The sequence below is a fragment of the Juglans regia genome, chromosome 1 (genome assembly GCF_001411555.2).
Source record: "Juglans regia cultivar Chandler chromosome 1, Walnut 2.0, whole genome shotgun sequence".
Classification (NCBI taxonomy): Eukaryota; Viridiplantae; Streptophyta; class Magnoliopsida; order Fagales; family Juglandaceae; genus Juglans; species Juglans regia.
In genome coordinates this window covers 7666022-7778692 of record NC_049901.1, presented here as the reverse complement: position 1 = coordinate 7778692, position 112671 = coordinate 7666022, and the positions used below count along the sequence as shown (strand labels likewise).

The window sequence follows — 112671 nt, the reverse complement described above, 5'->3', positions numbered from 1 at the left end:
TAAATAATCTGAAATCTCTTAAAATCTATACGTATTCTAAACACGTTAATTTAAAAAAAAAAAAAAAATTGTTACCAAATTTAAACAAAAATAGAAAAAAAAAAGGCTCCAAAAGTTACTTGAAAAAGAAAGTGCATTTTAGTGCACAATCCCACGCGTGACAAAAGGCGCGTGGCATCTGCATATCCCATTCCCACTTTTCCTTCCTCCAACAACCTCCGAGCATCGATGCCACGACCTGTCAACCACCAAACCAAAAGCGTGCGTTCTTCTCAGATCCCCACCGTGAATGCTCTAAATATCTTGATCCAATGGCTGGGAGTCCATAATGTACGTACACCGGGAAAACACAGCAACATCTCCTATCCTAAGTTCGGCTTCGGACATTCGAACCTGGCTCCAAACCTGAGGTGCGGTACCGCACCTATCGGCGTTTTTATCGATGAAAATGTTTTTAAGTAAAAATTCTCTCTTTCTCGTCGCAGTTTCGACTTTCGATCCCTTTTTATCTTCGGCCCGGTCCGAAAATCCGAACTTTCTCACTCTTCTGCAAATCTTTAGAGAGAGAGAGAGAGAGAGTGTGTGTATGAGAGAGCTTTAGGAGGCAGCCATTTGTGTCTTCGTCTTCGTTTCGGAGCTTAAGCACTGTGAATTTAAGCTTAACAAAGCCCCGGGTTTTTGATCAGCCACTGAAAAGGACCTTCTAGACAACGCCGTGAGTCCGCGCAGCTGAAGAACCCTAATTCGCTTAGCTTAGATCACACTCCGAGCTCCGAGTGAATCTCCTCCACTTCCTCTGCCTTCCGGGCTTTCAGTATTTTACTTACCAGCTTGCTTGTTGCTCAACTAGTGTGAAAAAGAGTAATTGACTTCATAATTTTATGCTTTTGGTTTCTGCTTTGAATTTTTGTTGAATTTTCTTCGAAATGCTTGTGCATGGTTAATTTGTTCGCGATATGCCAAGAATTTGGGCCACAGTGTCTCTTTCTGAGAAATAGAGTGGGTTCCTTTAGGGTTCTGAGGTAAAGGGTTTGGCTTTCAATTTTGCTTAGATTTTTCCATCTATGCCGGGGTTATATAGTCTTTCAAGCCTAAAAGAAAGTTTTTGACAGCAATTTATTTTGCTATGATGGGTTATCTTGGCCTCAGAGAACTAGCATTTGCTAAAATTTTACTAACTTTGCGTCTTGGCAATATTAGTGTTTTCGTTTGTCGTTTTAATTTATCTCCCTTTTATTTCCTTTTACGGCGAGTACCGTTTTTCATAATTTATCGTGAAATTATTATGGTAAGATTTGTGAGAAATTGACATTTTTACTTTGTTAGTGGTAACCGAGTCCGGAATGTAACAACTCAAGAACATAAATTTAATTGTAGACATCCACTTAGTGACCAAGAAGTTGTTGCTAAAGTGAACGAAATCCGGAGTCTTTCTATGGTTTTGGTTTTTTTTTTTTTTTTTAAGATTAATTTGTTGATTGTATGACATGGGATCGTGTCTGGACTTGCATGAAAGTTTTGATTTTGTTGATGACACAATCGGCTGGCATTTGTAGATTGGCTTCCAAAATATGCTTCATTATAATGTCCTGAATGCAATGAAATAACGTTGATTGAAGATTTGATTATACATCTCGTATAGTGGTAGTGCCATGACACTACTTTACACAAGCATTTTCTTTTTAGCGTATGGTTTGTTTCCTCTTTTCATACTTTCAAATGATTTATCACAAACTTTTAAAATAATGATTTATTGATATTTTGTGTTAGAAGCAGTTCATAATATGCTATTCTTTCTTTCAGCTATCGTCTAGTATCATTTATAGTCTCTCTCATTTACTAACTGCATCGTTCTTGTGCAGGTTGGTGTTCTGCGAGAATATATTCAATTAGAATTGTCACTACAGAGTTAACACGTGGTACTGTTTTCAAATTAAGTCTATTGTATTGGCTCTTGTAATTGTGGGTATGAGATTGTTTGATCTGCGATGATGGGCAAAGCTGCTTTCCAAATAAAAAAGTAGCTGAGTAAATCTTGGTGGCTGGCCTTTTAATGCCTGGTAACGAAGTTGAAGATAGGATCCACAAGTTATATGAGCTAGATAACTCTTCCCAAGACCAGCAACAATCTCAAGCGGTGGAGGGTAGTTGGCCAGCACATAACTACAATCAGTGGGTTGGGAAACGGAGGCAGATTGGGTCAGCTCTGAATTTCAATCTGAAAAACTGCAATGTGCAACAATTAGGTATCAGTAATGTCCATTATTTATGATATACTTCATCTGTTTCATGGCTCTTCTTTATCACCATGTTTTGTATATTGGTGGAAATGTTAGTGGTTCTTTTCCTCTCCACATTTCGAGTCAAAATTCATCTATGGTAATTTGAAACAGCCATTTCATGCTCACTAAAATAAGAGTTGTATTTATTTTTATTTTTGCAGATTCTGTGAAAGAACATGGCAGTGAATCTTTGAGCTTGTTGTTCAACCAAAACTATACACAATTGATTCAAAGACCCGAGTTTTCCAGCATTTACTCTAGAAACCAACTGCTGAATTCAAATGGAGATATGCTTGGTTGCCCGAAATTCCAGGCAATGCAAAGGCAATCAAAGTCTTTGGGTGAAAATACAGTTTATGATCCACATACCATAACTTCAAGAGGCTCTTCTTTCTTTATACCACATAGAGAAAATGTGTCTGGGGATAGTCCCACCTTGACAACAAATTCAGAAAAATCGGAACTTACTGAAACTTCCTTTGACTTTGACTTCGACTTCATTGAAGGGAAGCAGCAGCTTGCCAGGGGCCAGCAACTCAATACTCCACAAACTTACCTAATGCAGCAGTCTGGGTACAATGATATGCAGTTGCTGCAGCAGCAGCACATGGTGTTCAAGCAGCTACAAGAACTTCAGAGGCAGCAACAACTTCAGCATCTGGGTGATGCTAGGCCACAGAATTCTTCAAACCAGATTTCTGCAATGACTAAACAAGCTACTGGTGCTCAGAGTTCACCTGTCATCAATGGAACGCCTGTTAATGATGCATCACATATGTATATGAACTGGATGCAGCGAGGTACATTTCCTGCTGTGCAAGGCGGATCCAATAGAGCCATATTTTCACAAGATCAAGGTCAGGCTTTGCGTTCCATGGGTCTGGCTTCTCAGCAGCTTGATGTTTCCTTGTATGGTACTCCTGTTGCTAGTGCAAGAGGTAGTATGAGTCAATATTCCCATCTCCACGGGATGTCTCGTGATTCTTCAACTGTGTCGACTAAGGTTAGTGTTCAAGCGCAGAAGCCTATTATGCAGTCGTCAGCCTTCAGCAACCCCTTTGTAGGTGATCAGGTTACTGTTTCTTCAGAGCAGGTTTGCTTTCCCCAAGAAGGTTTCGTATCCAAACAAAGATCTCAGGGAAACAATATGTTCAGTCAGGTTCCTGTTCAGGGGTTGAATAGTGCTGTTATTTCAGGGAAGCCCCAGCTGGGGAATACTTTGCAAAAAAATGCAGCACCAACAGAATTTAATGCGAGGCAAGAACAAGGTGGTTGGTCTGGAAACTTGCAGCAGAAAAATATGCGGCTTGGCCCTTCTCAGGGTTTGGTTCCCCTGGATCCAATGGAAGAGAAGATTCTGTACAATCTAGATGATAACATCTGGGATGCTTCTTTTGGTAGGTGCACTGACATGGGCGTAGGAGGCGTTGGGGCAGCATTGGAACATACAGACTATCCAAGTGCATTTCCTTCTATTCAAAGTGGAAGCTGGAGTGCTCTCATGCAGTCTGCCGTAGCAGAAGCTTCTAGTAGTGATACTGGGCCACAGGAGGAGTGGAGTGGCTTGACTTTTCAGAACACAGAACTCTCAACTGATAACCAGCCTTCAAATGTTATGGATAGTGAAAAGCAACAATCAAGTTGGCTTGATAACAATCTGCTTAATACCTCCTCCTTAAGTTCAAAACCTTTTCCTGTGTTTAACGATTCTAGTGTGAGCTCTAGCTTTCCTGGCTTTCATCAACCAGGCATCCAATTCTCAATCGAGCAGAAAGACACGTTGCACCAGGATGACTCTCATGAATTGATTCGGAAGTCGCCCAAGAACACTGGTGAGTGGATTGATTGTGGCCCTAAACAAAGGCCATCCAGGGAAGGAAGTCAACCAGCTCAACCACTCATGCATTTGGACAATGCATGGGCTAGTCAGATTTTTGAGCATCAAGAAGGTGATTTCCATCAGCAGAGAATAGCCTCATGTAACAATGTTAGCCAACCATGTAGTGAAATAAAAGGTAGAAACATCATTTGCTGATCATCTCATTTTGGTATTACTATTTTTAGCTTTCATAATAACATGAACTGACTGGATAATTGTTGGATAGGTGATGTCAACGAAGCTACATACAAGGGGAGGAGTTCTGATGATTATCTGTGGGAGGTCGATAGTAACTGTGGGGTAAGCTCTTTTTCTAGATCAGCTGGAGGATTGGAGCAAGTACACTCTGGCATGAATAGTACTCTGCCCAACAAAGAAGATTCACAAATATTTAACTTTGCTGCTGTACCAAATTCAAGCCCTTCTAAGGCCTTTCGAGAAGCCAGTCAACAAGTGCAACATGATAATCAGCTTGATTATGTTAAGCATGTTGATACATCTAGGAACAAGGAAAATCAGAGTATTGGAAAAAACCAGCATCAGATGAGTAATGGTTCTCATGTTTTGCATAACTATCTTTTGGAAGCAGGTGGAACATATGAGATGCAGCAGAAATGCTACCTAAAAGACAACTCTTATTGCAACTATGGCTCCAAAGGATTGAGCCGGCAAGAGCAAGAATGTGTAGGGCAGCTCAAATTCATCAGTGATGTTTCTAGCAGTCCTGTGACCTTGGATAAGGTGAACATTAGATTTCTACATCCATTGATGATATTTTCTGTTGTGTATTTCTCCTTTCTTTATGATGTAATTTGTCTCCTGTTACAGGTGCACTTACCTGATTTTGAGGGAAACTCAAAAGCCTCAGAGACAGCTAGAGGTGGTCTCAATACATCTACTACCTTTCAGAGGTCAGTTCATCCTCATCATGAAAACGTTACTGCTCAAAGAAGGTAGTTGGTCATGAAATAACTATGATTTGGATATGTATGTTTGAATGTGATAATTGTTACGCCTGATGATTGTTATCTCACTATTTTGTCACGCAAACCTCTACTGATCTATTTCATTCTCTGCTTATGAATTGTACTGGTTGTTCTCCACTCACTCTGTATTCCTGTTGGTTAGAAGAATTCCATCTTGAATTATTGTTCATCTGAATTCAGTCACATTATGCCATGTTTTCCACTTATTTGTATGTCTCATGGAGTCTTTTTCTGATTTAACCATGGCAGTGAAAATATGCTTGAGCTTCTGCATAAGGTTGACCAATCAAAAGAGAACAGCAGTATACCTCATTTTGGCTCTAGAGGTTGTGATTCATTGGTGTCTGAGACAGGAACTCCTGATGGATCCGATGCTCAATTGTACCATCAGTCTGCTGCTTCTCAAGGTTTCACTTTGAAATTAGCTCCTCCATCTCAGCGGCTGTTCAATATGAACCCTTTCATCTCGTCTCAAGATTTTCCAGAAGTAGCACGGAATCTAAGTTTCAGGCAAGCCAATTCTGAAATTGGAGATAAAAACCAGACCTGGTCAGCATCCCCATCTTTTCAGTCATCGCCTTCATCACGTGAATCATCTCAAAGACTGCATTGGGATAACAAATTTAGTACTTCTGTACAGACAAGCATCCCCTCGTCTTTATATATGTCTGGAAGCTCTATTGCATCTTTTGAATCCAGTCCTCCATATGTAAGAAATCAGCTTCAAACACAGGGCATGTTGAATGCAACTCTAGCATGTCCATCTCCACAGGCAACATTGCCTGGTACAGTTAGTAGATACCCACCATTTAACCTTGATTCCTCTCAAGATACTTCTCCACGTATTTTTGCCAACTCTCCAGGTCAACAATTTCATGTTTTGGAGGCTAAGCCCGTCTCTAATCCTCCTGTAATGTCTGGTATGCATCAGCAGGGTGCATTTTCAGTGAGACCACCCAATCTATGGACAAATGTCCCAGTTCAGCAACATATTTCCGGTGTAGAACCTCATAAGGTTCTATCTATGGATCTATCAACAAATAGCCTGGAAACTTCATTGGCACCATTGGGGCTCAATGATCTAAATTCCCAGAAAGTTGGATATGGAACATCAGAATTAAGGGCATCTCCTAGGAATTCACAAGGCTTTGAACATGGGGTAGATCAGCAAGAGAAAGAGAGGTCCCAGCTGCAAATATCATCTGAGATACTTGATGCTTCACAGACTGGTAGTTTGCCAAGGAATATCTCTCATGCAAATGCTTTTGCCTCTGGCTCACTGTTGTCTCATTCACACCTGCTGAACCTCAATAGAGTACAGCACGAGGACAATGCTCCTACTCCCTCTGAAAGAAATCTTGGAACCATTGGCCGTTCTTTGAAACCATCACATGTTTTCCATCCGAATTACTCCTTACTGCCCCAAGTGCAGACAATGAAGAATGCGGATACCGAGCCAAGTAGTAGAGTTTCGGATTTTGAACACGTTACTGCTATGGATGGACCACAGTTAATATATGAAGATAATTCCAGGTCCAGAAACCAAATGGATCCCGGACTGATGTCAGTGTCTCCGCTCAACTCAATGCTATCTGGGGATACCAAAATGCAAAGTTTATTGACAGAAGCAAGAGAAGATTTTGGCATAAAAGCTTCACCACAGCCTGCTCTCCTAGATAGACCTTCTCAAGGGATGGTCATGTTTAGTCAAAATGATCTTCTGAGTCAATCTACTGCCAGAAATTTGGCATCTAATCATGCAGGGCATCCCCAGGTTAATCTGTGCACGGCACCCTCCTGGTTTAAACAGTACAAAGCTTTCAGAAATGGGCGAATGCCACCAACTAATGAGGCAGGACATGCACAGAATGCTGCAGGACAGTTCTCACTCAGGAAGCCTCCCCATAATTTGAATGTATTTTCTTCTGAGGAACGAGTAGATGCTGCCGATGCCAGCCAGAGTGGCAGACTTTGGCCAAGCTCAGCAGCCACCTCAGTCGTTAGTGAACCCTTTTCTGCTCCATGTTCACTGCCTTCAGATGATATCGAACAATGTATGGCAGTTGCGAGACCAAAGAAACGCAAAACTGCAACATCCAATCTTCTACCATGGTGGAAAGAAGTAACACAAGGCTCTCAGAGGGTTCAAAATATCAGGTTTTTGCATTATAGCCCATTTTTTTAATTATTCTAGCTTTGTTTCCTTTTTTGCTCAATTTTATTCGTTAGAAGACAGAATGAAAGAAAGAATTGTGATAGAAAATTCTTAATATTCTTTTCAATAAATCTATCATCTTGGACAGAGCATTACAGTTAACACTTCTTCATATTGATGGTCAATACAAGATAGAATTTGTTACTAACAGAAAAACGAGATAGTATTTATAATTTTCTATATCTCTTCCCATTCATTTTATTTTATTTTTTTATTCTTCATATCACACTGCTTACTTCTCTGTTCATTTTGTAAATGTTTACCTGTGCATGTCTTTGCAGTGTTTCAGAACATGAATGGGCGCAAGCCACAAATCGACTGATTGAGAAGGTTTGGTCCTCTAGGACGGTTCATATATCAAAAATTTATCATCTTTAAGTATTGTCGTAATCTAGGTATCAACAGGGGTTGTAATATTGTCATTTCTAATGGCAGGCGGAGGATCAGGCTGAATTGATCGAAGATTGGCAATCGATGCTTCGACCAAAGAAAAGGCTTATCTTGACAACACAGATTATGCAGCAATTGCTATGCCCCGCACCTACATCCATTCTCTCTGCAAAGGGTGACTCTCAATATGATGTTCTGGGTTACTTTGTTGCTAAATTATCACTAGGAGATGCATGCAGCCTGACCTCTTTCACGAGTAATGGTTTGTTGCACATACCGCTAATTAACAATACCTTGTAAGTATAGCCCTTCTGGATCTTTTATGCTTCTTTTCCAAAATGTAAAGTTTGTTATGAAAAAGAGTGAAAAGATAAGATTGGGGGCAGTGTATCGTGTATTGTGCAAACTAAAGGAAAAAAGAAAGGTATCATGTACACTCTAAAATTGGACTACAAAGTAAAGCTTTACTTTCTTTAGCTTGTAAGTGGGATTGTGATGATTGTCGATGCATTGATTTGTTATGCACAGAGTATTATTTGGGTACGGAAAGAGTTTCATCACAAGCCTCTGGAAAGATAAATTTCATCTGTAAACGTGTGCAGGATTTCAGAGAAGCAGCCCAAAGTGATTGAAGGTGTTGATGACCAGTTCCTTTCAAAAGTTGTAGAAGACTTCAGCAATAGAGCAAAGAAGCTGGAAAATGACTTAGTTAGGTATGAAACACGTTTTGCGATTAATGAACTCATTTGAGATTTTCAGCATCAACGGAATTGCAAATCTTTGTCTAGAGGATGTGCTAAACCCGGTCACAATCTTATAAACTATCACAAACATATACACATGCCAGAACAGCAACTTTCTCAATCCCATGGCGATTATTTACTGCTTATTAAATCAAAGTAATAATGCCTCATTTCAGGAAAAATTGAAAACAGAAGCAAAAATGAGATTAAAAAAAAAAACTATGGCTCCTACTCTGGTATTTTTTTCCTTCTCATTAACACAGGTAGAAATAAAAAGAAATATATATTTAGCTGAACAATTGCATCGCGTTTTAATAAATCTTATGTGATAATGCAGATTGGACAAGGTAGCATCAATTTTAGACATAAGAGTGGACTGCCAGGAGTTGGAAAAGTTTTCTGTCATTAACCGCTTTGCCAAATTCCACATCCGACAAGCAGATGCCTCTGGAACCTCATCTTCGTCCAGTGCTGTTGCCCCTGCACCAAAACCCTTTCCCCAGAGATACGTGGTTGCACATCCAATACCTAGGAATCTACCAGAGGGGGTACAATGTCTTTCACTGTAATTATCAATTGAATGATCCCCTTCCCAGTTGAACCTTCTTTTCATCTATGCTAGACATTCTATGTCCTGTTCATATCCCGCCTATGATCGCTTTCTTCAAAATCTATGATGGCACCATGAAAGAAGAGGGTTTATTGATGGAATGCAAAGCAAGTCAACCTCGTAACAAAGGCTGTTTGTTCAATCTTGAACTGAGGTTGATTGTTGTCATTTTTGAGAAAGTACATATTATTTCTTGTATATTTTGATGAATTTCCAAGAACAATAGGTAGTGCCCTAACTAATCTTGCCTAACTAATCTTTTCATATAGCAAGAGAATAGTTGTTCTGGATGTTCCTCTAGTTGTTACATATATGCATAATTTATAGGTATATATGTTAGCTATGGTTTTGTAGTTTTTCTTTTCCTCCACTGTCTTCCACTTTTCAGGTTGGCTCTGTGCATTGAGCTGGGAGAGAGGAGAGTCGTTATCTTGAAGGGCAAGCAATTAGATGGTCAAATAAAAATATTTAGAAAGGTGCACTTGGCTGTGATTTTATAATCAATTTGTCTTATCAGGTGCCAAGGAGATCCCAAAGCTTCTTTGACCTTCGCATATCATTAATGATTTATTCTGCTTGGTCACATGTCCATGTTGTTTTTCCTTGTGTTTTATTGGGGGAACAAAAGAAATCTGAAAAGCTTGCAGAAGCTTCTATGACAAAACTTTTACAAGCATATTTGTTTTCTTTGAAAAGTACACGGTTTCAGAAATTGATTCTGTGTCCCACCTCAAATGTTACAAAAGGCATTTATATGTGGAGTAAAGGACAAGAATGGCTTTTATTCTATGACCAAAATCTTGTATTTTATGTTGGCTGGAAGGATTCTTAGATCTTTGTACTTGATTGTCTTATCATTCCCTCATAAAATTGACTGAAAGCAGCAGAGACACGTCAGATGGTTTGTGATCCTTCTTAATAACCTACACTTTTTTTTGTCCACCCTCTATGTCTGTATCGGTATCTGATCCACTCATGATAGGAAAGTGATGTGAGAGATACGAAAAGCTGGAAAAAAAAAAAAAAAACCTTCCTAAGCAGCAATAGCCAGGGGAAAAAAATCAATTTTCTTGTGGGGTTAGTTTATCCATACGAGGAAAATTCTATTGGTAGACAATGGGGTGGCTGTCCAAAGAAGATTTTGCTGACAAACATTGGTGGGTTTTGTTTTCAAAACAACACTGTGACTTTGTCATCAACTTCATCATCATTCCATCCCTCCCCCCACGTGGCTTGCACTTTTTGCCTAGTTTGATGTGGGACCCGAACCACCTTAGTCAGACCAAGGACAGACAGTCCTTGCTACGTTGGATTTTGGTTTAATCCCACTTTGGACTTTTTACGTTTGTGATAATTCTTCTGTGGTCCTCTACACCGGCAATATTAGTTGCTACTACTTGCCACAAAATAAATACATATAGTTTATGATAGAACAATATATCCAGTTTTCTCCTTGTGTCTCTAAACTATATTGCAATTTGCAAACCTACTAGTGCCAACAAGTTTGGATATCACGAGGGCTATCCCATAGCACCCAAACCATATTTAATGTACCCTTGAAGTCCTCTTGATCACCGAGTCTCCATGGCCGTGACTTTAGTCTTTAGGCATACGTCTTTCATATATTCAGAAAAATCTCTGTTTATAAAAGGGATATGCTTGGGAATACCTTACAGGATAAGGAACAATTGATAAACTTTTTCGTAAATTTATGCTTAAAAAAAGTCCATGAGCCAATTACACGGTACCTATTCCATTCCATGCTGCTTCTTTTTTTTTTTTTTTGAAAAATATTTGTTCAAATTTAGAGACAGAGAAAAGCTTGAAATTACAAATTGAAATCTACACTCTTATTCTTATTAAAACATTCCAAAAGTCTTAACAAATTTTGGGCAGGTTTTATATTGAAATCATCGCTTCTCATTACATTTTTGGATGACCAACGAATTTCCACCCGAATCTTGTTTGAAAATTATAAATGATACCTAGTATAAGACTGTTTTGGTTTATCTCAGGCCACTTAAAAGATCACTATTGTATCAGTTTGAGTGATTACTTTTGAGTGACTTATAAAACACAAATTTTAGCAGCTTCTTTGGTCCAAAAACAAAATCCTGCCCAATTTTCATCAAGATAACATGGTAATTCAATTCCCTTTGCCATAAGGTATAACCTTGTAATAAATGTTCCCAAGAAGTACGGACACGGTAGGCTTAGACCTCGTTTATTTTTACAGTTCATCTAAACTCATCTCATCTGATCATTACAACTTTTCTAAATTTTCACACAAAATAAAATAAATAATTCAACTTTTTCAAATCTCAGAATAAAAATAATATTAAAAAAATATATTCTGACAATATTTTATTTAACTTTTTAACTTTAATCTCAACTCATTTTATTTATTCTCATCTCTGCATCCCCCCATCCTCTCTTCCCCTACTTCAACCAAAAAGAAAACCTGTTTTACAAGTTGTGACTTGACATGGCACATCTAATTGTAAATATCCCTTTAGGTAAAGTAAGTCTAACATATTACATCACACACGACAATTTGTAAATTTTCTCTCTATAATTCTCTGCAAACGTATCACTTATATAATGTGCTTGACTCTATAATTGGCTCTCAGCCGAAAGACTTAATTTACTCCGTTCTATCATAAACATTATGTTTTATCTATTAATTTCGTAAATATTAATCTTGAAAATGAATATTAAAAAAATAATTACTGCCAAGATGACGATAGGTTTGACAATAGGATGCAGATTTATAAACTTTTATAATGTTTCAAAGAAATAAAAATCATCACCCAGCATCTCACACAGATGACCTAACCACGAGTTCGTGATGAGTGCAATGGCGCCTGAGAAGGATAACTGCATGGGTTCAGAGACTATATTTTGTTTTTGTAGGGTAGAGTTGTGATTGCAACATTAACAGTAGGTATTTTCTCACCCAATACACCTTTAGCTTTGGTGATGTGTGAGACAATTGACACAATACCATATAACACCAGTTATATACTAGAGTAGGATAAAACAGCAGGCCTTTTCTTCAGCAGGGACAAAGTTCCAGCTAAGTCTGATGTTGACCTCTTAGCGGCAATCACCTCGAGCAAAGTCTGCAATCAACTTTGCGACCGACCTGGGTTGCTGGACGTGGGGGAGATGACCACAATCTGGTACTTTCCGTATAATTGAATCCTGAAGTTCACAGTGCAGCCTCTGCATCATATTTACACCAGCAACTAGTAAAAACTGTTGACAGTATTACGAGTGTAATAAAGATTCAAGCCTATTTCTAATAGCTTATGACCTTAACTTCAACCAAGTTCTAGGGTGCAAGGATAAAAACTATAAAGGAAGAATGCATTTTATCATTTATTTCAAGGTGGCAACCTTCTTATTATTGCAGTGACTGCTGCAGAGTTACCAACCCAAGTGCAAGACTTGGAACATGATTTATTTCTGTCTTGAGTTTGAAAGTACTGAGTCCTCAAAGTGAAGGGAGTTTTAAGGAGAATATTCAGACACATCGCATTAGGCAAGAAACCCATATTGTCTTCACATCTTAGAAACAGTCCAAGTATCTAAAGTTAATAGAACATTAACGGTTGACAAGCAAGGGGTACTTAATTTTATGATCAAACGACCTTGTAATTTTTTGCTTTTAAATTATAGGAAGACAGAGGGATGGCCTCGATCTAGAAATTCTATTTCGTGGTATTGGTCATTATAAAAAAAAAAAAAAAGGATCTCATATGTAAGGTGCTAAAAGCCAAAAAACTAACCACTGCTAGCTTGTAGCCAATTATCTGATCACGCTCACCACAAATGATAAGTGCTTTCTGCTTTACCTGTAAAACATAATTTTGGACAGAATTTAGCGCAACTGGGGACTTCTTTAGTTGCTGAAGTTTGATCACCTTAAATTTGTTAGAAGGTCTAGTTCTGATTTCATAAATAGCTTACTGTCACTAAAAAATTTACCTTCTATTTGGTTCTCAAAAGTAGTTGAGAATACAAAAACTTATAAATGCCTTCTAACACATTATGAAATCAATTCCTTTCTCAACTTTGTCTCCAAGTATTCAATTTTCTTAAGTATGTATTCAACTGATAAAATTAAACAGAAACTAATGAAACCTGTTTACTGCCTTCAGTCCTCAGGATCCTGCAACTACTTGCATATGCATATTTATTAATTTGGGACTACTATACCTGTTTTATTTGGGATATAACATTGTATCCCCCGCTGCATATAAAATTAATGGTTGCATCTTTCCACCAAGGAAGTAGAGTGTGTAAGCGGCCAACCTAGTTTGTAATAAGAGAACAGCACGATCATTAGATCAAAGATATACCAATTAGCCCAAGAGATTTCAACAGTACATTAGTTCCCCATTTTTATAGCACCTGACCAACCAAAGACAAAATATCTCATCAACGAAATATATTATAACCTTACATTGGTCCAATCTAAGCTTGTGGCTAATGAAATACCATTGAAGGCCAGTATATTTGCATAAAGGCGGAGTGGGATGCTTTTCAATAAAGAAACCTGATCCACACAAAAGAAAGGAAAGTTATGCGGGGAAAAGCTCATTGATACCATTGAAGGCCAGTATTTAATCTCCTTCCATGCCGTGCCTAGTCTCGACACAACAAAAGTGGTATGTTTACGGTGTCTTCAATCTAAAAGCTAACAAGAAAGCAGCATTGTAGAAGCAATTAAATCGTTAACAGAGAGCTTGATAGTTATATTTATGTTCGTTTCTTTAAACCTATCAAAGTAAGGGCTGAGAACAAGCAGAAGATTGAAACTATGAAGAAATTGAAACTCTCTGTTATAACTTTCAAGCTCTTTGTTGTTTGTCCGGCTATGTATTTTGAGGCGTTGGAAAAGATTCACATATTATGTGCACATAATAACACTTCAAATACAATTTTTGTCTTCCGTAACTAAATAACCATTGTGAAAAGTCAATATGGAGCACTGCCCTTTACAAAGTGATAAATTATTTTAAAACTCACCAAACCTTGTGCTACTATTGTAGGTAACTTAGCTAGGTCTCCTGTACCTTCTGCATACACACTTGCATTAATCAAAACCAGTTTTTCAACCTGTAAATGGGAGAGAGATGATATGTCATAAGCACAGCCCTTGTTGGCCAAGTGAGCTTCCTATAAGGTAAGAGCAAAAGTACGAATAAGAGTAATAATAAAAGACAGAGCATGAGAGCAGCATTTTAGAAGACCAGATATTCTAGGTTATATATTGATAATAGGGGACGTTTTTTGTTTTTTGATAAAAGGGGACGTTTGATGGGAGGGTTTAGAGACTTTTTCTTTCATGCATTGTTACTTTGGGTTTCGGCTAATGTATTGAATGGGATTACTTTTAACGACTTTTATGCTGTTTTTCACAGCACTTAGCTTGTAATTAGGTTCATCTCTTGTATACTTCCTGTGTACTTGGGCCTTGCCTAATTATGTGGACTAATGAATTCTTCTTACTTATAATATATATATATATTGACTCCATGTCAGCTATACATCTGCTATTATTCTTAGCTTATTCATTTGAATGCAAAAGCACATTAGAAGGTATTCAGTCGGTCAAAACTAATCGCTAAGAGTACAATGAAATTAATAGCTGTAAGTTTGTCAGGCTTTTGACTAAAAGGAACATGTCACCTCCCTAATTAGCAACTTGTCAACAAGCTAAAACAGTACTGGAGCCACTATAATGCAGACCCAAATTTCATGTTTCTCTATTGGAAGCAAGTCAGCTTTAAACTCACAATCTGAACAGCAAAGGTGGATCCATATTACCTAGTTCTTCTACAGTAGGAGTGTATCTTTCCATCCCAAACTTTTCAGACTTTACCACTATTGACTACTGCAGCCTTTATGCAGTGAGGAAGAAAGTTTTACCAGATCTCAGTAGTTAGATTTAAAAGTCCCCATATAAGGGCCAATAAATCATGTCACAAATCAGAGGGAAAACTCTTTCTACTTAGTATAAATTATTCCTTATCATTTTGTTTACTTACTTCTCCAGCATTAGTTTTTTTTTTGCTCAACCATAATTTACCTTTTCCCAACCTCTATGGAAGTTTGAAATGTTGCCTGAAGTATCATTATTGGATGGGTATAAAATGACAGTAAGTAACAACAAAAGAAGATCGCAAAATCAAAATATATTGGCCTTAAATCATAAATAACTGATTAAAGAGTTGAATGCCAAAATATGGAATATGCAGTGTCTCAAACATCCACGGTATATGTGACTTGATAATGCTTCTAAGACCCTACCCTTTCGACTTTTTTTTCTTTCTTATAAAAAAAATATGTGAATTGATAATGACTAATGAGCTCGTTCGGAGGGAGAAACTTACAGCTTCTGGATAATTGACGGCAAAGTCAATTGCAACAGCGGCACCAAGGCTTGGTCCAACTAATATCATTGGCCTTTTGATGTAGGACTTCCAAAGCTAGACCATGAAAACAGATAAACTAAGAGCAAGTACTGAAATGCCGTTTCAATTTCCACTCTCAGTGATGAAAGTCAATTCTTCGAAGAACTAATTCATTGAACATTGATACCATCATTTCGGAACCATCAGAAATCATTTTCAAGTGGGAATGCAAATGAATTACTTTGTAGCCAAGAGCAAAGATAAACAGGATATGCAGAAAGCAGATAAGGGACTTGCTCCTGATCATACAGCAGAGCCAAGCGATTGAAACTGTAGAAATTATGTTTTATTTCTGTTGACTTGGAGGCATTTTTAACTCTGTTGAATGAATTATTGTCCTTTATTCACATTGCTTTTTATATTGTGTGCCTAAATTATCACATGAATGACATATACATTTTTAGGAAAAGTTGTGCTGTAAAATTAGTCGGTAAACAATCACATGAAACGCATTATTGGTAGTTATATACCATGAGACCCACTGATGAAATTTATTTAAGCCCTGTAAATGTGATTGCCATTGTTTGTAACAAGATCACTTTAGAAAGATTATAGCTCTAAATGGACAAGGAAGGTATGGAGTTGATGCGTGTGCATCCTGTTCTTGGGACTTCTATGAATTGGTTGAAACTAGACTAGACTCGGTTATGGGCTACTTTATTTATTCTTACCCTGTTACCACTCAGAAAGAATAACCTAATTGGGGAACAACAAAATATAGGATTTTAGGAGTCACAGCAATCCAGCAATACCTGATAGAGGTGGTGACGCTTGGATGCCGCGTTGCATGGTGGAAGCCTCTCTAATACAGGTAAGCATGATAAAATAAAGATTATTAGAGAATCTGCTGTAACTTAAATAGAAAACTAACAATAGAAAAGACATGTAAGTGGACCTAAATCAGAGAAGCCCCATCCAAGAACATCGATGGCCCAAACCTCCAGACCAGCCTCTTCAAGCAAGGGGTATGTGCACCTCCATTCTAAACAAGAACTAAACAGTACAACATAATAAACCAGGTTCAGCAGACGATATGTTTTTTTTACAAGTAGCAGCAGATGATATGTTATAGCCTGGACAAACTTGCATGTAATTTCAAACCTGTCAAAGCAATGTAGGAGAACCATTGGATTGGTCTCCCTTTGAATAATTGGTTTTACGCAGCTACTCATTATGCAACTTTCGGAGATTCCTATCTGCAATCATAACAGGAATGCCACCCAAGAACCATAATGTTGTGAATGATAAGAAAAAAAGGAGTAAAATAAAAGGTGGAATCAATCACACACGATACAAAATTTACGTGGTTCGACAATGTATCTACGTCTACGAAGTTGCAAATAATTTTATTTCAGATGATAAGTAAATATAGTGCAGCAGCCATACTAGAGGATAATACAATGTATACTAAATGTTGGGTCGGATCAAGACCCAAAAAGCATCAAACAAATTTTCCCGGGAGCTTCACCTCTGGACCCATCGGCCCAAGCGTCCACTCTATATTTAAGCCTCCTTGAAAATCCACCAAAAAAATGTAAAAGATCTTTGTTGGTTCGGATCATCAAAACGGACTGCCACACAAACATATATAACCAAACTCTACACATAGGGGCCCAACAGTGTACAGTCAAACACACCGTGAATCCAGAAACATCACAAGTAGGTATAATACCAAAAGAATTTCACTGTCGTGTCAGGCTCAGCCAAACTTAATCCAACCTGGTTCAATTTTTCTGGTTTCCGTTCTTTGTATCTGATATCCTATCAGCAGCAAAAATGCCACCGTAATGGATCAAACCCGACACAAGTTTGCATAAATAAAACTTTTAGATTTTTTAGAACATTTTTCTGAGGAAGGATTTATGTTTGCGAAAGTGATGACCCATTAAAAAATATATTTAAAAACAACGAGTTTTTGAGGTTTTTAAAAAATATATGCCACAAACAAATATCATCTCTCATTTAAAATATAAAGTTTTGTGATATTGTTTTTACGTTTTTTCGAAACAGATGAGATTTATTTAGAATAAAAAATATGTTTGGATTGAAAGTTGAAGAAAAGACTAAAGATCTTTTCATTAGAGAGCATAGTGAAAATGTTCCCAACCTAATTGGATAATTTATCCTGAGAAAATAATTCATATCTCTACCAAAATATCATTATTTTGAATTCATCTACAACAAAATGGTCTCTGCTAAATTCAGAATTAATAAGTTTGTGGAAAGTTCAAAACTTCATGATTTTTATTCATTTTCCATATTTGACCTCCATTTTGAATTGAAAACGTCCATGGCTAATCTGGGTTTGACTGAGCAGTAAACTCGTTTATGAACATGATGTGTCAATAGTTTTTACGAGAATAGGAAAAAAGGTCCATTTGAAATTGTAATAAAGGGGGGAAAATGAAAAAAACGAGTAGACAAAGACCATAACCAGCCGCATCTCCATTACACCACCTCTGTCCTCCAAGTCGTGACCCCTGTCGGAACTTAGCCTCATATTGGCAGAGAATAGAGCAAAGTTAAAGGAGATTAAGCTAGTGAAAGAGGAGATGAACTTCAAGCAACAAGATTGAAGTCATACTATCAACTCAGTGGATTTGAAAATCTCAGATTGACTACTATAGAAGTAGCTGTATGACCATCAGAAGCAACAAGATTGTCAATCCTGGCTTTAATCATAGAATCATTTGAATGAAAAGATTTTATATCTTAGTTTTTATTTAACATACGATTTTACTTAGGCTCAATTTAGATATATAAAATCATCTCATTTTATCATTATAATTTTTTTAAATTTTTATATAAAATATAATAAATAATTAAATTTTTTCAAATCTTAAAATAAAAATTATATTAAAATATTTTATTTTAATAATATTTTATTTAATTTTTAACAAAATATTTTATCACATCTCATGTGAATTGACTAACCAGACGAGGGGACGGGTTTTTTTCTTTATAGAAAGATATTTTATTGTCGGCGATGGAATGGGAGGAATTACATTTGAATGTAAAAAATAAATAAATAAAGGGGGAAAAAAAGTAAATAACCGTGATATTTAATTATTTATTTCCTAGGCGGTTTTTCAGAAGGGAAGATGATGCTGCACCATCCTTGCTTAGTTTATTTTCAGAAAATATGTATATCATTTTATATTATTATTATAATTTTTTTAATTTTTAATATAAAATAAAATAAATAATTTAATTTTTTCAAATTTTAAAATAAAAATAATATTAAAAATATATATTTTATTTAATTTTTTAACTTTAATTTCAATTTATATTATCTATAAAAATAAACGAATCCTTGAGAATTCTCGCACTGAAATAGTAAGAAAATCTCCGGAGCATATTTTGAAAACGAAAAAATTACTTTACCTCCTAAGTTGTGCAGCTCAATTTGACTACTGGCGAAAAAAATTTTATTTATTTATTTATTTGTTTATTTAATAATTAAAAAAATGATTTTAAGTATATTAAAATATTTTTTAAAATATTTAAATATATTAAAAATAAAAAAAACATAAAGTAATCGACTTGAGGGGCTACTCTGGCCTGACCTGAACGGCAGAGTAGTCCGACTTTTTGAAAATGGATTTGACTGGCCTAATCATGAGTTCTTGGAGAAGACAGCAGTAACAATCAACGGGGAAAATTAGCCAAGGATACCTGTACAGGAAGCCTCTCTATCCTCTGAGCCAAAGTTCTGGCAAAAGGGTCTTTGATTTTCTCAACCTCCTTAGGAAGAAACGATGGAAACCCAGCACCAGTCCTACCACCACCTCCACCAGTTTTACAAGCCAAAACCCTGCTGAGACTCTCACATTTTTCTGCCATGGTGGCCACCCGCGTTTGTGCAGGTATTGGTGGAGAACCCCACATCATAGTCACGATGCCTTTGGAACCCGAAAGGGAAAAAAGATATCAAAGGCAAAAAAGATCCGGCAACTTTCTTTGAAATCAGGAGAGATCGCAAGAAAAGAGATAAGAGAGGTAAAAGTTTCGTTAATGGCAAAGTGTCAGGCAGGCAAAATGACGACGCGGTGTTAGTACATGTGGAGGCGAGTCCAGTTTTGGAGTCGGACAGTTGATGCGAGATGGCAGATCCAAAAGGAGTAAGCCGTTTCAGCTGCATTCAACTTACAGGAACGCATGTACGGATTTATGGGATCATTTCAGTACAACGTTCTGTGCACTTCGACAAATGTATTTATTAAGAGATGCTGGTAAGTAGGCCGAGGAAGCCAAGTCTATTTACGATCGTGGAGTCGTTCTGTAATTTTTTTTTTAAAAATACGTAATTTGTTATTAAAAAATTAACTTTTTTTACACAAGTATTATATTTATTATTTTTTTTAAAAAAATTATACAATATTTATATATTACACTATTGTAAATATTTTTTTTAAATAATCACAAATTTATTAAAATCAATTTATCTTAACTATTAAGTAAATAAAATAAAATAAAAACATAATTCGATAGAAATTTTTTATGGAAGACATTAAGATTGTGTTTGGATGTTGAAATGAGTTGAGTTGAGTTGAGATGATAAAATATTGTTAGAATATTATTTTTTAATATTATTATTATTTTAAGATTTGAAAAAGTTGAATTGTTTATTATATTTTGTATTGAAATTTGAAAAAATTATAATAATGAGTTGAGATGAGTTTGACAACCAAACTCACCTTAAACCGACTGAGTGTTTGTCCCGACAGTTGGTCTAGATAGGGTTTTTTTTTTTTTTACTTAATAATTAAAGAAATATATTTTAATGATGTGGTAGATTTTTAAAAATATAAAAATATATATATAAAATAAAAGGGTCCAATGGCCTTAAGGGAAGTGGAAAGAATTTGTCGGGCTAGCACGACTATTTTTTATACACTCCTAAATTCTCCTTTTATGGTTTTATCATTTTCTTTTATTTATTTAAAAAAAAAATTTTAAATGACTATACGACGCTTGCACACTTACGACTGTAAATATCATTTCTCATAAACTTTAGAAATAGGAGAGAAAATACAAATAATATGTTCCGGTTTGAATTGAAAATTCATTTCAATTCATCTCATCATAATAATTTTTTTAATTTTTATATAAAATATAATAAATAATTTAATTTTTTAAAATAATAATAATATTAAAAAATAATATTTTATTTTATTTATCTAAAATCATTTCAACTCATACACGTTCTATCGGTTATAAAATTGATGAGTAATTCTACATACAACCGTGAAGTGCGTAACCGCCGCGTAATCGTTTTGAAAAAGAGTAGGGTCCACTATTAAAAAATTAATTTTTTTCATGTGGGTCCCATGTTTTATTCATTTTTTTCAAAGCGATTACGCGGCGGTTACGCAATTCACGGTTATAAGTATATTTTCTCAAAATTGATTGATAAAGAAAATGATTTTAGCACAGAAAAGTCCATTTTGTATAATTATTTCCTGTGCGCAGGAGGTTGGAAATGACTTTATTCACACGTGCCTTTCCTGCTTTCCTTACCCCCGCTGAAGAGTTAGTACGTGAGATACTAATGGTGATTAAGATTTTATTTGAATAGTGAAAATATTTTATTTTATTTTATTATTATAATTTTATTTTAAATTTATATATAAAATATAATAAATAATTTAATTTTTAAAATTTTAAAATAATAATAATATTTTATTAATATTTTATTAAATTTTTAATTTTTATCTAAAATCATCTCATCTCATTTTACTATTTAAACCACACCTAATTGTAATGATTTTCTCCTGATAGAGACTAGATTTTTTGACTTGTAACCGTAATGAATAAAAATGAGACAGTCTAAGGTGATCTTAGAATACTTCACTAACCAAACATAATCTGTCGTGTTTAGATATTGAAGTAATGTCAAGACGATTTGTGAATATTTTATAAATAGTAGTGATACAGTCTGAAGTGATATAAGATCACTCCACTAACCAAACATAGGCTATTGTGTTTAAACTAAAATTTTGAATGAAATATCATATTTATGTGGTACGACTAATGTAACGGTCCAAAATGCTTTCGAATCAATTTATAATTGCAAATTTTTGGAAATATTTTTTTTTAATTTATACACGCGGAACACAGTTTTTTTCATTAAAATCTGCATTCTCATCAAGACCCATGTCGGTCGTATCAAATAATATTTATTCTAGTGCTAAAACAATTTGTAACAACTTAATAATAATAATAATAATAATTCAAGTCATATTTCAACTTATAATAAAAAAACGATTGGTCATTAGAAAACTTGGCCCCACTTTAATAAAAGAAGTAGATGGATATTTAATTAATAATTTAATACATCCTTATCATACTTCTCCCAACTATATTTAATTAATAAAATAAGTAGATGTGATAAGACATTTGTAAACGAGGTATTAACAAGTCGTCTCTCTTGTCCCCTATGGTAGTGACATACTACAGTGACTCTCAACTGTCTCCCCAATAGTAGAAATCAAGTAATGAATAAAATCCATAGAAAGAAAAAAGAAAACTCTTTTTATTCTTGAAATAATAATTAAAATGCATATGTATAGAAGACCAGCTAAAAAAATATAATTTGGACTATAAAAATATGCATCATATATATGCTAAGATTCAATTATTAAGACCAATACTACGTGACTTATTTTTAGTTCATTTTAACAGTTAAATTCAACAAATATATTAATTAAAATTTTATTTACTAGATCAGAAGCTAGAGTTTAATTAATTTTATTAATATCATGCTTGCATCACAAAAAGACACATAAGATTGTAAAATATAAGCTCGACCAATTGATAATCTAGAAAGAAAAATGCTTTAGCTGCAAACACATATAATAAAAGTATAATTTTATTATAAATTAGATCTAATATATCATACAAAACCATATAAGTTTGTGGATTTATTTTTATAGAATTTCTTTCTTGTTATCTAAAAATTGAAAAATAGAAAAGTGAATAAAATTGAAATATGAAGTAGTCAAAGAATGTAGTTTTGGTCAATAAAATCACTTCAAGGCATTTGGTCTAGTGGTATGATTCTCGCTTAGGGTGCAAGAGGTCCTGAGTTCAGTTCTTGGAATGCCCCTCTCCTCTATATAAAATATATTTCATCTATCATTAGATGCGATTATTTTTAGACTAATCAGTGTGAAAATTTTAAAATAAAATATTATTCAATACCATCAACGTACTAAACTAATAAGATGAATGCTACTCGTCATCACAGATCTTATATATTTTATTTTATTTTATTTTATTTTTATTGAACTAATTGAATTGTTCTACTTATCAACCATATATCACATAATTGTTATGAAAAAAAAATAAATAAATAAAAGAGGTGTGGTGCGTGGGTAGGGGTGTAACTTATCCCATTTGGTCCGATTTTGTACATTTTTTAGAACTGAACTGGTATACACTAGTTTTGAAAATTTAATAATTAATACCGGACCAATTCATTATTGAAATCGAAATTTTTGATTTTGTCAGTTTCGGTCGGTCTAATTTTTCTGATTATTTATGATAGTAATAACTATTAGAAGAATGATGATCCAGTACTATCACCGATTAATGCATGAATCCTTTTATGGTAATTGCAATACTACTCCAAATACTCGTTTAATGCCATTAATTAATTTGTAGGGTCGGCATGATCATCTCAGCTATCAAAAGTTAATGTTGTTAGAAGAATGATGATCCAGTACTATCACCGATTAATGCATGAATCCTTTTATGGTAATGGCAGTACTACTCCAAATACTCGTTTAATGCCATTAATTAATTAGTTGGGTCGTCATGATCATCTCAGCTATCAAAAGTTAATGTTGTATATATATGTGCATTAGTCGTGCTAGCTAGCTAATTGTTTTAATGGTGGACCAGTGAAAGATTTAGAATTAATGGAACACGCACGCATGGTCTTCTAATATTTGTTGGCCACACTGCTTAATGCATCCCGACCCTCCAACTAGGGGTGTCAAATTGTATTAACAAGTCGTGTTCGTATCGTCTTAAAATATGTACATTATACCTAATAGGTCAACCCAAATACAACCTGATAAGGATTTCGTATCAAAATCTCAATCATAACAAGACCCATTAAGATAACGGATTGACACGACACAACCCATTATGACCCGTTAGTGAATACAAAATAAATTGACACGATACGATCCATTTCTACCCGTTTACGTTAATTAACGTAAACGGGTTGAATAGACCCATTAGTGACCCATTCAACTCGATTAATTTTGTATAAATAATATTTATAAATTAAAAAAAAAATTAACTACAAGTCTAAAATTATAATTCAAACAATAAAAATACTAACAGTACCAAATATGATCCACACACATTGTAATAATATTAAAATTACATCTCAAATATAATAAATAAAACACACATTGTAAACATAATAATATTACAATCTCAAATATGATAAAAACACAGAGTTAAACAAATTTAGAACTTGAAAAAGGAAGTAGAGCGTCCTCCTTACTCTTGTTGTTCTCCAACTCCATTACATATTCGGTTAACTCGTTCAATTTAACTTATTTTTATGTTTTTATTAAGAAAAAGGAAACAATGAAGTTTTATATCAAATAACATTACTGTATTGAAAAATTACAGTCATATATGATCTTAAAGTAAAGTGAAGTGGACCACACAATGAATTATTATTCTTAGAATTACTATAAACTAAAACTCACAAATAGTATTGATAACATCTAGATAGTATTGGACTCAAATGTGAAATGTAGATTACTTTGACCAATATCCTTAATATATAATTAACAGTAATGGGCTGCCTCTGTTAGAGAGGGAAACTTCTCTTTGATTTTACAGGAATTGGGCTCGCTCTCTTGGCCTTTGGATAGCCATTGAGAAGAAGATATAAGGTAGTTTTCAAGTGCATTCAGATTTGTCATTTTGTTCCTGCCCTTCATGAGTTATCCTAATTTTCTTTCTCAAATTTGGGGCCAATATTAATGACCCATATTCAGTTGCAGGAATTTCTATTAATGACAAGTGATATTATATATCTTGGTGCAACATGAGATCTAGTTTTTTCGAATAATGGTTGGGGTTGGGAAATTGGAGGATTTACACAGCAAAGCTCCCACTAACAAATCAAAAGAATCCGACTTCAAGAAGTCTTAAACTCAATTGAGAACATATGGAGCTTAGTGATCAGCTGCAGCTTGCTTGAGGTTGCAAATGGAGAACCTGATAACAACTCAATTTTGATAACAAATCTGCATTTTTTTAGACTCGTTAAGTAATCGTGTCTTAACGGGTCAATTACTTAACGAGTCAGTCCGTTTTGATCCGAATTCGTTAAGGTTAAAGTCAAACTTATTTTTATTGTATCGTATTTGTGTTGAATTGACAGGTTGTGTCACATATTGCCACCCATTTCTCAAAGGCAGGGCATGTCTCTTTAGAGCACCGGGGAGACGTAGTGACTTTGGCTTATATATCAATGCATGCAGTCCTATTTTTCTTTTGCCTTTTCTATATATATATATATATATACACACATATAATATTTATAATTTGTAACTTTTTTCACCAAGAGTCTACTAACGTATCTTTATTTTCATGTTAATAAAAAAAAATCAAAACACTCAAATTGGAAAACCAGTATCTTGCTCGGGTCTTACTCGGGCTAATTTGATCCGGGTTCTGGCCCGAGTTTGAAACTCGGGTTCTAGTCCGAGTATACCCGAATTCTCATGTCGAAATTTAGATTAATAGTCTTACAATATGTAGTATATGTTATTTCTCTTAGTCTATTTATATTATAATACAAGCACATTATTTTATAATAATTAACACATACTAGTGGAGTCTTGAATTCAATTATAGTCTTTACAAGTTCTAAAGTTTTTATATAAGTATATATGTTCAAATGTGTAAAAATATATTTACAAAAAAAAAAAAAATATTATAATTTATTATGCCAAAAATATATTTATCATTGATTATTATATACATATAAAAAAAAAGTTTATATTAATAATTTAGTATTAATGTTTATGTTTAAGATTAAAATTTTATGTTATATTAATTTTATATTATAAAATTAAAATTTATATGTTATATCAAATGTTATATTAAAAATCATAATATTAGTTTCATGTTATATCACATGTTATAATAATTTTATACTATAAGATTAATAGATTTGAATAATAATATGAGTAAAGCTACTCTCATCGCTAGGGCTCCCGTAGGATTTTGTTTTAATTTTTTTGTTTAATTAGTGATTAAGTAAATATTTTTTAATGATGTTATTTTTTTATTTGAAAAAAAAAATTAAAATGTTTAAAAAATACATGTAAAAAAAAACAAAAACAAAAAACACAAAAATTGTACTAATAGGAGCCACGGACGGGAGCTCCCAGCAGTGGCTGTAGAGCTAACCTAATAATATTAGAATTTCATGTTATATCAATTACCAATTTAGCATATAATACATATAATATAATATAAAAATTATAAATATATATAGGTCCTATTTGATTTAAACCGATTTTTAAAATATGAAAATATTTTGAAAATCGATACTACACCGATTTAGGATTGGTTTTGATTTTTAAGAACTGGTACTGCACCAGACCGCTGACAAACTGATCCGACCTAATTCAACCGGTTTTTGATTTTTTTTTACACCCATATGTATGGAATGTTAAATATAATTATTCAAATAATAATAATCACACTAAGATAATTGTATACTTTTATTAAAATAAAAACTATGAAAATGAAAATATTAAGAATTTAAAATATATATAAAAATGTCATGTCAAGTTTATGTCTGTCAATTTTAAAGGTTCATCTAGAAGAGATAAATATTTTAAGGGGTGAGATTTATAATATTTATTACTTATTTAAAGTATTTATACGAATTATAATAAATATTATAAAATAATATTTTCAATTCAGAGCTTGATCCGAAAATACAAAATAATTAATTTCGTATAGTATAAGAAAAATACTAGTTAATCCTCACAAAGATATTGTTTGTGTATTTTTTTTAAATAGTCGTTTTTTTTTTTAAAAAATATTTAAATAATATTAAAAGAGAGAGAGAGATAATAGTAAGTAGCAGGAACCATGGGATAAAGTCTTGAAACCGTCGAAGCGGCGGTAATTGAGTTCCCAGTTCAAGTTCTCCGATGGAGTAACCTGTCGCTTCCATTTTCCTCAATTAACTGCATCAAACCGAAAGCTCAAAAAAAAAAAAAAAGAAAAAAAAAAAAGAAAAAAGAAAAAGCTGCATCAAACCACAAATAACGACATGACGGAGGACGGTGGTTCTAAGATCTCTTCCGAGGACGCCTCACAAACCAGGCAAAGGTTTGTGCGCTTTGCAGACTAATCCCACGAATGTCCCTAATTTTACGGATTTTTTGTTATTTCAATTCTTGTCCTTTCTTCTCTTTGGGTTCAAAATTAATCAATTCTAACGTTCTTGAGCTCTTTCCACTACGTTTTGGTCCCCGCCCCCATCCCCATGTAAAAGATTCGAGTTCTTGTTTCATAAATTGGCTTTGTTTGTCTTCGATTTTGGATAGTTGACTTTCTAGGGTTTTCTTTGTTAATTTAATCTAATTTCTCAACGAGGGCAAAGTGAGGGTTTTGGGGGGTTTTCGTTGTCGTCGGATTTCAGTGAAATATTAATGTCAAGGGTTGCCTGGGAGGAAGAACATATCCTTAAAATGGTGCCTTTTTTTTCACATTGAATTTTGCATGAGATGCAAAGGTAAGTTGTTGAATTGAACGTTAAAAATTCACATGATTACTCGCAAATTATGTTGCTTTGCATGATACTCTTCAAATTGTTTTGGGATTGAAAACTCGGATGAGGAAAGGTGCATATGAACTCTGTCGCCTTACAGTGTCTTAAGCATGAAGGTGTATGTACAAATTCACGTTTTTTTCTAAGTAAAATGACATTTTATTGATAGAAGTAAATAGGCATAGTCTAAGTACACATGAGGTATACAAACAGCATACACCTAGTTACAAAATAAGGAGATAGAATGTGATACAAGAAAATCATTGAAGCAAGCTCCATTAAGTACACAAGAGTGAGGCCTAAAGAAATAAAGTATGGAAGAAGAAACTTCTTAGCTCATCCTAAGAACGCTCCTTATCTTCAAAGCTTTGACCATTCCTTTCAATCCATAAAAATCACATGATACATGGAGGAATCATCCTCCCTACATCCTCAATATGTGAATAGGCCTTACATCTTTGCCAACATGCAAACAAATCGACCACCCTCCTGGGTATTACCCAAGCAATGCTCGTTCTATTAAAGATCTCTACCCATAACGTCCTTGCCACCTCACAATGAAGTAAAAGATGATCCAACGATTCCCCACCTTCTTACACATATAACACCAATCCAGTACAAATTCACATATTTTACTTTAGTGATGCTACTGTTATTGACCTTGTGGCTCCGTCACTAACCAGTTTAGATAAGGGATGCAACACCATAACTTCTAACATTTGTTACAGAAAGAAGAGAAAGTGGGATCAACCTGCAGAGTCCTTGGCTTCAGCTGGTTTGGCAGCACCTGGAGTCCTCCCGCTGGGCAACATGGGACCCCTCGGAGTGATTGTGCTTCCTGGTGTGGCTCCAATCTCCGCTTCACTTTTAACGAATTCGCTTCCTGCTAGCTATGCAACAGTACCCCAGGTGCTTCAGGCATCTTCAATACAACACACTGCCACCATTGCTTTAAAAGTAAGCCTAGCGAGATGCAGTAGCATACATGACTTCACTATATCTATGTTGTTTGAACTTTGATGCATTATTTGTTATGATCTTTACTTTTTAATTGGAATTATATTATTGATAAGTAAAATTAGAATTATATTTTAGCTTAATACATACTGAATGTGGGAAAATTTTTTCTTTTGTAACATTATATCTTTATTTGAAACATGTGGGGCATTGAAAACTATATATATGCTCTAATTGAAGGAAGTATAGCAAATGCATGTTTTTGGTCTGGCAAGGAATAATATTTATTTTACAACGACATTTGGATTGATTACTTTTGCTAATATCAGGATATATCATACTATTATAATTTAATTCAAGTGGCTCTGGTATACAAACAGAAGGAATATGTACAATGCACAGAAATGACAGCAAGATGTGCGGCCAAACTTGGAGACTATAAAACTTCTATTATGTTCCCCTTTTCTCTGTTTTTTTCCCATTCATTTTTTTAGTTTATACTTTGCATTGTATAACTTCCCATTTTGTGTTTTTATTATATTCATTAGTTTAAATATATAGTTTTGGTGTCCTAACTTACTGCCCAAATTTAAGATTTATTTGCGTCCACCGTCACCCTGCTGCAACAAGGTGTTTGCTTTTGTTGTGGAACATTTTTCTTTTAATTTCATTGGTTACATATCAGCAAGTAAAAATATTTTAATGGAGCTTTCAGAAGATTGCTGTACATCCACTACTTCCTGAAAAAAGAATGCAATATAACAGCATTAGAGACATAAATTTAATGCATTGGCTATTTAAAGTACACATGCATATTCCATTTACTGATACTGATTTGTCATTTTTTATCAGTAAAATTTTGATTACTTATAAAATGAATAGTATTATTTTTATTTATTTCAAAGTTATCCCTCATGTGTGTACTGTTTATCTGGAATTGTCATCCGTTTCTGATTTTTCCCTTGGTCTACGAATAAATTTAGCCAAAGATCCAAGATGAGTTAATAGCTCGAGAAATTGTCATAAACGATGCCGAGTCGTCTGTTCGTTACAAGCTCACAAAACGCCAGACACAGGAGGAGGTGAGTGGTTTGCTTGGTTGAAAAATTGGTTTATTATAATTTAAATTGAGTGGAATGCTTCCTTTTCCATTTTTTTATTCAATGAGATTGATCAACATAATTTACTTGCAGATCCAAAAGTTCACTGGTGCTGTAGTTATAACTAGGTATGCGGGCCTTTAAAAGGAGTTATGCGTTTTTCCTTTCATAGATATATTGCATAATCTGATTCTGTTTTAGGGGAAAGTATCAACCACCAAATGCACCACCTGATGGGGAGAAGCCGCTATATCTTCACATATCTGCAGGGGTTCATGTAAGGATGATTTAGTGCTTTACAAATTGGTAAAATAGTTTGAAGTCTGTTTAGTTGTAATGCATTTTTTGTCTGTTTAAACATGATTGACCTGATATGCATAGTTAGTGAAATGAAGTGTGAACCCTGTGGTTTGGTACAGAAACATGTTTAGTTTTGAACTTTGAAAGAAGAAAATTAATCTGCAATTTTAACCTGATGGTGGAAGAATCATATCACATAATATCTTGAAACTAGAAAAAGTAGAATAATGTGGGTCACATGGGCTATGTCCTCCAGGGTTAATTAACTGCTCCTTTGTATAAACCTATTTTTAAGATATGGAGAAATATCCCTCTTAATATTTAACACTGCTAGGCAATCTATACATGCCTTTGGTTACATTGTAACGGTGGATTGCCTCTACAGTTAAAAGATACAGCTGAACGGATACTAGCAGTTGATCGTGCAGCTGCCATGGTTGAAGAAATGCTGAGACAAGGTCATATTTTACAGCCAGCTCCTTCCACTTTTCATCTGGCTATGAACATTGGAGTGAAGGTAGGCATGCATTGCGATGCTAGCTTTTGTCTGTGTTGCCTTAATGGGCATCAACACTACATTTGAATTCTCTATTATTGGGTTATCAGGCACTGAGCGCATGTGTGTTTCTGGGATTTGACCCAGACCCATCATTGAACATCGCTGCTCGTATACGTGGACCAAATGTATGCTTTTGTTTTCCCTTCCTTCTCTCCTCTTTTTGTTTTTGTTTTTTTTTTCTGATAGGTTAACTATGGCAGAATGTTCTTGTGGCTAGTTTGTTTCTCTTTTGTTTTCTCTGTATATAGAGCTAGTTCCATTTTCTTTGGTTTGCTTGTTTCTTTGTTTTTACATGTATATATAGGGAGTTACATTTCTGTTAAAAATATATAGATCACTGGTTTTGAGGTTTGGTTTTATACCGTACGATAATCTGGGTTGTTCATGGCTTTTACGAATATTTTGTTATCTGTCACCAATTGTTCTATTAATGCTACATGTAAATATTAATTTTGCATTCCTAATATATGCCTCCATTTTCTGTTAAAGTTGTGCTGGTATTTTTTTCCTTGTTTATCTTGAAGTTTACATGACACATTGATGAAGATGAGGGATTCTAATGTTTGAAGCTTTCTCTGACATCTCCATGCAATTGGGAGAGATTGTTTTTTTTGTTGGTGGTGGTTTGGTTTTGTGCATGCAGGACCAGTATATAAATCACATTATGAATGAAACAGGGGCAACTGTCTCTCTACGAGGTTGTGGTTCAGGGGACCCTGAAGGCACACAGGGAGAAGGTACAATCTGGCTGTCTGCAATACGATCCTTTTTGGAGGCCTTTTGATGTCTAAACTCTTCCATAATGCTTGCAGAAGGGCAGCAACCACTGCATTTATTCTTGTCAAGCAATAATCCAAAAAGTCTTGAAGATGCTAAGCGTTTGGCAGAAAACTTGTTGGATACAATCAGTGCAGAGTGTGGCACGTCTAGGTAATTACCTTTTAAGTCAAGCTGGGTGTAAATTGTTCTGTGTTACTCCATCCAAACTATTACTGACATGGCCTTTTATATTACATTGTAGTTTAAACTCTCTCTCTCTCTCTCTCTCTCTCACTCTCTCTCGTGTGTGGTACCTAAAAGAGTTCTGATGAATATTTGGTTTGATGAAACAATTGTGGATCTTGGTAAATGACATTTTGTTTTGCACTCTAGCTTGTTCTTTCTAGTGGAAAATAACCTGTGGTTCCAACTCTTTAGGGTTTCATCATGTAAGGTTTATAGTGCTGTTCCACCCCCACAGCAGGTTTACAGTGCTGTTCCTCCTCCACAGCAGTTATTGGCTGGAGGTCAGAGTGCCGGGAACGAATTAGCAGTAAATACAAGTTCTGCTGCTGGTTTGACGGCTACAACTATGGGTTCTTCACCAGCTTCCCTTGTTTCCCCACTTGGAGTCCCTGGGCTCCCTCCTGTCTTTTCTCTGGGGACAGTATCACAATCTGGTGGGTATTTACACTCTGGGCAGTCTCAAGGAAATGTGGTTGGGTATTCCCAGCCTTTAGTATCTGGTGGAACGAGCTATAGCGGATATGGTGGGATATATCCTCAAGCCACACCCTTGCAACAAGTTGCCCTGGCACTTAGGCAGCTACCTTCTCCTGTCACTTCTGGAATGGCAACACCAGTACCAAGCAAAGAGAAGTCAATTGCAAGCTCCAATCCTGAGAAGGAGAAACGGCCTCCACAGAGGCGAAAGTTTCAGGAACTACCAGCTGGCTCAATGTATACTGCAAAATCCCATCAGGTATCAGTGGAATATCCCTACTAGGTTTCCTCAGATATGTGAGGCATAATTTTTTTTTTAGTATAGATTTATTTGTTAAACATTGCTGTGATTTTAAAGAGAGTAACATACTGAGCAAATAAGGCAATAACCATATTGTACTCTATAATCTTACCGTTCCAGATTGTGTGATGCTCTCTCTCTCTCTCTCTCTCTCACATGCGCGTGCGTGCTTAAGGGAGGTTTACATTTGCTGCCTCTGGAATACAATCATGTAGATTTAAGATATTGTCTGCTTCTTTCATTAAAGTCTAGTACCAGAATAGTGGAGATTTGTGATTCAAATATGTAATTATTGATTCTGATATGACTTATCAAAAAACAAAATTATTGATTCTGATATATGATGTTGGAGGATATCTGAGAGTAGTATACCAGGATTAGATTTGGGAATGTCGTGTTCAATTTGGAGATTCTTTCTTGTGATTTTAACCCTTTGCTTGGACTGAATATCTCACAACTGCAACAGTGTGCTCGAGAAACTCATTTCTGGCCCATATATTCTTGTCCCAATTTGGGTTGGTGTTTATTGCAGGCCTACACTATCTATGGATACCATAATAGGCCTATAGCATCCGTTGTGACTAGTACTTTGTGTGTCAATGCAGTGACTCGGAAAAATGCTAGCCACATTTGCGCTATAACCCCGTAACGACTGATACATTTGAAACTATCCTACAATCACTTTTAAAGTCCAGTTTTCCTTAACAAGTAGTTAATGTGGAATTTAGCACATATGAGTATCTTTATTACCTATACCCACTCCGTGAGTTTTTCATTTTCTCAATATGGGATTGGTATGTTACCATCTGCTACCATATGTAATTACCCTGGGAAAGAGCTAGCCACATCTGCGCTATACCCCAAAAGATTAGTCAATTTGAAGCTTTTCTCAAATCACTTATAAAGCCTAGTTTTACCACTCTATTTGAGTTGTTCTTTTTTGCAATATGGGACTGGGATTGATTTTGATTGAGCGAAGGATGATAAGTTTGTCAGTAGCTCGCTGCTTTTGCCAGTAAGCCAACTATAGTCTTGATGGGGGACATCGTGGCAAGTCTGATTTTAGTTTATTGTTAGGACCTTTCTGTGTTATAGCTCCACTCCTTTATCAAGTATTTACTTTGTAGCTTTGTTGTGGTGATCCATTTTTACAAATGATATATGTGTTTACTATGTAGTTAGGTTTTCTTGAACATCAACATCATTCTCTACTTCAAATGGTTCTTATGCTGACTTTCAGTGCTTATTATTCCAGGTATTTTCTCTGATCTTCTTTGAAGCTAACACGTCGATCCTGGACCTCTCTATCTGGTCGTTGGTTTGTATGTTTCACAGGGTTTTCAGTTGTAGAGATGTGATGGCTGGGGCGATTATGGCTTCTGAGCTTTTTATCAGGGTTCAATTATAGATATGTGGATTGGTTTTATCTTGTATGTTTGACCTGAATTGTTTCAAAATACCCATCTCATCTCATCACATCTCAACATCCAAACACCTCTTAAACGTACACTTTTCAATTTTTTCGTCTAATCATTACAACTTTTTCAAACTTCCAAACAAAACACAAAAAACAATTAAGCTTTTTCAAACCCCAAAACAAAAATAATATTAAAAAATTATATTCTAACAGTATTTGAAATTTATAATATTTTTATTCAACATTTTCTCTCATTTTCCAAAACCCCATAAAACATCATAACTCAAACCATTTTACTACTATTCACAAACTATTTCACTACTATTAACAGATTTCTCATCTCATCTCGTTCCCCAATCATCCCTTTATTGTACCATAAATCCAATGTTGGCTTCCTCAACGGGTGGCCACCACCAATATGGGCAGCGAACCTACCACTTCAGAGGAGGTTCTGCCACAACCAAAGTGAGCTTTGATTTTGATGTCCTTGGAATTTATTACTTGCAGAATAGATTATTTGTATTCCAGAACCATTTTCATGATGTTTGATCAAGTACATATAGGAACCCTTAATTTTATCACTGCATTTTGACTTTACTCGGTCAAACTGATATGGCTGCTCTATGCAGTGGTAAAATGAAAGTTTTCATCAAAGCTAACATCTGTGTTGGTGGCTCAAGCTTACTCAAAAGGGATTTGATACTCAATTAAGTCACAGTTATACATGTCACTAATAGTGTTTTATATGGTGCCTTATCTTCTGGTGCTGGGCTTCTATTTCAACCCCAGTCATGTGTACTTTTCTCCCAATTGCGTCCTACCATCTTCTTTTGTGTTATAGCTCTGAATTTTTAGTCTGACTTGGAGTTTTCTGCTATTTATTTGACATCATATACAATATAAATTTTGTTGTTGAAAAATTAGGGTTGGATTGTCCTTTTCTTACTCATTGCAGGGTTCAGAATTTTTAAAGCCTGCTGAGTCATCAGCCGATTTCGGTGTTAGAGATGTATCAACTATGCCGGCCCCAAAGAAGTTGGTCCAGCCATCATTCAGTGGAATGCCACCTCCCGGGCCAAGAATTATGCCCCCACCACCACCACCACCACCACCTCCGCCAAAGTTTACTTTGTCAACGCATGCTATTAAAGGGGATGACAAGAATAATATTCTGAATAAAACAAAGTCAGATTCTGTTCCTGGTAAGAATAGAAACTTATCTTGCTTTGTTTTTACCGCTTCTGGTTGGTAGCTTCGTGACTACTACAAGACGTAATTGCTGTTTATTAGAGGCAGGAGCATTTTGCTTGTATGCTTCTGTTGGCAAATCACACATTTAATTAATTTTAAAACGTGTCTGATACCATTAGTTATTTCAGAAACTTTGTTCAAGCTGATGGAATATGGAGAGGAGGATGACGACCCTGAGGAAAACTACGAAGAACCGCCTAGTGGCAGCTCCAGTGCACTAGCAGCTCGAAAGCCCTTCTGGGCTTTATAAATTATAGGCCATGTAGATTGATCGATTGTTGGCAATGAGAAGGACTCGGTTTGAGTGAATGTTAAGTTCACGGTAAGATGTAGCCTTCCTAGCGTGGTCGGTTTGTCTGAAGCTATTGGTGCAAGGATGTTGGGATGTGAGACTGCTTGTTGAGTAGCAATTTGGATTTTAAGATCTGTTGCTTATGGACGTCATTGGAGGCTTGGCAGGCCACGAGAAGATCTCTGGTGCATTCTTGTTACAATGTGAGTATAGGTGTTCATTAATATGCTTTTGTGCAAATAGGAATATCTTCTAATCAATTGGTAATGTCATTTGCTGTAGTCTGTGTTGGAAGGCCTCAAACAAAGTTAGTTTTTTTTTTTTTTCTTTCGTCCTCTCTCTCTCTCTTTCTCTCTGATGTCTGTTTATTTATCCCAAAACATGGCTTAATTATATTCTTCACCCTGCTAATGTAATAACTAGGAGACCCGCCAATATGCACAAAAATAGTTCCATTTATTAAACAAAAAATCATATGCAACACGTTGATTTCAAAATTCTTCTCTCTCCTTACTTCCAAATGAGAGATCACTAGTTATTTATAGTGATACTCTTGTCATATTGTGTAATATTAAATAATTTATGAACCTATTGATTAAGAAACTAAAAACGTATGAGTTTAGAAAACCAGAAAGTCATAAGACTATTAAATAAAAAATGCTAATGTATTTAGTCTATTGCAGACATTATTTTTCCTTCAATAACTTAGATTTAATAATTAAAATTGTTAAAAGTTTTATTCAACCACATAATGGGTGTGAATAATGTGGCTAAACACTCACTTGAGATAACTGAAAATCTGTTATGATAGACACAGACTTGAAATAAATCTATTTTATTAGATGGAAAATTGAAGGGGTTTTCAGACTTCAAAATTGTTTTAAGTTTAATCATTTGAATGATGAAATTTGTGAAAAAAACATGTGATGGCAAGGTTCAATATTACCTGAATCTTTACTAACTTCCAAACTTATTTACAAACTTTTAAGAGATTTTACCGACTTTGGAATCGGAGACTCCTGACTCCAAGGCCTCCCTCTTCTAGTTACCTTTTTATCTATTTTCACAAGCTCAATTCTGAATATTTGAGTTGCTGGAATTTGATCTAAAGGCGTATGAAACACGGTGTTAACAATTTGATTTTTTTTTTGTTTAAAGGATGTAATCCTCGCCTGATGTCATTGACACCACTGCAGCAGCTGAATCTTCTGGATCACTAACTCAGCTTGTTAATATTCAAGGACCTTCTGTAGCACTCCCCGTACACTTCCCGCATATACTATTATAATCCAACCAAAGAATCCTCGAAAATCAATATGCTTTCCAGGTTGCATCCAAAATTCAAAAGAAAAAGAAAAATTCAAAGCTGACTTCGGCCACAGAAACCACGTTGCAATCCTTAGATCCAAATACAGTGTCTCGAAAAATATTTAATTCGACAGCTGTGTATCTAGACTATTCCTATTATTTATATCATCAATTAAATTATTGTTTACTGATAAAAGAAGAAATCTAATCGACAGAAGTTTATAAGTTGCAGAAAAACTTATAAATGGTGGGACAGAGCAGAAGCAGTTCTCCGTCCCCCTCGATACTCAATCCCGCTCGACAGCGATATCTTAACAACCATCACATATGCCAAAGGACATCCTTTTCACAAAATGACGAGTGTATTCAATGTCCTATACATATTCATACTCCATGTTTGACTTCTATTTCTTGAAATTTCAATCTATCCACCGCGCTATACGCAATGCTAAAGTTTACTTTTTTAGATGCTCTTTCGAGGTCTCTGTGTACCATTATTCATACCCATTTCTAGGTCTCTAAAAGGGCCTTGTTCTTTTTCTAAGACCTTCAACTTGAGCCAAGACTCCTGCCCCTTAGATATCTGTCCTGTGCTGCCACGAAACTGAGGCGCCATCATCTGTACCTAATTCATATGTTGGACGTTGCAGCCTATTCTTATCATATATCTAGTCACATTGTCGGAATCTCTAGATCTCTCTCTATTTTTATTATTTTTAAATATTAGGCATCTCTCGCAAATGATAAGCGCATAGATGCAACCCGAAGTTACAAGCTAGTTTTCATTTCATCCAGCTAAAAAACGGAAGTTACAAGCTAGTTTCAATTGTTTATGCTCACTACACTGTTAAAACCAGAACAAAGTAACAAATGGCATACAATATGATAATTTTCAGTCTTGCAAGATTGATTACAGATGCTAGGCACAGTGGAACTCATGGACAGACTGGAATGAAACCCAACTTGCTTATCATCTCCTAGAGTTATTTTGTAATGATTTTGGAGATCCCTCGAAGAAATCCAAAAGATAAGTCTCTAGGTCATCTGCACTGTATTTAATATCCTTGTCATATAAGTGAATGGCATGTCTTCCCACAAATGTCCGATAAGCCTGGATGACCTTGAGGGATGTTGAGATTCGTAAATCTTCTCGGAGCTGAATATCTGGGATATGCCATGCTGTTTGGGTCTTGTATATCTCCTCAAAAGCAAGATAAAAACTCCGGAGCCTTTCCTTGAGGAGGGTTTTCGAGATAGAATTTGAACCAGGATTGTGAATGCCATCTTCCTTAAGCAAAGAGAGGATTGAACTCCAACTAGCTCGCTCATAATTCATTGCGTGCTGTTGGAATTTCCAGTTTTGCTTCCTAATCCATTCATCTCCAAATATATGCCTCAGCTCAGACCCCTTGACCTTTTCAGCCATGTAATGAATATTGTTCATCAAGAAGAAGTGCTGTAGCGAAGCTTCCCTGTATAGCTTGGACTTATAATCAAGGCTGCTTTGCAGAATTGAGGCAATCGATCGAAAGTGATGAGCCATTGGGGAAATCCCGCTTGAAGAATTCCTGCTTTTGTTCTCCTCCTCCATAGTTGGACTCATGTCTGGTGACAGTGAACTCGGATCCTCTGCATCATGGTCCTTGAGCAGCAAATTGAGCGTCTCACTGTAGTCAGTTAGAAACTTGACGTAATTCATGACGTATCTGGTAAGATGGTGAATTCCACCTCCTGCAAAAGGGTTTATCGATGCATTTGATGCAATGGCGTTCTTAAATTCAAAAAATGTTGCCCTTACAGTATCACCCAATCTACTAAGAAGGTCGTGCCACTCGATTCTAACTGAAGAACCAGCCTCATCCGAGTATAAAGCATCTATATCTGGAAGAAGATCTGCTAGCACCTCATACATGTCAAGAATTCGAGACAACTTCTCTGGTTGATGAGGGCCTATAGAAATGGCTTCACCAAAATTTAGAAGCTGCCACATTGAAGCCTTGGATGCCTCAACAAAGCAAATTAGATTAACTGGTCCAAACTCCCCAAAAATTTGCTCACCAAGCCATTTCTCACTAGCAAGATAGACCCGCATAAAGATCTTCATTGTTCGTACCCAGTGTTTGATCTTAGAATTCAAGCTAGTCCACTCCATCCTCAGCACTTCTTCAATGCTTAGTTTCTCCATTCCAAGAATGGAGAGGCACTCATCCAAGGCATCCTTCTGAGCACTGGTATAGGCCTGGTAACATTCCCGATCATAATTCGAACTGATCATCAATTTGGCAATGCATCTGAGGTCGGGAATCACATCCGGATTAATCAAATCAATGATATAATCCTCAGAGGCCCTGCTCACGGTGTCTCTATGAATTGAGTCTTCAATTGACTCATCCCCAAAAGAGATAATTGAGGCCTCATCCACAACATCCTCTTCACTGGATCGAAAAGACACATGCTCTGGCTCAAAAGGCTGCCTGTTCTCAACAAGCATGTGCCTGAACTCTTCCTCGAGTCTTTCCATTGCCTTCTGAAGAACATTATGAGCCCTTTGTAATAGATTATATTCATCATCATCTTTCTTTCGACACATCCTCTCTAATCTTTCAGTCAATTTTTGGGCTTCACCCGCTGCATTCAAGTACTCGGAAGCTTCTTCTGGTCCTGAATCCCATATCATAGACTGATCGTCCTCCCAACTCATGATCTTCTCCTCAACAGTGTTAAGGAGATCTTCAATCTCACTTATCTTATCATCCTTTGTCTCATTCGCTATAGTTGTAGTCATAGTGGACAACTGGGTGCCAAGTTGAGCCAAAATTTTCCTTGCATCATCTGTAAGGTTCTTTTTTGACCCCAATGCTTTCACAATGTGTTTCACTGCTGCAATTAAGTGTTCTTCTCCTTCTAGTTCTGGAATCTCACAATCCCCCATGGCCAACAAGAAGCAGGGGTCAAAACAAAAAGCAAAAGGCCGACTAGGAGATCTTTAAATTCAACAAGAAAAGACTCCTAGAGCCTTCTCACTCCTCTCCGATCCTTACCACCGTTCTGAAAAGGGCTTTGGAAACCCTATCTGAAATCCGAAATACCAAAAATATCAAATACTGAACCTTTGATACAAATAAAAAAATAAGACAAAAACAATTCAGATTTAAATTCATGCATTTGTAAACAATAACATGACCTCTATTCAAATCAAGCATATACTAAATAGAGGAATCCGAACAGAAAAAAAAAACTGAAAGGAGAGTGAAATCAGATGAGGGTGAATGAAGGGACAGGTCATTGGAAGGCCAATATTTTCAGAGCTTGCAGATCAATAGGAACTACTATGAATAATTAGATACAAGAAAATATCCAAGTTCGAATCAAGGGCAGTATACTAATCAAGGCAAGAACAGATAAAGCCTACCTCCTTGAAACTTGGACTTGGGCAGTTTGTGACAGAGAGCGGAACACGGACAATCCTGGAAGCAGTGAAAGCAGTCAAAAAGAACTCCACTACGGCTTCAGATTGTGAAAGTGTACATAGAACAAAGATAGTGTACGGAGAGAACAAAGTAGCGGACTTTGATGGAGCTACGAACCCGGGGAAGAAGAAGATATTTTAGGTGCGAGCTTTTGGGCTGCAATCTCATTGGCAGATCTCCCTCTGTTTTTCTGACTCAGACCCATTTTTCTAGTCGAATCCTGATGTGTGCAAGTTGCAATTGTTTTCTCTTGCAAAGTTCGTGGCTTTGACCCTCTTCAGTCTACGCGGAATGACACAGAAAAACGCTGAAAGAAACGCTGTATCTTGACAAGCGTCACCAATCTCAGAACAAAAGGCCCTTGCTTTTCTCCATTTTACTGGTTTCTGTCAATTTCAACCCCATACGTTTTTCTTTTCTTTTTTGTCCTTTCTTTCTTCTTTTTTTCGTAGCACTTACATTCCGTTTCGATCGAAAGGAGCCAGATATTTCGTACCAATGATTAAAAAGTGGATTATTCTTTGGGAAAAAGAAAAACAAAGTCGATTAAGATACATAAATACTTTTAATCTATTTATTTCATCTCCTTTTATTATTATAATTTTTTTTAATTTTTATATAAAATATAATAAATAATTCAATTTTTTAAATATTAAAATAATGATATTATTAAAAATTAATATTTTATTTAACTCATTTAAAACTATCTCAACTCACCTTATCTCATATAAACTATTCTTAAATTTATTCCACCCTCCTGGGTATATTTTTCTTTACGAGCATATACTTCTTATGCCGGCTGGCTCACAATTAAAAAACAATACTTCTTATGACGAACATATTAATTATAAAATATAAAATATTGTTTTATATTTATTGATGTGTTAGATATTAACCGTGTGTTTGATTTGTCAATAAATACTTACAAATAAAATATTTTTAAATACCGCATGAATTTATTGACCTATTTTTAAAAAGACCTTGAATAGTTCAATATTATATAGTAAAGATGAGACCAAGTCCTTTCATATTTGATTTTGAAATAATACAATATCGACTTGTTCTATTATATATGTAGAATAATATGCACATGGAATAGGCAACTCTTTTTTTCTTAAGGGTACAGTACCCTAATTTTATTAATTAATCTCGCTTATGGTAGATGACCACCTTGTACATATAATGAAACTTAGGAGTTATAAGGAGAGAAATAAAGGCCCAAATTCAAGTTCCTAAAAAAAATAAAGACTTTATATAGATATTATAAGAAAACAAGTAAAAACCTATAAAGTTTGGTGCTAATAATAGGAAGACCTGCACAATCTAAAGAGAACATGACAATCATATGCTCAGGGAGTTGAAATAGAGATGAAAAACTTATCATATGTCCTACAACACTATAATTTTCTAGATTGTCTGCTAGCATATTATCTTCTCTATAGACATGATTAATATTAAAGGAAAAATCATTCTTGAAATGTAAAATATCATCTCAAATGATTAAGTAAACCCAATGGGAGATGAGCCTTTAGTAAGCCAATTAACCACAATGAGAGAGTTAGTCTCAATCAGTGATGTCATAAAACAAAGTTGAACCAAATCTAAATGCAGACAATTCTGCAAAAGTGTTAGTATCAACAACCAAAAAACAAGAGAACCCAGCAATGTTAGAGTAATTATTGAAATGTAAACTACCATCACAACCAACAGGCCTAGGATTACCTTTTGAAATAATGTCAATATTCAGCTTAAGAATGCCTAAGGGAGGGGGAATTCAATTGATCAAGATATGTCCTTTTGCTCTAATGGTGATTCGTGAGATATGTAAAAACTCGAGACATTAATATTGAAGTTAGACGCAATATCTTTAGGCTTAAGCAAAGGGTTTAGGTCCTGAAGCCACTTCTTAGTCTTACCAATAATGGTAATGACAATAGTATTAAGACCTTCAAATCTTGCTCTATTACGAGTTAACCATAAATTTCAAAAGATAAGAGATGGTAATAAATGAGCAAGTAAATTGAATTGGTCAGAACCTTTGAAGGAAGACCACCAATGAATAGTAGTGTTTTTTCCAGCAGGTAGAGTCAAGAATAAAATGACCAAAAAAGAAGAGAAATAAAACCAAATGCTCTTCGCAAGAGAGCAGTCTAAAATGACATGGTTATCATATTCAATAGAGCTATCAGAACAACAAAAGCATTTGGAAGCCAAGGGAATCCAGCATTGTTGGACTCTATCATCGAGGGAAATCCCATTATGCCATAGTTTCTAGACGAAGACTAAAATTTTGGTAGGGAGGACTTGATTCCAAATAAAAATCAAGGCATAATGCTCTAATATTACGAAAAAGTTTCCAAACAGACTTAGAAGAAAAATTATTATCATGTGAGTGTTTCCAAACTCTAATATCGTGACCATGTTTAAGAGTGATAGGGAAGTGAATAATTTCATGAAGCTGGGTGATATCACCCAAATTAGAGAGGATATGTATTTTCCATCGAATCGATGAGCAAACTTCTTTTAATTGAAGTTGAGAGAATTGTTGACACAGAAACCTTTATGAGCTAAGGAACCATTCTCCATCTAGTTATCATACCAAAAATTTAAAGCGCCCTTCCTAATTTTTCATTGGCTTTCTTGGTGAATGAGTGACAGGTAACAACATATAACTTTCCAAGAACTTGAATGATAAGATTTATGTGTCGTTTGGATAGAGGGTTGAGATGAGATGAATTAAGATGAAAGTTAAATAAAATATTGTTAGAATATTATTTTTTAATATTATTATTATTTTAAGATTTGAAAAAATTAAATTGTTTATTATATTTTATGTAGGAACTTGAAAAAATTATAATAATGAGATGAGATAAAACATCTATTGTAGCCTTTATAATGTCAAGCGATTGAAGTCGTTTCTCATGTATTTGTGATGAACTATAGGCAACTCTTTCTCAATAATAACTATTAATGTTGTTTTATTTTATTTTATTTTTTTTGGGGAGTATTATATAATGTTTAATGTTCTTTTCTCCTTAATCTTTTAATCAATAAATATTTTATAGTATTTTCTTAATCTTGTTTTGAAAAGGTGACGAGAACTCATCATTTTTTGTCTCTCGTCTTTGTCCTCTCCTAGAGAAAATACTAAAGTGGCGTCCCCCTTCTTTTACTTTGTCAACTTTCTTATTTCAAAATCTTTAATCAATTCTTGATGTACCTTCACATTAAATTGATTTTACATTCTCTTTATTGGGGACTTATTATAATTTTTTTTTTTAAAAAAAAACAAAAATTATATTAGCATAAAATGATAAACGTACTACTCGTGACAAAAACATATATAGTTTTTTTTTTTTTGAATAAAAACATATATAGTTGCGGCAGCAAAATCAATAGGGTATAGGATCAAAATGAGATTGGACGGTCTTGTTAATTAAGAAAAGAAAAGAAAAAAGACAGCTAAAAACCAATAATTGATTATCCCCACACCAACCTGAAAAGCAAACCAATGCATAGTTACAAACAAAACCTTGATGCTTCCAATACATTTGCCTTTTTGTATTTGCATGTTCAAACGTACGGCTGTGATCTGATCAACTCTCTCCCAACATCGTTTTGATCTATTTGTTTCCTAGCCATTAAAAATGACATTTCTTTCTCTATACCAACAACAGTACAGAATTAGAAGAAGTTCATGTAATTAAATGGGAAAGACATCTTTTTTTCTCAAGACTTTGGAAGAGGCTCCCCTCTAATAAATGACTTGAATAGCTCAAGGGCTACTCTGGGCTTGAAAAGTGGGACTTCATGGCCTGCCCCTCTCACTGTTGCAAATGTTAGCCCTTTATACACCTCTGTCCAGCCTCCCACCTTCAAAAAAAACCATGACCCCATGTAGCAAAATGAGCAAGTCACAAACATACGCATTGGGCATATATTGTGTTGTTATTTGTTTGAAAAATATTTTAGTCACAAAGTGATTATATAAAAATAAACTCATAAATTGATATATCACGTCAAATTGTAAAATTAATTTTATTATAAAGTAGATTTTAAAGAATTATATAAAATCACGTCAGTTTATAAATTTACTTTATGTAATCTTTTTATGTCTGTAGCGGTACTTCTCTTTTCTTGGTATGAATAAGCTAACAATTAGGATTCCCTCTTACTGTTGGGAAGGTATATAATATCATACGATTAATTACCTAAGAAAATAAAATGAGGGTGTTGGAAATCAGAATGTAAAGGTTAAACTCATGACATTCCTCAACCTAGCTAATCCAAACCCCATTCAGATTGGCATTTACACTAAAGCCACAGAATATTAATTTAAGATGTCCTGCTTTTACTAGGCTACTTTCATGGGCTAGTGAAAGCATCCGAGGAGACCAAGATTAGACACACGACAATGACAAGGATCGACTTGTCTGATAAAATCCGAGGATTGAAGTTAATTTACTTACCTGCTTATTAACATACCAAGGGTACCATGGAATTGTGGTTTCTAATTTGAGCTGAGCAAGGGAATATCTGGTGGCCGTAACTGGCACCACTGAGTCTACATCACCACTGCATCATCCCGAGAAAAGAAAACAAAATTGTTATTCAGAATAATGCATGAACTGAATAGGTAAAAAAAATATATATATCAACTTGTTGGGGGCAGCAAGTAAGCCAACCTAAACACCCAAATTCTCAAACCACCTGCTATCATTTCCCTATAAATTGGAAGAATAGACGCATCTGTGTCGTTCCAATTTCGGTTCAAAACCTCGCTGCATCATGAAAAATTTGCAATATCTCATCATGTAACACTCACTAGAAAGGGCGATCAAAAAGTGAAAAAAAAAAAAAGCTTTAATTATGAGTTGCATGCGATAGCTGTAGAATGATTGAGCAATACGATAATATTATCAAATCTCCTGTTATGGACTCACCTGCAAGCAGTCCACTTATAAGGAATTTTGGTTGTATTGGCGTGGAGTGCTTTCTGCACATCCGGCCTATTGTAGTAAATCTCAGCATATTTCTCAGTACAAGGATCATACCCTGACATTTGCCGGAAAATCTGGAAAACAGATTAAAAAAAGCTTCAAACAAAAACTTTAGAATCGCCATGAATCGCGCGCGTCATATTTTAAGATACGCTGTATAGTATTACCGGACGGGGTCGGTGAGGCAATCTCATGGTATGGCGAGTACCGGTACTGGTACCACCAGAAGTACTGTTGCAACGGGGTCCATAAATGTTGTATTGATCAATGTAACCAAATTCTTGATCCACGGCATAATTATACAATGACTCGCATTCGTCCGATTCCTTCTGTCGCTTGAAATCACATGTGTTGACCAGTTGCCGGTATGTTTTATCGGAGATCATGGCATGGCTCCACCAGTATGTCACTGTCCCTAGGTTATCATAGTAGTTGTCTGTGACTGCATTTCCAACCTGCGCGCATTTCATCAACGATCAGACGTACCATATAATATATATATATATAGCTAGCTTAGATGAATATATTTATGTATATTAAAAGAAGTCATGCAAATTGGAAATAGAAACATGAAGAGATTATAATTTGAATATACCATAATTCCTTTCAGATTAATCGTCTGTTTCGATTGTATATTGTAGGTCATAATTTCTTTAGCCAGCTGAGGAACATAATGGCCAGCATAACTCTCCCCGGTGAGATAGACTTCTCTGTGCTTGTAACGTGGGAAACGATCCAGCCAGCGTATAAGGAATTCCAGGGAGTCCCTGGCTAAATCATAACCTCTGATAATTAGAATATTACTTAATACTCTAAATGGATCGAATATGTCTTACATATTAAAACAATTAACTAGTATTAATGATATATTATGAGGCTTCATTAATTATTCAAGAACAGTACTTAATTATAATTTACCACTTCAATTATCAAACTAATTTTGCAGTACTTGTATGGACTTTTGTTTTGTTTTTTTCCCGATTTCAAAGACATCACTCAAATCATCATGATGATATTCATTTTTTTTTTCTCACATCATTAAACTAGAACATCATGTGCAATACTTTTCTTAACCCAACAAAAATTACTCTAGAATGGCGGCCAAGCTGATCGATTATGCAAAGGTTGTCTGCAAGGTGTGCTAAGTGTGGGGCAAAGATCTATCAAATCCAAACAGACATGCAATTAATTATGCATGCTTCATATATATATATATATATAATGTCTCTTCATGTTCTACAATTGGATGATCTTAATCTTCGAAACCATGATATTAAAATGCATGCAACAGTTGGTCAAAATCTTAATTTTTTTTTACCAAACAGCATAGAGTACGTAGGACCATAAGTAGTTCATTATAATTGAGTGCATGCAAGCTGCTACGTACAGCTGGGCTCTCAAATATGGCCTACATGCCAATAACTAATCATAATATTAAGAAATAATAATGATGATGCGAGAAAAGAAAAAGAAAAAGAGGGGTTTGGGAGTCCAACCAGTGCGGCGGTCACCGGTATCAAGAAGATCAGATGTCCTGTTGCTGTAAGAGAAGCCGACCCCCGCCGGAGTTTCCAAGAACAAGAGGTTTGCTACATTGTTCCATGAGAACTTGTTGAGATACAGACCTGAGGCCGTCTTATTTATTCTAAATGGACCAATTTCTTCGGATGCACCATATGCCACAGAAGAGCAGCCAGGGCCTGATTAACACAGCAAGTGCATCAAATTAATTAATAATATTTATGATATTCATGCATGCGGTACTAATAATTACCATAGTCTTTTTATGGGTAGAAAATACAAAAATCAAATTTGATGATGACTAATATATTATATAAATATATGCAAGAAATATTTTCGTTTAATTACCCTTATAAAGTCCTAAATTAAATTGCTTGGTCCTTTTTGAACGGAGAATTACAAAACATATTATATACTAATTCAAAAAAATAAAGCAAAATTAACATCAAGCTTAATTAACTTGGGCTAGGTCAGAGATTAAAATTTTCCACTTCCTTTTGTACTGTATTAATTATCCATCATTCTATTTCATGTGCTCGATATGATCGACTTGGGCCTTGATGGGGGCATTTAATTAGCAACAGATAAAAACTTCAAGTTATACTACTTTTAGCTGTGTATATATATATATATATATATATATATATATATATGCATTCATGGTACTGCACACGGACATGCAAAGGCCAACATGCAGAAACTGCAAGGGCTGTGGCTGAATAAATGTGGTTGCTACCAGGCATTAATTCCTTTCGTTCCGTCAGTAGTCCCATGAAATTTGGGGCGCGCGGGGGGTAGAATTTGTGGCATTGATCTGATCTTTTTCCTTCTAATTTTTTTTTTTTTTTTTTACCTTGTGTTAGGGTTTAGATCATCATCTTCTGCTAATTTTTGAAACTTTGAAGTTAGAGTCATGAATATATAAGCCTGCATGTACGTACTATCTAGTTATGTCATCGCCCCTAGCTAGCCAGTTGTATAGCCCATTGATGTGGGCTTTATGTCCTTATTTTTCCTTTTCCCTTTCGTACGTGCGTTTGGGTGTAAGAATTAACGACACTTATGGCAAATCAAAATTGTTCTTGTGAAAAAAAAAAAAAAAGCCCAAAGATGCATATAGATTATATTTTCTAGCTCCAATTATAATATAGATCGATAAAATGATTAATACACTTTTTCATTTTAAGAGAGTCATAATCATTTACTAATATTTTGAGATTATTGGTAACTAATTAATAATTAATTTCAAGAGGCTCAAAATAAATTTCTGCAAAAATCAGTATCGATCATGTCGGCCGGCATTAATGAGAGAAGTAAGTGGTTTTCAGGACATATATGAAACATGACATCATGATTTAAGGATGTAACATAACAAATTAGAAAGAAATTAGAACAATATTAGACATGATGAATCCTATTCACTTAGGGCAATATAACAGTGACTTCAAAAAACTTCTGATTACTTCCCTGAACCATCTCAAAAGTCGTACAAGTGACCTTCAGATTTTTCTCTGAAACCATGGCAAAACAGTATTACTACTTGCGTGTATACTGCATTCACGCTGAAAAGTTTGAAGCACGCATATGTAGACATGTATCCACCCAGATTTATGTATTTGCAGAGAGAGAGAGAGAGTCTAACCTCCATTAAGCCACACAACCAAGGGTTTTGATAAGGGGTCGTGGACAGCCTCGGTGAGCCAGTAAAAGAGGGCTCTGCCAACAGCATGATTAACAGTGACATAGCCTGAGAAATGTTGGAAAGAGACCTTAGGCTGCCCAGGAAGTTGTAATATCCTGTCAGCTTCTTCTTCTTCGTTTGCACCAACCAGCCCAACAAGCAAAACAAAGACCATGGATACAAAGATCTGCCTTTTTGCCATGACCACGGCCTCAACGAAGAAGAAGACAGAAAAAACAAAGAGAAAGGAAGATGTCTTTCTTCCTAGTTGTGTGTGTGATGTGAACTCATGTGGAGTGTGTTATTGAGGATGGATTAAATAGGAGAGAGAGAGGGAGAGAGAGAGAGAGAGAGAGAGAGGTGATCAGAAGTGTGCGCGGTATGAATGTCATCAACCGATGCCAGTGATAGGAGCACTCGTTTACAATTTTGTTAAACGGGGCAACGCACATAATCAAAAGAAACTTTTAGCCGCATAAACCCAAATAATTAGCGTTTATTTTCTCCTATTTGTTTAAAAAAATAATTCTATTTAAAAGTATTTACACTATATCATAATTTAAATAAATATTATCAAATTTTAAAATTTAAATTTAGAATAAAAAAAAAAGTAATGCCTAGGAGATTTGTGTGTGTTTTTTTAATATTAAAAAAAACATTGATATGCATATTTAAAATTTTAAAATACACATGATTTAGTATGCACTCCAACATCGTCTATTATTTTATTAGAAGGCCGAGGGAGTGGCCAAGTAACGTAAGTTTGAGGTGTTTTTTGAGGGATATTGATTCGTAATAAATAAGAGGTGCAACAGAGTTACAGACTCACATGGCTTTCGCATGCCCATGAAACAGTCACTTTAATCCTGATCCATCAACTCGTTTTGTATTCATGTAGGAGACTTTGACTACCTTTTTTGCCAGATCGGCCTTATCCACTACTCCCATCATGATGTACTCATCCACCTTTTCGGCTTTCTTCCATGGTTTTTTTTTTAATAAGATTTGTTTTCAGCACTACCTTCTTAATAAGAATTTCTCTATTTCTAATGCGTAATTTTGCAGCCTACATACAATCTATTGTCCTATTAGACTTTCACGTGAAATTCCGTTTAAATTTAGAGATAATTTGAGATGATTTGTGAATGATAATAAAATTTATGAATTAAAATTTATAAATAATAGTGAGATGATCTCTTAATCCAAACGATCCTGACACTATAAATAAGCTCTATTCACATTTTAATATCTATATATATATATATATAATATCTCTTTATTAGAAGGCTTTTTGCTAGGGGATAGATAAGTATCAAGTAGTGATCACAAAGTGCAACATATTATTCTTCTCTCTTTTCCAAGGATTTCAGAAATTAATATGTTAATTGATAGGCACAGAAATATTTGTGTTGGATAAAGGGGCTTGTTTCTAGTTCTCTTTATGTGCACGCGAGGAGGGAGAGGCAGGCTGCATCATGAATGATTTCCAAAAATGTAGAGCATCGCGGCGAGTTAGGCCACGATCATGATGATGCCTAATTTGGCTTTGGACATGAGTGATGACTCTGTAGATTATCAGCCTCATGTGTATCTTATCTTATGAGCTTCAACCCTTGCTAGCTACTTTATTCTTCACCAAACGCTCCCTTCAAAAATCTTTCCACTCATTAATTTGGATGTTCATGCATGAAGTCTCGTGACCATGCATCATGTTTTCAACATTGGTCTCAAACTTACTTACTGCAGGCCGCTTTTTGGCAAATTTGACAATAGCTTTAGAAGATTCTATTCTTGCAGTTTCTAACTTTGTTGCCAAGATCGAGCCCTAGATTCTCATACACATATATATATATATATATATATACATACATATCCTAATGCCAGAAAAAATTAAAGGTCATTGGGTACATTGCACAAAATGAAAACTGACCAGCTTTTCATTCTTCTTTATTTCTCCCATTCTTTTTGTCTTTTATGTTAGAAAGAAAAGGTGGTTTATAAAATCAACGTTGATTAATGTTTGTTTTTGGAGACATTATATCCCAGTTTTGAAGTTTAACCGGAAAGTTTTCATTGAAAATGAAATATCTGGTACGTACCTGCAGGGAAAATAGTCGAGATCAACTGTCGTATATGCATCAGAAATGGAAACATGCGTTACAGATCGAAGGCATGGATCTGGTTCAGGCCGCCTAAAAAGAAAAAAGAGACACAATCATAATACCGTTGATCTCAATATTAAAATTTGAGTAATACAAGAAAGATTTCATGCAAATATATAATGAATATATATAGATGTAGTGGTGGAGTAGGCTACTAGCTGTAGAATGACTACAGAAAGTAATTATCGTATTTATGACATATATAAGTAAAGTGGAGAGCAAGGCAGAGAGTGGTTGAAAGTTGTGGCTGCAGCCCAGGGAAAAAAAATCAGTGGTTGGTTGGAAGTTCAGGAATTTAAGAAGGACCTCCAGGCCTTATAGCACTGTATTATTCGCAGTTAATGAAAAGAGACTGGAAAAGAAAAAGAAACAAAAATAAAACTGAGAAAAAAGTGCACACTTCCATTCTTTACAGTCGATATTGCTGATCTCTGTTAACTCTAAAGAAACCTGAACTGCATGCACTGCACAAGCATTGAAAATACTCATTATTCTGCTTACAAATTAAGGGAACTGGCTTGATTTTCTGTTCTATTGATAGAATACAAGCTGGGAATTAAAAGCTTCTTGCTTCAGTGGATCGAACTCATGTATTTCTGGGTTTTTTTAATCCAGTTTTTTACTCCTTAGACTGTTTGCTTTTAAACAGAGAAGAAAGTACACGCCTTCACTACTTTTTCCCATATATCTTAAGTTATAAAATAGCAGATGGATCTCTTGCTTCTTACGCTTGCTCACTCAAAAAGTTCTCTGCGAGCTTCTGAAAGTATCAGATTGATCAGATCCACAGTTGCTTGGACGTGTAGGCCTGAACAGTGGTACGTCCACTGAACACATGTGCCATTGGTAACCCTCGTGTCACTGTCAATCGTTGCGCCAAACAAGGTTGACCACATGAGGTTAATTAATTTGAGTCAAGCCATAAGAAAAAAGAAAACCAGGGAATTTGATCTTCACGATATCCATCCCCTCTTGTTGCAGTACATGATCATTTTCCTATATATAATTTGTTAATTATTTAATTAATGTTTTTGGGTTGAGTTTCTTTCTTCCTTTTTTGGGTCGAGTTTCAAATGAAAGACAGCTTATAATTATCATGCATGTCTGAGTTTAGTTATGATCATGACATGTTCTGTGGTGGATGCGTGCATTAATACTAGGAGGGACCGACGTTTTTGGTTGAGACTTTGGAAATTATCTTGCTTTGCATTTAGAAAACATGGGAAATATATATATAGAATGGTTCATATCTTCGATGATCTCTTGATTGCATGGGTTAGGTGAAGTGGGAAGCCAAACTCCATCCAAAATTACCAAAAAAACAGATAGGTAATTGACAATTAAGAATCCTGCCTTTAGACCATGCATGCATGTGGCTATGTAATTAGATACTTTATCAAAAGGAATCCTAAACATTTTGAAAAATCATTTGAGAAATTACGGTTACTCGAGATGAGGATGATGGATAAAGAGTAATACTACGTACAGTCGTGGAGTGTCTAAACATTGTACAGTCGCTTTAAAAAAAGTGGGATTCATTATTAAAAAATTAATTTTTTTTTTCATGTGGGTCCCGTATTTATTTATTTTTTTCAAAACGACTGCACAACACTTACGCACTCACGACTGTAAGTATCATTTCTCATGGATAAAATATCACATCCAGTACTGCTTGGAGCTGCTAGCTAGCTCAATGTCATATTTGATTATTTTTCTCAGTCTTCCGACTCAATCTATCGGTTAGAATTAACTCATTCTCCCTTTCTTTTTCTTCTTCATTTTTTTTATGAGAAATATACTTCATTTATTTATAAAAATGAAGTTACAGTTGTAATATGATATATATATATATAATGAAAAATCTTAGATTATAAGCCAACTACGTATTTACGATTGAGACTCTACCAATACACAAATTTCTTAATAACTAGTATGGTCTTAACTTCTTTAACTCTCTATAAACAAACCGTTTGAAAGATCATACTCTATCTAAAACAAAAATTTCAAATCACACCCTCTAAAAGAGGAGATAATTTTCACTCTAGAGACAAAATGTCAATACCTAAACAAAAGGAAATACACGTTCCCTCTCAGTTATGTTTGAAATAATCACATGTCCTATGGCTATGGGAGCAAACCAATAAGTGCAAGCAGAGTAATGGGCCAGAAAGGCTACGTACTCTGTCCTCTCCAGTTATAGGCTGGCTATATATAAAAGCTAGATGTATAGGAGTAGAATTATAATAGATCTATGGATTTACCATCTAATATCTACTTCCATAAAATCCGACATCACATTAGATCAGCTAGTAATTACTACTAATTACTGTCTGTTGAATTTCGTCCACTTTGTGTAAAAATAATAAGAATCATGATATCAATGCCCATTAATGTACAAAGATACTAAAACTTAAAAAGAGCTCGACAATGTATACGTCAAGAGCAAAATCGATCATACATATAATATAAGTAGAAAGATCCTAATTAATTAAGCATGCAACAGAAAAGCAAAACCCCATCAAGAACGACATATATAATCAACCTTAATAAGAAAAATCTGTCAAATTCAAGGCTATTGTTTCCTAATCAAGCAATTTTCATATAATACCACCAAAAACTGCTAGAGAAAAAGAGCTTGACAATCTAAGGAGTAAATTGGGTCTGCGTCATTTGGAGTGCACAGTAACGGGTTAGAAAAATAATAATAAGAAAAGATATGGGGGGAATCTTTAGATTTATAATTAAGAAATTAACAGGTGCAAATTAAATTGTGCTCTATTGGCAGAGATGAACCCCACTAAAGGAATGATACTTGTGTAAGTCGATGGTCAGATATTAAAGAAGGATAGCATCTCCTTTGCTTCTAGTTCAAGAAAAGTTGGGTCCCTCCTTGCTTTTGGAATATCTTCTCCTAGATCCATGAACAACTGCATGGTGTCAGGAAAGCCATAAGAACATAGCTAAGCTGGCGATGCAGCGGACCTGGCGGTGAGATTATGTTTGGTGTTGTGTGGCATATGCACGACCTTTTTTCTGCTTGTTTCCAAAGTTTGAGCTAACATAAGCCTTCTGTTTTTCTATTTAACGGTAGTGGACAGGACTTCGCTTGTTTTTTTTTTTTTTTTTAAGAAAGCATTGTAACTACATCCAGTTTTAACGTAAGAACCAGACAGCCAAGTCTTGCCCACTTGAAGCCCAAAAGGACCCAAATGCGGGAGGTGGTGGCTAGTTTTGGACTGGCCCTATATCCTGACGGCCAACTTACTTTATTTGAATGCCAGTCGCATCCAAAGCATAAATTCGACCGTTGGGTACTCCCAACGGTCATCTCCATTACTCAAATTGCCTCCCTCATCCTCAGTTAAATTGCGCTTCGACTTCTATACCCCTGTATCTCTCTCTCTCTCTCTCTCTCTCATAATCAGAAATTAGAATACGTAATTCAATTCCCTTTTGCTTTCTTCACTGTACATTTATGTTCTGTCCAAGTCTTTCGCATTAATTTCAAGATGGTTAATAGAGTCGGTGATGCTTTTTCTTTTTTCACAGGCAGGAAACCCAGCTGTAATTTTAATGGAGAACGTGCTTAATGTGCCTCCCAAGAGCCCAATTCAACCAGAAAACACCATAATCGACTGCAAAACACCGCCCCTGAATCAGCAAAATGATGAAAATCATCGAAACCCAGGCAATGATTTGCGCAAACCCAGCACCCCCGACCGCCTCAAAGTCCCCAAGGCATTCAAGTACCCCGAAAGGTACATCATTTATTCTTCCCCGTCCTTCTCTTTATCTTGGCAAATTTCATGTTCTAGGTCCATATTTTATCTTCGTAAGTCGTAACATTCCCACCCCCTTTTTCCCGATTTGGTCTTGCAGATATAGAAGCCCAACCGACTCGATGATGTCCCCGGTTACAAAAGGCCTTCTTGCCAGAAGCAGAAAGGGCGGCGTGCTTTTACCTCCGAGTATAAATCAGACAAAGGTATTATTATAAACAAGTTGTTTCAATAATTTGAAGTTTGTAAGACAATTGGGAGAACTTCTTCTCTTAATTTATTTTAGTTTTGCAAAACTGGGACTTCTGAATTCTGATAATTTACCATTTACCACTTTGTGTTGCTTTAGATTCAGGATTTGCGTGTTCAGGAGGTGGGTGTCTTCGAAAATTAAAAGTATGAAAGCCGTTTGGAAAAAGCTCAAGGAACAGATGGATCTCTTGATCCTAATAGTTGGTATTATTAAGTTCGATTTGATGGGAGCAATGGAATGATATGACCCGATATGTTGCTTTGCAATTCCAGTAAGATGGATGAAATGTGGTTATCTGAGGCTTTTTTCGATATGATTTGAATACATTGTTGTAATAAAGAAATAGCTCACTATGTCCAGATTGCAGGGGCTAGTCAACATGGAGCCTTTGCTTTATTTCCTCCATTTTTGCATGCTTTCAGGCAGTCCAAACCCTCAAAATGAATTCAATTTACAGAATGAGAACTGCCTTCCTGGTTCTTCTCACCCCCAAACCAACTTTACTAGGAAGGAAACAATGTCGGCAATGCTTTCCAGCCAATCGCTCAACTTGCTTTTAGCTCTTCTACGGATACAAATCTTTCCTGTCCTCATTGCAGAGTTTTTATAACAAGTATAAAAAATAGGAATTTTATTTTTTCAATCGGCCGCTCTATCTATCTCAACTCATTTTTTAATCTAAACGCGATGCTAACTATATCCATACAAGACTAAGTAAAATTATTAACTACTCTTAAAGTATGGATACATTATTATACTTCTATCATATCATAAAATAACCACGTAATTAAAATTGTTAACAATTAATTAAAAAAACGATGCTTCTCTCTCTCTGTTAACAGTTTTAATTAGATGGCCACATAATTAATTATATGATAGGAGGAGCACTACCATGCAAGATCATCCGTATTTCAGAATCCCGGATTCCTAACAGTTTCCTTCTCTCTGTTAACTGCAAAACTCCAAACCAATCAAGAAAAAAGGGTCCTATATGATAGCCAGAACCAATGCAGATCCTGTCAAAATTATTACCTAAAGAAAAGGGGATCGGTCAATACAAGTACGTTCAAGTTCTAACTACTCAAAATTCTAATTTTTGCATTAAAAAGGTTCTAGATGAGATCCGATCGAGACCGTAACTACGATTAACATTATGAAACAAATTAATCACGAATATTGTAGAATATTGACCGTAGCGCATGCAGTACCATTATTATTAAATGAAGGAAACGCGCGGTCTTCACTTTTTCGTAGGAGGTAAGAAAACTGTCCAACCGAAATGGAGCCTTTCCCGCTTGAGTGCTTGCCCATTTGGTTGGACATAGCACCAACGGCTACCAAGGGTGGCTTAATCCGTTGCTAGATTGAAAGATAAAACCAAATCGAACGACCGAGATCCTCTCTTGGCCCTCCTTTGTTTGTCTCCAAGCTTACCAGAACACAAAACAAACCTCTTACCGTTTGTTCCCAGGCCAACAATATTGCACATAAAGAAATATTTCCAAAGGATCGATGTTTTTGTACATTTTGTTGGGGCCGGCCGGAAACCTTCTTTTGTGGTCAGGTTGAGGTTTGTGAAAGTGCTTCTGGGATTCATTTCTTTGAGCTTCATGTTTTTGTATGTGTTTGATTGAAAGATGAGATTTTTTTTTTTTTTGGTTGTTTCGATTAGGTTTTGTTACTTTATCCTGATTATTGTTCTGTTTATCAAGTGTTCAAGGCCTTTTGATCAAAACCCAATTGTCTTAAAAGCCAAAACGATGTGAAACTTCCCATTAATATATATATCTTTTGCATAAGTTTAACATTAATTTTGTATTCGCTTCTTTGTTGTCTGCATGATGAATACAAATCCAAAAATAGCAGTACAGGAACTTTGAAGAAGATGTTTAACTAAATAATGGATGTCATGGATCATGAACAAAAGAGAGGAGAAAGTACTAGCAAGAATCTGAGGGTGCATTTTGATGTCCCTCCGACAATTGATCCCTCTATTCATCACCAACGTTCAGGCTCTACTCCATCGTCTGGTTCTTCACTGGATCTTGATGCTATTGAGAATGTCCTCGACAGCCTCTCTTCTCAAGAATCTAAAAAGTCTACCCTTGAGATGCAAGAAGCAACATCATCTGCAGATCATTCTTCTCCTTCTCCTCCTGTTGGGAGCAACCAAAGTGGATATTCCCCACAATCTGCTCCAATTCAGGTGATGCCCGGGCGAGCCGCGGGCTATGATCCGAATCGAATTCCGTCGTCAATATTCAGTACTTCTAAACCAACGACAGCTATGGATTGGAGTACCGCTTCGAATGAATCATTGTTCAGTATTCACATTGGAAACAGCAGCTTCTCGAGAGAACATTTTATCATGTTAAATAGATCTGGAGAGTTGCCGAGGACGGATGAGTTAACCGGTCTTCCGACAACTCTTCCCAGTGTTTCTGAAACAGGAGAGGATCATAAAAGCGAGACTGCTAATGCGGAAAAGGACGCTGAAGTAATAGAAGGATCAGATCAATCCGGGAATGGAGCTTGGTGGGGCAGTTCTCCAAATAATAATAAGGAAAAAACGAGTCCTAAGGACGTCGGCGCCCGTAACTATAATTCTACCTCTTACCGTTCTGATGAGAGCAATCACAGCGCCCACTCCTTTAATTTCCCACTGTAAGCAATCTTTTCAATATAATTTTTGCTATATATATATACACACACACGTACACATGCATATGAAAATGATCAAATAATCTGTTATCAAATTAGCTAACTTTATTAAATGGAAAACAATATATATATATATATATATATATATATATCTTTGTCGTGTTTGTTGTTCGATCAAGTATATATATGCAAATTATATTGCACCCAGATCATGAGCTAGCTAGCGTTGTACTTGACATGCATTTAATTGATTGTTTCCGGCCGGCCATGCATGCATGCCAGTTTGGCAGGTGATCATAGTGGATTGAGTAGCCCTGCAACATTGGACATGGAAAAGCAGCACCTGCAGCAGCAATTACCACCCCAAAACCCACAAATCATGACTTCAAAGCGTGGTTGGAACAATATGTTTTGTTGCTTCAGTTTTCGCTCTCGATATTGGGCATGTTGAAACAATGAAACAGATCTAATTTTCCATTAATTATTCCGTAAGGATGGCTAAATGACTTTCCCAGAATTCCTGCCAAACTAGTCTGATCTCCATTAACCTGGCCTCTTATCCACACAGATCATGGACATGATCATTTCAATCATTATGCACGACATCCGGAAAAAAAAAAAAAAAAAAAAAATCATAAGTACTTCATTTAGTTAAGGATTCTTTTTAATTATGTTTGTGGGAGCAATTGGTTTTCACTTTTTTAGTGATGAAAATAAGTGATGGGGAAGAGGAGCTATCTATGATGATGATGATCATCAAAGATTTATGTATATACATCTATATATAAGATGGTTAATTTCATCTTTGCTTGGAATGTTTGTAATTAACCGATATTTATAATCATATCGTGTTGATCAGCTTTCAGCCGGCCTGTCTTTTGTCTCATGTTATTCTTAATTAGTACGTACGTGTACTGTCTTCTATACATGTTTAATCATGAAACATGATTAATTTCTAATCCATCTTTTCTGTTCTTGTAATTAATTTGCTTCGTCTCTTGGCTTGAAGGAACTATATATAATCTGCTTATATGCTGATTCTTTAGTTAGCTTATTTTTTGTAGTACTTAGGTCTCTAGAATGGCTAGCCATAATCTAAAGTCCCATTTGAATTGATAGATAAGATGAGACGATAAGAGATGAGATAAGACCCTTAATTATATTATTGTTCGGTACGTTTCATACACATATATATATATATGCATATATAATTCTATCATTTGGTACTAAGGGTTTTAGGAAATGGTATGCCTAGCTAGATAGCTCTTTCTGTATATATTATTTTTTTTACGATTCTTTTGATAACGTACACTAGAAACTTGACTTGATTAATTATCCAAACTTGGTTCTAAACTTGGGACAGAAAAGAATTTAGTCCAACCATATCATGAAACCTAAGTACTCGTGTATTTCTAAAATCGACAACCTTGAGATTGTCCCAAAGAGTTTCGGCCTTTTGGTATTGTGATGCTGCATGACTCTGCTACAAAGCGTCCCCATGTAAATGCCGGTAACATGTGGCCATTTACTTTACAGCGTTTTATGTCACCCTTGTTGAGAAGTCCGCATCTCACACGGTTTATAAAAATAAATTCATCCTTATTTTTATAAGACGTTACTCCACTTCTCTAATTAGATTTTTTATAAAAAGAAATGAGTCTCTATATGATATCAGAGCATATTAACTTATAATCAATGATGGACTTCTACGATCTATTCACGATGATAGTATAGAACATACCGGCCCACATTAGGAGGCGTGTTGAGAAAACCTACACAACTTAAGAATAAACTCATCTTCATCTTTATAAGAACCTACGTCACTCCTCCTATTAGGCAGAGAGAAATATGTGTCTCTATAACCCTATAAAAACTTTGCAACTATAATAGAAATAATCATATTATTATTAATAATCATATAACAATCGGCCCCTAAGATAATTTATGATATAATTACAATATAATGGAATTTATTGAGGATTGTGCTACCGTGCTGTTCATTTGTTACTGCTGAACAATACTGTCAATTTCTTTTATTATTTTTTTAAATTTAAAAAGATATAAAAATTCGTATTAACTTTTTTAATTATTAAAAAAAATGCAGTAACGGTACACTTGGGGGACCTAACATTTTCCATTTATTGATGGATGTATTTGGGTCGTTCAAAACTACATGATCACTAATTGCATTCTCTGTCACATAGTCCTTAAACTCATCGACGTTTCATTGCAACTCAGCAAGTAAAAGAGAATCGAACCCCATAAATAAGTGAGAAATTAATAAGTAAAAATCACATTATTATTATTATTTATTCTAAATTTTTATTTTCTTAATTGAGAAAATAAGTTTAGGAAAAAATATGTCGTTATTATTATTATTATTATTATTATTATTATTATTATTATTATTATTATTATTATTATTATTATTATTATTATTATTATTGTGGTAACATTTTCTAATGTCGTTGTCTTCAAATTAATTTAGGGCAGCAATAGTGAACCTAATCTTTTATGTTGAGACTCCCATCAATTCTATTCAAGGACAGTGGGGCCCAATTTTTAGGGGGGGGTCCTGGCTTATCTGGATCGCATGAACAAAGGGACAATAATATCAAAAAGTCTGTGGGGTCCTTCTTCACCTTCTGGAAGAGCATCCCACGTGGGATCCTTTACGTGTAGCCACGTGTTAAACTTTAAAGAATTTTTTTTTTTTTTAACATTCCCAATGAATTAGAATTAGATAAAAGTTAAAATTGTATTTAGATGTTAAATTGAGTTAAAATGAATTAAATTGAAATAATAAAATATTATCATTATTTTAAAATTTGAAAAAATTGAATTATTTATTATACTCTATGTTAAAATTTAAAAAAATTATAATGATGAGTTGAGATAGATTTATGAACCAAACAAAACCTCTAAAATTTTATTCATAAACTTCACACACTATGCACCATTTTTTTAATTTTTTTTTAATTTTTTTCACTTACTAAATATGTGATATATGAATAATAAATAGAAGAATTTAATTATTTAAAAAAAAATGATGCATGGTGTATAAGACTTATGAATAGTAAAATTCAATGACAATTAAAAAATATATAATTTCTTAATCTATAATTTAATTAGAATATGATTACTAATTAACATATAAGAGGTAAAAATATGATTAAATAATATTTTTTTAATTATTAATTATTTATTATTATATAATAAATAAATGCATAATTTAATGTGAAAATTTAATATAAATAGTTAAAATTAAATTTATTTTATATTATTTTATTATTATATAATAAAAAAACAGTTATTACAATGTGATGACTTATATAAATGAAATAATTAAAAAATAACGTTACATACAATCGTAAAATATATAAATATTATATAATTATTTTAAAAAAATAATAACATCTATTATTAAAAAATTAATTTTTATATAAATTTTATATCTATTTATATTTTAAAAAATAATTACACGATACTTATATTTTCTTAATTGCAACCATCATTTTTCATAACCAAAAATCAAATTTCTATCACATTCCTTCAACTTTGACTAATCCATAAAGATGCCCTTAGCCCATTAATCCAAGCCTTAACCACCAAAAAATTGACGAGGCTGATGCTTTCATTGACCGGCAGTGGAGCCCACTTCTTGAGGCCACCCGGGGTTGTGTCCACCGGACCCCACATCACCCACCCAAAAACCAAAAAAAAAAACACATAACCCCCAATTTTGAAAAAGAAAAAGAAAAAGAAAACTCCAAAACCCCCTTTTAAACCAATAAAACATTTGAGAAAGAAAATATTAAAATAAAACAAAAAGGAAAAAGAAATGAAAGAAAAACGCGTTTCCTCAAAAGAACAAAGTTGAACCTTCTCTCTCTTCACTCTGTCTCCTTCCAAGTCTCTCTCTCTCCCCTCCCCCCCTCTCCCTCCTAGGCCCCCGAGCTCCAAAGTTAGGGTTAGGGTTTTCCTGGAAAAAATACCGTAATCTTTCTCTGCAATTGAAAGGGAAGGCTTCAGGGTTCAACCCTTCGGGTTTTGGAGACCCTTTTAGGTGTTCAGAAATGGGCTCCTCTTCTGCTTCTTCTTCTTCTTCTTCCTCAGTGATCAAATGGCAGTCTTTTCACAAGCCCTTGTCCTCCGTACTCATACTGAAGCTCTTCTTTCTGCTATGGACCTTCTCACTTTGCCTAAGCGGTGTCGTTCTCGCCGATTCAGACAAATCGGTGCTCCTCCAGTTCAAGAACTCTGTCTCAGACCCCTCTGGCTTGCTCTCGAAATGGGTCTCCGACAGTTCTGAGCACTGCTCGTGGTTCGGCGTCTCTTGCGACTCGAATTCACGCGTAGTTTCGCTTAACATTTCCGGAAATGGCCGCCAAGGTAATTCGTGTTCCGATTTAGCTCAATTTCCGCTTTTTTATGGGTTTGGGATTAGAACGAACTGTTTGAACAGTAGAGGAAAGTTGGTCGGGAAATTGTTGCCTGCGATTGCTAAGCTCAGTGAGCTTAGGATTTTATCACTTCCCTTTAATGGTTTTGATGGTGAAATTCCTGGCGAAATTTGGGGTATGGAGAAGCTTGAGGTTCTTGATCTGGAGGAAAATTCGGTAACTGGGCCCATCCCGGTACAGTTCGCGGGGTTGAGGAATTTGCGGGTTCTTAATCTGGGGTTTAATAGGATTATGGGGGAGATACCCAGCTCGCTTTTGAATTGTGTAACCTTAGAGATCTTGAATTTAGCAGGGAACGATGTGAACGGGACAGTTCCTGGTTTCGTTGGTCGGTTGAGGGCAGTTTATTTGTCGTTTAATCGGCTTACTGGGGAAGTTCCTAGTGAGATTGGAGACAGTTGCGGGAAGCTTGAGCAACTGGACTTGTCGGGTAATTTCTTGGTCGGTGGGATTCCAAGGAGTTTAGGGAATTGCGGTCAGTTGCAGTCTCTTTTGCTTTATACAAACATGTTAGAAGAAGTTATTCCGGCTGAGTTGGGTCGACTTCGCAAGCTTCAAGTGTTAGATGTTTCTAGGAATAGTTTAAGCGGTCCAATACCCTCCGAGCTTGGCAATTGTTCCGAATTGTCTATCCTTGTGCTATCGAATCTGTTTGAACCCCTTCCAGAAGTTAATAATGCAAAAGGGGGTTCTTTTTCAGATCAATCTGGTTTGATGAATGATGATTTTAATTATTTTCAAGGGGGGATTCCCAGGGAAATCACAATGCTTCCTAAGCTGAGAATATTGTGGGCACCAAGGGCAACTCTTGAGGGCACGTTCCCAAGCAGTTGGGGTGCTTGTGAGAACTTGGAGATGATCAACTTGGCTCACAATTTTTTCATTGGGGGAGTTCCCGACGGGTTTAGTCACTGCAAAAAGCTTCATTTTCTCAACATAAGCTCAAACAGGCTTACTGGGGGGCTGGTTGAGGGGCTTCCAGTTCCTTGTATGACCGTGTTTGATGTCAGTGGGAATTCCTTGTCAGGCACAATTCCTAAATTTCTTGGCAGCAGTTGCCCTCCTGTCCCTTCCTTCAATGGAAGTCCTTCTGAACCTGAAGGTGGCCAGTCCTCACTTTATCTATCATTTTTCTCTTCTAAAGCCCAAGTTGAAATTCCTTCTCAATCACTTGGAGTAGACAGTGCTCTTGCCGTTTTCCACAATTTCAGGCACAATAACTTTACTGGCGCCGTCCAGTTGTCAATTTCACCTGAAAGATTAGGAAAGGAGACTGCTTACACATTTTTTGCTGGAGAAAACAGGCTCACTGGACCATTTCTTGGCAACTTGTTTGAGATGTGTGGAGGGTTGAGTACACTGATTGTAAATGTTAGCAACAACAAGATATCTGGTCCGATTCCAGCTGAATTCGGTACAATGTGCAAATCTCTTAAACTTTTTGATGCATCTGTGAATCAGATTGCTGGACCTGTTGCCCCCAGTTTTGGGGAGTCGGTGTCTCTAGTTGCCCTTAATTTGAGTTGGAACCGACTTCAAGGTCAAATTCCAACCAGTCTTAGTCAGATAAGGGACCTGAAGTATCTCTATTTGGCTGGCAATAACATGACCGGTTTCATTCCTTCCAGCTTAGGGCAGTTGCAACATTTGGAAGAGCTGGACCTTTCTTCAAACTCTCTCACTGGGGAAATACCAAAAGATCTTGTAAACTTGAAGCACCTGACTGTTCTTCTGCTTAACAACAATAATCTGTCTGGACAGATTCCTGCTGGTTTGGCCAATGTAACCACACTCTCAGCTTTCAATGTTTCATTCAATCATTTGTCTGGGCCACTGCCAGTGAATAATAGCCTAATGAAATGCAGTAGTGTTATTGGTAATCCAGATCTATGGCCTTGCCGTATGTTTTCTCTGACGGTCCCATCTTCGGATCTGCAAGGAAGCGACAGCTATCCAGGATCTTATACGGTTGCTTCACCACCCGGAGTTCCATCCCAAGGAACTCGGAATAGTGGTTTAAATTCAATTGAAATAGCATCCATAACATCTGCATCAGCTATTGTTTCAGTTCTTCTTGCTCTGATTTTACTATTCTTCTATACCCGAAAGTGGAACCCAAGGTCCAAAGTTATTGGATCTATCAGAAAGGAAGTAACTGTATTTACAGACATTGGGGTTCAGTTAACCTTTGAAAATGTTGTGCGTGCCACAGGAAATTTCAATGCAAGCAACTGCATTGGGAATGGAGGTTTTGGGGCAACCTATAAGGCAGAGATCTCTCCTGGAGTACTGGTGGCGATAAAACGGCTTGCAGTTGGACGGTTCCAAGGGGTTCAACAGTTCCATGCAGAAATTAAAACTCTCGGAAGGCTCCGCCATCAAAATCTAGTTACTTTGATTGGATTCCATGCCAGTGAAACAGAGATGTTCCTTATTTATAATTATTTACCGGGTGGTAATCTGGAAAAGTTTATCCAGGAAAGGTCCACAAGAGCAGTGGATTGGAAGATACTTCACAAGATTGCATTGGATATAGCCCGTGCACTTGCATACTTACATGACCAGTGTGTACCACGTGTCCTTCATCGCGATGTCAAGCCTAGCAATATTTTGTTGGATGATGATTTCAATGCTTACCTGTCAGACTTTGGGTTGGCTCGACTTTTAGGCACTTCAGAAACCCATGCCACGACTGGTGTGGCTGGAACTTTTGGATATGTTGCACCAGAATATGCAATGACTTGCCGTGTTTCTGACAAGGCTGATGTGTACAGTTATGGTGTGGTGCTTCTCGAGCTACTTTCAGATAAGAAAGCTCTGGATCCTTCATTCTCTTCATATGGGAATGGATTCAACATTGTTGCTTGGGGGTGTATGCTCCTGCGACAGGGCCGTGCAAAGGAGTTCTTTACTGCAGGGCTATGGGATGCAGGTCCCCATGATGATTTAGTAGAAGTTTTACACTTGGCAGTCGTGTGCACGGTCGACTCTCTCTCTACCAGGCCGACAATGAAGCAAGTTGTACGACGGTTGAAGCAACTTCAACCCCCATCATGCTAGGTGACTTGGCAAGACTTTTCATTAAATTAACATAGCAAATTTTAGAAGGTAAGTGCCATCGTAATTTGTGCTTGTGCACTCAGTCCTCTGTGGACTGCCCTTAGCTTGAGTTCTAAATTGTAGTCAAATCTACTTGTAAATTGTAATATAGTTTTGCCCCCATTTTATTTTCTAGTTATTTCCCTGATTAGGGGGCTGGCCGATGATGATTCTGCAGAAGAATGCAGATATTTTATTTTCCACTTTACATACTTGTACTTCAGTTTAATTTGTTGTTTAATAAAACGATAGAATAGAGAGATTTCCTTGGGAAGTTTTTTCCCATCCTTGAATGGTCCGTGAAGCTTCTGCTTGCAAATCAGATACGTGCAAGTAATGAAAGAAAATGATATCCTGATTCAAGGGGATGAGGGCACCACCCTGAGTTCGGGAAGGGATTCCAAGTTCCAATCATTAACAATATCTCAAAAACTCCGCTTCTGAAGCCATGCAACTTTCTGGCACCACCCTGCGTCCACTGCATTGCACATGTCATACGTACACAGATAAGCAAGCAAGGGTCGATCGGGGCAAATGATTGTTGGACCTTCATACTCATATCAAACATGGAAGATATAAAGAAAAAACGAGATCATTACTATCAAAACAAAATATTAAAATCAGACCTGACCATTTTTTACGTTTTGAATGGTCTCTGCTTCTGGTACCGAATACAATACATGTGCCGAGTCTCTTAAAGACGAGAAAATTAAACATTAAAACCATGAAGGAGAGAATTTAATTTTGAATTTCTCCCGCCGTGTCATGGACCAATCCATCAAAACAAGGAAGTAGGGTTAACTACTATATGCTTTAGGGGTTGTGCCACGTCACCACCACCAGCATGCTTGACAAACTCGGCTGGAGAAAGAAAGCTGCCATGACAAACACACACTATCCTCACTTCCTCACCTTTCCTATATCTGTATAGAAAACCTTCTATCCTTTTTCCATTTGGGCCGTCACCTTTGGTGGACACACTGGGCATACCTTCCAATACATTCCTCACAATCTCCTTAGCTCCCTTGTCTGCGTCGTTAGCTTTATTAGATTCATTTTCTGTCACAACTGCAGAAAATTGGGTTGATTTTTCGGTGATTGTCCTTCCAGTGTAGACAGGCAGTTTCTGCCCACTTTCCGGTGAAGACTGCAAACTGTTGGGACTTCTCGCTTCCATGCTTTTATTCATTCCAGCTGCATAACCTGAAACAAGTAAAGCATGAGTGGGGAAGATGAAAGAATTAAAGCATAGCTCAAGAATGCTTGGAAACCATTGTGATCTTTCTGCATAACAGGGTTACCGAGTTTATCCTAAAATTGCATGATAATTCTGGCAAGAAATTTCAAATAAAGGGAAAGACGAATGCCTCGAGAAACACTCATTAACTATGCATTGAAATGCAAGACATCAGCATGAATAAATTCAAGTGTCCGTAACATGTAAAGAAATCATTTTGGTCTCATCATTGCCAACAAACACCACTACAAGTCTGAAATATTCAAAACTAAATGCCTCATCTGCTGCTTTAGCTTTTAGGATGTCATCAGGGTGATCAGACTCAAATGGCTCTGCCTGCATGCCATCACAGTTCTAAGATTTTGGGGTGAAAGATCAAAAGATTATGAAGTGGGTTAACAAGGTTTTTGGTGGCTTGGCAATTAACAAGACATGATTGTTGATTGAAATTCTGCCGAACAAACCTCAAACAATTGTTTCTCACTGTCTCGTTTATTTTCGTAGATGAGATGAGATTAAAGTTAAAAATTGAATAAAATATATTTTTAATATTATTTTTGTTTCAGAATTTGAAAAATTTGAATTGTTTATTTTATTTTGTGGGAATTTGAAAAAGTTGTAATGATTAGATAAGAGGAGTTGTGAAAACAAACGAGGCTAGTCTTCATGTGTTGCAATGAAAAATCTAATAACTATAAGAAACTGAATTATAACCTGGATGAGAAACTGCACCACTCACAAACTGGCTTTTTGGACTAAATGGTTCCTACACCTTAAACAATTGGTTCGAGGCTGAGGTCACAAGTTCAATCTCATATAGGTCGGGGTCGGTTGGGGGTGGGGGGGGGTTTGACATGCCTATCAATTCAAAGTTGATGGATAAGTCAATCCAAGCAGTATATCAAATACCGTAAGCTAATATGATAATTTTCTCCATCTCTCTTTTAGCAAGGGATTATCTATGGCTTGAAGTGACGAGTGTCCAAGTTCTACAATTCATCATAGACTTCTCGCAATATTTAGCATCGCATTAAAGCACAATGGCGAGATTTCTCTTCCAATGTACTTGAAATGGATCTAGCTTTTCATGATCTCTCTTCCAAGATTCTTGAAAGTAGAAAATATCCAAACTATACAGTAAACAGAACATCCTTAATTTTTTTTACAGTGAAAATTAATACACATGATGCAGGACTGTCTTGGCTATTAAGGAACCATTGTGACCAGTACCATCACGTGCCAAAGATAGTCTAGAATACCTTTGATGCATCTAAGATTAGCTTGCACAATTAAAATCCATGTGATGGTAGAATTGGCACAAAGACAAACACACCAACTAAAGAATCAAGTATCTCATTAAAAAGGCAAGAAAAAAACTCACAGCCCCTAAGGAAATCACCCTAACAAGACAGCATTTAATCCTTCTCAACTCAAAAGGGAACCTATTTTGTCATAATACTTTATACATTGCATTTTGCATCAATATTATAATTTTATGAAGGCATGTCCATGAAACGTCCCATAAATAGATAGAGGCAATTGCAAATAAGAAAAGGTAACGTGAAAGGAATAATGAGTGAATGACAGCACATTTGGAAAGGCTATAATTGACAAAGAAGTACTCCAATGAGTCACGCTAGGAGAAGGGAAAACAAACAGAACTTCTCAACAAATAATAAGACTCCATTATCTCAACAGGGTTAAGGTACAGAAAAGTTCCATGTAGCATTTTCGGAACTCATTTCATTCTGCCTCATATACGCATTTGGATCTCAGCTACCTCTTGGTTAACATGTGTCAAAGCCAGTCAATTACAAATTTTCATGACACAGCAATTAAATTCAATAAAAACATAGAAACCCATTGCACAAAATCCCTGTTAATCGCTTCCAATATAAAGAAATAGACGAAAAAAATGCAGAAAGTAAATAGAATCAACAGATGCAAGCATTAACATGCCACTTCCCTCCAAATTCCAAACAAGAAAACTAACAGCATCTTATCCATTGGCATTTGGCACGCAACTAAGCATAAGATGTTCCATAATCCAAGGGAAAAAGGTAATAAAAGGATTACAGTGATGAACAGAGAAAGGTAATGCAATTACCTAGAGCCGGTCGGCTTTCAGATTCTGAAATCCCTGAAGACCCACTCCCTTGGGAACCGATTGAGCCCTGTGTTAATGATGGTGGTTGCGGCTCCTCCTCCGAACCACCAGAATCCAACCCATCGCCCTTTCCAACATTCAATACAACCCCACAACCTCCTCTACCAACAGAAACTCCCAGAGGGAGCGCCACCGAGCACGAAAACTCGTTGAATGCCTTCATATACTGTTCTTTCTGATAATTCCCATCACTACTCTCCATCCTCTTATCCTCCTCGCCGCTCTCCTCCACACCAAAATCCCGGCTCCGATCCTTCGTCGCCTTCGAAGTTCTCTGCTTCTCTGACCGCTTCCGTTTCGCCTCCATTCTTCTCAGTGTCTGCAACTCTTTCCTCTTCCTCCATTCTTCCTGTGTCTCCGTAGGCAAAGAACACGTCCTGATGAGCGGGGCGCAAGCCATAGGCACAACACACGCCGCGTCTTTATCTCTCCCCGGGTTCAAAAAGTCCGGTATCGACGACGACCTCGTTAGCTGGTTAGCTCTTGAAGGGTCTACCCCGAACCTACCATTTAGTGAGAGCCCGAGGCTTAGCTCAATTTCCTCTGCATCTTCGCTTGGCTCTTCCAATTTTCGCGAAGAATGGATGCCAGATGTAAATCTCTGCAACAGATCTCTCGGAAAATTGCACCTTTGCATGGGAGTTTGCTTGGGTCCTCTGCTTCCAATATCCTCAGCTTGTGCCATAGAAATATGGCAACGCTATACGCAAATAACAAATTGATCAAACTTCGAAGACCCAAATGGGTAAACTTGATGTCAAAGTAGACTGCTAGAAAGATTACCCCGGAAAATGAAAATACAGAGAGAGCTGTATGTAAAAACAAAATTAAAAAACCGAAGATAACAGAGCAGAGAATAGCATATCAGCTCCATGTTTTCCATAAAACCAGTTCCAACATTGTTTCCTTGTGTCTCAAAAAAAACTCCACATTCTCACGTACTTTCCAGGCAAAAACTTCCCCAGAAAGCAGACCCAGCCATGAGAACCAACAAACATCACGGAGAGAGAAAAACAGGAAGAGAGAGAGTAATAGAAGCAGAGGAGGAAGGGGGAAAAAGAAATGAAAAAGGTCAGAAAATAAAACTATATCAGCTCCATTGGAACTAAAATTACGGGAACACCCTACCAAATCAAAAGACGAAAGTCGCAGATATGCACCACGTGGAGGACATGAAGAGCCCTAGAGGCCCACGTGGGCTTGAGAACCGGATCTGGAGGAGACACCAAACAAGAGTCATCCCTTCGTTGGCTTCACACAGAACAGAAGGCAGAGACACTGGATTAATTAGTTTTCAATAGCACACGTGTCTTTCAACCAATCAACAAGTCAAATAACTGCCACGTGTTATAGATAATTCCGGCCTCGTAAAGCCGCAACTCTGTTCCCTAGTTTCTCTCTCTCTCATCTAACTTCGCTCCAACTACTACCATCTGCGATTAAACCAGAACATGACACGTATGCTAAAACCTCGGGCATCGGATCAGAGTCTTTTCGTTTCCTTCTCTTTAATCGATGTCTCTCGCTGTCCCGAGAAGAAAGGTTGCGCGACGTCGACGTCGGAGCCACTCGCTCCATATACATGACACGTTTCCGAAAGGATATGGTCGTATTTTGGAACAAAGCCAACTTGAGAGTTGTGGAAACCTTGTAGCAACGAGAAATCTTGAGTTGATAATTAAAAATAAATAAAATTTATAAAATTTTTAAGATAATATTAATTACAGTCATAAAATACGTAAATATTATATAATTATTTAAAAAAAATTATAATTTATTATTAAAAAATTAATTTTTTTTATATGAATCTCATAATTATTTATTTTTTTTAAAACGATTGTACGGTACTTACACACTTACAATTACAAAAATAATTTATCTTATTATTGATTACATATAACTTTTTACCTAAAGTAATTATATCAGTTTATAAAATTAATTTTTTAATATTTTTCTATGAATCAAATGTCTTTTTTAAGTAGTGTAATGAATTTTAAGTGACTTTATATATCAAATAATTTAATAATAATTACTCTTTATCTTTTAAGTTCAAATAAGAATTTTAATTTTTTTAAATATGTCAAATAAAATATATAATTAGATAATAATAAAAAGATGCGAATTATCATGAGGATTAGAGTGAAATGCTTAAAAAACTAATAAGTTGAAAGTGGCTTGTTGACAGCATGAAACAACGCGCTTGGATAGTGAGTTTATCTTGAATATTTTATGAATAGGAATGAAAAAATATTAATAAAATATTAAATAATAATAAATAATAAATAATAAAATACTCTAAAAATACTCTGTTACCCAAACTAACCTTTTCGAATATTCATACGTGACGTTTTTTTTATAAGCTCGTGACAGTCATGAATCTTACCCATGTTTTAATACTTTTTGGAAACTTGAATGGCTTTAAATTAGTCAAATCAGGTTATAACAAGAAGCAAGTTTCTATTTATTTAATGTCAGCTGTCAATATATTATGTAGAATTCACGTTATACAGATGTATTGAAAAAAATTCTTTTCACAAACCGATAATCATTCTGCATATTTTATTTAACTGCGGTGTAAGAGATTTCTACATAATATATTTTATAAAATAAAAATATTTTAATAAAATGATATTATTTTACAAATTAATTTATAAAAATAACCTGCCAAATATTTGAAACTTCCTATTGGGTACTCCCACGTCAAAGTCATAAAGGTACGTACTATCTACATTATTCAGCTTCAAGTTGTCTGCCTTTGATGGGCCCAATGGGATTCTTGCAATCTATGTACATATATATATATATATAAATATAAAAATATATTTAATTTTTATATCGCTGTACACCATCCAACAAAAAAATCAAACAGAATATATTGTTGTGACGTTGTCTTCAATAGCTAACCTCGTCTTCACGTCCCCAACACAACAACATCGTATCCAAACGATCCATGCCAACACACGAGTCATGCCTTCAGTTTTACTTACATCGGACGGCTAGAAACATCCCAAACATTTCCATATACGTATGAATGTTATACGGTAGAAAAAAGGGAAAGAATCTCCGGGGAACACGCAAAAAAGGCCAAAAAATCAAGAGGGAGATCGGGGCGTGGAGCCCAAGCGTACCAAGTTGCACTATTATCTAATCTTTCTTTTCGTCAGTGATCCGGGTTGTCGCCACGTGTTGATGAGGCGGATGGGTCGAACACGTGTTCATTTCCAGTTGCAGGTTCACAGCTCAGCAGGCTATCAAGTTGGCCGAGAGCGACGTGTCGAGGGACTTTTCTTTATTTGGAGAGGCAAAGAGATGATGAAAAAATAAAAGGGAGATAATGACGTCCTGCGGCGTGTCGTTCGCACGCGTCCTTTCTGCAAAGCTGGTCATCCTACGTTGATTAGAATGATTGAACGAGGGGAGTGTCAGACTGTAACAACTTGGTTGCTGTTTGGGCGACATCTGTCCAATGTTGAACTTGGCTACCACACAAGTTGCTAAAGTCGTTTGGATGATAAACATCTCTCAACTCATCTCAATTCATCATTACAATTTTTTCAAATCTCAACATAAAATATAATAAATAATTTAATTTTTTTAAATTTTAAAATAATAATAATATTAAAAAATAATATTCTAATAATATTTTATCATCTCAACTTAACTTAACTCAACTCACTTCAACATCCAAACGTATCCTTAGTGTCTGAAACGAATATAATCCAAGAAAATATCTAAAGCATTGTGCATGGACCGTGGAGAAGTTTTGAGCATGAGCACGTGAATGGGCCAACCATGTCACAACAAAAGATCATTTTTTTTTTTAAATGTAATGTTATTTTTCGTATTTAATTTTAATATTTAATTTTTATTTTTATGATATATTTTAAATGATTATTTATTTAAATAATAAATATATGATTTTTTTTGTAATATTAACAGCAACAAAATTATTCTCATCAGTCACTATTTATCATTTTACATTTTATAAAAATTTATAAATATAGAATATGAGAATAAACAGTAATTTATATATAGAATTCCTCTCGAGAGCAACACATGCATTATTGTCATTCCCTAATTAATTAATTAATTAAAAAAAACAAAGAAAATATATGGAATAGCAAAGCGTTTATAAAACAAGACAAAAAGCGATGTGGACCAACAGAAAGGAAAACAAAAGGCTAAAGCGTCTTGAAAAGAAAATTAATTATTCGACAGTTTGGTAAAGCATGTTACCGTCATCCTAAGCAAAAGCTATCAAACACAACCAGAAGTGCCTTTTCAAATTGAAACTGATAGCCTCCACACATATAAAATAAACAAATAAATAAATAAATACCCACTTGACCCACCAGTGATAAAGTTGATATAGATAAAAGACAAAGTTGTGGAAAAAAAATAAATAATAATAATTTATTGACATCCACTTGCCAAAATAAAAAGTATTATTGGAATCCAGGCACTAAGGGCACTCTCATATTATTATTGTCAAAAATATTGATAACGTAACATTTAGGTGTTTGGATTCGAATACGACTTGAGATGAGTTGAGATGAATTGTGAATAGTAATGAAATAAATTGTGAATAGTAGTGAGATTTGTGAGTTAAAGTTGATGAATAGTAACGAATAGTAATGAGATGAGTTGAGATGAGTTGAGATGAGCTGAGATAACTTGCGAATCCAAACATAGTTATATGGTTACGTTTAGGTAGTGAGATAATCTCAGATATTCTATATCTAATAATAAAAAAATAATGATAGAATACTAAATAGTAAGAAAAAATATATGAAAAATAATAAATAGTAGTAAAAATATAGTATTCTAATAATACTCTACTATCCAAACTAACTCTTAGATTCACAAGCAATTTGATAGACCAAAAATTAGGCATCAATGAAAGAGTTTGTAATAAGATGGATAGAGTTTGTCTCCCTTCGAGAACATATAACATAGAGTATACTCCACCAAACTCTCACAACATCAATCTCTCGCAATATATTCGTCAATCTAGATACATCACGAGAGCATCTCTAAATAATTTGGATCAGATTTCTTATCAAAATGACGTATAAAATTTTGGAGTAACGTTATTTAAAATTTGTTATACTGCACATCATTCATATTGCATAATTTAATTTGTAAAATTTAAAATTTAAAATTTATCTTTCAAATTAAATTATGCCACGAAGTTGTTATGTGGTGTAAAGACTTTCAAATAAAATTAATAATACTAAGGCGACGAGACTCATGCTCATTAATTCTATAAATATTTTACTAACATATCTTTTATGGAGACAATAATCATTTTGACTTCTTATTTTGGTGTTTGATGTTTTTAATTTAATTAAAGAGTAAGTAGCTTAGAAATATTTACATTAGCAATGCTTTATAGGAAGCATTACTCATACATGCATGAGAAATGATTTTGCAGTTACGCGTACTCTTTTTTTTTAATAATAAATCTTATTTTTTTAAAAAGAAATACGTGGCTATTGTATAATTCATCATCGCATCTAATATTACTCTTAGTCTCTCAAGTCTCAACTATGTCTAAATCAATTATGTTGCTCGGCCGAGTAAAAGTGGACAGTGTTTGCAAAGCCGAACGAAATTCGCACGTTCCTGGGGGCATCATAGTTCCTGGGGAAAGGACTAAACTTAAGATGAATCGAACTGAAATGGGTTTTCGATTCTGTAATTTGGGTATTGTGTTTGTAGATGGATCAAGGCTACTTGTCGCAGGGGGCCTAAAGTTACCGTCCACATTGAGTAAAGAGTAATGTTACATACAGTTATAAAGTGTGTAAATACCGTACAGTCGTTTTAAAAAAAATAAAATACACTATTAAAAAATTAATTTATTTTAATGTGAATCTCATATTTATTTACTTTTTTCAAAATAACTATACAGTATTTATATACTCACGACTACAAGTATCATTTCTCTTGAATAAATATCAAAAGTATCATTTCTCTTGAATAAATATCAAACGGACAGAAGAGCTTTAGTTAAAGTTCCTTATTTTGAAAAGTATAGCGTATAAAAATATTTTTATCATAAATAAATTATATAAAAATAAATTCATAAACAAACATAATTTGATATGATATTTTAAATTGTAAAATTATTTTTATTATAAAATAAATCTGATATACATTTTTATTATAAAATAAATTTGACATATATATAAAATTATGTCAATTTATGAATTTACTTTTATAAAAAAAAATTAGAATTGAGCAAATCCCCAGTTTCAACCCGCATATAACAAAACACAACAAATAAAAAGTTGTTTTTGGGTTGGGTACAAAACTAATATTAAGAGTTATCTTCGGATGCCGTTTGGATAGTGAATTGAGATGAGATGAATTGAAATAAAAGTTAAAAATTGATTAAAATATTTTTTTTTTGAGATTTGAAAAAAAAATTGAATTGTTTTTTATATTATGTGAAAATCTGAAAAAATTGTAATGATGAGATAAAATATTTTTACTATCCAAACATGGCAGTCAACTTTTACAAGTTTTTTCAAGGTGTTCTTCACTCGTGTTTGGGCTGGAGACGCCTATTCTCTTAGAAATCCGAGAGAATCAAAATCCTAGTTATAAATGCTCAATGGCAACAAAATTTATCAATGAGGCACTAGAAATGGTAAATAGAGCTGTGACTTGCAATCGAACACATGCATTATTAAATAAATAAATGGGAAAAAAGGGTATCTGCACATGTGGATGCATCCTACACATTCAGGCATCTGTTGTCAGCAATTCCATCGACAATCTCGGTCTGGATAACAAGACCAGGTGCCTGACATGTAATGGGATTCTATTGGAAATTCAAATCAACATTGTAAATAATGTGAAAAGAAAATGGATCTATAATAGAGGCCAAAAACTTCAATTTAGACCTCTTGAATCCAGAGCCTTGATAGTTTTCTTCACACCCCAATTCATAGAGTCATCAATTCAAGATGACTTTTAGATAAAATTGATGCACCCCAGACGATAATATTGCAAATCATTCAATGGCATGTATTGAAAACCAGAAAAGCACATCATCTACTCAATGGTTAGATCATAACGTTACAACTACCAAAATCTACAACCATGCAACTCCCAATGGAGAAACATCAAAAGCTTTTTGCAGCTGTAGGTTAAACCAAAGCTACATTTGTACCAAATTTGTATGGAAGGGGGAAAAAGTGCCACAAACATTTGTTATTTTGGGCGGGGGGGCGGCGGGACCCTAAACTACAGAATTCATCTCAATTTTCACTCCCAACTAAGAGAGTCCAATACTCGAACTAAATGACCTGCACTTCTTTTATCATAGTACTGATCAATGATCATAGAAACAATTTTGTGAAAAATCGATGATAAAAATGACCTCATAGAGTTTCATGAGGAAGCATTTTGCTTTGGTCCACTGGGACGTCCTCCTCTCCCTTGCTGATAACCCTCACCGCGCCCTGCATGGCCCCTCCCACGACCAGGAAAATCACCCTGGATTCGGTACTCATTTCTACCATATGCCCGGCCACCACCGTAACTCCCACGGCTTTTGAAGCTGTCACTACGATAACCTCCCCTTCCAGAAGAGAACCTACCTCTTCCACTACTACCAACTGCAAGAACGAAGAACATGGACTATCATGTCAGACAAGCATGGGTTTTGATCATCCCAAATTCTACGCAGCTTCTTTAATAGTCCAACAGTGGTTAATATCATTTAGTTCCAAATAACTCATTCAATGGAAGATAAGTCATGATGATTGCTTCCTAATTACCTCGAGCTGTAGTTCTCTTTATTTCAACAACAACCTTACGCCCCCCAATTATGATAGGTGAAGCCTGAAATATCACATTTAGTCTAAACATGGTAGAAGGCATCACAACAATAATAGATCAAAACAAGGAACAAATCTGACTGAGATAGAAGCTTACTCAAAACAGTAACAATAAAAAGCAAGAGAATGCATGTAAAGGTTGATAAAAGGCATGATGGTGTGTATGTTATTGCATACATCATGCTCGATTGCACAGAATACACAGAAAGCAGGGAAAATAAATCACATTTGAGTTTGATGGCAGCAGAGCTGACAAATGGATATATCACCTTGCAACACCTAACACTGAATAGATAAAAGATAAAATTTATTGAGGATGGAGTACTGGTTAACACAGGAAATACCTGAATTGCACTATTCATGGAGCTTAAAGACTGAAATTCAACAAAGCCAAAACAGTATCCCTGCTGCTGCACAGACCCAAAGCCAGGGGGAGAGGGGGGTTGGAGGGGATAAATTTGTGTCAGAAAATGCTGAGTGAGTGGATATATTCTATGCAATTTATACATCTGAAAAAAACCTTATTATTTCTGACTTGGATGCCTCCTTGCTTGATTGGCCCAAATTTCTTGAATTCTGAATCAAGCTGCTCAACTCTCGCACCGAAGGGCAAATTACGGATGTAGATGGAGTGGCCCTCAACTGCAAGGATAAAAATGTGGTTATTTTTTTATATAAGTAATACCCAAGAATGTGGTTATTAAAATTGGCAACATGTTAATTCAAAGCCTGACACTATGACTCAAATTCAGGGAGCAAATAAAATGACCCCTGTAGTTATACCATTGCATTCTATTATATGTGATCTTTAATTTAAAAAGCATTAAAGATGCACCAAAAAAAAAAGGTAATTTCAAATCTGAAAGACAGGCTTTCATGGGGAAAACCACCATGTATTGTAAGACATGCACATCAAAGGAACAACAAAGAGATATATACCTTCATCTTGAGTATTACTACTTTCAGGGGTGCCAACACTACTTGGGGCTGATGCCTCAGGAACTGAATTAGGTGCCACCGACCCAGGTGACTGGTTCTCAGTTTTCTTAGGAGCCACCTTTATTGTATTAGTTGGTACATAAACTTGAGTTGGGCCTGAACTCCCTTTTGCAACTTTAACCTACAAGACCACATAATAAAGTTCAAAAAATAATCCTATAACAATGCTTGGTAGAGAAGTATTCGGTCACGAACTCACAATTGATGCATAGGACTTCTTTGGAGCATCATCTTGGCCTGAAGAAGAAGATGATTCGACAGCTGCAGAAACATCATGACCATTTGAATGAGATTGAGACAGCATGATATCCTCTTTTTCAAAAGCCAACTGTATTTCTTGCTCGGACGAGTCATAAGATTTCTCGTCAACATTTTGATCCACTTCCAAAGTAGAAGTTTCCTGAACTGTGGCAGGAGGATCAGAACTATGAATTGGCTCTGCAAACCAAAACTTTAAACAATGATAAAGGAGTTCATGATGCAATGTCAGAATGGAAGAACGGTAACAAAAATAGCAGTAGTATGGCCTTACCTTGGTCAGGGGTCAAGGGGACAGTTTTTACACCAACTCCGTTAGCTGCATGGTTGTACAATGATTCATCATCTTCCATATACCTAAAAACATCATTAAGGACAAAGTATCCATTGTCTTGTGGAGCAAGGAAGAAGGATTGCGCAAATTTCCTTCTCAGGTTATCCTTGCCCGTTAAACATCCAGTTACTAGCACAGTTACTCCATCATTGTAAGATTTCTGAGCATCTGCAGTCTTTATCTCTGCCTTGTAGTCCTTGTAATCCAAGGAAACAATCTTCTCATTGATACCCTGCTCAAAGAAAAACCATTTTAATGTTTTTGCACCAGGAAATCTCCATCCTTGTAGGACTTCTGACAGTTAAACAACCGTAAAAAAATGCTTTACTACCAATCAAATTTATTTCTTTAAATAATTATCTCTTTAAGACTAGAGGGATAGGGAGGGGAATGGGGAGGGGGAAGAAAGAAAGAGATAAGGAAAATGGAGAGAGTGGCTATGATTCAGGTGCAGTAAAATATAAGCCTGTAAGGAAAATCAATAACTGGTTACATTCCTAAATTTTGTCAAATTCACGTAGTCAACAATGTTGCTAGATATTACCATCCTCAATGATTTGTTCAATAGAAGAAATTGAATTGGTCTTAATCTTGTATGTAAGAGTTAACCAGAATCATTCAACAATACAACTTGCCTGCGCATTGGTTGCATTCTCCTGGATAGGTTAAAAAGAGAAGTTAAATCACAACCGGTATATACCAGTAAGATTTTATTTCCTGATTGGGATATTAGTATAATACCCGCAAATAGAATTCTCAGAAATAGCATGTCAAATATTGCATTGACATATAAATATTGCCATTTTTCTAACTTCAAAATTATATATGCACACATTATTTGGAATCTCATGTAAGGCAGTCGCCTAGAAATAACAGAGAAATTGACCTTCTAGTGCTCGGAAGATCATGCAGGTATGAGCATTTTGAAGTCAAGCTATATATCAAGAATTTTCTTACCAAACAAAAGCCACAGACTGATGTGAAAAAGTAACACAAATGTATGATATTGCACAAATGATTAAAAAAAAAAAAAAAACACCACCAGAAGTGCTTAATCAGTTTTCCATAAAACAGGATGAATTTGTCATCTAACATAAAATAGTGATAGTTGCATAAAAGAACTATGAATAAATGCTCTTCTATTTATTATATAATAATTGATAGCAATAGGTTAGTTCACCAATAAACTTGTATCACTTGACAATGAACCAGGATACATACTTGCATGGTTGTCACTGAGGTCATCACACCATTAGAATCAGGTCGGCTTAGCACACTTGAATCTTGATAGAATCTATAGACCGATTCTGGCGAGTGGTGAAGAATATGATAGTACTGCTCAACAAAAGCATTTCCAACCACTTGGGCACTGGGGGAAGTACCAGGGTTTTCTGTTTGTAAGGCCATTCTGCTCAAATGCCAGTAGGAGAATATTATAACTAAAAACTCTCTCCTCATCTAGAATAAAAACTGGAATATCTAGGTCCAACAGATTAGTGAGACAAAGAAGACTTAATTTTAATCACATAACCTTCTGATCAATGTTCAAATAGCACCTAAACTATCACTGGGCTTGCAAAAACCAGAAAGATATATCTGCACCTTTAATATTTCAAACAAAGTGAAATCGATGATATAATGATACCCCACAGTGCGACTAAACGAAAATCAAAACTATAATCACAAATATGATGACCACAATTCTCTCTCTAGGCAACACAATGCGTTGGTGGATGGTTGGTGAGGACACTCATGGATTTCAAAATATTAGAGTCTCCAAAAAACAAGCAGAGTACTATGAGAACTCGTTTGTGTAGATCACCATTCATCAGCTTCCAAAGTGCCTAGGCATATGTTTACACAGTTGTATTTTACACGTGTATGGTCACAGAAAGGGCTGAGTCTTGATAAAGAATCAATGCAGCTGACCCCAATTGGTTGGAATTCAGGCTTAGTTGAAACAAGTTAGACCTTTTTATATGCAAAAACACTCAAATTAGAGAAATTGAAACTTTAAACAAAGAAAGAAAACCAAAATCACCGGAACTAATTAAGGTGAGTAACCAAAACAATATCCTAGAGAAATTTACCATTTCCACATCCGAAATAATTGGCCTAATGATATAGACACTGCACCTAAAATAGTAAGGGATGGTTTGGGAACACAAATGTTCTTAGATATTCTCAGATATTTCAATTTTTTCATATAATCATTACCTAATCATTACAACTTTTCCAAACTCCAAAACAAAACACAAAAAATAATACAACTTTTTCAAATTTATAAACAAAAATAATATTCAAACAAGTTTTTAACTTTATAATATTTTTTTCAACTTCTTTTCTTATTTCCTAAAATCCAATAAATCATCTTAACTCAAACAATTTTACTGCTATTCACAAACTATTGTACTACTATTCACAGATATTTTGAGATATTTTAAATGTTAAAACGAGCCCTAAAGATATAACACAAACACGTTCTTATAAGGGACAAAGATCCACGCTTTCTTAATTATATAGTCACATTGGCATAGAAACCCCAAGGTACAGATAAGTCAAAAATTTTAAACTGAGAACCAGATAAGTTTTGACTGCATGATCAGAAATGATTCAAATACATCTGTAGAGTTGGCACAACTTTGAAAAAATAAGATTCCCGAATTACAACCAATACATTCCCTGCATCCAAACAAAGCAATACCCAAAAACTAAACCCTAAACCGTACTCAAAACACGACTAAAAAGAAAACCCAGTTGAGGAAACAAGAAAAATTAATAGACATGACATAAAATTGAAAAAATCAGCACATAAATAAATAAAAAATAATAGATGGAGACAGAGCTGCTTCTTTTTCTTGGGACGCTAAGAAGACAGAGCTGCTTCGTCAATCATAACAATGCCCGATCGTACAACGAAAAGCAAATGACAAAAAGCTACTTCTTCTAGCGTAGTTAAAAAGATATAACGATATTAAGCAAATAAAATGCTACACAGAATTACATACAAACCCATCAAATACTATAAACAATTATCTGAAAAATAAAATGCTTTCTGTAGGACCTTGTACGTGGGAAGGTTTTGGCTTGAAAAGAACAGGGATTGGCTACGATGAGATGGTACAGTGCCTTCACCACCGGAGCGCACGGACGGAGAGGGAGAGTGAGAGAGAGAGAGAGACAGAGCACCGAAAAAAGGCAAGCCTTGAAAGCTACCCCCGAACTGTGATGTAGCTTGCCACGACTGAGGACTGAGCATACGCAGGGTCTTTTTTGTGCAATTTGTCTTGTTCTTAAAATACTACTTTAATATTAAGATTTAAGACGACGTTCTTTAAAAAAATATATATATAAGATTTAAGACTAAGGATTATAATAGTAATAATAATTAGAAGATGGATTTAGTTTAGGTTTAGATACTGAGTTATTTTTAGATATTTTGTAAATAATAATAAAAAAATAATTACAAAATATTAAATAATAATAAATAGTAATAAAAAGTATGTAAAAAATAATAAATAATAATAAAATATTCTGAAAATTTTCAATATACAAACTATGCATGGTTCTAAAAGTTTTGTTGGCTTTTTTTTTTTTAATAAATTTTTTTAAGGATTTTTTTTAGAATTAAGGATTTAAATATTCTTAAACTCTTATAAATTTGGATTTAATGAGGGAAAAATGTAGGGTCCTTATTATTAATCAAATTCATAATTGCGAGAATAATCAAACTCATCTATCCATCAAATTTTCATCAATAATCCATTTGAAATGTTACTGACATCCAGTAACGAAACTAGAAATTTGTTGTAGGGGGGCCGAGCAAAACTAAAACTATAATAAAATATTTTTTATTTTATTTTTTAGTTAAAATAATTTATAAGATCAAAATAATTTTGTAGAATGGGCCAAAATAATTTTTTAGAGAGGGGATCAATATAATATAAAATAATATAATCTTATTAAATCATAAAAAATTAAAATATATTAATTTTTTTTTCAAATTTTGGGAGGGGCCATGGCCACCCCCTGCCCCTATGCAGATCTGCCACTGCTGACATCAATATGTTTCGACATATTAAGTAAACCAAAGAAAAAATACTTAAAAAGGGGAAAGAAATAAATTGAAAAATTGAAAACTAGAAAGTAAACTTAAAAAAGAAAGCAGAGAACAAATCTAGAAAAAACTAAAAACATCAACTTTAATTAAAAAAACCATAAATTCATTAAAATAAAGTCATAATAAGAGTTTTCTTAAAAAAATAATAAAATAATAAAAACCTCCAATTTCTAATAATTAATTTATTTTTTACATTTTTTTTGTTGAGAAAAAGATTCATTTGAGTACAATGTAGGTTTCGAACCATATATATATAAATAAGCCAACTCAAAATCGCCTCAAACCATGGGTAGATAAAATAGAATTATCATTCAAACAATAAATTATTTTAAAAATAAAAATAAAAATATTTTCTTTTGTGTGCTTGGATCTCCTTGTGTTTTGTGTACTTTTTAGATAAGTTTACATTAGATTATCATGTTCGACTAAATTCAAAAGTCAGGAAATTGGCCCCTTCCTTACATGAAAAAAAATATTTAGAATAATGTTTGGCTTAAATATAGTGAAAAGTTACCACATGTGTCTTGAGAAGGAAATGAATGGACTAAATCGATTATAGTAAAAGTTTTTAATGAGGCACATCCAACAAACAATTATTAGATATATTAAATGCTAACTGCTGCTTTGGGCGGGCGAGCAGGGGTTGGAGGCGGCGGCAGGGGGAAGTTGGGTCCCAGTCGAGGCTACCCAAGGCTATCTATCCACTGCCCATGGAGAGAGATACTTGAGGCTAGGAGAGACAACGAGAGAGAGAGAGTCGGAGAGACTAGCGACTATCCACAAGGCGAAATAAAGACAGTGAAAAGAGAGAAAGAACGATAGAGAGAAGGGAGAGAGTGGCGAGTGGGGATGAAGAGTATTTAAAAACAAAACTTAAGATAAAACAATATCATTTTATTAAAAAAATTATTTTTTAATATATATTTATAGATATATTGGGCCCTCCGTGTGTGGGTAGGTGCCCGTCCGGCCCATTTGGGGGTGGGCCGGATGCAGCCTCCAACCCTACCTGCAATAATAGTTTAAACTTAACAAACAAATATATCAGGAACGATTGGGCTTAGTCCATGGACTTTATCTATCACTCTCTAGGCACTATTTTCAAATTTAGGGTCTCTCAGCCCTAAGATTAGGTATATTTAATTTAACTATTAAAGTGTATAAAAAGTTGTCTGATGTATGAATATTTTTAAAATCAAAATAGAAAAATATTTGTAGACTTTTGTAGGGTTTCTCCATTTTGTTTAAAGGGTTGTTTGGAAGTGATTTTTTCTTATTTTATTTCATTTCATCTCATTTTTAAACATCACTCAAACACAAATTTAATTCAATATTTTAAAAATCCAAAACAAATATAATATTAAAAAATTATATTATAATAAGAATAATGCTAGAGCCACGGCCCACCGCTAGGCTCTAGCATGTGTTTTCTTACGTGTTTTTTTTTAGTTATTTTTTTTATAAAGATTTTTTTAACAATTTTAAATATTTTTAAAACATAAAAAAAATTCATAACATCATTAAAAAATACTTCATTAATTACAAAGTAAAATAAAATGTGATTAAGGAAATATTTTTTAATGATTTTTTTTACTTTATGATTAATGGAGTATTTTTTAATGATGTTCTAAATTTATTTTATTTTTTTAAAATATTTAAAAAATAACTTAAAAAAATACATGAAAAAACATATGTTAGAGCCGGCGGAAGCTGCCAATGGGAGCCCCAAGCAGTGGCTCTAGCATTGTCCTTCTAATAATATTATAATTTTATAATATTTTTATTCAATATTTTATCTCTAATTTCTCAAAATCTAATAAAATATCATAACTTAAACTATTTTATTACTATTCATAAATTATTTTATTACTATTTAAAACTTTTTTATCTTATCTCATTCCTCAACTCTGTTGTAATGATACATAAACAAAAATATTGATTTGAGAAAGTTAAAAATTTAGGGATTAAAAAGTTTAAAATTAAAGTTTATAGATTAATATATTTAATGAAAAAGTTTTATCTAAACTATTTTAAATAAGAATTTATGTATTGCAAAATATTTTTAAAAAATAGTAAAATTTATTATTATTTTAGATAAATATTTTATTTATTCATTTAAAAAAAAAATTATGCGAGGCTCGCACATTAAATTTCATTTCTCCTTTTGGTACAAGTAGGTGATCACCTCTCTTTCCATCTTCGCGTCTACTTCCCGTTTGATCGGAGGGTTCTACTGGGGTTAATGCCCACTATTAAAACCCTAGAATTCAAACCAACAATCTTTTATTTTCTCCGTTTATTCTATTCAAACCTAGTATTTCTTGGATCACTGTCTTCCAAGATCAACTTCCTCCACTTCTTCGATTCTCTAAGTAGACACAAACCCTAGAAATGACTGATGAGCGCTGCTGAGCTGAATTTCCATTATTTATGTTACATGTATTCTACTCCTATCTGTTTGACTTTGTGTAACTAATTTATCAAAAAATATTCTTGTGTAAATTGGAAAACGCCAGTCTCTAGGGTTTTCTTGTGTATCAGGACGTCTCTCATTGGTTTTATTTAATTTTTTAAATTTCTACTCTATAATCTGGTAACAGCACAGAGAACAAATTTTCCACGAAGAGTTACTTTATGTTTGTCAAAACGCAGGTGTATAACGTTACATATACTCGAAACGTTTTAAAATTCATTTGGCAGCTGAAATTTTGGAGCACTGTGAAAAATCATAGAATAACACTAAATCATGCTCACTTTCATAGGTTATCTTTCTCATTCTCATTTTCTCTTGGTTTTTATTTAAAGGATTCATCATTCAAAATTTTTATCTCTGATGGTTTCCAACATTTTTTATATTTTCCAACATTTTATCAGATACCAAAGGAAAGGTAATTGATGAAACGATGATTTGTGGGCGAATAAGGCTCATTTTGAGGAATTTGTTAGGGTCGAATGGTGCATTTGGATTGGCGAAATCGGATGAAGTGATATGTGGTGTTGAATATGAGTACCTGAAAAACCAGCTCCTCGGAGGAAAGCTGGTGGAGATGAATTGGCCCAAGCCGTTCCAAAGATTGCGGTAGCACAAATATGCGAGAGTCAGGGGTTTCAGGCTTTTCAGCAGTTTGCTCTTGAAACACTATTTGATGTTGCCGTTCGGTATATTTGTGACATTGGTAAGACTGCACGTCTCTATGCTAATCTTGCAGGTAGAACAGAGTGCAATGTTTTTTATGTTATTCAAGGGTTGGAAGATTTGAGTTTGGCACTGGGGTTTTTGGGTGCTTCAGACATTGAACATTGCCTCGCAAGTTCAGGCACGGTTAGGGAACTTGTTCGGTATGTCGATAAAGCTGATAATATTCCGTTTATCTATTATCTGCCTCAGTTTCCATATACTAATGTCCGGAAGCTAACTCCAAGTCTTTTGCTAATTGTGGAAGAGCCTCCAGGTGAGCATATACCCACTTGGTTGCCTGCTTTTCCTGATCCCAGCACTTATACTTCATCATATACTAGGATTGAGAGAAGTACAGAACCTCCCACAGCTAATATTGACCAAGAAAACCAGCACAGAAAGGAAGAAAGGTCTTTTTTGAACTTACATCAGTGGTTGGCTTGTAATGGATTGGAAGGAACCTTCTAGTCAACTGTGGGGATGCTGCAAAGGCAAAACAAGCAGTAAGTAACCCATTTCTTGCCGTGCATCTACAATTTGGAGAAAAGGAGGCGTCTCCTGTTCTCCTTCCGGCCAAGACAAAGCTTTTAAATGAAGCAACCATGAGAAATCCCATTATGGAAAATAATGGTATTGATAACCACTTCTCAGTGTCAGAGGCATTGGCTGCAGATATTGAAGTGATGAATAGCAGATTGCCTGTTTCTGAGGGACACAAAATGGTTATTTTGAACAGCAGGTGGACTGTGCAATTTAAGATGGGTGTTAGGGACAATGCAATGTTCAAGCCTACAGAAAACAATTTTTGAGGTAACATCACCGTGGTTTGGAATGGAAAATGAAAAGGATGACAAGAAGAGGAGGCTGAGAAAATTCTGAATGAATCTAGGGGAAACACGTAGGATCTGGATCATTGTAAAACAGACTTGTTTTATAATTTGTTTACTTGTTTACGATACTGGCAACAGATGATGATTCCAGGGTAATCTTAGTCACGGGCATTATAGATTGGATATTACAAGCTGCAGAGGGAAATGCTGCCAATTTAACCAGTTTCTGAGGTATGCGAATGTTGGTTTACATGTGGACTCAGTAAATGATTCTTTCTCAGTGAAATTCTTTCTGATCTATTATTGCGATCTAACATTAAATGTTACATGTTTTTCTCCTGTGCCGACCCTTATCAAGCTTTCCAATGCATATTCGTACCGTTAAAATTGACAGGGTAGAATATCATTTTAATTATAGTTATTATAAATGAAGATCACAAGTTCGATTCCCGGCAATGGAAAAATATGTTTGTTTACCTATCAGGTGTTTCTCATGTATACTTCCCGTGTACCTGGGCTTGGCCTATTTCTATTAATAATATTTCAATGATTACCTATAAAAAAAAAATTGAAGATCAGAAAAAATGAATCACACATCCTTTTGTGCCTTTAAATGAGACTAACGATGGAGAATAGGTACCCCTACTTTTGTTCAGCTTGCGTCAAACTACTTTTCTAATTTGATTTATCGCTTTCCTTGATTAGCAAGAAAATAGAATTTTGTGTTTTATGCCTTAGGTCATCATAAATTCAGCTATGTGGTTGGCAGACAGGTGGGGGGCTGGAGGTAGATCTGGTGGGGATTGGGATTTGAAACTTTCATCTCTGAGTTATAATGACTGTAGAAGAGTCGTAAAGATATACCAGAAATTGTATTTTACTATTTCATTTCCTGCTTTTTGTTGATATGAGCATGTAATTTCATCACTAGATGAAGACTATTTATTTTGTTTTCTTAATTTCTTTATAAAATATCTGCTGGAAAAAAAGAGTGAAGTATTTAGCTTTTATGAAATTGATAAAAGAGACTTTGGGACTATTCTAGCTGGTTTCGTATCGAACGGTTTTAAAGAAGAGGGATTGGAGCTTTCAGACAAAGTTGAGGGCTGAGTCAATGTTTGAATGTGTGTTCATGAGAGAGAAGTTTCCAAAAACTTCCTTTCCATTCTTTTTTTATTTTTCTTAAATAATTTTCAAGTTTTGACAAAGGGATGGTGAAGGAGCTGGTCTAGTATCCTGATCGGTACCATGATTGTAGTCTTAAATCCTAAAATTCATGGCTGCCTGACTTTTCACAAAGCAATTTAAGCTCCATATGTGGGTAAAACCTGTTAGCCATGTTGTAACAAATTAATTACTATGTTGTACTAGTCTGGCATCTTGGTGTCAATTTGGATCGTCACTGTGGTAATGGCTCCCCTTACTACGAGAGTGAACATAACGTGGATTTAGAAATCATATTGACATTGGATTTTTTTTTTTTAGCAGTAAACAAATATATATTGATCAAAAGTGTAGGCAATAGCCCAAGTATACGGGACATGTACAAGAGCACCGCCTAAGCATGCTAGTTTAGAGATACAAGGTTGGATCATCATTCTTGAAACTGCCCTATTATGCAGGAAACGGTGCATAATATTGCTAAAGGACTGGGGAATCTGATTACCAGAGAATTCTGGTTTTGTTCAGTTGATGATAAAGTTCTAAACAGTCTGAATTTGTTCCTGCCTACTCAAATGCATGATTATGTTTGCTTTTATTGGACTGTTATGCATATTTTCTGAATCTGCGTGATTTATGTTCACTAAGTTCCTAGATCCTTGTAGCCAAGCATTTCTTCTGGAAGTTAGTTATGCAGCTGTCTTCTCAAAAAATGAATTGTGGTTTGATGCGTTTACCTGAGAACATTGTAATCTGTCATCAAACAGAACTCTGAAGATAATTTTTCCCTAATTATTGACCATATATTGTTACCTTTAATCTTCTCTATGCAAAATTAAAAATTGCTTTCGGAGAATGGACTTGTAGGCACTACATAGATGCTAGAATTTATTGCATGTAACTAGCAGCCTTGTGGATTTTGCCATTGAAGCGGGTTGAGGAATCCTTTGTCTTAACTACATCATCTGTATTCTTCTTCTTCTTCTTCTTCTTATTATTATTTTATTTTTGGTAAAAAAATGGATAAGTTCAAGGTCAGCCAGTGGATGGGAGCTTAGATGGAGCCAAAACTTTGTAAGGGAGGATAAATTATTCTGGGAATTACACATTTCACCCACAAACTACTACTTTTTTGCCCTAAAATACAAAAAGTTCCATTTTGTACCCTGAACTAGCAATCGGTTTCACTTTGCACCGTCCATTCAAATCTGACCATCAGGACTGTGGTGCACGCCCAAGTTTTCGTTTGTCTTAGGGGTCAGGTCTTAACTTAGAATGCAAACTGAAAAATATAGGGGAATGCATATTGAAACTTTTTGTACTTTAGGTTGCAAAGTGACTTCTCAATAAAATAAAAAAAGAGTTTAGGGTGCAAAGTGAAAAATAGGTGGTAGTTTGTGGGTGAAAAGTGTAATTACCCCTAAATTATATATCTATCGACTATAATTTACATCAATGTCAAGAATCTCTATTAGACATTTACAGGCTAGCAAAGACCTCAATCATTACCCAATAAATATTGTGATTTTTTATAGAGTAAACCCACCCAGCTATACATGAAATGAGAGAGAGAGAGGGAGAGGGAGAGAGAGAGAGAGATCTTTTGTATATTACCAAAACTCCTACATGGAAAATAACTTTCTGGATCGCCCACCTGGCTTGCCTTTCAGACCAGCTCTCTCCCCGTTCACAACTTCAGTTATTAAGTCTTTAAAGATCAACCGCTCAAGATCCAACACTATGCCAGGAATCTCACAAGGGCAATCTATCCAATCCATGGATTGTTGCATTAAATCTTCCGATATGATGCTCCTCAAACTGTCATCCTCCTCATCTAGGCTTCTGTTCAAGTGATTATTCTGTAGCTGATCTACTGCTGAACACATTTCTTCCAGAAGCTGCTGCCCTCTTGGTTTTCTTCCTGCTAGCTTATTTGGTGAGAACCACTTCGGTAGAGGACCTCCTAACAGCAACTTTTGAGCAAGAATTTCATTAACAGTATCGAATACGAGTATTCTTTGAATTTTCTCAGGGTGTTCTGATTTAACAATCTTTTTGCCACTTAGTTTATCATTCAAGAGCCCTGCACTTCCCTTTGTTTGTTCCAATGCAAGGAACACCTCAGAATCGATGGCGTGGCCTGATGCTTGGAGCTGAATGGTCATCGAGTCAAAGTCAAGATCTCTGAGGAGACCTGATGCTAACAATATTTCTGAAATGTATCTGTGGTCTGAATTCGTGCTCTCGTGGAGGGCTGTGGTGTAGTCAGTGATTGGTTTCTCTTCAGTACAGTTTATTTGTTGAAGATTCTGAAGTACATGCCGGATGCTTTCTGATTTGTTATCATCAATGTAAGCACTGAAACTGGGTTTTGTGCCCTTTGGCAATTGAGCTAGATCCAATGGAACCCATTCCCCTTCATCAGGATCTTGAGCCTCATAATCTGTAGCAAGAAATTTGAGGAGAATTGGATACATTAATCGATACATTAATAAGTCTTGTATGCTGTAATAATGTAGCCTCTCTCTCTATCTCTATTGTAATTCGGAGTGAACAGTTTCACTCCTAAAATGGCTTGTAGATATGAAACAAATCGAATATGGAAAACCAGGGTTGCTATACCTTGTGATGCATTGATGCTGTTGTTCATTTTAGAATTATCCATGCTTATGTTAACATTGTTCTTTTTTAATCATCATTAGGAAAGCATTAATCAATGTTGTAGATGAGGCAATTGTTTACTCTCTATCAATGGATTAAACATATCATGTCAAATGCACAAGAAGCAGACCTTCGAAGGCATTTAATATCTTCCTCACAGGAGATGGTGACTCGTCTCTATAAAATGTAGCATCAAGAACAGAGACAGGACTTGGTTGTTCCAGGGTAGCTATTGACGGTTCAACTATCAACCTGTTTTCGATGCACCCTGTTGGATTCTGAGTGAGAGAAACAAAACCTGTTAATGAGATAATAAGGTTCTTGTATGGGTAAATAAGAGCATGAACACTTACCTTTTGTTTCTTGCCTTCCTGCTGGAAGAAGGTGGTATTGATCTTGTCAGATTGATTGGTTCTCGGAACTTCCATGTCAATATCAGAGCACAAGCTAATGTTGCTTTCGGATTGCAGAGAAATGGTGTCACCTTGGTGACTTAAATCTCTCATGCCACTGCTGGTCTCACTCAATTGGTCATTGCATTGCTGCAATCTGGGAGATCTTAGTCTGAGTTTTCTACCAGGGGAGTTTGATCCCATTGGTTGTCTAGTAGGTTGCCTAATGGCATTGCTTGAATCTGAGGATGGGATGGTGGGAGGTGACTGCTTCTGCGATCTGAGCTTCCTTTGTTCCAGTCTGGGGCTCACAGTTGCTGAGCTTGTGTTGTTTTCTCCAATTACGTGTCGGGGTGCCGTTAAAGCTGATGTTGATTTTGAAGTTCTCGCATTGGTTTTCTTATCTGTGGAGCAAGAAAGTGAACTGAAATGGTCTTTTAGATAATTGCTTCCTGGAGCTAGATCTTTTGCTCTTAGCTTGTCAACCTTTCTCCCATTTGCAGTGTCACCATGCTTGTTGGGTCTCGACATACTTTCAGTTTGGATTATGTTGGAAGCGCAGTCACTTGTTCTTCTGATTAGTTTAACTGGTTTCATGACAGCCATTGGGGGTCTATAACTCTTTGGCGAATGTGACCCCTTGATTGTGTCAGAAATTGGATCCTTATTTTGTAGCTTTCTTGGGCTTGCTAAATTTGAGCTTTGCAGAGAGCTGCTATAATTGCTTCTTTGAGATGCAAATTCCGAAGCCTGCTCTCTTTTGGTATCTAATGCTTCTTTAGGCTTCTGCATTGCTTCAAGTATCTGTTTAAGAGCTCTGAGATCCTTGCCAGATTTATTGAACTCCAGCTCGGCCAACCTTTTTTCGATTTCCCCATAAACAGAGGGGCAAGAGTTTGAGGCTTTTGTGGTAGCTTTCCCATGCCCGAAACCTGTTTGTTGAGAACTCTGGCTGCCATCTGGCTGCCTCCTTGGAGTTGGTTCTGCTGGAAATCTTGATCCTGAGGTAGGCCTTATAACATGATCAGCATTTTTCAACCTGGCCTGGATGGGGTCCTTGTGTGATTTCCTTGGGGACCCAGGAATTTGATTTTGCTTGTTTCCATCAGTTGTTCTTGAGTTTGAGAAGTGGTCAGATTTCTCAGTTTGGCAGCTACTGATGAACCCTAATGGATTCTCGCTGGTCAATGCTGATAGTTGGAAAGCTTCCAATCCCATCAGCTTCGCAATAATGGTGGATGATCGTTTGGAACTTTCTGGTTCTTGCTGCTGGTTAAGCATATTGCTGGAGTTGTCCAACCTTCTTTGCAGATCCTTCAAAAGAAAATTTGATTTTGTTTCAGAGGCGGAACCCCTTATGGAGCATACTCTGCTGTCCAATGACAGCCTTGGGAGTTCCTTGAGCTTTATGGTAGACTTGCATGCATCTTGTGATACCCTTCCATCATAAGAGAGCCGAGGAGCCTCCTTCAGTGACAACAGCTTAAGGCTAGCTTTCTCTTCCTTGTAATTCCTTGATTCCTGGAGTTTAGCAAGGATGCGAACCGAATCATTGGCACCAGAAGCTCTGGGCTTGATAGAGTTGGGAAGCTGCAAAGGCCGCGGCGAGTCGATGTATTTTAATGTACTACCCACTGCTTCCTCCTTTCTACAAGTTTTTACTGATAATGTACGGGCTTCTCTGTAGATGGAGTCTTTAACAACATCTCGGAGGTCGTGGGATTGCTGCCTTGATTGCAAAGACGCATTTGGTAATTTGTTCATGGGCCGAGTGGGGGTTTCAGGTAAACTGGGTTGGTTATACGAAGATGACTCGAATTGAGCTATCTTATAGTCAAGAGAGGAGAAGCTAGATGAGCATGAGGAGGATGAAAGAGAGGTTTTGGATGATTCTGTCGAGACTCCATGTTTCTCTTTCACAAGCTTCTTTGGATTTGTTTCCTGCAATTGTAAGGGAAAATATGCTCAATTGCATCTGCTAGAAACAATTATTGTTGTAGGGATTAAAGTTCAAAGTTCTTACCTTAACTCTCTGTAATGCGTTGTCAGGCTCTGTTGCGGGGCTGCTGCCATTTTGACCTATCATGACAACTAAATGTGAGATGTTGAAGAAATTGGTAGAATGGTTCATGGTTATTACATGATCAGGCTTGCGAAACAAAACCGAAGGAAGAAAATATAGTTTTCGAGTAGCGGTTTCAGAGCCGATGGAGACTTGGATATGAAAATGTGGCTACCTATGACAAACCCATGGTGATGGTAAATAATAGCTGCTCTGATGTTAACTTACCAAAGAATTACATTAAAAATTGACCATATGAGTTTCATTCATGAAGATTTGTATGCTCCTTCAATTCAAGGCTAAAGTGAAAGAGAACAGCCCATGGAAAATGCTAATAATTCATTCCTACAACAAATCCTAAAAACTGTTGAGAAATATATAGTTCCTGAAATGATCGTTTAAGCATCTCAAAAATTCAAATCTTTAGGAGCTAAACGAACCCTAAACCACACATTCCTACCAAAAACAATGACTTTGAGATCGACATTATTATGATAATTGAGGTTAGCTGAAACCTAGCTAAAAACACACCATCATGGAATGGAGGAATACCTGGAAGAAGTCTCTTGTGGTCATGGCTGTTGATGCGTCGTCGCCCAGCAAGAAAATGGCGGCGGTCAAAGAGCTGAAAGAATCCATTCATGCACCCAATCTGCTTATGCAGATCTTGATTTTCATCAGTTATGGTACGCAAAAGCTTTGCAGACATTTTCTTTCACCTTCTCTTAATTTCTGGTTTCTACTTCACAAATTACACTTGCTGCACTTCCGTTAAGATTCCATCTCCAAGAATGGATAACAAAGCGACAGGATTATACTTGGGATAGTATAATCACACATTGACAGAATCTGGCTTCGACCATAATAGAACTTCAATCTTTCCTGAAGTACTCGTTGTTTTTTCCAGCTACTTGGAGGACAGAAACACTGCACTAAGGCTTCTTTATGTAAAGTTAATTCACTCTGTAGGGAAAGCTCAGTTGCTTGTTTCTTTTAGAGTTACTTTTGTTTTGGAGTTTCAGAGAATTTTCTGAAAAAACAGGAAATAGCCAAGGAACAGAATGAAGGAGACGAAGAGGAAAGTACAGAACCTCATCAAATAATATCCCTATCCATGAACAGTAAATTAAGTTGTTCTATGGGGATTTTTACAGAACAAGGCAGACCATATCCTTTGCAAAACTCAAAAGTAACAAAAAAAGAAATGGTTGGGGACCCAAAAGTTACCACTAGTCCCCACCTTCTAAGTACGTACCATCAATATAAATCTGCAAGCAAGTTCTGCAAAGCAAAGCATTAATGTTTTTTTGCTTTTCCTCACAGAACAAAAGAATACTTTGTCTTTTGGCTGGATCAAGGAAATGAATCTAGAGCCTATAGCATATGCTGGGGTCTGCAGTTTATTAAATGGAGGCAATGCTGAATATCAGCTTGGAAGAATGAGAAGGTGTGACGAGTGACCACCTTTTTTTTTTATAATGTTACGTGAGAGAGAGAGAGAGAGAGAGAGAGAGAGAGAGAATGTGTGGGTCAAGTCTTGGGGGAGGGAGGAGCAAAACAAATACTAAAATGAAAAAGGAGATAGGTAGGAAGGAAGGAGAGTTATGAATTTGTGGACCAGATCTGGACTGATCATTTTCTCCCACTTCCATGTGGACAAGATAATGTGGGGGGTCAGGACTCGGGAGCCAGGACCTCTACATGAGCATCATGTGGAGCCTGTCAGAGAGTGGAAGAAACATGAAAGTGGATCTATGTACTGGAAAGCCTGCAACGTCTAAAGTCCTTTCCATACCATTACTCTCTATCTATCTATTTTGCTACAATACCCTCCAATAGATTCTCCATCTTTTCATTGCTGCACTGACCTTAAAAAGAGAAGGAAGATAATTTTATACTGCGACAGCACTCTCTTGATCTTTTGCACAACAATGGTCATGTTCTGATCATGACATTTTTATCTATAAAATTATATTCTTTTAGTCCTTTCACATCAAGTTTTAATTTCCCTCTGGTTTTTCCTCTTTCATATCATCTTAGGCAGTGATCATGTCCCCTGAAATGATATAGAATGCTTATTAATTAATATTTTTATATTCTTTTGGACATTCTCTAAATATGCTTCTTGCAGGCAACATGCATGGTACTTGGTTACACATGCCTTATAATTAGTGTAGTACTGTAAGCACAAGCATGGTCTCGGGCTAGCTAGAATATGTATACATGAAGTTCATAATGTGGGGTGTGAGCACTACCCCGGCCCCCTTGGAAGGCTGGTTGCGGCTTTGCAGTTGAAATAACAAGTTTGGTATGCATTTTTCTCACATCGTACGTACTGCGTATTCACTTGGGACTTGTCGTATTGCCATATAGAACTAAAGATAGAATCAAGTTAATTAGTACTGCATACATATTTGCTTATAAGCATTTCTTTGATGGAGATGCTGCATTCGTGTCTATGTTTCTTATGAAACCTTCAATCAGTAGCAGTAAAAAGAGTACTACGTACGTAACAGGGCATTTCGAGATACAAGAAAGAAATGGCATACCTTGCTCGCTTTCACCAAATACACAACAAATTTGGAGTCATTATCATTAGTAATATTAATTGAAAATTAATATTTTTATTAATAATTTTAATAAAATTTCATCATGCGATAGACTGACAGTTTGCTAATACGTACCAACTCAATTTAATTCCAATACTACGTAATAAATATTACTCAAAAATCTCGATATGATTTTATTTTATTATGTTAATATCCCGAATATATTCATAAGGGTGCATGGGTGTCCTCGTCATGAGTACGCTTAATTTCTGGAATGATTATGATGCACCAGCCAACATCTACAATCAAACCCAGCTGTAAACAAACCTATATAATATATATATATAGATATATATATACATGATTGTAAAGGGCTCAGATTAATTATTATGGCCTTAGTTTGAGTAGAATCAGTTTGCTAATGAAATCTCGAGCAGGAAAGTGCATGCAGATTTTATATATGCAGTACTGGGATATATATATATATATACGTACGTACTTGTTTAATTAGTTGGAGTTAATGGAGAGGAATAGTGGAGCTGACGATCTTGACTATAAAATTAAGCCTAATATATATATATATATAGGTGTTACATGAGTAGTACTAGCTAGGCCAGTCTTGACTTGGAAAAAGAAAATCTCCTTAATCTGATCATCGATCTCTTGCATCAAGTTGTACTATGATTGAAAAGTACTTTGATTACAAAATAAAAGTACTACTGATTTTTAAGTGGATGGCCCTCTTAATTATAATATATATACATATGATCAGTAGCTAGCTAGCTAGCTAGGGCATGCAGCATGCAGATGTGTGGTTATGGATCATCACGTCATCTTCTTTCAATAATATTATTGTTTAGGTTTCCGCATCATCTGCATATGCCTTGCTTGCTGTTGTTCTTTTGTTTTCACCTTGAGTTGCAATCAGGCACTGTACAACCAAGGCAATTTGACAGAGACCACGCTGCATGCAGCAGCCAATAAAGTCGTTTTCTTTTCAAAAATATATAGCTTTTCAAAATTAAACAAGTTCTTAAGTTTATTTTGGTAAGATCTATTTCTTCGAGATTCTTCTCCTTGGTCAGTCGATGGAATAAGCTTTATTAGTTTTATTTTTAATTAATATGAACTCATGCAATATTACACAAAGTTTTACTGTTCATGTGATACCATTTCTCCTCATTGGATATATAACATAAAAATGATTAAAGAAAAATGAGGGAAATGATCTACATGCATTTCTAAAAATATATGCCTTTATATTGACAACTTGAATTTACATTAGATATATGGAGATCCCAATTAAGGACACGGTTGTCACGTGTTGTGCTTCAACAAGCTGGATATTAATACTATAGTTCTTCTTGCCTTCTTGGAACGCGCTTATTAAACATTAACTAGCTGTGTAGGGACCTTATTATAAGCAAAATTAAAAAATGTGTGTGTGTGTGAGAGAGAGAGAGAGAGAGAGAGAGAGGTCCTTTTTAATTAATACCCATTGTTGTGATTACTTAATGCTGAAAAAAGAGATGAGATCGAACTACTCTCTTTTTGTGCAGTATATTATATAATAGAATAGGTATGAGAAGAGTTCCATTAATGCAAATTAAAATAAATAACAATTGACTAATCATAATCAATTATGCATGTGAATTAGACAATGCGTCATGTCGATCAGAATGAGATCGAAGAAAGCCTCTTAATTATCCCGGCCATTTTCGGTTCCCTAGTGGCCTGATGCATGATGATGATGATGGTTCATTTAACTGTGAACACAACATTTCATTTGCCATTTATATACATATGTTTCCTCCCCATATTAATTAATGCAGTACTAATAATTGCGTGATCATAATTAATGTTCTTATCTCGATGATCCCTTGTTTATGTGTTGTCTCTATCATCATGAGTTCTGCAGCTTAAGCAGAAATCATGTACGTAATACAGCCTGTTTTCAGGCAGGGGTACTTCTCAAAGCAGAAAATATCGTCTTTTAATTCTCGCAGATCGAACCAAGTAAATTATAAAATTGTAGAAAGGAGATCAGTTTATCAAATAAGCACTTCTAATTAATCATCACGGCCTTGTATTAATCTAGTGAAAGGGAACAGAACTTTGGGGTTGATGGTGATGCTTGAAATTATATATCTAAACAAGGATATATACAGATAGTAGGAAGGATGCACAACCACATGGAAAAAGTGAGGATAGCACATGATGAGATGAGGGTTGGGATGCCTTAACTTCATTAGGCATGCATGAAGGGAACACAACTAAGCTATCTCCATCATCCTAAACTACGTTCCAAGAAATGCATTACCCCATCAGTCTACCATGATTGGCACATGATGTCCCCCCCACCCACTCATCCCCCCCACCAAATCACCATGTGAATTAGTAGATTAATAAATCTTGGGTTTTAAAGTCAACAAAATAAATATATATATAATTTCAAAAGGAAGCCTGCAGTGTGAGGTTCCTATCCACATTATAATTTAACAGTTTATATATACAGATCAATGGCCGAGTCGAGATTGTGTGACCCCTTAAACAAGGGATAGTGCCACTACCACGACGTACCTCAAGAGGTTTATTCAATTGTGGGGTAACAAGATTCCATCTTATCCCTTTTCCACATGAACTAGCTTAGAGTTCTGATCTTTCTCACATATCTAAGCTGCTTGGGATGTAAGAAAACCAAAAGGCAATCAAGTTGCATACATGGAAAACTTTATCTCATGTCTTTCTAATTATTTTTTGTTTTTACCAATGAACACAAGAGCCAGCAGTACCATATCTAGCTTCTATTTTGTTCTCACAAACTAAATTAAGAAGAAAATGCTGATTGCCAGGTCTGACGTATGTATATGGACAACTTCATCGCGACGGCAACCTAAATAATTATCAGCACACTGTTGGACATGTGGTCTGGCCTTGATGATCATGCTAAGAAAGCCTGCTTTGATTATTATCGACCAAGAGAAAAAAAAAAATATCATTTTCAAATTCATGAGAACCAAAAATAATAATAATCGTGGCAGGTATACAGAGAAGAATTTTTCTACTAAATCTTATTAATTTTTAATACATGAGATAGCGTGACTAAAAATATTCCTTCACTTCGCTGCAAGATTAAAGGCAGTAGGGAAAAGTCAAGGAGATGATCATAATATCAAATTGCCAGGTAATAAGCTTCTCAAAGTCATCTATCTCACATGCTAAGTTTCATTCTATTATTATAATGCTCGTATCCTAGATCCTATATTCAAAACCAGTTCAGACTCATGATGGTGGGCTCTAAACAATAGCCACCCAAAAGAAAGAAAAAAATAATAAAATAATTAATGGCACTGTTCTGAATCTGTAGCGAAGATTACTACGTAAGTTAACTGGTCCCTAAGACACATTTTCTTCTTCTAGTTGGTGGTCCACGTATAGAGAAAAACCCCCATAGCAATCTGGCATGGAGTATACTAATATTGAAAACCATGCATTATGATACCAATCCTTTTTGAAATTTGGTAGGATACATGTGATCTTGTCTATAATTGCTGTATTGTACCTTACAATTCTATTGTGGAAAGAGTATGAGAGTTGTGCGGTAAAGGCTGGATAGGAATGGGCAGTCGGACACAAATGGTTTAGGGTCAAAAACAAGGATGTCTTTAGGAGAAAACGTGTAGAAACAGAGCATGATGGCAAGGCAAAGTCATGAGTATTACTGTATTATGGCAAGATGTTAGTCAGCAGCTTTGTCAGATCCTAAGTGGTCCTCAATGAGATAGATGCAATCGTTTTCACTTGTTGGTATCAGTTGGGACTTTATGTCGTTTTTGTTGAAGGTGACAATAAATATCAGACGAAAGTCCTTCCTTAGGATATAACCTTTCGATCAGAAACAAAGGCAGGATTTCAGTCTTCGATCTTTATTGCAGGCCCCTTGGTATCTCTTCGGCTTTTTTGTAGTTTGAAAGACTGATGCCTTGACTGATGCCAGTGTTAAATGAAAAAGAAAAAGAAAAGGAAGAGCAAGTTTGGATCTTTAATGTAAAACACAGAGGGAGAGAGGCCCATTCATTCAACATTGCACACTGCATAAATTAGGATTTAGTTCCTCGTGGATAGGCCCATTCATTCAACATTTTTCATTGCATGTTTCTCAATTTGGACTGATATTCCGTTTTCTTTTTCTGTTTTCCCTACTTTTTTGTAAAATTATTGGCATTTTCCATATTTAAATTCCAAGAGTACCATCAAAGTCACCATTGCCTGCCCACTTTCTAGGGTAAGAAGCCCTGCTGTATTTTGGCAAAAATGAGCCATTTTTTGCAAGTCCATTGAGTTCAGGGTAGGGGTGGCAAATTGTATTAACAAGTTATGTCGTGTCAAGATATGTATCTATCTATATCTTTATATATAATAAATGGCTATGAGACGGAGTAAACGGAAAATCTTGTTTTCCGTTTACTTTCTGTTAAATGGACGTTAGCTTATGCTACTGTGACTCAAAATTTTTTTATCATTCAGATTATAATATTTTTTCACTTGCATTGTCTAACTTTTCTCTTCACAGATTGTCAGATTACTTTTTGAATGCTTTCTTTGAATGCTTTATGCTGTCTACTTTTTGAATGCTGTCTACTTGTCAGATTATTATAATTTTGGGATTTCTGAGACTCTGACCAACGTCAAACACCAAAAATAAGTTTGGCTCAAAACTCAAATTGCCAGATTATCATCCTTTTGGAATATCTGGGGGCGCTGACCGACATCACACACAAAAGCAAATTCAGCTCAAAACCCAGACTGAAACCTATATATATAAATAAAAATATATCTTTATAATCACTTGATCTCAATCCTTTCTTCATTAGGCTAGGTGCTCTCTGATCATGTAAAATATAGTCTTCTCAGAAACTCAAATTGATGAGCTCTGACTCGATGCCTATCCTCACATGGATCACATGCTTTGTCGGTTTTTTTTCTTCAGCAGGTTGTCGGCTTGTGATGCCTTTTCACTTATGCGGGTTGAGTTGTCTTGAAAAAAATAATATAAACAATAAGGAACCATTAAGAAAACACAGAAACATTAAAAAAGTTGTAAAAAAAAAAAAAAATTAAACAAACTCTAACAAACATATAAAAAAAACACAGAAACCATTAAAAAAATATTATTAATCAGTGTTTTCCATATCTGGTTTGGAAAAATAATTCATAAAAAAGCCAATAAGAAAAAACACAGAAAAGCATAGCAACCATTAAAAAAATATTCTTAGTCAGTGTTTTTCCATATCTGGTTTGGGAGTTTTTGAGTTTTTCTTTTTTCATGTTTGTTTTGCTGTTTTTGAAATGTAAGAAGTCGCCTCTCCTCCATTACACTTTAAAATACTGTTTTGAGAGGAGAAACCACATTGTTTTGAGAGGAGAAACCAAACCACCTGATATTTCGAAATTGAGGATCATAGGTATTCATCTTTGGCAACATTCAGTGTTCAACCTCTTTTATGTTTTTGACTTCTCATATATTCTCATCTCTTCTATTTTTTTCTCTTACTGGTTGTTAATGTTTACTATTAATTTTTTTACAGCTGCTTTCCCAGTTGTCTAAGGTGTTCTTGGCTGGAGATTTCTCAAGCTATAACTTTCTGGCGTTTGATCATTGTGAGTCCATGGTTATTTAGTGTGGTGTTTTCTAATGATACATGCAGTGCTTTTTCTGTTTTCTGTTTCCTATAAACCTCAACAGATGTTTAGATGGTGTGCATACATCACATAATCTATTTGCCATTCTACTCAATTGATAAAATAAATATTGGCAAATAGATTATTGCTATACTCAACATATGTTTAAAACCAAAGTACTAATCTGAAACTAGAAAAGAAAAAAAAAATTGAAAAAGTCATGCTTTTTACTCCTCAAAACTCACTACACGTTTTTCATTTTTTTTTTGTTTGTTGTGTCACCAGATTTCGGTTGGTTTTTTTTCCCCTTTATAGGTCTCAACACATATCTTCGCCAAAAAAAATTTGGATATAAACAACACATATCTTCACCATTAACAACCAGAGAAAAAAATAGAAGAGATGAACATTAACAACACATCTCATCTCTTCATTCTTCTAACAACCAAATAGGTGAGACCTATTTTATAAAATGAAACATAATAAAATGAAAGTTCTACACCCTCAACTATTCTGCTATTCCCTTCCTTCCAAAGCAAAAATAAATATCATTGGGCATATTTATTCATTCTCAATCTACATTAAAACCAAAGTACTAATCTGAAACTAGAAAAGAAAAAGAAAATTGAAAAATTCATGATTTTACCCGTCAAAACTCACTACACGTTTTTCATTTTTTTTTGTTTGTTGTGTCACCAGATTATTATTTATTATTTTTTCCCGTTTCATGTTTACTTTGTTTTTTTCTATTGTGGATCTGTATTTAAAGAGATGGTGTCTACTCTCAATCTACATTAAATTGAAGCCCATAAATTCATAAAACTCAAGCAACTTAGATGGTCCAACCAACATCTCAACAGCAAACAAAAACTCGATGTATATTTTCTACATTCACATCCACTGTTTTCTAATGGTACATGCAGTGCTTTTACAAAACTCGATCTTAACAGTTCAAATCATCCAATTTTGTCGTGGGAATTAGTTCTAACGCAATCAAACCTAGGCAGTTCCAAATTTTTTATTTTAATCTTAAATTTCTGATTGTGGGCTAGCACTTTGAAACGTAATCAAAAATCCAAAATCCAAAATTTTTTAACGCAATCAAACCTAGGTATGTGGAACTAAGAAACGTATAAAAATCCAAAATTTTTTAATTTATTTCATGAACAAACACTCGGATCTGTAAGAGAGGCAAAAGGAAATTTTCGTACCTTATTTCAATCGGAAATTGAAGCAGCGGCTTCAAAGCGAGGCAGAGACGGCACGGCGACGCAGAGGCGAGAGAGTGAGGCGAGGGAGTTGAGGAAGGGAGTGAAAACAAAAGGAAAATCGATTAAAAATTATACTCAAAACAAAAAAGTTTAGGAGAAGGATGAGGAGAAATTTTCGTACCTTGTTTCAATCGGAAATTGAAGAAGCAGTGGCGAAGCAAGGTAGAGGCGGCACGGCAGGCGACGCAGAGGCGAGAGAGTGAGACGAGAGGCACGGCGACGCAGAGGCGAGAGAGTGAGACGAGGGAGCTGAGGAAGGGTTCGGAAAGGGAAAGTGCGGCTCGGGGGGGGGGGGGGAATGGAGAAAAGGCTAGGGTTTTTAACCAAACATGGCAAAACGTTTTGCCATGGCCTTGGATCCCATCTGCACACGGGCTGGGCCCTTCACAGTTTATACACACAATCCGGCCCAATAATAATAAAAATCCATCCAAACACTTCACATAACCTCCCAACAAAGAAAGCCCAATCCGAAAAATAATACACAATACAAAATAAAAAACACCTTAATATAAAATACACAACATCTTTTACAATAATTTATGTGATAGATTTAATGTATAGTTTTTGTTGATTCTAACTTAAAATGACATTTCCATCAAATTTATAGTTGTCGAGCATATGTGGAACTTGATGATGGTACAGGAAGACTATCTGCTGTTATGTTTGGTGAAGCTGTAGAGCAAGCATTCGGTTGTTCGGCAGTTGAACTGATGAATCATACTGGTGATGTATGTTTTCTTGTTTTCCATTGCCTTTATTGTTGTGAGTAAAAAAATCTATCTTAGAATTTTTGACATGTTTACTACATTATTTATGAGCATATTGAGTTTCCTATCGAAAAAACAATTAAAAACAAATTATAACAAAAATTATTTAAATTGATTTTTATATACTTATCTGTTATGCCAATTTTATTTTTATTTATAACATGCATAGTAATTTAATTAAGAACATTGTATTCAAAGATTTGTGTTAATTTACAAGACATCAATTTTTAGCACATCTATTTTTTAAATTTTTATTAATCACGGAAGCCTATTAAAAATTTTCTTTGCAAGAGCATCTGCCATATATAGAAAATCTCGTAGCAGAAGTTTCACAAAAAGAATGGATGATTGAACTTTTGGTAGACCCCAATCGACTCAACCAACAGCAACACAAGAATTTCAACGTCGTCTCTATTGATGCAGTACAAGATGACAAGAATGATGCATCGTAGTAAAAATATCAAAGGACTCATATTTTAAACTGATATTTTTGTTAGTTTTGTATTAAACTTATTGGAGACAACTTTGCTAAAACTATCGATATTATAAATATGTGTTGGATTATGTTATATTCTAAACTAATGTATTATAAATATTGATATCTCACCAAACTAGGCAAACGTGCTTTGCACGTTGTTCCGACCTAGTATATATAAAGTGGCTATTTAACAGAAAATTTTGTTTTAACGGTTTTTTATTATTTTTCTGTTAAAGGTAACGCCGTTCGTGTATAATATCGAAATGCAATAATTAATAATACACACATCACCATTTACAAACAAACTCCCAATACCAACCCACATTTTTACGTTCATCCCCTCTCCGTGCACCACATTACACACAACGCCCCTCAAAATATCGAAATCACTCAATCTAGAAATTTCAATGTAAACTGGGACAATCCAAACTTCCCGTTTGCACTTACCCAATGTGTTACGGCACACTACGGTTGCGGTGGCACGAGTGGGGTTACCGGCGGCAGTCGGGAAACGTTCTGACAATATAACAGGATCACCCAAGTTGAGAGAGTAAACGGAGAGACAGGCTAACTGACGGTGGTGTCGCATTGTGGAGGATGGGACCGGAGATGCCGAGAGAGAGAGAGAGAGAGAGAGAGAGAGAGAGAGAGAGAGAGAGAGAGATGGAAAAGGGGTAAAAATAGGTGCCGGGCTATGGGAAGAAAGAAGGGGAAAAAAAGATGGAAAAATAGGAATTTTGAGGGCTTGGGCCTGGTTCTGATGGGCCCTGGCATTACAAACTTTGAGGAGAAGATAAAATGTAGGTGGGGCCTTTCATCACGAAGGTTGTTTGGTTTATTTTGTTGATTTTTTTAAAAATAATTTTTTTTTGTTGATTTAATCATGTGCTATAGCAGTCTCCTTTCATTATAATTTAACACGTAAATCTGAATTTAGGACTAATACTTTTCTTATAACTATGTGAATAGAATGGTTTCACTTAAAATATTTTATATGATTTTGAAAAATAAGAGTGAAAAAGTTGAATAAAAATATTATAAAAATTATAAAATTGAGTTAAGGATGCCAGAAAATTTTAGTAGAACACTGGTATCTTCATATAATATGTTGGGTGTTGGGCATATCTTTCATTGATGAAGCGGCTAAGTATTTTTGGTGGTTGTTGTCAGGTCAATAGCCAAAACATTCACTATTGTTGCTATTTCACAGAAAAGATGGTCACACATGGAAGATTTTGGATTATGTCTTATTGAAGGCTTGTTCATGATTGGTTATTGTGTTATCAAGATCTTGTTATATTTTGCAGTAATGTTTTTTTTTTTTTCTAAGCGTCTTTGCAACCGTATTGAGATCTGAAACAAAAAAAATTAAAGATGGAGCTTGCGACAGGGTGTTTCCATCTGAAACACGAAAATTTTTAGAATCATTTGTTTTGAATCCTTCGTTATTTAATTAACCGAAAATATTACGTCCTTATTAATAAAAAATTAATTCTTAACAAAAAAAAAATAAATATAAATTAAGCAAACGTGCATTGCACGTTGCTTTTACCTAGTATTATATTATATAGGTAAACTTGAACCCGATCCATTAAACTTATCGTGTTAAAATATCAAACCCTAACACGACCCATTAATAATGAGTTGTGTCGTATTAACTCATTTCAACTTGTTTATGTAAATGGATTGAATAGACTTGAAATTTAACATTTTTGAATATATTAAATTTAACATAATTTTATATAAATATTAAAATCATAATATCTTTAAAAATTATAAAACTAATTACAAGTCTAAAATTACAATTCAAACAATAAAAATATCGAAATTAAAATTCTAAAATTTTAATTTTAGATATAAAGGTATAATTGCAAACTTAATTTTCTTAACGGGTTATAACGTGTTAAAACAGGTTGACCCGTTATCATTCTGTTAAACAATTATGTCTTAATGAGTCAACCTATTTTAATCCGAACTCATTAAGATTAAATCCTAATTTGTTATTATTGTGTCGTATTCATATTAAATTAAAGGGTCGTGTTACATATAGTCACCCCCTAATTCAGGGTCATAATAGCAAAATGGGCTAGTTTGTTTACAGCAATTCTGGAGTTCGTTTATTTACAGTATTCGCTGCGCAGTTGATTCCGTTCCAAACCTCTCACAGAATAAAATGCTTACAACAAACATTATAAATGACTAGCCATGAATTTACGTTTTTATTTGGTGCTGTTTAAAGGCATCTTTGGGCTCCAAGAGAAGCCTCAACTTTCCCCGTAATGCCTCTTCGGCGACTTACTTTTTTAAGGCCCAAAATGAGAAAATGGGTGTTGAGAGAATGCTCTGCACATTTTCGTCTGGAAAATCCTGAGACCAACACATGAATCTATAGTGAGCACTTCAGCAGTGCTTTTCCTCGTTCTCTTTACAAATATGCCATAAAAACTACAAAGCAACAAGGCAAATGACAATTGTAAAAATAAACTGAGTCCTTCCAGCACAGGTGCTCATTGGAATGTATGTCATCTGAATGAGTCTCCCTTTTTATACTCCAAACAAAACAACAATGGAGTTAGAGTTGATATAATATTCATATGATTCCTAATAGATGGGCAACTTTCCTCCGGGAGCGTTCGAGCTTCATATTTTGCAGTGCGTCGGACTTCTTCCGACTTCTTTTTTTCTTCTTTTTACTAGCTGGAATCACGTGCACAGAATTTTGGGTTGTTTCTTTGCCCACCTCTTCAATCCTAGAAAAAGAAGGGCAAATTGTTGAATCCACTCTTAGAATAATATCCTTTACTTCACTCTTGCTCATTGAAAACGAATTAGCATTCGTGAAGACTTTTCGATTCTCATGTGGCAGACTTGGAAAATAATTGGTTGCATCAGGACCCAACGAAATAGATTTTTCTATTCTTGCATCCAAGGGACACGTTGCTGACATAATATTTGTATCATATGACTGTGTGGACACAGCATTCATAATTTTTGTTACACAACCTTCCTCTGGTAGCTTTTCAACTTGTCCGCTTAAATCCATCACAACGTAAACATAGTAAACGTAAGGTTTTCATAAAAAAAATTTCATACTGAGAGTTTAAACTTCATGACTGTTCATACTGATGCTTATGCTATGTATGACTGGTTTAACTGAATTAATTGATTGATTTAACTAATTTATCGGACTGATTTAATTAATTTAACTGATTTATCTGACTGACAAACACACTTAACCCTATGTGCGAGGTTGTGCACCGACCCCACATCCCGCGGCTGCAAGGGGAGCCGCTGATAATATTCTGGCATACTATGGTAGACTACGACTGAGTTCGTGGCTTGCACAGCACCCTGAAACTGAACTCTATTGATACCATGCATCTGAATGACCATCTTATTAATTGATCTGATCTTATCTTTCACTTGGATTTGAGATGGCTTACGTGTCTTATACACATGAGATGCATGACATATTACATACATAATTATAATTCTGAATTTAAACATGATGCGAAATGACAAAATCGTATGCTATGCTAGATGACATGTTTACATATGACATGAGTGGTGCATAAATAATTGGCTGGAAATGAACTGGCTTGAATAATAATTATCTATAAACTGAACTGCGATGATCCTAATTTGTGATCAAATTACTTACCTCGCTGCGCTTCTTCTTGAATAACACTTCGTAACTTGACACCTATATACAATAATAACTATCACTAAATTTGTTTGGAAACAAATAAGTACTAATATCCTATATAATTAAATTCACAATCTAAAAGATAGTCAAACAAATCTTTTGTTTAACCCTATAATCAATAAATCATAGTATTTAAATTACTTAAATACTAATTTATAACTTAGTAGAATACTCGAGCTATTTTAAAATAATTCATAAAACTTAAATTCTTAACTAAGTTTCACTTCTTAACATAATTATTAAATCTTATAAGAAACCTAATAAATTCTATTAAATATTCTTAACATAATAATTTTATTAAATTCTTAACATAATAATTTTATTAAAACCTTAACATAATAATTTTATTAAATTCTACTAAATCAACAAAGGAAATATTAACTAAATAATTAGGCTCAATAGTATACTTTAAAATATATTTTCAATTCTTTAAGCATTTTTTTAATAAAAAATGAGTTTATGACTAATATGTTTATTTAATAAAATTAAACTCAACTTAAAAATGACGTAAGAGTCTCCGCAATTAAAATAAATTCAAGCTCAATGTAAAACATTAAGTCTAGTCCATATAAATGAGATTATGAAACAAACTTAACACATACTTAAGTGTAAGGTTATAAATGTAATTGTACTTAAAAATAATCCTTCAAGATAATACATTAAAAAGGGCATATTTGTAATCTCATGCACAACTGCACTTAGTAAACTAAAACCTAAAGCAACTAATATATATTTTGCAGAAAAACAGAGGGCTCGGGAGAGAGGCGCGCGAAGCAAGGCTCACCAAGAGAGAGAGGCTGATGTGCGGCGATTCTGGGTTGCTGGCGGGGGTCATAGCGGCACGACAGGAGGCATGTCTGTGGTGGTGCGACGTCGAAGGATGAACTATGTGGCGGTGCAACCGTGGTGTTGCTTGGGCTGGGGAGTTCTGTCACGTTGAAAAACAATCGAGAGAGAGGTTGACGATGCACGACAGCTCTGGGTGGCTGGAGGTTGTTGGCGACACGGCTAGTTTCTCTGGGCAGGGTAGTGCAACGTCGAGAGAGAGAGAACAAGATTCTGTTATGCCGAAACAAGAGGGAGAGAGAGAAGGGTGGTGGACGGCAGTGGCTACAGTGTTCCTACCGTGCTTGAACTGTGGCAACCGTAGGGTGGAGGCTTGGGCGGTGGTTTCTGTGGAGTTGGATGGCTAAGGAGGCTTGCGGGTTTGCCGCGCATGGGAAGAACCAGTGCTCTGTTTTGATGTGTGAAAACAAGGGCGGTTGGTGCTGTTTACGTTGGCTGCGGAACAACTCTGTTTTCCGTGTGCTGGTTGCTGCGTGTAGGAAGGATTGTGGCTCTTGGTGCACTGCCGTGTGTGTGTTGTGCGGTGTTCTTGTGGTTGAGCTACGGTGAGGGTTGATTGTGTGTTTGTTGCGACTGGTGATTTCATGGCTTTTGCATGGGATGTGGACTGACCAGGTGCTGCGGCGTGGTCTTCCTGGGGTTGGGGAGCAAACATGGTATTGTTGGATAGACGTGAGATGGCTCTCGGTCTACAGCGTGAGGTTTTCTTCATGCATGAGATTTGTCGTATATACATATATATATATATATATATATAAGTCATATAGAACGCCATAAAAAAATAAATGAAAAGAGACGTGTATCGAGAAGAAAGCTAGACATGCATGCGGAGGAAACAAACGTCCATGCGGAGGATGCGGATGCGAATCATGTAGAACGTGGAATTTGATAAGATCTCATGGTTTGGGCTTTTTGGCCCATTAAAAAAAAAAATTTAGGCCCAATAAAAGAAAAATTGTAGAATTATTTTGTCGGGTCGTTACAAAACGACACCGTTCTATTTACAAACAACTCTACTTAAACGACAATACTACAAGTCGTTATCTTCAATCCAACTGCCATTTAAGTGAAACGACTGCGTACTGCACTACAATTGCCAAGCTCTTCACAAAAACTCAAGCCTTCCCACAATGTTCTTCATAGCTTCCTTCTAACTCGATCCCAGATCTCATCTACCTAATAGTCTTCCTCAACCCATGACATACTCTCCCCCATCAAAGCACTTTGCCCACAAGGTGAAGAAATTTGTTACGCAGCTTCCAATAAGGCTCCCAAGCAACACTAGCTCCCTTCCACTGAACTAATACATCAACCACTACTCTGTTGTTCACTTGTTTACTTCTGCACTATTTATAACCTCAGGTTCAGGTGCTAATTCCCCTTGCAAATCTACTGGAGGTAAAGTTGAAAGTGGAGAGTGATGTTGACCTAATTTCTTCTTAAGGTATGATATATGAAAAAATGGATGAATAAAGTTGTGTTGAGGCAAATCCAGTTTAAAGCAACTTGCCCTACCCTTTGAACAACCTGAAAAGGTCCAAAGAAGCGAGGAGAAAGTTTAAAGTTTCTTCTAGCCACCAATGACTGCTGCTTATAAGGTTACAATCTCAAATATACCCAATCCCCCACAGCTAACTCTTTTTTTTTTTGTACTCAATAGTAAATTCATACCCCAACAGCTTGGAAACCCATCTCTGTTGTGCAGTTGTCCCCACTTTCTGTTCTAACAGATACTTTAAACTGTAATGATCAGTTCTAACAATAAAAGTAGCCCCCAACAAATATGGCCTCCATTTTTTAACAGCAATAACAAGTGCCAACAATTATTTCTCGTAGGTAGAAAACATTAAATTCTTACCCTTGAGAGCTTGGCTCAAAAAAGCCAATGGTCTATGATCTTGCATCAATACAGCTCCTACACCCACTCCACATGCATCACATTCCATCACAAACTTCTTATTAAAGTCAGGAAGCACAAAATAGGAGGACTAGTGACTGCCCTTTTTAATTCTTCAAAGGCCTTAGTTGCTGTCTTAGACTAGTGAAATGCATATTTTTTCAACAATAAGGTCAAAGGTGTAGCTATTTGACCATATCCACGAATAAACTTCCTGTAATAGCCTGTTAACCCCAAGAAACCCCTAAGTGACTTAAGGGTTTTTGGAATTGGCTAGGACACCATCGAATCCAACTTCTTTGGATCAGCTCTTACCCCATCCATTGGAATCAAATGGCCAAGGTACTTAGTTTCTGAACAAGAAAAATGGCACTTTGACTTCTTTGCAAACAACTAATTTTTCTCAAGTGTACTCAACACAGTAGCCAAATGAGTTAAGTGAGATCTTAGGTCCTTACTATAGACAAGAATGTCGTAAAAAAATAATATGACAAATTGCCTAAGAAAAGGTTTAAAGACCTCATTCATAAGTGCTTGAAATGTTGATGGAGCATTAGTGAGTCCAAATGGCATGACAGGTAACTCATAATGTCCCTCATGAGTTCTAAATGCAGTCTTTGGCACATCTTCATCTCATTTGAATTTAGTGGTAATCAGATCACATGTCCAATTTTGAGAAAATTGTTGAGCTAAAAAGCTCATCCAATAACTCATCAACAACTAGTATTGGATATTTATCTTTAACAGTGGTCTCATTAAGCACCCTATAGTTGATACACATCCTCCAAGACCTGTAAGATTTTCTCACTAACAATACAGGAGATGAAAATGGGAATTGGCTAGGTCTAATTACAGTAGACTTAAGCAATTCAGACACAATCTTCTCTATTTCTAATTTATGAAAGTAAGAATACCTATATGGCCTAACACTCATAGGTACAGTATCCTTTTTAAGAATTATCTGGTGATCTCGAGCTCTATGGGGAGGTATAGCAGTAGGTTCATCAAAAACATTTTCAAACTTCTGCAATAACTGAAGTATCTCTGGGCAAGAACTGTTATGATCCTTCACAACTTCCACAGACATGAGCTGCAACCAAAAACCCTTGGACCCCACTTTAGAAATCATAGAAATTTCTTTATCATCTACTAAACAAGTAGTAGGTGATGTATGGTCTTTAAGACAAATCTGCCTCTCCTTGTAAGCAAACTACATTTTCAAATCTGTGAAGTCCCATAGAATTGATCCAAGTGATGAGATCCAATTAAGTCCCAATACCACATCACACCCCTTAGGGTAAAAGTAAAGAAATTAGCAACAAATCTTGTGCCTTGTATTTGTATTCCAACTCCAGTAACTTTGCCACTACTACTCACAACCTCACCATTAGCAACTCTGACTTGCATGGGTTGCCCTTTTTGTACCATCAAACCACATTTGTTCACCAGTGCAGTATCCACAAGATTGTGGGTACTACCAGAATCAATTAATACCACTACCATTCTTTTATTAATTTGCCCAACCACTCTCATAGTTTTAGTACTTGGAGTTCCAACCATAGCCTGCAAAGAAATAGAAGCTATGTCTGCAGATTCAAACTCTTCATGTATTTCTTCTATAATTAACTCTTCTTCTCTTGAATTGTCAATACTAATTCCCATCTCCATTCCTTCTAACAAATACACTTTTGGTCTAGTGCACTTATGGCCTGGTTGCCATTTATCATCATAAAAGTAACATAAACCTTTCTTTCTTCTATCTTGCATCTGAGTGTCACTAATTTTCTAATAAGACAACTTAGCAGTAGCCATTTTAGGAGTTCCCAAAATAGAACCACCAAAATTTGACTGAGGTGAATCAGCGGAATTACCTCTTCACAATCTTTTTGTACTCCACACTTATTGTTCTTGGATTCTTTCCAATCCAAAAGCATCATTCAAAGAAGAGGGATTCAACATTTTTACTAGTAATCTACCTCATCTTTCAAGCCACTTAAAAAACAACTTAATTTGATCTTTTCAGAAATGCTGTTAATACAGTTGGAAAGCAATTTGAATTCGATTTATAAGGAGTTACAGAATGAACCTGTTTTAAACATGTCAAAGCTTCCATGGGATCATCATAAGCAGATGACCCAAATCGAACCTGCACTGCCTGAACAAATTCCTCCCAAGAATGGAGGGTTCCAGCCTCACTAGCATCTTGAAACTATATCAAAGCATCATCATCCATGTGGAAATAAGCCAAAAAAATCCTCTGACCAGAAGGCAGATGATACAAAAAATACTGATTGGCTCTATAAATCCATGCTGAATGATCTTTTCCGCCAAATCTTGAAAAATTTAATTTGATTCCCCTCCTGTTGGGCCTTTCCCTCACATTTCTATAGCAAATTTCCCCTATACCTTCTTGCCCCTCACCATCTCTCAAATGATGAGGATCTTGCATATTTCTTACATTCTATCCATTAACTTCTGACTAAGCATTGCAAGAAATCTTTGAAATTTGCTGCAGTAACTCCACAAATTTTTTGTCTTGATTTTCCCTTTCCAACCTTGTCGTTTCTTGTTGTTGAACTAGAACAACAATAGCATCCTCAATTTGCTTCTGCTGCCTTTCTTGTTGTTGTCACAAATGATTTACAGAATCAAGAATCTGTGCATATAATCTCCTCCCTTTGCCATGACTGACTATTAATACCAAAATGTAATGGACCCCTTATAGCTACTACATAGAACTGATATAATTCGAGGACATCACCCTCCAGAATTCTCCAAGAACTAGAGAGAGAGAGAGAGAAGTCGTATTTGACTTGAATGCCCGAGTTGGCCTCATTCCCAACCCATGACTGCCTTTTATAGAATGAATGATATAAAGCAACAACAAAATCACAGGAATTCAACTACTACATGACTTAAATGACAATGTTAAAACGACACCGTTCTATTTACAAACAACTATACTTAAACGACACTACTACAAGCTGTTATCTTCAATCCAACCGCCATTTAAGTAAAACGATTGCATACCGCAATAAATTGCCATGCTCTTCACAGAAACTCAAGCCTTCACACAATGTTCTTCACGACTTCCTTTTGACTCGATCCCATATCTCGTCTACCTCATAGTCTTCCTCAACCATTACACTTTTATAGCCAAGAGAAGCATATCATGGGGAGAGTTTTGAAGGCATGAGGCACAGTTCTAGAGAAGAGAAAAATACCATTTTTATTTTTTAGTTCTTCCATGGAGAACTAAATTTTGGGTAAAGCCTAGGGTAGAACTCAATCGGTGAAAGTACTTTGATTTTATTTTAATTCATAGATTAAACTTTATTGTTTAAGATTTTAGGATTGAATTCTCTATTTGTTTTGGATATTATAAGTTTGAAACAATTATATTAAATATTGCTATGGTTTGTTGAGCTATAGGATTATGAACATATGATTGTGACTTAAATAGGTTTTTCATGCCATTGATGTGATTTTTTGCTACACTATTGTTTCTGAATATAGTGTCGTCTTTAAATCTAATATTCATTTTTATATATGAAAACTGTAATTTATAAAGAGGGAATAAATTCTAGAATTAAATTCGAGAAAGTAAACGAATATAATGTCATATCTTCTAATTGAAAATTTGGTGCTATAATTCTTAATTGTGTATATAGTTTGGATTGAAAAAGTCAGAGTATTGGATTCGGTTGATGGGAGCCCGAAGCTTTACTTGCATTTTTACTCATGTCCTAATTT

General features: G+C 35.5%; 11 protein-coding genes and 1 pseudogene across 20 annotated transcripts; 6 read left to right on the top strand and 6 right to left on the bottom strand.

The window, feature by feature from the left end:
* Positions 1 to 488: 488 nt before the first annotated feature.
* Positions 489 to 9395, top strand: LOC108988139. Of its 2 annotated transcripts, none has more exons than XM_018961274.2 (10): positions 489 to 861; positions 1863 to 2246; positions 2444 to 4297; positions 4388 to 4902; positions 4990 to 5072; positions 5397 to 7304; positions 7644 to 7692; positions 7798 to 8048; positions 8355 to 8465; positions 8833 to 9395. In XM_018961274.2, exons 2-10 carry the CDS (start codon positions 2054 to 2056, stop codon positions 9062 to 9064), a joined length of 5196 nt encoding a protein of 1731 aa, XP_018816819.2. In that variant the 5' UTR covers positions 489 to 861; positions 1863 to 2053; the 3' UTR covers positions 9065 to 9395. The 2 variants fall into 2 exon arrangements, with proteins under 2 accessions (XP_018816819.2, XP_018816818.2); XM_018961273.2 differs by having other exon boundaries at positions 4990 to 5114.
* Positions 9396 to 11851: 2456 nt separating this feature from the next.
* LOC108988212 (uncharacterized hydrolase YugF-like) lies at positions 11852 to 19778 on the bottom strand. Of its 3 annotated transcripts, none has more exons than XM_035691378.1 (10): positions 19263 to 19778; positions 16689 to 16783; positions 16483 to 16580; positions 16340 to 16389; positions 15507 to 15602; positions 14145 to 14229; positions 13569 to 13666; positions 13327 to 13422; positions 12897 to 12962; positions 11852 to 12330 (listed from the first exon to the last, which is right to left on the bottom strand). In XM_035691378.1, the coding sequence occupies exons 1-10, from the start codon at positions 19476 to 19478 to the stop codon at positions 12202 to 12204; spliced, it is 1029 nt and encodes a 342-aa protein (XP_035547271.1). In that variant the 5' UTR covers positions 19479 to 19778; the 3' UTR covers positions 11852 to 12201. The 3 variants fall into 3 exon arrangements, 2 of the variants coding, with proteins under 2 accessions (XP_035547271.1, XP_018816938.1); XM_018961393.2 differs by having other exon boundaries at positions 13574 to 13666; positions 14140 to 14229; positions 19263 to 19773; XR_004801865.1 differs by having other exon boundaries at positions 12285 to 12330; positions 14140 to 14229.
* A 6939-nt stretch (positions 19779 to 26717) lies between these two features.
* On the top strand, positions 26718 to 35392 carry LOC108988084 (protein RIK-like). Of its 4 annotated transcripts, none has more exons than XR_001995615.2 (12): positions 26718 to 26972; positions 28143 to 28371; positions 29355 to 29453; positions 29565 to 29599; positions 29673 to 29748; positions 30157 to 30288; positions 30378 to 30455; positions 30974 to 31067; positions 31143 to 31260; positions 31528 to 32071; positions 33862 to 33995; positions 34486 to 34582. XR_001995615.2 is itself a non-coding variant. In XM_018961189.2 (12 exons), exons 1-12 carry the CDS (start codon positions 26914 to 26916, stop codon positions 35029 to 35031), a joined length of 1833 nt encoding a protein of 610 aa, XP_018816734.1. In that variant the 5' UTR covers positions 26718 to 26913; the 3' UTR covers positions 35032 to 35392. The 4 variants fall into 4 exon arrangements, 3 of the variants coding, with proteins under 3 accessions (XP_018816734.1, XP_018816737.1, XP_018816735.1); XM_018961189.2 differs by lacking the exon at positions 33862 to 33995 and adding an exon at positions 34910 to 35392 and having other exon boundaries at positions 34486 to 34732; XM_018961192.2 differs by having other exon boundaries at positions 33862 to 34590.
* A 1745-nt stretch (positions 35393 to 37137) lies between these two features.
* LOC108988083 (exocyst complex component EXO70E2-like) lies at positions 37138 to 40216 on the bottom strand. 2 transcript variants are annotated; one of them, XM_018961187.2, is made up of 3 exons: positions 39969 to 40216; positions 39794 to 39848; positions 37138 to 39454 (listed from the first exon to the last, which is right to left on the bottom strand). In XM_018961187.2, the coding sequence occupies exon 3, from the start codon at positions 39311 to 39313 to the stop codon at positions 37352 to 37354; it is 1962 nt and encodes a 653-aa protein (XP_018816732.1). In that variant the 5' UTR covers positions 39314 to 39454; positions 39794 to 39848; positions 39969 to 40216; the 3' UTR covers positions 37138 to 37351. The 2 variants fall into 2 exon arrangements, with proteins under 2 accessions (XP_018816732.1, XP_035548551.1); XM_035692658.1 differs by having other exon boundaries at positions 39794 to 40216.
* A 3157-nt stretch (positions 40217 to 43373) lies between these two features.
* On the bottom strand, positions 43374 to 48355 carry LOC108988086 (serine carboxypeptidase-like 25). The gene is made up of 8 exons (XM_018961193.2): positions 48015 to 48355; positions 46348 to 46551; positions 45447 to 45622; positions 45019 to 45306; positions 44795 to 44925; positions 44537 to 44632; positions 44321 to 44426; positions 43374 to 43724 (listed from the first exon to the last, which is right to left on the bottom strand). Exons 1-8 carry the CDS (start codon positions 48253 to 48255, stop codon positions 43581 to 43583), a joined length of 1386 nt encoding a protein of 461 aa, XP_018816738.1. The 5' UTR covers positions 48256 to 48355; the 3' UTR covers positions 43374 to 43580.
* A 2568-nt stretch (positions 48356 to 50923) lies between these two features.
* Positions 50924 to 54733, top strand: LOC108988054. The gene is made up of 5 exons (XM_018961152.2): positions 50924 to 51033; positions 53497 to 53605; positions 53765 to 53973; positions 54095 to 54200; positions 54344 to 54733. The coding sequence occupies exons 1-5, from the start codon at positions 50924 to 50926 to the stop codon at positions 54386 to 54388; spliced, it is 579 nt and encodes a 192-aa protein (XP_018816697.2). The 3' UTR covers positions 54389 to 54733.
* A 1013-nt stretch (positions 54734 to 55746) lies between these two features.
* LOC108988075 lies at positions 55747 to 57359 on the top strand. Its single transcript, XM_018961177.2, has 3 exons — positions 55747 to 55817; positions 56114 to 56911; positions 57191 to 57359. Exons 2-3 carry the CDS (start codon positions 56148 to 56150, stop codon positions 57357 to 57359), a joined length of 933 nt encoding a protein of 310 aa, XP_018816722.1. The 5' UTR covers positions 55747 to 55817; positions 56114 to 56147.
* A 3434-nt stretch (positions 57360 to 60793) lies between these two features.
* LOC108988038 (LRR receptor-like serine/threonine-protein kinase RPK2) lies at positions 60794 to 64763 on the top strand. Its single transcript, XM_018961132.2, has one exon. The coding sequence runs from the start codon at positions 60985 to 60987 to the stop codon at positions 64429 to 64431; it is 3447 nt and encodes a 1148-aa protein (XP_018816677.1). The 5' UTR covers positions 60794 to 60984; the 3' UTR covers positions 64432 to 64763.
* Positions 64764 to 65046: 283 nt separating this feature from the next.
* Positions 65047 to 68950, bottom strand: LOC108988041 (ninja-family protein AFP3-like). 2 transcript variants are annotated; one of them, XM_018961135.2, is made up of 3 exons: positions 68658 to 68943; positions 67815 to 68574; positions 65047 to 65673 (listed from the first exon to the last, which is right to left on the bottom strand). In XM_018961135.2, the coding sequence occupies exons 2-3, from the start codon at positions 68557 to 68559 to the stop codon at positions 65249 to 65251; spliced, it is 1170 nt and encodes a 389-aa protein (XP_018816680.1). In that variant the 5' UTR covers positions 68560 to 68574; positions 68658 to 68943; the 3' UTR covers positions 65047 to 65248. The 2 variants fall into 2 exon arrangements, with proteins under 2 accessions (XP_018816680.1, XP_035548230.1); XM_035692337.1 differs by having other exon boundaries at positions 67815 to 68950.
* Positions 68951 to 74912: 5962 nt separating this feature from the next.
* On the bottom strand, positions 74913 to 80584 carry LOC108987969 (nuclear transport factor 2-like). Its single transcript, XM_035692334.1, has 9 exons — positions 80380 to 80584; positions 78537 to 78723; positions 77256 to 77547; positions 76923 to 77161; positions 76664 to 76844; positions 76245 to 76366; positions 76069 to 76134; positions 75665 to 75728; positions 74913 to 75502 (listed from the first exon to the last, which is right to left on the bottom strand). Exons 2-9 carry the CDS (start codon positions 78720 to 78722, stop codon positions 75276 to 75278), a joined length of 1377 nt encoding a protein of 458 aa, XP_035548227.1. The 5' UTR covers position 78723; positions 80380 to 80584; the 3' UTR covers positions 74913 to 75275.
* A 3684-nt stretch (positions 80585 to 84268) lies between these two features.
* Positions 84269 to 85452, top strand: LOC108987970 (annotated as a pseudogene).
* Positions 85453 to 85668: 216 nt separating this feature from the next.
* Positions 85669 to 93230, bottom strand: LOC108988039 (protein LONGIFOLIA 1-like). 2 transcript variants are annotated; one of them, XM_035692092.1, is made up of 6 exons: positions 92975 to 93230; positions 92272 to 92749; positions 91681 to 91736; positions 89619 to 91598; positions 89396 to 89543; positions 85669 to 89047 (listed from the first exon to the last, which is right to left on the bottom strand). In XM_035692092.1, the coding sequence occupies exons 2-6, from the start codon at positions 92426 to 92428 to the stop codon at positions 88227 to 88229; spliced, it is 3162 nt and encodes a 1053-aa protein (XP_035547985.1). In that variant the 5' UTR covers positions 92429 to 92749; positions 92975 to 93230; the 3' UTR covers positions 85669 to 88226. The 2 variants fall into 2 exon arrangements, with proteins under 2 accessions (XP_035547985.1, XP_035547981.1); XM_035692088.1 differs by having other exon boundaries at positions 92272 to 93230.
* Positions 93231 to 112671: the final 19441 nt, after the last annotated feature.

Bases quoted from the DNA above. Each gene is read 5' to 3' on its own strand.
- LOC108988084 (XM_018961189.2), top strand. From the start codon at position 26,914: ATGACGGAGGACGGTGGTTCTAAGATCTCTTCCGAGGACGCCTCACAA. The intron at 29,600-29,672 runs GTATGCGGGCCT...ATTCTGTTTTAG, and splicing joins GGTGCTGTAGTTATAACTAG to GGGAAAGTATCAACCACCAA. The intron at 29,749-30,156 runs GTAAGGATGATT...TTGCCTCTACAG, and splicing joins ACATATCTGCAGGGGTTCAT to TTAAAAGATACAGCTGAACG.
- LOC108988054 (XM_018961152.2), top strand. From the start codon at position 50,924: ATGGATCTCTTGCTTCTTACGCTTGCTCACTCAAAAAGTTCTCTGCGA. The intron at 51,034-53,496 runs GTACGTCCACTG...TTTGAATGCCAG, and splicing joins ACGTGTAGGCCTGAACAGTG to TCGCATCCAAAGCATAAATT. The intron at 54,201-54,343 runs GTATTATTATAA...GTGTTGCTTTAG, and splicing joins CGAGTATAAATCAGACAAAG to ATTCAGGATTTGCGTGTTCA.
- LOC108988083 (XM_035692658.1), bottom strand. From the start codon at position 39,313: ATGGGGGATTGTGAGATTCCAGAACTAGAAGGAGAAGAACACTTAATT.
- LOC108988075 (XM_018961177.2), top strand. From the start codon at position 56,148: ATGGATGTCATGGATCATGAACAAAAGAGAGGAGAAAGTACTAGCAAG. The intron at 56,912-57,190 runs GTAAGCAATCTT...CATGCATGCCAG, and splicing joins CACTCCTTTAATTTCCCACT to TTTGGCAGGTGATCATAGTG.
- LOC108987969 (XM_035692334.1), bottom strand. From the start codon at position 78,722: ATGGCCTTACAAACAGAAAACCCTGGTACTTCCCCCAGTGCCCAAGTG. The intron at 76,367-76,663 runs GTATATATCTCT...TTATCCTTGCAG, and splicing joins TAGTAATACTCAAGATGAAG to TTGAGGGCCACTCCATCTAC. The intron at 76,135-76,244 runs GTTTTTTTCAGA...GGGTCTGTGCAG, and splicing joins TCCAAGTCAGAAATAATAAG to CAGCAGGGATACTGTTTTGG.
- LOC108988039 (XM_035692088.1), bottom strand. From the start codon at position 92,428: ATGTCTGCAAAGCTTTTGCGTACCATAACTGATGAAAATCAAGATCTG. The intron at 91,737-92,271 runs GTATTCCTCCAT...TTGTCATGATAG, and splicing joins CCACAAGAGACTTCTTCCAG to GTCAAAATGGCAGCAGCCCC. The intron at 89,048-89,395 runs GTCTGCTTCTTG...TTCTTGCTACAG, and splicing joins GATATTAAATGCCTTCGAAG to ATTATGAGGCTCAAGATCCT.
- LOC108988041 (XM_035692337.1), bottom strand. From the start codon at position 68,559: ATGGCACAAGCTGAGGATATTGGAAGCAGAGGACCCAAGCAAACTCCC. The intron at 65,674-67,814 runs GTAATTGCATTA...TACTTGTTTCAG, and splicing joins TGAAAGCCGACCGGCTCTAG to GTTATGCAGCTGGAATGAAT.
- LOC108988038 (XM_018961132.2), top strand. From the start codon at position 60,985: ATGGGCTCCTCTTCTGCTTCTTCTTCTTCTTCTTCCTCAGTGATCAAA.
- LOC108988139 (XM_018961273.2), top strand. From the start codon at position 2,054: ATGCCTGGTAACGAAGTTGAAGATAGGATCCACAAGTTATATGAGCTA. The intron at 2,247-2,443 runs GTATCAGTAATG...TTATTTTTGCAG, and splicing joins CTGCAATGTGCAACAATTAG to ATTCTGTGAAAGAACATGGC. The intron at 7,693-7,797 runs GTTTGGTCCTCT...TTCTAATGGCAG, and splicing joins CAAATCGACTGATTGAGAAG to GCGGAGGATCAGGCTGAATT.
- LOC108988086 (XM_018961193.2), bottom strand. From the start codon at position 48,255: ATGGCAAAAAGGCAGATCTTTGTATCCATGGTCTTTGTTTTGCTTGTT. The intron at 44,926-45,018 runs GTAATACTATAC...TCTGTTTTCCAG, and splicing joins TGCCTCACCGACCCCGTCCG to ATTTTCCGGCAAATGTCAGG. The intron at 44,633-44,794 runs GTGAGTCCATAA...TTCATGATGCAG, and splicing joins TATAAGTGGACTGCTTGCAG to CGAGGTTTTGAACCGAAATT.
- LOC108988212 (XM_035691378.1), bottom strand. From the start codon at position 19,478: ATGATGTGGGGTTCTCCACCAATACCTGCACAAACGCGGGTGGCCACC. The intron at 13,667-14,144 runs GTTTGGTGAGTT...TGTGTGGATCAG, and splicing joins ACCTACAATAGTAGCACAAG to GTTTCTTTATTGAAAAGCAT. The intron at 12,331-12,896 runs GTTAGTTTTTTG...AATATGATGCAG, and splicing joins TTGGCTACAAGCTAGCAGTG to AGGCTGCACTGTGAACTTCA.